This window comes from Petaurus breviceps, unplaced genomic scaffold, assembly GCF_028583685.1.
Source record: "Petaurus breviceps papuanus isolate PSGF00001 unplaced genomic scaffold, PetGlider_PUasm1.0 91133, whole genome shotgun sequence".
Classification (NCBI taxonomy): domain Eukaryota; kingdom Metazoa; phylum Chordata; class Mammalia; order Diprotodontia; family Petauridae; genus Petaurus; species Petaurus breviceps.
Genome location: NW_027187419.1, coordinates 14,970,590 through 15,106,231, shown reverse-complemented (window position 1 = coordinate 15,106,231; position 135,642 = coordinate 14,970,590). Strand labels below are relative to the sequence as shown.

The 135,642-nt window shown below is 37.4% G+C and overlaps 2 protein-coding genes and 1 long non-coding RNA gene across 4 annotated transcripts in view; 2 read left to right on the top strand and 1 right to left on the bottom strand.

The window, feature by feature from the left end:
* Positions 1 to 62,621, top strand: part of LOC138155311 (uncharacterized) — a 76,965-nt gene extending 14,344 nt beyond the window's left edge. The window contains exons 2-3 of the long non-coding RNA XR_011166798.1: positions 61,294 to 61,450; positions 62,298 to 62,621. This is a non-coding gene — a long non-coding RNA (uncharacterized lncRNA). The remainder of the gene's footprint in view (positions 1 to 61,293; positions 61,451 to 62,297) is intronic.
* A 10,253-nt stretch (positions 62,622 to 72,874) lies between these two features.
* KBTBD3 (kelch repeat and BTB domain containing 3) lies at positions 72,875 to 98,579 on the bottom strand. 2 transcript variants are annotated; one of them, XM_069080417.1, is made up of 4 exons: positions 98,397 to 98,579; positions 96,167 to 96,967; positions 79,724 to 79,968; positions 72,875 to 77,691 (listed from the first exon to the last, which is right to left on the bottom strand). In XM_069080417.1, the coding sequence occupies exons 3-4, from the start codon at positions 79,942 to 79,944 to the stop codon at positions 76,086 to 76,088; spliced, it is 1,827 nt and encodes a 608-aa protein (XP_068936518.1). In that variant the 5' UTR covers positions 79,945 to 79,968; positions 96,167 to 96,967; positions 98,397 to 98,579; the 3' UTR covers positions 72,875 to 76,085. The 2 variants fall into 2 exon arrangements, with proteins under 2 accessions (XP_068936518.1, XP_068936517.1); XM_069080416.1 differs by lacking the exon at positions 96,167 to 96,967.
* Positions 98,580 to 98,722: 143 nt separating this feature from the next.
* Positions 98,723 to 132,363, top strand: AASDHPPT (aminoadipate-semialdehyde dehydrogenase-phosphopantetheinyl transferase). Its single transcript, XM_069080418.1, has 6 exons — positions 98,723 to 99,000; positions 102,570 to 102,795; positions 121,631 to 121,752; positions 122,233 to 122,394; positions 129,042 to 129,119; positions 130,451 to 132,363. The coding sequence occupies exons 1-6, from the start codon at positions 98,818 to 98,820 to the stop codon at positions 130,613 to 130,615; spliced, it is 936 nt and encodes a 311-aa protein (XP_068936519.1). The 5' UTR covers positions 98,723 to 98,817; the 3' UTR covers positions 130,616 to 132,363.
* The last annotated feature ends 3,279 nt before the right edge of the window (positions 132,364 to 135,642 follow it).

Here is a 135,642-nt window from a genome sequence, read left to right as displayed (position 1 = left end):
ATCTTGACACGAGGCAAGTTCTCAGCAATCTTAGTTCCTGGGAGAGGGCTTTGCTAATGTGTTCAGGGGTTCTAGGACTGTTCTACAGACAGAGGATAAATTCATGAAGGGACTGGCAATGTATCTTATGGCCTTGCTAAGCCTTGTCTCCCCAGGAACTAAGATTGCTGAGAACTTGCCTCGTGTCAAGATGAAGAAAAGACCTCCATTTGGGTATTAAGTGCTGTGTTTAAACTTGATGTAACTCTGGGGTAGATTCAATTGTGATCAAGGGGTGGGGAACTTTTGACCTTTTTGTGTTCTATGGTTGAGCAAATGAATGTATTTTACTTATGTTTGGAAACTAGTCTCCATTTGAGAAGAGGGGCTTTGTGGTGGACTTAATTAAGGTATAGCCTAGGGGTGGAGAAGTATTTAGAACAGAGACTTTGTAATTGATTGAATGATTGGAAGGTCCTGGGGTAGGGTAGTACTTGGAGATTATTTAATCACACTTAGTAAATGCTGTATTTTGAATGATGTCATGTTTTAATCTTCTCTGTTCTTGGTTGGTCACTGAATAAAATAGAGAGCACCTATGCTGGTATTTTGAACCTGGGAAGTTGCCTTTCTTTTGGCATTACATTACATGGTCTAGGAGAGGAGTTTGGGGAGGGTCTTCAGGAGAAGTTAATGAGGTCAGATTCCAGTAATGAGTTTGGGTATAGATGTTTTGATGGGCTCAAGGGTGGGAATTAGATGGACAATGGAGGGCCAAGCAAGTATCAAAGGTTTGGATAGAGCCACAGTGAAAGGCTTATGGCCTCATGCAAATGCCTCATCAAATGGGACCATTCAATCAGAGTTCAAGGGGGTTCCCAGAGCCTGTACCTCAAAGATTCAAGGAGAGCTCAAGGGGGTTCCCAGAGCCTGCACCTCATCATCCCCCCCTCAAACAAATGGAACCCAAATTCCTTTGGGGGTAAAGGGCTAAGGTCTCAGCTTCTGAACATGCTTCCTGCTGGCAAGGGACATAGAGCTGTCCCTGCCTCTCTGGGTCCTGTTCAAGGGGGTGACTTCACATTCAAGGGGTTAGACTCCAGAACATGGATGATGCCAAATCCAGTGGGCTGGAGAACTTGGATTCAGTCGGAGATTTGCATAGCCTTAGTGGTCATCCAGAGGTTGATGGCTTGAACCCTGGGGAAGACAAACCTGGCAAGGAGATTAAGCAAACGAAGACCAAACAGGCACCAAAAAAATAGAGAGAGGACAGTTTCCCTGGTGGGAATGAAAGATGACTATGGTAAGGCCAAAATGCTGCAAGATATCCCTTTCCTTTTCAGATTGCTCCATTGACATTTAGCACATGGAAAGCAAAAGCAGCCACAGAATCTAATAGTTTTCAAACATAGACAATAACTCTCAAAGCCTGTTCTCTCTTTCCACCATCATAGAGAGTAAAAGGTTTTTCCTAGATTGGGTAAAGCTGGAGTGTTGGTCAATTTAGTCTTCAAAGTCTCAAAAGCTTTCACTTGTTCTGGGCCCCACTCTTGGACAGTGAAACAGGGCTTTGAGTAGCAATTAATGGTTGCAGTCCCTCCCAGGCCTTGGGTTTAATTGGATATAGACCACAATGGGGGGACACTTTAGGACCCAGGAGTCAAAAACAAATGCTTGGATGGCAGAAATAGCTCACCCAGGAATTTCCTGATCCCAAAAAATTGACTCAACTATCTCCCACACTCCCTAGGGAACATGGGGAGATCTGGGAATCTTAGCTAGAGAAAATTGGCTTCCCAATTTCACCAACAGGTCCCTTCCCAACAAGGGGACAGGATAAGAGGAGAGCATAAGGAAGGAGTGTTCAAACAACAGATCCTCAAATAGGTAAGGGAGGGGGTATGTCACGGACTATTCCTTAATTTTCCCTTCCATGCCCATGATCCGACAGGTTAAGTGCCACATAGGACCAGATTAACTAATTAAAATAGAAAATTTAGCTCCCATATTGATCAGAAATTGGGTAACCTTACCTTTGACCTTGATGCTTGCCCAGGGCTCAGTAAGGGAAATGGAGAAGGTGGGATCACTGCCAAGCCCCAGGAGTCCCCAACATTCAGAGTCTTGAGAAGGCTGGAGGACAGGGTACAGAGAGGTGGCTCTACTGAAGTGCCCATCAGAAATTATACACCAAAGCCCCCTAAACCTGCCAGAAGGGGCCCCTACCAGGTCCCTGGAAACCATCTAATAGACCGGAATAGTGAAGGAACTTTTCACATGAGTTGCTAGAAATATACCCCAGATGCAAGTTTGTTCTTGTTAGCCCAGATATGAGTCTGTTCTTGTTAGCCCAGATACGAGTCTGTTCTTGTTAGGTACCCAAGACTTTACTAGAATTGGCACCCCCGCCTTGGAACCATATTTTGTTGTTAGTAATACCTAGCTCTATATAAATGTATCTTACAGAAGACTCAGGGCTGTCTTCCCTACTGGGGAGGCAGTCACCGGCTGGTTAATAAACACTCCTATCAAATGATAATTGGCTTTGCTGTCATATCCATTTCATTTGTCCATTTCACTGGAGGTCCCACCAAGATTGCCTTTGGCACTGACTGACAGCTGGACCAGGCTCCCTGGAAGGCCAGGTAAGCAATTCACCCTAGTGGTGGGGCCACCAAGTCGGCTCCAGACTCGTTTTGCTTCCCTGAGTGAACCAAGAACCTGAGTCCTTCCCAAATTCTTTCAGTCCAAGAGTGTTCTTTTAGGTGAGTTCTCATGTAGTGTAAAAGTGCCTAGGGGATGGCCAATGAGTGATGTTCTTCTGCCCCAGGTAGAGTTGGAGGCTAAGCTGGACACGGCGTTAATGCCCCTACTGGGCTCCAAGGTCAGGATGCCGACAGAGTGCCCTTTCTTCATGTATTCAGTGTGTTTTCTGTAAATTTAACCCTTTTTTTATGTGTCCTGTGTGTTTGTCACTAGGTGTTGCTGTAACCTTAACTGTGCTGTTACTTTAACTTTTTGTCTCTGTTGCTAGCTGAGTCCAGAAGATAAATTGCTCGGCCCTGAGTCTGACCCCGGGGAACCATTGCCATATATCAAAAGCTTAAGTCTCCTGCCAGCTCCCCATCCCCTGGTTCAACCACCCCATTAGGGCTCTTCCCCATCCAACAGATTGTTCCACCCCTGGGATCTGAGCAGCCTACCTGGGACAACTGCCAAGAGTTGCTCCAGGTGCTTGGTTGCTCCACGTGGGATCCCCAAAGGGAGAGAGTGAACTTTTGAAATCCAAAAATCTCAGTGCAAGGGACCACTGGGGAGACAAAAACACTGCCAGAGTGTATTCTGTGTGTTGTGTTGTTTTGTGTACATTCTGTCTGTCTGTAACTTTCGTTTTTTCTCTGCCTGCATTTCTTACAGTCTCTGTAACTTTAATATCCTGTCTGTGGGATTGTGTAAAGACATTTCTAAATCGGCCACCCTGTAAGTTTACATCATTCATTTCCCCCAGATTTTAAGTTACAAATTTTCTCCCCATTTTGCCCCTACCCACCGCCCCAAAATAGCAGTCTGACAGGATATGCCCTCCTCCAATCTGCTCTCTCTCATATTTTTTCCCATACCCCTTTCAACTTTTCCAATAGGGCATGGTGGATCTCTATGCCCCAGTGCCCATATATCTTATTTCCCAATTACATGTAAAATAGTATTAATACATATATATTTAAACATTTGATTTTAAAACTTTGAATTCCAGATTCATTCACTCCCTTCCTTGTCACCCACCCTTACTGGCAAGATAAGCAGTTCAGTATAGGTTGTACATATGAAGCTAATGCAAAACATTAACATAGTAGATATATTGTGAAAGACTGACTATATTTCCCTCCCTCCTATCCCACCTCCCACTTGTTCTATTCTCTACTTTGATCCCGTCCCTTTTCAAAAGTGGGTGCTTCCAACTTCCCTCCCCGACCCATCCTGCCCTCCCTTCCATCATTCCCCCTCTCATCCCCTTCCACCCTACTCTCCTGTAGGGTGAGATACACTATTTAGTGTGTATTTCATTCCCTCCCCAAGCCAAATTCAATGAGAATAAGGCTGACCCATTCCCTTTTGCCTTCCTATTCTTCCTCTCCATTGTAACCATTTCCCCTTGCCTCTTCTATATGAGATAGTTTACCCCATTCTGTCTCTCCCCATCTCCTCTCATTATATTCCTCTCTCACCTCTTAATTTCACCTTTTAAATATCAGTCCTTCCTATTAAATTGGTCCTGTGCCCTCTGTCTATGTATACTTGTACACATATATACACAGATTCACATATATATTCATGTTCCTATATACACTCCTATATAGACATATAAATGTTTGTGTATACACACACACACACACACTTCTATTCCTTTCAACTATTCTCATACTGAGAGAATTTTTCTAAGTTATAATTATCATTTCTCCATGTAGGAATGTAAGTAGTTCAACTTTGATAAGTTCCTTATGATTTCTTTTTCCTGTTTACCTTCACATGCTTCTCTTTCTTCTTGTATTTGAATATCAAATTTTCTATTCAGCTCTGGTTTTTTCTTCAAGAATGCTTGAAAGTCCTTTATTCCACTGAATAACCATATTTTTCCCTGAAACATGATACTCAATTTTGCTGGCTAGGTGATTCTTGGTTTTAATCCCAGCTCCTTTGACATCTGGAATATCATATTTCAAGCCCTTCAATCCATCAGTGTGGAAGCTGCCAGATCCTGAGTTATCCTGATCGTATTTCAAATTGTTTCTTCTTGGATGCTTGTAATATTTTCTCCTTGATCTGGGAACTCTAGAACCTGGCTATAATATTTGCTCCAATATAATTCTGAAAGAATGATTCTCTTCAGCGAGCTTTTGAGATTCGTTTTCCATCTGGCAAATTTGGCTTTTTAAGGCATTCTTCTCTTCATTGCCTTTTTGAGCCTCTTTTGCCATCTGAGTTAGTCTATTTTTTAAGGTGTTATTTTCTTCAGTCAGGTTGTTGACTTTCATTTCATTATTTTCTTGCATCATTCTTATTTCTCTTCCCAATTTTTCCTCCACTTCTCTTATTTGGTTTTTAAAATCCTTCTTAAGGTCCTCTATGGCCTGTAACCAGCTCATATTTTCCTTGAAGCTTTTGGTGCAGGAGTTCTGACTTCACTGTCTTCCTCCTGTTCCATGCTTTGATCTTTTTTGTCTCAAAAATAGAAGTGTAAAGTTGGGTTTCTCCATTTATTTTGCTTCCTTTGCCTGCTCAGGTTGGCACTCAATCATTTGATCCCAGGGCATTTTGCCACCGTAGGACTCTGCTACCAGACAGGGGTGCTTAATCCCAAATACTGGGGTTTTCTCAGCTGCCAAAGGTATTAGTTGGGTGCCCTCTCTGAAGCCTCCACATGCTCTGGCAAGCTGGTCACACACCCCAGGACCTCCAAGCTAGACTGCAATCCAGATCCAAGCAGGTTAAAGCAAGAGCAATTAACCTTCAGACTCGTTGTTTAGTCCCCCTACAATCTGTAGACCAGGAGCTCTGAAGCAGCCAACAAAGCCAGCGGTTGCACAGCCGGGAGCTTCAGCTGCTTCCTGCCTCAGAGGCAAAGGCTGGACCGAACTCCTTAATTCCCAGGTACCAAATTCCACACTGCACTGACCTCTCACTTTCACTTTGGCATCAATGGGTTGATAATTCTGGAAATCGCCATAGCTGCTGGTGATCTGAAGTCCTTCCAGCCAGCTGTTCAGGCTTCCCTAAGGCTAAAACCTCCAGCTCAGGCAGAGCTGGGCTTGCCCCCCAGTGGGCTGTGCTGCGTTGGCTGCTTCCTGCCAGCTTGCTGGGCTGTCCTCAGCAGGAGGTTAGCTTCTCTCTGTCATTTTGTGGGTTCTGTAGCTCCAAAGTTTTTCTAGAGTCATTTTTTACATGAATTGAAGAAGGTGGGAGCAGGAGCCAAGAGGAAGTTCTCTTTCTACTCAGACATCTTGACTCCACTCCTCCGATAGTTATCTAAATTTAATTTAAAGATAATGCTGACTTGGGGGTCAAGGAGTCCAGGAACCCCAATAACCAGAGTCCCTGGAAAAGTCTGGAATGAATTCACAGACTCAAGCATTCTTTAAGTCAAGGTGGCAAAGATTTATTGTTAAGCTATATATACAGTGGGCAAGGGTTCTTAGGGAACCTGTAACCTTAGAGTGTTACAGTTAAAGTTTTCATAGGATATTCTACAGTAAAACCTGTGCCAAATATGCTAACTAGGTGAGTCAAGGTGGTATTAAGGAGTGGTTAAGGAGCTGTCAGTTCTTAAAGGAACATGCAGTTTAAATATCTACTATGCAGGAGTATTGCCCAGTATTCACTGGAAAATAGCCCAAGGAGGGACTGCATGTAGGTGTAGTATTAGGCTTGAAACATCACTAAGTCAGCTAGTGGTCAGGGCTGACTGAAAAGACCCAGGCTGTTCCCATCAATATCTTATTTGACAAGATAGCTATTGGGAGTAAACATATATTCAAAGCTAACCCGGAATTCGGGAATGTATATGAACTAGGGAGTATACATATGGATGAATCTAGGATACATACAATAGATATGACCCAGTACATAGCTGCTTCACCCAGTTCACAGCTGGGTCAAACTACAGAATTTTATAAGTGCAGCTGGTAGGCAGAGAGATATGTATTTTGCCAGGGCATGCTGCCTTTGACATAGAGATAAAGTGCCTGAGGCAGTGTTTTGAGGCTAGCAAGAAATGTGATTTTACAAACTGGGGTTCAAGCACAGGCACTCAAACACCCCATCAATCCAACTACCTTTTAAGTTACTCATCAATTAAACTCACTTGTGGGGCGGCCAAGTGGCTCAGCTAGTAAGAGCACCGGCTCCAGTGTTGGGATGACCTGGATCAAATCTGGGCTCAGATACTCAGCACCACACTCAGAAATAACTGGCCGTGTAACCTTGAGCAAGTTACTTAACCCCGATTGCTTTAAAAAAAAAAATTTAAACTCACTTGAGATGTTGAACTTGGTCCTAAGAATCCACCTCTGTAAGCTAGAGCCAAGCTATAGGCTGCTAGGTCTGAGATGTTATGAGCTTGAAAATGTGGTTAAAACCCCAGAGAAAAACTTGGAGTTTTCACTCAGAGAAATCCCTTCTGATTGCCCCTCCAAAAGGGTAAACTCCTGCTTTTTCAGTTTTCTCTACCTACCAAATATAGATCATCTCCTAAATGATGTGGGTACAAAGGTACCCTAAGGGTTAAAAATAACATTAAGGGTTGCTTTCTCAGTACCTTGGGAAGCCCTCCTGAGTCTAAGAGCATCCTAAAGTAAACTTTCCTCCTTATCTGGAACCATAAAACTTCCTGTCACCCCATCACCCCTCCTGGATAATAAAATTTCCCCTGTTTCCCTTATCTTGTTTCAATCCTTCTTTCTCATCCTGATGAGGTCAGGGAACCAAAAAATGTAGAGGTATAGGGTTAGAGGTGCTCAAGACGCCAAAATACCAACACGCCAGGTCCTGCACAATGAATTGGACTCAAGTCTTCTCTCAGCCAAAGAAAAGCAAAGTTTATTAAAAGTTCACCATAATGGGTAGAGTCTTAAGGAGCCTCAGTATCTGTGATGTTTGTATTGGACAAGTGGGCCAGAATCATCTGACACAGAGTGGGTCTGCACTAGATAATTCTCTGGTGCTCTCACACCTCATGGAGGCAAGATGGGGTCTTATATACAGAAAGGTTATGGGAGGAATCTAGGGGTGGTCTAGAGGAAGAGTTTGGGGGAGGGTCTTCAGGAGGAGTCAAATGAGGTCAAACTGCTGTGATGAGAGATTAAGGTGGGAAGTAGCTGGAGGCCACCTGGAGATGACAGACAATGGAGGGCTGGGCTAGTTTAAGGGTATAAAGATATTTTGTGAGGATCATGTGTGGGAAATTGTAATAGTAATGGAACTTAAAGATTCCCCCCTGCATTGGCTTGGTTTTCGAATTGATTGTCTTAAAACCCAGAGCTTGTGAATCCCACTTGTGGAATGGACTTGTTGACATGAAAAGAGAAGGCTGAACCAGGAGGAGCTGGTGACATGAATTTAGGCAGGCACAATCAGAGAGAGAGGCAGAAGAATTTTGGGGAAGCAGCATCATGGAGGCAGAGAGATGGAGAGAATTGCTGAGGGTCAGTTCAAACTGCCCAGGACTTTTGAGAGCTGCCACCCAGAGCTGCCAAGGACTGAGGAGACATGGCTGTTATGTTGGTACTTTGTCTGTTTTGATGTTGTTTTGCCAGATTCCTCCACCAGTGAAGGACAGTCCAGTTGTTGCAGAGGTCCTAGAACCTTGCTGCTGGTTCGAGTCCAGAGACTGTTCTGCAGACAGAGCATGAATTGCTGTTGTTGCAGAGGTTCTGGAACCTTGCTGTTGGTTCAGAAGCCCTGAAGAAAGGATTTTCTTGTATTTTTACAGAAATCCTGGAAGAGGGTTTTGCTAATGTTTTCAGGGGTCTTAGGACTGTTTTGCAGACAGAGAATGAATTAATGAGGACACTGGCAATGTATCTAGTGGCCTTCATAAGTTTTGTCTCCCCAGGAACAAATATTGCTGAGTACTTGCCTGGGGTCAAGATGAAGAAAAGACTTCTCTTTGGGTATTAAATGCTGTGCTTAAGCTTGTTGTAACTCTGGGGTAGATGGCCTATTCAGTTGTGATCCAAGGGTGGGAAACTTTTGAATTTTTTGTGCTCTGAGACTGACCAAATGAATGTACTTTGTTTATGATTGGAAACTAATTTCTATTTGAGAAGAGGGGCTTTGTGACTGACTAAATGAATGTACTGCCTAGGGGTGGAGTAGTACTTAGAAGAGGGACTTTGTGATTGACTAAATGAATGTAATGTCCAGGGTGTAGTAGTACTTGGAAATTATTGAATTACACTTGGTGAATGCTGTATTTTGAGTTATGCTATATTTTGATTTTCTCTGTTCTTAATTTGTCACTGAATAAAATGAAGAGCAGCTATGCTGGTATTTTGAACCTTGGGAAGTTGCCTTTGCTTGGCATTACAGAATTAGCTGGACAAAGGAAGGCTAGGATAGTAACAGAGATTTGGGCCAAGCCACAATGAAAGGCTTATGGCCTCAGGCAAATGCCTCATCAAATGGAAGATTTGATCAGAGTTCAAAGGGGTTCCCAGAGCCTGTATCTCATCAATCCTGTCCCTAAATCTCCAACCCCATTAGAGACCCTAAAATTACATCATCACAGCAAGATTGCACATACTTGCATTATGCCCAACTTTTTATTGATTACAGAAACCTGCCATAAAAATGAAAAGCAGGGACCTGACTGGATAAAGTATCCACACACAGTATCACATTCTCCTTATAGCCAGACTCAAGAATAGTCAGGTGAAAAACATTCTTTTTCAAAGGAACACAATGGGGACACTGAGCCAGAAGGATCCCATCCCAGGGTGAGGACAGAATTGTCCTTTTGGCTTTTTCTCCCTGAGGAACCTACACCTGTGACACTTACTTTCCCCCTGAGTAACTGATAGCATCTTCCCCCCCAGATGGTGGGCTATTGAACACAATTTGTTACACTCCCAGAAGCTTTTTACATCAGATGACAAGTTTCATTAGCCAAAAACTTTACCAGGGCTCATCTTAGATTTTATATTTGTATTAAAAACCAATCACTAGAAATCAATTTTGTTGCCTTTAAAAGCCAGGTTTGGAGGCTAGCCGATTTCTAACTCCACTGCCTCTCAGTAAGACTTCCAAAGTTTCCCAGCCTCAGACTCCTGTATTGTAACTGCTGCCCTTTCCTTTTCCTTCCCTTCTTCCAGGTGGGGAAAGGTAAACCCCTCTCTTCTTAATCTGATCTGTGATAAATAGACAAACCCTGGGACTGTTTGCAATCCACCTGAACTCCCAAAATATTGGGGTCTCACCTAAAAACCTCAGACAATTCACAGTGGGTTTGTATATAAATTTCAGTGCCAAGTTATTACAACAAAGTAAGCCTTTTGAAAATCATATTGTTTTTATAAGCCAAGAAGAACATACCAAATTCAATTAGCCTTATCACAATAATAAAGTTTACCAGGCCTTTAAGAATTTACTCAGTGTTTTTTCTTTTGTCTTTAAATATATCACTAGAAATTAATTACATTCTGGAATTTTATATACCTTCAAATTAACATACATAAATATATCCTTAGATTAAACAGGTTTGAAAAATCACACCCCTATCTTTTCTCAAGGATTCTTGTTTGCTCAATAGGAATCCTACACCACATCACCTTTTGTACAATGTTCTTAAGAACTTTAGGTTACTTAACAGCTTCTTAATAAAATGTAGATAAGATAAATTACTTTTTAAACAATCTATTATCTATTTAGGTGAATACATTTCCAAATCACCTTGCACAGAAAAAAAAAACCTATAACCCTAACCCATTATATACATTTTCATTATAGCCAAGATTTCCAAATGGAAAATCTGCCATTATAGCAAACATCAGTAGCATTATTACAATTATAACCAAATACAACAGTTTCAAATTATCATATTGTGTGCACCCCAAAACTGTGTGCAACAGAGATCCTAATAATACTCAGAGGCTTTTCAAGGCAGGGAGCAGAAAAGAATGGTTTATTACAATCTGGAGAAAGGGCCACCCTCCCTCTGACAAATAGTCAGGGAGGAGAAGCATTTTACAAAAGGAAATGGCGAATTCTCCTCCACTCCCTCCTTCTGACCCTTTTTAGAAGTCAGGTGCACAATCCAAGATAGGCAATCTACCTCTAGTACCAGAACAAGGACACAGTAGACTACCCAATGTACATTTGAGAAAGCACTTCTGTCCTTATTTGGCATATCTTATGCTGAGGTGTCACTGAGGAGAGGGGTGACTCCCTGCCGCTCTGAGTTTTGAGTCCTTATAAATCATGTGATTTCCAGTGAAGGGGAACTTGGGTCTGTTTCCCAAGAAAAGCCTAACTAGATTTTAGATTATAGTCTGAGAAGTTTTCAATCCTTTCACTCAATCTCTCTCTTATTTTCACTCCCTGAAAACTTCTCACACCATTGTTGATAAACCCCGTCTACAATCCCATCTTCCTCAGTTTCTAGACCCTTAGGGCTAGGCCTGTCCTTTTGGTCAATTGGGGTACACCTTTGTCCTTTTAACACCATCAATTAATTGTACAGTCCCCTCAGCTGTCCCTTCTATCCTTATCTTTTTGGACAAAGTGTTCTGGCCTCTTCCAATATCAATTATATCATGAAAGGGAGGCATATTGGAAGTAGAATGATGCTACTTATGGCTAAAACTAAAGGGCCCGTTTCCACCAGCTTCCCCCAAACCAAGACCACCACGAGGTGTCAAAGGGAGACTTCCTTTGGCACATGTACTGTAATGCCAAAAGAAAGGCAACTTCCCAAGGTTCAGAATACCAGGATAGGTGCTCTCCATTTTATTCAGTGACCAACCAAGAACAGAGAAGATCAAAATATGGCATCATTCAAAATACAGCATTTACTAAGTGTGATTAAATAATCTCCAAGTACTACCCCACCCCAGGACCTTCCAATCATTCAATCAATTACAAAGTTCCTGGTCTAAATACTTCTCCACCCCTAGGCTATACCTTCATTTAGTCCACCACAAAGCCCCTCTTCTCAAATGGAGATTAGTTTCCAAACATAAGTAAAGTGCCTTCATTTGTCAATCACAGAGCACAAAAAGGTCAAAGGTTCCCCACCCCTGGATCACAATTGAATCTAACCCAGAGTTACATCAAGTCCAAGCACAGCACTTAATACCCAAATGGAGGTCTTTTCTTCATCTTGACAAGAGGCAAGTTCTCAGCAATCTTAGTTCCTGGGGAGACAAGGCTTAGCAAGGCCACAAGATAAATTGCCAGTCCCTTCATTAATTCATCCTCTGTCTGTGGAACAGTCCTAGAACCCCTGAAAATGTTAGCAAAACCCTCTCCCAGGATTTCTGTAAACATACAACAAGAAAATCCTTCTTCAGGGCTTCTGAACCAACAGAAAGGTTCCCAGACCCCTGCAACAACAGCACTGTCCTTCACCAGTGGACAGTATTCATTGTCTGCAGGACAGTCTCCAGACTCCTGCAACAACAGCACTGTCCTTCACCAGTGGACAGTATTCACTCTGTCTGCAGGACAGTCTCAGGGCTTCTTAACCAAAAGCCAGGTTCCAGGAATTCTTCAACAACAGGACTGTCTTTCACCAGTGGACAAATCTGGCAAAACAACATCAAAACAGACAGACAAAGTACCAGCAAAACAGCCATGTCTCCTCAGTCCTTGGCAGCTCAGGGGGCAGGTCTCAAAAGTCCAAGGCAATTCAGAGTGGCACTCAGCAATCCTCTCAGTCTCTCTGCCTCCATGAGGTGCTGCTTCCAAAAAGTCCTTCTGCCTCTCTCTTGTCTCTCCAAATCTACGTCACCAGCTCTTCCCAGTTCAGGACTTTCTTTTCACATCAACAAGTCCATTCCACAGGTGGGATTAACAATCTCTGGGTTTTAACACAATCAATTTGAAAAACCAAGCCAATACAGGGGAATCTTTAAATGCCATTACTATCACAGCACATGAGCCAATTTTCGAATATTTTGGGTAATTCCTTTTACCAACTGTCTGTTTTCATCTATCTTCATACAGCAGTTAGACAGATTTAGCTTTCTACATACTCCCCCTTCTGCTGCTAACAGATAATCTAGAACTAACTTAAATTGGAGTACCATTTCTCAAGTTTGGGTGGCCTGACTGATGAGGGGGTGATAGGTGTTATAGGGGCTCCAAGCAATCCCCAGAGTCCCTACTGGGCAGTCTGGAAGGAATTCACAAGGCCCAAGTAATCTTTTAAGTCAGGATTGTAAAAGTTTATTGTTAAGCTTTGCAGTGGGCAGGGGTTCTTAGGGAACCTGCAAACCTTAAAGAAATCATAGGTATAGTTTATAAAGAGTTAACAATAGTAAATCAGAAGTCAGTTATGCTAAGTAGGTGAGTAAGGGTGGGATTAGGGAGGAGTTAAGGAGTGGTCAGTGCTTAAAAGAACACGAACTTTTAATATCTACTGTGCAGGTGTATTGCCCATAATTCACTGGGAAGTAGCCCAAGGGGGGCATGCACACATTTTGAGGTGTGGTTTTAAGCTTTAAATGCCACTAAGTCAGCTAGCCATCAGGATTGACTGAGAAGTGCCTAGGCTACCACCCATCAGTGTTATGTTTGACAAGATAGATGTTGAGAACCAAAGCTAACAGGGATTTAGGATGTGTATAATTGGCTGAGGAGTTAACTTAGAGATGGTGCATTGAAGGATTCATAGGTGCAGCTGGCTATTATACTAAGGGGAGATAAACAGTTCATGAATTGTTGCTAGGCAGAGTGCTGGCAGGGGGAAGGGGAAGAGTTAATGCTCTGGGGTTGGGGGGTGGGGAATGTGATTTTACAAACTGATGTTACAAACATAGATACCCCAAGTACCCCATCATGACCAGCCAGGAGGTCTATAACCCATGCTGTTTGATTGGTAATGATTTCAACTACTGCCTGTAACCTACTTAATCTGTTAAGTATATAGCTGGGTGTCCTATTTTCCCAGCTCCCAATCTTGTGCCCAAGTGGCTGGTCCATATGTCTGAATTCTTTTGGGGGCTAAGTGTTACCCCAGCCATTGGCAACACCTGTGTCAGTCAGAGTAGTATCAAGACTTGTACCTTTCTTTGTTTTCCTCAAATCATCATACAGACGTATACCCAACTGATCTCTATCCTGGTATGGTAGGAAGAAATCCTATATAAGCAAACGCCAGCCCAGTTGACAAGTAGGTGAGTGTAGTTAGTTAGCCCACAAATCCAATAATGACCCCTTAAAGTGGGCTGTTCCCCTGAATATATGAAGGGTCATTTCCTCTAAAAGGGAAATAGATGGGTGGTTCTTCATTTCCTAAAGGTCCACATAAATAACTAACACTACTATTTAGGTAGGAAAATTACCATAACCCTGACCCTTTTGTCACCTTCTCTTCTCAGGCTTGTAAACGGCATTCTGAACTACACGGTACAATTTACAGGTTTGTTCAGCCTTTCAGCCCCATATGTCCACTTACATTGACTAATTCCAACCTGGCTCCTCATTTCCTGATGCTTCAGGCAATATTCCCTTTTTTTTCCTCACTTACTAATTTCCACTGATGCCTCTCTGCTAATCTCCAGAAACCAATTTCATTGTGGATTAGAGAGGTTACTTAAAAGCCACTCAGGTCTCAAAGGTACCCTGTCCCAGGGCCATTGCTCAAGTTGTGGTCCCCCCAAAATCCAACAATTTGTCACATGAAAGATCTGGGCTACTGCACCTAGTAGCTGTTCAAAACTGTTTTTGGTATTCTCTTTGAGTACCCAGGGAACGGGGGCTAGCTGCACAAAGGGTATACTGACCAGGAGCAGAGTTAAGGTAAATCCCATGGTATTACACTCTTGTTATAAGTAAAGGAATTAAGCAAAAGGCGTAGAGACGAAAACAAGGATTCCAATCACTAGTATAGTTATAAGCAGAAAAGGAGTTACTATAGGTAAGGGTTCAGGGCTCATGACCTCAGCCTGTAGGCGGTGGCCTTTGATGAAGACTCCACTTCAGTTCCCCTGAAACTTCCGGATCAATAGTCCATGCAGCAGCAGGATTCACAAGTCCCTTTACCTGAGTATGGTGTGTCCACCCTCGTTCTTTAGTGCGACTGCCATATCGGAAGTCAACAGGATCTGGAAAGGACCTTCCCAAGATGGGGTAAGCTTTTCCTCTTTCCACACCTGGATCAATAACCAATCTCCAGGCTGGTATTGATGCACTGGGAACCCCAGTGGTGCTCTGTAAAGCATGGAGATGTTTTACCAAAGCATGTACATAATTTCTAAGAAATTTGTCTTTGCTTTCCAATATAGTGAAGGGGACGGGATCCCAATAGGTTCAGCAAGAATTATGATCTTATCTAAGACCAGAAAACCTGCAATATCGTCTGGAAAGAATTCAAGGTCTCAGGCTTAATTGGAGTGAGAGTTGTAGAAGTTTATTGTTACGCTTCCAAGAGAAGCGGGCAAGAGTCCTTTAGGGGACCTGCAAGTGAGAGGGGTACATGCTTTTACCTTTAAAGGGTAGGGCTGCCTTTGTCAGGGCTGACCAGAAGGGAGGGGCCTCAGTGCATAGACAAAGGTCAGAGCTGACCAAGAGGAGCATGTGAATAGATAGTTTAGATAAGATTTGGGCCAGGTCAAAGGAGACAAAAGGCAAGGACAAAGGAGGGTGTGGGCCAGGCCCAGAAGAAATGAAGAGATTAAGTAAGAACAAAAGGGGTTATAGGATGTTGCCTAGGTGGAGTGTGGGATAGGGAGAAGGGGCAGAGCTCAAGGGTGGGAAAGGACAAGTTGCAGTTGCAACTTCACAGACTGGTTTTACTAGTTGGTTTGACCTAGACCCCAGGTACTCCATCGATAGGATTGCAGTTTTTTTTTTTCGTTCCCCCCAGGATATGGATGTTCATACAGAAGTTCATAAGGAAATAGTCCTGTGTCTCTCCTAGGCTTAGTTCTAATCCTGATAAGGGCTAGCAGGAGGCACTTAGTCCATGGTAGTTGAGTTTCAATTGTCAATTTGGTGAGCTATCTCTTTATTTCCTGATTCATCCTTTCTACCTTGCCAGAAGGGGAAGGGTGCCAAGGAGTGTGGAGCTCCTAGGTAATTTCTAAGGTCTAGGCCAGAGATTAAGGACCCTAGCAGTGAAATGTGTCCCCTGGTCTGAATCTATCTTCTCCACCATCCCATATCTAGGAATGATTTGCTCAAGCAGGATTTGGCTAACTGTCTTCGAAGTTGCCTGATGAAGGGGAAATGCCTCCACCCAAGAGGTTAGGTGATCTACTATAAGTAGACCAGCAAGTATTTTAGGCAGCCCACTGGAGGTAGTTCTTTAAAATCTGTATGTATACTCTGGAATGGCCTAATTCCTGGGGAGCTTCCCCCAGTCAGTGCTTGGCCCTGGGTAGATTTATTTGTCCTTTGACAAACAAGACAGACATCTACCAATTGCTGTGCCTTTAAGGTATGTAGGCCTGGAGACACAAACTGGGTCAAAACTGTATCACACATGTTCTGGACATCCCAGTGACTACCCTGGTGTATGTGTTGCAGTACCTGCCTCATACTTGCTTTGGTCAAGACTTCTTAACCATAAGGGAGAAACCAGTGTCCGAATTTATCCTCTTGTGCCCCAAGAATTTGGGCCTTCTGTTTCTCTTCCTCAGAAAAGGAGGGGGAGGGGAGACTGGGAGGAAATGAAGGGATCAAGACCAACATAGGATCTTCCTGCCCAGATTCTTCCTCTCCATCCTTCTTAGCTTCCTCATCTACAAGGTGGTTTCCTCTGGCCTCAGGATTATCCCAACTGATGGCCATTAATATGTATAATAGCACTGGCTTCAGGCAATAACAGGTTTTCCAAAACTTTACTTATTAAGGTGGTATGGGTCAGTTCCTTTCCTCTGCTACTGATCATTACCTGTTCTTCCCTTATCTTCCCAAATACATGTTCTATTTCCCAAGCATATTTTGAATCTGCATAAATGTTCCCTTCTTTCTAGTAACTTTAGGACCTGATTTAGTGTGTGAAGTTCACATGTCTGGGCAGACCAGGGTTTGGGTAGTCCCCCTGCCTCAATTAGAAATCCTCTATCTCCATACCCATTTTTCCGTTTCCCTTCAACCACTCTAAAGGAACCATCTATGAACAGATTTACCCCTCCCAGGACAGAGGATTCTTAGAGATCTTCCCGTACCTTGGTTTGGAGATCAATTATGTCTAGGCAGTAATGTTCAGACCCTAACCCTTGAGCCATAGGCTGGGATTCATCCTAAGCCTGCATAGCAGCCCTCCTAATTTCTCCCCTCTCTTCCCCAGTAAATAACTTATCCAAGATTGATAATAATTCCCCCCAAGTATACAAATTGGGTCCTAAAAACTGATTAACCTGTTCAGCGACCCATGAGGGGTCCTCAATTAACTGCTTCATTTCTTTCTTAAAAGTTCTAATTTCAGTGCTGTTTAAGGAGGCATTCACATAACCTATCCCCTGGGCCAGTGAGACTTCCTGAAGAAGGAAAGCTTTAGCAGCTTCTTCAGTCCCAGAGAGAGGAAAACTTTCTTGATCTTTTATGAACTGTTTCAATTCCCTCTGGAGAGGGGCATGTATATATGTGCCTGACCCAGCCAAGTCAATTAAGTCCTCACCCCTTGAATCCCTTTCAGCAGGCTCAGAGGGCAGGGAAGGAGAAGTTGAGACTGGGCCAGGAAGTCCCAGTACCCGTGGTAGAGGAACTTGGGGGGAGGGGGTAGAGAAAAAAGGGGGTCCCAGGGATGGGGCCTCTGTTCTTGTTCTTCTGATTTCCCTTTGAGCTCGTGCCCCTTCGGTTTTAAAGCAAATTGTCCTACCACCAGTAGCCACAGGGAATATTCACTTTCATCAGGTTAAAAGGCTCCTTAGAATTTACATACAAATTTAGTTATTGGCACACTTAGTCTTCTGAGGAGTCGTATTTTAGGCAAGATAAGCCTCCTCCAACTGGGATGCTGGCCCAAATGAGGCAACAGTATTTTATCATCTTCCTTTGGTCTTTTCCCTTTTATTTTGGTAAATTATTCCAATTAGCTAGTGTATCTCCAAGAGGACTATCCTCTGGAATGTTAGGAAGGGTTTTTTTTTGGAATGTTAGGAAGGTATATTGGACAGAATATTAGGAAGGTATTTTGGATGGAATGTTAGGAAGGCATTTTGGACAGAATGTTAGGAAGGTATTGATGGGGTACCTGGGGTCTAGGTCAAACCAACTTGTAAAACCAGTCTGTGAAGTTGTAACTGCAACTTGTCCTTTCCCACCCTTGAGCTCTGCCCCTTCTCCCTATCCCACACTCCACCTAGGCAACACCCTGTAACCCCTTTTGTTCTTACTTAATCTCTTCATTTCTTCTGGGCCTGGCCCACACCCTCCTTTGTCCTTGCCTTTTGTCTCCTTTGACCTGGCCCAAATCTTATCTAAACTATCTATTCACATGCTCCTCTAGGTCAGCTCTGACCTTTTTCTATGCACTGAGGCCCCTACCATCTAGTCAGCCCTGACAAAGGCAGCCCTACCCTTTAAAGGTAAAAGCATGTACCCCTCTCACTTAACAGGTCCCCTAAAGGACTCTAGCCTGCTGTAATGGCGTAATAATAAACTTTCTCAACTCCAAGCAAGGCTGAGCTGAATTCTTTCCAGACGCCCTTGCAGGTTTCCTGGTCTTGGATGAGATCAGGGTTCCTGCTGAACCTATTGGGATCCTGTCCCCCATCAGTATTTTGGATGGAATGTTAGGAAGGTATTTTGGACGGGGCTGTCTTAGATTGCTCTTTACCCATAGTTTTAATTTTATCAGGATCTATTAGGCCTATCTAACTCTTTCCTAGGCAGGAGAAATCTTACAGACTCAAACTGCAAAGACTCTCTCCCACCCTAGGATTACCCGGGGACTTGCTTACCTGGGTTTGTGTACACAAACTTACGTGATGCCCTCCCCTGCCAATGGTGTTCACTAGCAAAATTGGAATTTCTGCTTTCTAAAGTTCCTCTCTTTGGGTTGTTACTGGATCAGTCAGATCTCACAGACCAGTTCCAAGAACCCCAGAGAAACCTTGGTTGGCCCCTGGTCCTTGTTAAGGTTCTGTGGGGCCCTCTCATGAAAGGATGAATCCCAGACAAGTCCCCAAAACTGTGTGAAACAGAGATCCTTACCCAAATAATACTCAAGAGGCTTCTCAAGGCAGGGAGCAGAAAAGAATGGTTTATTACAATCTCGAGAAAGGGCCACCCTCCATCTGACAAATAGTCAGGGAGGAGAAGCAATTTACAAAAGGAAATGGGGAAGTTATAGCCCTAATGTAGAATTTGACACCACCTCCCCTTCTGACCCTTTTCTTCCATTGGCTAGAAGTCAGGTGTACAATTTAAGCCCCAGGCAATCTACCTCAAGTACTAGAACAAGGAAACAGTAGACCACCCAATGTACATTTGAGTAAGCCCTTCTGTCCTTATTTGGCATATCTTATGCTGAGGTGTCACTGAGAGGTGACTTCCTACCACTCTGAGTTTTGAGTCCTTATAAATCATGTGATTTCCTGTGAAGGGGAACTTGGGCCTGTTTCCCAGGAAAACCCTTACTAGATTTTAGAGTATAGATGAAAAGTTTTCAATCCTTTCACTCAATATTTTTATCACATACCTTTTTTTAAACCCAATTCATATACAACAAAATTCAGTTTAAAAATTGCTTTAACAATGTATTTTTTACAGTGGTTTCTCAATTTTTACATCTAAGAGAGCTTTAGAAATGCAATACAATTTAGAAATACAGTAATAACACATATCAATTTCATTTCCAGAATTACTGTTCTTATTACTTTGGGCATTTAAAATCCATTTCAAAGTTATCAGGTATGGAACAATTACCTTAATTAGAATATTGTGTCTAACATATGCCAGTACTTGTTTTAAGCACTTTACAATCATAATGCAAAATAACAATATGTAAACATTTTAATTACATATTTATCTATATTTAGTTATTTAAAGTCCATTACTTCTGGCCTTTTTTTTTTCTTTTAAAGCAATCAGGGTTAAGTAAGTAACTTGTTCAAGGTTCCACGGCCAGGTGTTTCTGGGTGGGTGCTAAGTATCTGAGTCCGGGATTCGATCTCCAGGTCTTCTCAACACTGGAACCGTGCTCTTACTCGCTGTGCTACCTGGCTGCCCTTCTCCTGGCCTTTTAAAAGACATTTGGCTATATGTTCCCAGCTCTGTATAACCTCTTCCCTACTTCCTTAAAAAAAAAAAAAGAAGGCAAACTGGAAGTTCCCACTCCTTTCTAGACTTCAGAAGAAAAAGAAAAGTGCTTCAGGCATTTTAACTCCTTCCTATCACTGTTGCCTTTGGCCTAGGCAAAAAGACCTAGGTAATTCAAATCAAAGCAGGAGCTTAATAATTAATTGAATAGTTAAATAGATAAAAGAATCTTACTTACCAACTCAATTCTGTCCAGCTCTTCTTCACCTTAAAATGAGATCAAGTTAAATACCTAACAATTTATATCCTAAAGAGATGAATTTCTCTCCCCCACCCTCTGCAAAGAGCTTTTCATAATGCATTTTAAACAGAAGACCCCCTTGTTTTTGTAGTTTCAAACACTTTGTCTGATATCAGATACATGGATTTAATACCAACGTAAAATACAGATTTTTAACCTTTAGGATCTAATTAAACCTTAATTCAAAAACCCTCATTTCCTTGGGGCTGATTCTCTATTTGTTCTAAAAGGCTGACTATTTAATTTTAGTCTGGTATCTCAACATGGCCAGTGTTGGGACCCAAATGAAAAGAATCTTTTTTTTTTTTTTTACTTTTTGGAGGGCAGTTGGGGTTAAGCAACTGGCCCGAGGTGACATGGCTAGTGTTTCAAGCATCTGAGGCAGGATTTGAACTCAGGTCCTCCTGATTCCAGGGCTGGTGCTCTATTCACTGCACCACCTAGCCGCCCCAAAATGAAAAGAATTTTAATCTCCTATTTCTTCCCAGAAAACTTAAGGTTTTGGGAAATCTTTCCAAATGTTCTCTTTCTCTAATTATAGACCTTAGAAATTTCTCAACACAAAACATAAAACATTTTTTGAACATACAGACATTTGACAGACAAGAGAAGCACACATAAAAAATATTGGAATTCAAATTCAGTCTGGTCAAGAACTCAGTTATAATTTTACTCTGATTTTTATCCAATTTCGAAAGGATATCCTTCCCAGAGACCCCTTCCAGATCTCTGCTCCATCCCCCACCCCCACCCCCATCCTGAGCACCTGACATGCTCAGATATTTCTACATCCCCCTCCCTAGGTCCCACACCTTAATGTTTGCTTGAGGTTCCAAGTGGGACCTAATACAAGTCTCAGTATTCCTCAGGGAAATAATCCTTTCCTTTCCTCTTCAGCTCAGGATGTTCTCTTTTGAAATACCTCTGTTTTACACAAAATGTAAACATTTAACCTCCCTGATTCGGCAAAAAGCCCTTTCATTTTCCAAAACTTCTTTGTTTTTCAGCACCTTTATACTTTAATCCTCCCCATTCAGGCTTTTTCCTCATAAACTCATTCATAGTTTCCACCATAATCCTAACCTTCTGCCTTTGGCTTTCTTCCTCTGGATGTACTTATACAGGTGCCCTAAGGAATAATGTTAAAGGTTACTTTTTCAGTACTTTGTGAAGCCCCTAGTTTATTCTGTAACCTAAAGGAGCGCTAAAGTCTCTTCCCTTATCTTGAAATGCCATAAAACTTCCCCCTGGTCCTGGACCATGGAATTCCTTGTCTCCTCCCATCCTGGGTCATAAAATTTCCCCTTATCTTGTGTCATCCATCTTCCTCATCCAGTGCCTAAATCTCCAACCTCCATTAAAAATCCTAAAATTATGTCATCACCCTACAGGCTGTGTAGCTTTCTGTGTATATGTCTGATCCTTTTCTATGTCAATGCCTTTGTTTAGCTTTTAGCTAAGTCTCAGGCCTCTATGCTTTTGCATCAATAAAGCTCTTATTGGCTAAAGAGAAAGTCTGATTGAATTCTTTCAAAAACTGAACCAGCTCTCCCAACTCTGACCTCAGCACTCTCTATTCACATACACTCCCTGTGCTTTCCTCACCAGTTCTTCCAATGACTTATCACTCCAGTCTTCTATCTTTAGCGCTTTCTTTCTTATATCAGGCCATGCCTTAGTCACAAAGTACACTTTTAAGAGTTCTTCTGCCATTGGGGCCTCAGTGTCCATCCCTGATTATTTAGTCATTTGATCCCTCAGCCTCTGTAAAAAGACAAAGGCATTTCCTCCTCATTCTGTTCTGCCTCGAAGGCCTTAGAGCTAACTTTCTGTACCTTGGTCTCTGGTGTAGTTTTCCAGTATTTTAACATTTTTCCTAGTGCATTCTCTGGAGTTATGTTCACAAGAGAATCCCTTCCCTTTTCCTTAGAAAAATCTTCCCTTTTTTCCTTTCCAGGAAAATACACCCCTTCTGGTACCTTACTTCCTTTATTCCCCATTCTACCCTCCTCTAAGATTTCAGACAAACCACTGGACTGCCACTTCGTGCTTCTTTGTTTCCGTCTTGTGAGGACAGAACTGCAGATCCAGGCTCCATACTTGCTTCATATCAATCCAGGTATGTCTCAGTTGCACACACTCAGTCTCAGCCCTGTAGAATATTTAACCTAATTCCCTTAACTTGTTCTGTGCACAATTTTCCTGACTGGGCCAAGTACTTATTTCCTACTAATTTTTTTTCTTCTTTCCTATTCCAGGTACCCCTCTACCTTCCCTTACTTTTTTTTCTTTTCTTCACAGTGGCCTATTTAATTTTTGTGATCCTGAGATTCTGAACAGTTTAAAAGTGAGAATACAGAAGCATGAGAACCAGCATCTTTTCTCCTCCTCTCACACTTTTAGTTTCAGATGTTTTGAGATCCCGAAATGAGCCTTCAAATTGTTAGAAATAACCAAGAATTTTACCTGGTCATGAGTGAATTTAGAAGAAAGAAGATTTTTATTTCATGTCATTTCAGATGGGTAACTTGGCCTTTTACAAACGCTTGTGAAAGGTGAAAGTACAAAATTAAGCTAGTTACACAGTCTTTTTATAATTCATCCAGATTTGAATTTAGCACCTTCAATCCCATTGGTTAACATTTCAGGGTTCACTAAATCCCACCCCTTGGTTACATCTTTTCATTTCCACATTTCAATTCCCCTCTCCTCATCATCATATACTTATTCTTTTTTTTAATTAAAAAAATTATATTTATTTATTTTTGCTTTTTGGAGGGGGGAAGGTAGGGCAGTTGGGGTTAAGTGACTTGCCCAAGGTCACATGGCTAGTAAGTGTTAAGTGTCTGAGGTCAGATTTGAACTCAGGAGCTCCTGACTCCAGAGCTGGCACTCTATTCACTGCACCACCTAGCCACTCCCATATACTTATTCTTTATAAAAGGAAATGCCAAGTCAGAATATTTTTTGTTTCCTCCCCATCTGTCTTCATCAGATAGCATGAGAAAGGTTTCTCCTCAGTTGCTGATAGATTTAACAAAAGGTGAGTTTGAAGATTCTCACCCAGGATATCAATAATAAAAGTCTTATTATCTGAGGCAGGGTCTGGGTTTATGGCTCTCATCCCCATCCTTTATCAATGAGACTTGGCCTGGCAGTCCCTGAACAAAGAAAAGTAGTAGATATGCTGATTTTCAGGTGCCAGCTTTCCCCACTGCCCTCTACACGCAGTTTTTGTCTCTGCGTTAGCCATCAGTATGACTTCAAGTCATGTTTCATATAATTTCTGTTTTTATATAATTCCTTTTTTTGCTTTTTGGACGGGAGAAGGCAGGGCAATTGGGGTTAAGTGACTTGCCCAAGGTCACACAGCTAGTAAGTGTTAAGTGTCTAAGGTCGAATTTGAACTCAGGTCCTCCTGACTCCAGGGCCAGTGCTCTATTCACTGCACCACCTAGCCACCCCTTTTTATATCATTTCTGTGGAAAGAAAATTCAATCATATTTTACACCTGTGAGAGGGAAAGTTAGAAAGCTGCAACTCAAACACTAAAAAACAGAAATATAGATGCATATATGGTACCCCAAAATGATGAAGGTTAGAATCAGAAGTTTCAGATTGAGGAAAGAATCAGAATCTCAATTTATAATTTCTAAGGAAAGTCCTTTCTGAGTGAAGAAATCTCACCATGAATGCTCAAAGAAGAGAGCATTTAAGAGACCATCTAGCTCTTAAGCTAGATCTGTCTCTTTTCCTCAAATATCCCTTTGTGTTTCCCCATAACTGTGGCAATTAAAGACTCAAGAGACTAATTTCTTGGTAATTTAATCATTTTATTAATAAGGCCAGCATGTTTATTAATAAAAAGATGGTCACTTGTCTGTCTCTCTTAGACCAAAGACAGTCCTGGGAGGGTTCAGGGTTTATATATGGTTCTTTGGAAGAGGAGTGGCAATCAGCTCTGATAGATGAACAATTAATGGGAGAAAGATTTTTACAGTGAGAATGACATAATGTCACCCTTTGACTGAGAGACTATTTCTATACCCAGACCACTCCCAGCCTTTGGCAGTCTATTCAAAAAAATTATGCCCCACTCAAACCTGAGCAGAACACAATGGCTTCTCCACTTGTGTCAGGTCTTGAACAAGAAAGTTAGTCCAGTCTCATTATCATCAAAGTCCTCTAAGGGACTAAACTTCTTAAAATCAGAACTTTAGAAAAAGGGGGAATTCTGGATCTCCCCAAATCATTGATTATTAATAATCATTTCTCTGAGTATATTATGGAATGATTGGGGTGGAAAGCCCTAATATCTGTAAGCAAATGACATGAGTGGTCCACAATTAAGTATAATCTGTTAGAGAAAGGCATGACAATCAACCAACTGGTAATAAAAGTCATTAGAGAGATAGGTAGTAATAATGTGCCACAGTTTGACTGCAGGTATCATTCATTCAATCACTTAATATTTATTAAGTGCCTGCTATGACTCCTGCATCTATGTATATTTCCTTAATTTCCTTCCTGTTTTCCAGTCACACACCATCAATTACCTGATGTATATTTCCTTCTGGTTGTCTCATAGGCACCTAAACCCAAGCAACATAACTCATCTCCTCCAAAATGTGCTCCTTCTCCAAACTTCCTTATTTCTTTTGAGGGCATCATCATTTTCCTAGTCACAACCCTAGTTTGGGTCTTCGTCAGTACTTGTAATTGATCTCTGTAATTCTAGTCTCTCCTTCCTCCAATCTGTACACTATAAGTTTCAAACCCTGGGCAGGCAACACTCTTGAGTGAAGCCAGAACGGGATTAAAATATAACTGGAAAATATTTAACAAAACAAACAAACAAAAATAATAGAACATAATGTTAATATGTGGTTTTTTGAATTTATTTTTAATTTATGGAATAAAGCAAGCATTTTTATAACATAGCATAATAAAAAAGATGATTACACATAAAATTGCATATCAGTCATGTACAACTTGCTATTCCTTTTAAATATATAATAAATTTATCATGTAAATTTTTTTTTCTCTTTTTTCCCTTTTTGTAATGTGGTTTTCTAGGTCAATATGTGCTATAGGGATCCTTATGTATAGATCAGTGACCCTATTTCTATTTGATTTTGACAACACTACACAGTTGCCGAAATAATCTTCCTAAATCACAAGTCTGACTTTGGTACTCCCTTGCTCAAAAACTTTCTGTGGCTCCTTGTTGCCTCCAGGATAAAATACAAATTCCTTTACCTGACATTTCATACTGTCTACTCCAGTAGGTGAATAGGTAAGAGAGTAGGTTCCCATCTACCTTCCCTGCCTTATTTCATACAGATCTCCTATTCAAACTCAATTCTCTAGCCAAACTGAACTACCCCTTCTTCCTAGAATTTAAAGTTCCTCTTTCCACCTCCCTGTATTTCTGTAAGCCACCTTGAAGGTGTAGTTGTGGTCACCCCTCATTTCTATCTTTCAATTATCCTTGTCTTCCTTCAAGGTTCAGTCCAGGTGCAGTGAAGCCTTTTCTGTTCCCTTAGCTGTAAATTCTCTCTTGCTCTTCAATTTTCCTTTTGTCTATTTATGTAATACTATATGCCCCTCCTTCAGTATAATGTAAACTCCCAGAGAGTAAGGATTATTCCATTTTTGTCTTTTTGTTCCCATAAAATGAGGTATTTGTAAAGCACTTAGCACAATGACTGGCACACAGTAGGCACTTAATAAATGCTTATTCCTACTTCCCTTCCCCAGCACCTAGCTTAATGTCAGGCATACTTAATAAACATTGCAAAGTTAACATTTACTAAATGTAATTAAATTGAATATGTACAAGTTGGGTGGCAGATTTCATAATGTTATAGCAAGACAAACCTCAAATTCAAGATAAACTTGCTATGAGACTCACCTCTGACGTTGTCTGTATGTCATTTAGCCATTCAACAATTTAAGAACATCTCTAAAATTATAAAAAAAGCAGAGCAGGTAAAAATATGCATTACTAGAAGAGTTTCCTCACTGGGAAATTGCATATACTAATGAAATCACACATGTTTTTAAAAAAAGGGTGAAAGTGATATTAGAGCACACTCAGGGTTTGTAGATCTTGAGAAGACATTGCAACTCACTTTTAAGTGTGTACAACATTCTTTTTTTATTGTTTTAAGACTTGTTCCACATGTCAAATACTTTATTTTTTTAATAAAGGAAAATGAGAACTGGTCTCAGACTCAGAGGGAACTGATGGAAGAGCTCGAGGGGGAACTTGGAAATCATGTAAGAGAGGTGGAAGAAAAGGTGGTAGGGGGAATGGGAGTGATACAAAAGAGTTGTGGGAGAAGAGTCAACAGCTTAGAAAGTTGTTTAAAAGGTAGAGATGGCCAAATGGAAAAGGAGATGCAATAATCCCCTAAAGAAAACAAGTCCTCAGAGAGTACAATTGACTAAATGGGGAAAAAAAAGTACAAAAGCTAAATGAGGAAAACAACACCTTAAAAGTTGGACTTGGTGATAGAAGGGAGGGCAGATTGGGGGAGAGGGTAGTTAGGAGCAAACAGTTTTGAAAAGTGACAGGGTCAAAGTAGAGAATAGAATAAGTGGGGGGCAGGACAGGAGGGAGGGAAATATTGTTAGTCTTTTATAATATAACTACTATGGAAATGTTTTGCATAACTACACATGTACAACTTATGTTGAAATGCTTGCCTTTCCAGTGGGGGTGGGTTAGGAGGGGAGAAGAGAAAGACTCTAGAACTCAAATTTTCAAAAACTAAATGTTAATGCATGTTACATGCAACTGGGAAATAAGATATACAGGCACTAGGGTATCGAAATCCATCTTGCCCCACTAGAAAATTAGGAGGGGGATGGGGAAGGACATAAAAGGGAACAGATTGGGGGAAAGGGTATTGAGTAGGCTCAATATTTTGGGCTGCGCAGTAGGGGAGAGATGGGGAATAAAATTTGTAACTCAAAATCTTGTGGAAATGAATGTTGAAAACTAAAAATAAATAAATAAATTGGAGGAAAAAAGAAAAAAAAAGTTGGAGTAGGGCAAGTGGAATCTAGTGACTCTATGAGATATCAAAAATCAGTCAAATAAATTCAAAGGAATGAAAAAGGAGAAAAAAATATAAAGGACCTTATGGGAAAACCAGCTGACCTGGAGAATTGATCCAGGAGAGACAGTGGCAGAGTCATTAGACTACCAGGAGGCCATGGTCAGTAGAGGAGGACCTGGACAGAATCTTTCAAGAAATTATCAAGCTGGGCTGCCCTGATGTCCTGGAACCAGGGGACAGGATGAACATTGAGGAAATCCACTAATCACCTGTAGCACCAATGAAATATTCATAGCACCCACGATCACGATAAAGACTGTGACTATAAGTATTGCATGATGTTCCATCGCAAAATAATACCAGATTCTTCAGATAGAAGATAGAATTGAAGGATTTATTTAGACACCAGAAAACTAAATCCCCAAACCAGTAATCCAATTCCATCATAGTACCAAAGATATTCAGAAGCCATAATAACACTGAGAGCCATGCCATCCTTTTGCCTTCCCACAAACCAATACAAGATTAGTATTTATTCACAAAACTCTCTATCTCCTTGCTAGATCTCCTCTGTTCCCCACCATCTGGCTAGCTCTGAATCAGCTTCCTGTGGGCTCTGCTTCCCTTCAGCAAAACTCCTCCTACCACAGGCTCCATGTGACTACATTAAGCCTATCAGGGGGCAGAGTTTACTTTCAAAGCAGGGGAGGTCTTCAATCCTCCTAGGTCTATTAAGGGGTGGGGAAGGTCTTCAAATTCCCATTCCCATTACATCACCTCAGAAGGGAGATCCCAAGGTAAAACTCCAAGGAACATTGTAGCCAAGTTTTAGAACTATCTTGTCAAGAGAAGAAGACTGCAAGTGGCTGGAAAGAAACAGTTTAGGTAGTAGGGAGTCACAGTCAGGATTTTGCAGGACTTGGCAGCTATAACATTGAAGGATTGGAGGTCATAGAGAGTTATGTTCTGGGGGGCAAATGAGTGGGGACTACTGCCAAGAATCACTTACCTGGCAAAATTGGGCATAATACATCAAGGGAAAGGATGGTCATTCAACAAAATAGAGAGATTTAGGACTTTCATAAGGAGAACACCTGAACTAAACCAAAAATTTGAACTTCATTGTCAAGACCCAAGAGAAGCATAGACAGGTAGAGAGGGAAAAGAGAACATGGGGGATTAAATAGAGCTAAATTATTTATATCCCTACACAGGAAGATGATGCTTATAGTTGTTAGAAATCATATCACTAATAGTGCAGCAGAAGTGAATATGCATAAACAAGGTGTAGTTGTGGGGTGAATTTGAGGGAACAACATAAAAAAAACGGGATAAGAAAGAAAAGGACAATGGGTATAGAGGGAGGGGAGAGGTGGAATGGAATAAGTTCTTTCATATGAAGAGGCATGGAGGACCCAATGCAGTGGAGGGGAGGTTGGGAGGGTAGGTGATGAGCATTGCTTGAACTTTAGTTGAATATGGAAGTTTATCTTACCTGTTAGGGAAGTGGGAGGGGAGGAGACTGATGGAGGGGCAGATTGGGAATGGTGGTAGACAGGGGTAGCGCACTGGTGGGGAAGGAGAAGACAAACAGGAGGAGGGGGTGGGATGGGGGAAGGTGATCGCTATGGGTGTGAATGGGATGAACTCTCCCATATAACGAAAAGGGGTGGCAGGGTGTATTGGGAACCAGAGCCCTACAGGGGCACACTGTGGATAGAGAGATGCACAAGGAGTGGAGGTGAGAGGCTGGAGCAGAATCCATTGTACTTCAGCTAAGATGGAAAAGGCAGGGGTGGCAGTCCTGATCTCAGATGAGGTAGAAGCAAAGTTGGACCCGATTGGGGGAGATGGGGAGGGAAACTGTGTTTTACCAAAAGGCACCATAAACAATGAAGCAATATAAATACTAAGCATATATGCACCAAGTGGTATAGCATCTAAATTCTTTTTTTTAAAGCAATTGGCATTAAGTAACTTGCTCAAGGTTACACGGCCAGTTATTTCTGGGTGTGGTGCTAAGTATCTGAGCCTGGATTTGATCCCCAGGTCATCCCGACACTGGGGCCGGTGCTCTTACTCGCTGAGCCACCTGGCCGCCCCAGCATCTAAATTCTTAAAGCAGAAGTTAAGTAACAGTGGAAGAAATAGATTGTAAAACTATATTAGTGGGGGACCTCAACTGTCCTTTCTCAGAATTTGATAATGGGACATTGATGCATTAGTGGTGGAGTTGTGAACTGATTTAACCATTCTGGAGAGCAATTTGGAATTATGCCCAAAGGACAACCAAACTGTGCATACCCTTTGACCCAGAAATACCATGACTAGGTCTGTATCCCAAAAGATCATATAAAAGGCAAAAAGACCAACATGTACAAAAATATTTATGGCAGCTCTTTTCATGATGGGGAATGGCTCTGAATAGGCTGTGTTATATGGATGTGGTATAATGCTATGGTGCAATGGGAAATGATGAGCAGGCAGATTTCATAGAAACCTGAAAAGACTTGTATGAACTAGTGCAAAATGAAATGAGAGGAACTAGGAGAACATTGTATACAGTATCAGCAACACTGTGTGATGATCAACTATGAATGACTCAGTTCTTCTCAGCAATGTGACGATCCAAGACAAGTACAAAGGATTCACAAAGGAAAATGCTATCTATATCCAGATAAAGAACTGATGGGCTCTGAATACACTTTTTTTATTTTATTTTTTCTCCTGCGTTTTTCCCCTTTCTCTTTCTTCTTTCACAACTGTGACTAATATAGAAATATTTTTATATGATAGCACATCTATAAACAATATCAAACTGTCTACTATTTTCAGAAGAGGGGAGAGGAGGGGAGGAAGGGAAATAAATCTGGAACTCAAAATCTTGTCAAAATGATTGCTAAAAATTTTCTTGACATATACTGGGGAAGAATATTATTTAAAACCAAAAAAGATAAATTCATCATAAATAAAGAAAAAACTCATCATAAATATTTATAGTCTGGCAAAACCAAACTTCCACATCCACCATGACCAAAAATATATATTCTCTTAGCATTTCATATTCATTACCACTTAGACATGAGGCAATTGGCACATTTAATTTTCACTCTCCCAGTGTCATGAGTTATTATTGAATTACTCCAAGATGTATAGCCTTACAAAATTTTTTTTCTCTATAATGTGGTTGTGAATAGATGAGTTGTTCTAGTAGTTGGGCTCCCTTCTCTCTGTACCAATCCATAGAATTCTACCCTCTCAAACTGTCCATTTTGTTATTTCTTATAACACAATAATATTGTTACATTTGTACTATAATTTGTTTAGCCCCAAGAAAGACAGCCCCATATTTTATTTATTTATTTTTTTTAAGCAATTGGGGTTAAGTAACTTGCTCAAGGTTACACGGCCAGGTGTTTCTGGGTGGGTGCTAAGTGTCTGAGCCTGGGATTCGATCTCCAGGTCTTCTCAACACTGGAGCCGGTGCTCTTACTTGCTGTGCTACCTGGCCGCCCCCCATGTTTTATATTTTGGAGCTACTAGAAAAAGAATTACTATAAATCCCCTTATGAATAAAAGTCTTTGTCTGCTTTCTCTATTTTCTTTTAGGTATAAGCCTAGTAGAGGTAAATCTTGGTCGAAGAATAAACATGCTTTATTTTTTTGAGCTCTTCCATGGTGTGAGACCAATTCATATATATATATATATATATATATATATATACACACACACACACACATACACATATATATTATATATATGTATGTATGTATGTATAATCTATTTATTTATTTATTTAGAGGCTTTGGTTATAGCAGTTTTTACTTTGTTATCTTTTTCTGAGTTTGTGTTTAGATCTTTCCTGTCACCATAGTAACTTTCTATAGTTAGGCTCTTTTTCTGCTGTTTGCTAATTTTTCAAGCCTATTTCTTGACTTAACTCTATGCTGAAGTGAGGTTCTACTTAAAGAGTGGAGGGGGCACCTAAGCTTCAGGGTTTTTTACAACTGATAGACGTACTTTATTAATGGAGGGGTTGGGGTGGAGATAGTTCCATATTGCTTTCCAGAATGGCTGGCCCAATTCAACAGCTTTACCAACAATACACTAGTTCTTTTTCCTATTTCCCTTCTAGCATCTGTCATTTTCCTCTTTTGTCATCTTTGCCAGTCTGATGGGTGTGAGGTGGGACCTCAAAGTTACTTTAATTTTCATTTCTTTAATTCTTAGTGATTTGGAGCATTTTTTACTTATTTTTTCATATGGTGTTTGACAGCTTTAATTCCTTCCTTTGAAAATTGCCTGTATCTCTTTTATCCATTTATCTCTTTGGGAATGGCACTTAGTCTTATACATTTGAATCAGTTCCATATATATCTTGTATATTAGATCTTTATCAGAGAAACTTGCTGCAAAGATTTTGCCTGTTGACCTCTTTCCCTTCTAAGTTTAGCTATATTAGATTTGTGTGTGTTTTAGAATAGAATATCAGCTAAGGCCTTTCCAACATTGAGGACTTCTTTTGATACTTCTTAGGTGCATAACAAAGATTATTCCACAGCTAGAGATTTTTCTATATATGAGTCATTTAAGAGGCTTCTCTTTTGTAAAAGGTTTCTCTTGTGTGTAAGCTCATGCAACATTCAAAAATGTTTCAATTTTATATAATCAAACTGTCCATTTTATCTTCTGCAGATTTCGTTTATTGCTAGTTTGAATATGAACTAAATCCCATATTCATAAATCTGAAAGGTAATTTCCTTACTCCTCTGATTTGTTTATGATGCCATATGTCCATTTGGATCTTATCTTGGTGTATGTTTTGAGTATTTGGTTTAAACTTAGTTTCTACCATATTACTCCAGTGTTTTAAACAATTTTTTGTTAAATACTGAGTTCTCCAAGTAACTGGGGTCTTTGGGTATGTTGAACACTATGGTACTCTGCTTTTTGCTTCTGTATGGGGTATACCTAACAAAGTAGCTTCCACTATTGTCCTTTCTATTTTTTTGAACAGCATCAAATTATTTTAACCTTGCTTTGTCTTACATTTTGAAATCTGGTACTGACAAATAGATTTGCTTCCCATTTTTTTTCATGATCACTGTTGAGATTCTTGACTTTTTTTTCCTCCATATGAATTGATTTTTTTTTAGTTTTATGCAATATTCTTTCAGATGTTTTATTAGTATAGCACTGAATAAGCAAATTAATTTAGGCAGCATTGCCATTTTTATTATATTGACTTTACCTAACTATGAACAATTAAAATTTCTCTAATTATTTAGCTCTATCTTTATTTCTCTAAAGACTGTTTTTTATTTGGATACATATAAGTCCTGGTTGTATCTTGGTAGATATACTAAATATTTTAAAACTTCTTTTGTTATTTTGAATGGAATTTCACTTTCTAGCTCTTTCTGCTAAGTTTTGTTAGTAACACAATAATACTGGTGACTTCTGCAGCTTTATTTTATATCCTTCACATTTTCTAGATTTTGTTAATTTTGAAATTAATTTTGGTTGACTTTTAGTTAATTTTTTTCTCAGTAAATCATCGTATTATTTGCAAAAATTATTTTCTTCTTTACCTAGGCTTATTTCCTCATTTTATCTTTTCTGTCATCATTTTATTTTATTTTATTTTATTTTTTAAGCAATCAGGGTTAAGTAACTTGCTCAAGGTTACACAGCCAGGTGTTTCTGGGTGGGTACTAAGTGTCTGAGCCTGGATTCGATCCCCAGGTCATCCCAACACTGGAGCCGGTGCTCTTACTCACTGTGCTACCTGGCTGCCCCTCTGTCATCATTTTAGCTAGCATTTATAGTATTGTTATATAGTAGTAGTGATAATGGTCATCTTCACTTTAATCCTAATCTTATTGGAAAAGCTTCTAACTTTACTCCTTCATAACATCTAATATTTGTTCTTGGATTTAGATATTTACTATATTAAGGAAAGGTCAATTTATTCCTATACTTTCTAGAGTTTTTAATAGAAACAGGTGATGAATTTTGTAGAAAGACTTAAACATCTATCGATATAATCAATCATTAGCATTATTGATGTGTCTAATAATGTTTTATTAATGTGATTAATGCTTCCTTATAGTAAACTGACCTTCTATTCTTGGCATAAACACAACCTAGTCATAGAAGTTAATCTTTCTAATAATCCATTGTAGCCTTCCTGATATTTTATTTGAATTTTTGTGTCAATTTTTGTGTCGATGTTCATTGGGGTTGTTTTCTATCTCTGCTTTGTCTCTCACTGGTTTAGGTTTGAAGATCATATTTATGTCATATAAAGAGAATGAAAGGTTGCCTTCTTTGTTTGATATTGGAATTAATTGGTTTTTGAAAAAAATATTTGATAGTATTCCTTGAATAATTCATCTGTACTCTTTTGGAAATTCAAGCTAACTTTGGAAAATAGCTTATTTTATTTCTTTTTCTGATGTTGATTTATTTAAATAGTTTGTTTCTTTGATAATCTGAGTATTTTGTATTTTCACTTTCTCTAAGGTATCAGTTTTATTAGCATGTAAATAGACAAATTGTTTCCTTTGTTTCCTCTTTACTGTTAGGAGTTCTTTTTCATTTTTGACACATTTTGATTTTCCTCTTTTTGAAAAGAGCAGAATAGTAAATAGTTTAACCCTTTCATTCATTAAAAAAAACCTAGTTTTATTTATCAACTCAGTAGTCATTTTGCTTTCAAATGTGTTAATCTCCTATTTAGTTTTTGTTTTGTTTTGTTTTGTTTTTTTGTGTTTTTGGAGGGGGGAAGGCAGGGCAATTGGGGTTAAGTGGCTTGCCCAAGTTCACACAGCTAGTAAATGTTAAGTGTATGAGGCTGGATTTGAACTCAGGTCCTCCTGACTCCACAGAGGGTGCTCTATTCATTGTGCCACCTAGCTGCCCCATCTCCTATTTAGTTTAGTTTAGGTTTTTTTTTGCTTTTTGGAGGGCAATTGGGGTTAAGCGACTTGCCCAAGGTCACACAGCTAGTTTTTGTGTTAAGTGTCTGAGGCTGGATCCAAACTCAGGTCCTCCTGACTCCAGGGTCAGTGCTCTACTCACTGAGCCACCCAGCTGCCCCTCCCCCATTTAGTTTTAAGAATTTTTATTTTGATTCTTAGAGATTTTTGATTCATTGTTCAAAGAAAAGGGATTTATGTGATATTTTATGCTACATGCTCAGAATTCAAAGAAAAAAATGGAATGTACCTACTCTGAAGTAGCTTATATCCTTTCCCTATTAATAAAACTTCCTTTTCCTTACAGCTTATGACATCAATGCCAGTTTATTGACCTAGTCACTCTAAGAGATTTCCCCAAATTTCTGTATGGACACTTAAGCCAATGGAAGAAGTGTAGTACCTCTTTCCTCTCTGACCTGAAAGTTTATTCAGACCCTTTGTTCAGTGGGAAGTTTTCTTATACAATTTGTGAAAATTGGTTATCATCTTAATTAAAAATCAAAAGTTATCCATATTTTTCTTTTTAACAAAAACCGCTTATGATATAATTCAGATCATTGGTCATATTTTTCATTGAGCAGTCAATGATTTTCTTTTCTAGTTTTCCTCCCACCATGTATGTTTGATTCACAGGAATAATAACTTTTAAATATATCCACCAAAAAAATTTCAGACCCCAAACCATGTAGAGAATTATTGTCCTTACATGCTTTCAAGACCTCACGGCAGTTCCAGGAGATGGATTAGCAATGTTTCTATACATGACTAGCCCTATAAACGTTTTAGTGTGGGAAATGTTTCAACTAATGCTCATAGCTTGTGGTTCATCAGAGAGCTCACTATACAAGGAGCCTTTTAAATGAAAAGCATAGAAAAAGCTTCAGCCAGGGACCAGCCTTTGTCATGTGCGTAAGAAGTTTCTAGGAGACAGAGTCTATAGAAGTCCTGAATGTAGGGAAAGCTTTAGTTGGTATTCCATTCTAATCATACCTCAAAGAATATACCCAAGAGAAAGGTCCTACAAATGCCCTGAGTGTGAGAAAGGCTTCAGTAATAGTTCAAATTTTATTTCACATCAAAGGACTCATATGAAAGAGAAAATCTACTGATGTGATATACACTTCATCTTCAATAGGCTAGAGCAAGGAGATAAGTTGGGGGAGAATATGAAATGAATGAAAGTAGAGTCATGAAGGAATTGTGGGAATTGCATGATCTCCACTTACACTACCTTGTGACAATTCTGGAGCTAGCACAGTTCCCTTTCTATTCAATTAGTCTAGTCTGATTTCTGTCTTGTGAGAAAATTATATTCAATTAAGGGAATTGTGAGAAAACTTGATTTCATTGTTTGAACACAGCCATGCATGGCTAAGAAGTTGGACTATCTCTACCTGTTGCTTAGATACCCTTAACTAAGGATCTAGGTTATGCTGACCAGAAACCCAGTCAGTTCAAAGATCAGTGCAGGGAGTTTTCTCACAATTATACATCTATGTCCTATCTGAAAACTGGTCCTATATTAATTAGTCAGTTATTGTTTCCATGTTCCTTTAATTGAATGGAGACACTCGGGAAGAGTGGGACACCTCTTTTTCTGATTTCAAGGAATTGTACCTGATCACTCTCTTCCCTCTCAACTCTCAAAACTTTTTCATCTCCCTCCCAATCTGGAAATTCTTTAATCTTTCCTCTAATAAGAAGTCAGATTGCCTAGAGGATTCTGGGGAGATGGTGTAGTGTCAATGAGATATTCACAGCACCAACAGCAACTATGAATATGCTGGCATACTTCTGAATCACAAAATATAACAGACTCTCCATAAAGAAGACAGAAGCAAAATATTTATTTAGACACCAGAAAGCCAAATCCCAACACCAGAAAACCAAATCCATCACAGCAACAAAGAAGTTAATACACCTTATCACTGCAGGGAGCAGCACCTTCTAGGACAGTTAGAGAAGATGTGAAGAAAAATCACGGCATGATATTTGGCCCCTGTGAAGAATAACACCTCTAGGCTAGGGACAGCTTAAATAACAAGTGGAAAGCCCTGGGGTTACCTGGGTTGGGAGGCTGCCTTGGCCTCAGATACAGGAACTTTTACCCCTGGGACACTGAGGAGGTTGGGCATCTGAGCCCAGGAGGATCTAGAACCTCTAGTGATAAGGAATGCCAGATCCAGCTGTGCTTCAGAGACCTCTAGGACACAACTGAATGTGGGTACTCACAGGGGGCTGGAGGTCTTAGTTTGGGTTCAAAGTCAGAGAGGAGAACTGAAGGAAGATATGAGGCCAGAGGCACCATCCCCCATACCCCAGGACTAGAGGTGATTACAGAAATTAAGCTATTGGAAAAAAATGCACAGGCAAAGAAGAAAGAATCCAACCATAGAAAGTTACTGCTGCCTGTACTCACAGCACTAACTGAAATGTGGGAGCATAAATAAACGTGGGCCAGGCAGAAATTAGAAGCATTCATACATTTATTGCATGGACACCAATCAAATCTCAAATAAGCAGCTGAGGGTCCAAGTTTATATACTATAGCTAAGGCACTTACATCATACATTTCTAATGGGAAACTTCACATAGTTTATTACATGAGACACCTAGCTTTGGGCCCACAATGTAAGGCTTATCGCCTCATGCAAATGCCTCATCAAATGAGATGATTTAATCAGAGTTCAAGGGAGGTTCCCAGAGCCTGTACCTCAAGGACTCAAGGAGAGCTTGAGGGTGCTCCCAGAGCCCCCATACCTCATCATTGTGACACTAAAAGATTGCAGGTCTTGGAACATTATATATTGAAGAGCAAAAGAACTGGGGTTTTGGCTGAAAATATCATGCCCAGCAAAGCTAAGTATTATTCTGAATGAAAAAAAAAATGGACATTTAACAAATTGTTAGACTTTCAGGACTTTGTTAAAAAAAAAAAGCAACAACAACAACTTGACTTCAAAAAGTAAAATGATTCAGGGACAACAAAAAAGAGTAATTATCTTCTATAAGTGAGGTACAAGACTGATACAAAGGAATTAGATGGGGAAGGGGCACTGTTAGTTCTGGAAACCTACTTTCATTGGGTTTAAGAAGGGAACAATACATATACATCCAGAAGAGTATGAAAGTCTTGTAAAAATAGAAAGAAATAAAAGAACAAGAGGATAAGGAGGGGGGAGAGGATAAGGGAGGGATATTTAGAAGGAAGCATGAGGGAATAGCTTAAAGAGGGATATAGAAGGATGTTTAGAATAATGGGAATCAGAGGATAAGGAAGGGATCTTAAGAGGGGAGGGTAAAGGAATAGGTCAAAGAACCTTAAAAAAAGGTGTTTAGATTTATGGGAATGGGAGGATAAGGGAGGGATAGTTGGAGAGGGAGTAGGTTAAGTAGGGAGGGCTAGGTAGTGAGTAGAAGTAAAGTAGAGGAGTCAGGGATAGGAAATAAGAGAGAGGCACAAACATAAAAATAAAGATTAGAAGTAAAATCGGTTAGGGAAAGTATATGTTTAAATATGTATGTATGTGTGTGTGTGTGTATGTATATAACTACATATAAGTATAACCATGCTTAAGTTTAGCCTAAGGGGGGGGAGTGGGGGAAAAGGACAAAGTAAAAAGTGTACAGCAGAGAACAAAATAAAACCTAAAAGGAAGCAGATAAAAAATGGACAGCTCTCAAAGCAATGCATAGTGTTTAATATTTAGGCTTTCTTAAAATGGAAAGTGATTGCTATATATTTTGAATCCTCTCTTACTTTCTGCTATACTTGACATGTATTTTTTCTTATTTTATATTTGTTTTCATATATAAGTTTAAATGTTTCTTTTTCTTTTCTTATTATTTAAGGGTTTTTTTTTTTTTTTTTTTTTTTGCTTTTTGAAGGGGGAAGGCAGGACAATTGGGGTTAAGTGACTTGTCCAAGGTCACAGAGCTAATAAGTGTTAAATGTCTGAGGCCAGATTTGAACTCAGGTTCTCCTGACTCCAGGGCCAATACTCTATTCATTGTGCCACCTAGCTGCCTCTATCATTTAAGTTTAATAAGTATATAAGTTTAATAAGTTCTTAAGTATTTAAGTTTAATTTTAAAAAATGAAATCAGATTACCTTACTTTGTTTCCTGGTTTATATCCTGTTAATTGTTTGCTTTTAATGCATAGGAATTTGTCTTCTTCTGTATTTGGGGGTCCAATGTGAAAGCTAAGGAGTCCTGGTGCCGATATGCTCAGAAGCTTGAACCTTTGTATCCTCAGTGAAACCTTGACCCAGGGAAACAAAATTTGAAGTTATGGAATTTTGTAACTCATATTTTACTTTACTAATAGCTATAATAATTTCCTCTACTAAATACCAAAGGCTTTATTTACTTCAGGCAAGAATTTGGCTAAAGTATTGTGCTACAAGAAAGTAGTATAATAGTTATGTAATAATATAATAAGTAATGTCATGAGAAAAAGTGATATGAAAAAATCAGTAAAATATGTTAAGATTTATCTGAACTGAGGCAGAGTGAAGTAAGCAGAACCAGGAAAAGAAATATAAATCATTGGTGTCAAACTCATAGGCCACTAAACCTTAGAGAAGGATCCCTTGAGGCTGCATATTGACTTGGAGAACCGCACACATGCACACACACAAATCAGATTAGAATCAAATCAGAACTACATTTTAATATTGTTCCAGCTGCACTCTGGAGTGTTGTGGGCCAAATGCAGCCATATTTTTGACACCTCTTATATAAAGAATCATTATATCCTTGTATAATGGTTATGGAATTTAAAGATCCCCCTGTATTGGCTTGGTTTTCTGGTTGAGTGTTAAAACCCAGAGCTTGTGAATCCCACTCTTGCTATGCACTTGTTGACGTGAAGAGAGAGGGCTGAACTGGGAGGAACTGGTGTGGTGGATTTAGAGACAGGCCCAAGCAGAGGAGGCAAGAAGAACTTTTGGGATCAGCCTTGTGGAGGGAGGGAGAGAGAGAGAGAGAAAGAGGGGGAGAGAGAGACAGAGAGAGAGAGAGAGAGAGAGAGAGAGAGAGAGAGAGAGAGAGAGAGAGACAGAGAGAGACAGAGAGAGAGAGAGACAGAGAGAGAGAGAGACAGAGAGAGAGACAGAGAGAGAGACAGAGAGAGAGAGACAGAGAGAGAAAGAGAGAGAGAGAGAGAGACAGAGACAGAGAGAGAGAGAGAGACAGAGAGACAGAGACAGAGAGAGACAGAGAGACAGAGACAGAGAGAGACAGAGACAGAGACAGAGAGAGAGAGACAGAGACAGAGACAGAGAGAGACAGAGAGACAGAGACAGAGAGAGACAGAGACAGAGACAGAGAGAGACAGAGACAGAGACAGAGACAGAGAGAGAGAGAGACAGAGACAGAGAGAGACAGAGACAGAGAGAGATGGAGGGAGGGAGAGGATTGCTGAGGGCCAGTTGGAGCTTCCCAGGACTTTTGAGAGCTGCCACCCAGAGCTGCCAAGAACTGAGGAGGCATGGCTGTGATGCTGGTATTTTGTCTGTTTTGATGTTGTTTTGGCAGATTCGTCTGCTGGTGAAGGACAGTGCTGTAGTTGTAGAGATCCTGGAAACCTGCTGTTGGTTCTGAAGACCTGAAGAAGGATTTTTTTTTTTGCTTTTTGGAGGGCAATTAGGGTCAAGTGACTTGCCCAAGGTCACACAGCTAGTTTTTGTGTTAAGTGTATGAGGCCAGATTTGAACTCAGGTCCTCCTGACTTCAGGACCAGGGCTCTATTCACTGTGCCACCTAGCCGCCCCAAGAAGGATTTTCTTGTATGTTTACAGAAATCCTGGAAGAGGGTCTTGATGTTTTCAGGGGTCCTGAGACTGTTCTGCAGGCAGAGAGTGAATTGATGGGGACACTGGCAAAGTATCTTGTGACTTTGTTAAGCTTTGTCTCCCCAGGAACTGAGATTGCTGAGAACTTGCCTCAGGTCAAGATGAAGAAAAGACTGCCCCTTGGGTATTGAATGCTGTTCTGATGATAATTGTAATTCAGTTGTGATCCAGGGGTGGGAAACTTTTGACTTTTTGTGCTCTGTGACTGATCAAATGAATGTATTTTGTTTATGATTGGAAACTAATCTGCAGTTGAATGGAGAGAAGACTTTGTGATTGACTAAATGAATGTACTTCCCAGGGGTAGAGTAGTACATGGAAATTATTGAATTATGCTAGGTGAATGCTATATTTTGATTTTCTCTTTTCTGAGCATGTTTTGCCTTACTTTGTCACTGATTAAATGGAGTTTGCTATGCTAGTAATTTGAATGTGGAAATTGCTTGTGTTTGGAGATACACCTTGTCAGTGGGACTTATATAATAATAATAATAATAACTAATAAATATAATAATATATGACTAATAAGTATAATGATAATGACTAAGTTTGGTCCAAAAGAGGAGAGACTGAATGACTACTTTTTAGGATTATTAGGGAAAGAATTAGACTAGATGATCTTTGAGGTTCTTTCCAACTCTATGATTTTGAGACATCTGTGATTTCATAATATTCTCCCCTTTCATAATATTAACTTTCAACCTCTAAAACTGGAAATGTATTTTTTTATTCCAAAGAAAGGCATACTGTCTATGGAAGATGGTATAGTAGATTTCTTTCTCCCTAACAAAGGTCAAAGAATCTAAGCAATGAACTCAACTAATTGATTTTATAGGAGTATTTGATAGTTGCAAGATGGTAATGAACAATTTATCAATATTTATACTTTATTAATCAAAGTTCTAAAATAACATCACAAGAAGAAAAAATCATATTGTATATTGCAGAATTGGCATAGGTTAGGTCAGGCAGCCCTCAAGGAGAAGATTCTGGGACAGTCATGGAAGCACAGGTCTGAAGCAGTGTTTGAAGAAATAGTATATGCATTGCCTTCAGTGGAGTTGTCATGCAACCAAGCACCATTCTCACCCTTCTCTATAATCAACCTCATAAAGGCACTTGATCCATTGCTAATGCTCCCTTCTACTGCAAAGGGCATTCTATTCTCTTAGATGAATAGCATCATTTTAGTTGAATACACCTTGAATATCTACACTAAGAAATTTTGTCTGAGGTTGGATCCTTCTTATGAAATAAAGATGTAAAAGCTAGACATCTAAAATAAGAGGAAAAAAATGATTTAGCACTGAGTGCTAATGTATTTTATGAATACAAAGACAACAAATGATTATCCTTGGCAGTGGAAATGAAACCAAGGGCACATTTAATTAATTTACAATTTATTCATCCATGCCAAAGGCACTGATTGGAATACAATCTTTGATGATAATACTACTGAACATCACTTCTGGATGCTAGTTTGCGGCTAGGGCTATATATCAAAGCCAAGTGGAGTATTCAGCCATGTATCTAGATACTTTGGTCAAGATTGTAGAGGAAAGAGCATGAATTTTGAAATCAAAACACCTGGTTTATAATTTGACTTCTTCCATGAAGGGTCTGTATGACTTCAGAAAATTCACTTAACCATTCTTCTGGTTTCAATGTCAACATTTGTCCAATGACTTAGGGGACCTAGATCAGTGGTGTCAAACTCAAAACAGAAAAGGAGCCCACTAAATCCTGCAGCTGGCATATTGACTTAGTTTTAAAATATCATCTATGTTATTTTTGTATTATTTTATATTTTGTTGTATTTTTAGACAAATATTTCCCATATACATAATTTGATTGAGGATGGCCTTGGGACTATTGTGGGCTACTTTCTGACTACAGGTTGTGAATTTATCTCCTCTAGCCTACATGATTTCCAAGTTACAGTTTAGCTCTTAAGCCTATAATCTAAATATGTCTAGTAACTCTTATCCTACTCATTAGAGACAACATACACACACACGCATACACATACACAAGATGTGGAGTTATTTATGAGTTGAATAATACATAGTGCTTTTCCAGCAAGAACAAATACACTTTTCTTATGTAGACACATAAAATACGAGCTGGTTACAGGCCATAGAGGACATTAAGAAGGAGATAAGAGAAGTGGAGGAAAAATTGAGAAGAGAAATGAGAATGATGCAAGAAAATTACCAAATGAGAGTCAACAGCCTGACTGAGGAAAATAACACCTTAAAAAATAGATTAACTCAAATGGCAAAAGAGGCTCAAAAAGGCAATGAGGAGAAGAATGCCTTAAAAAGCCGAATTTGCCAGAAGAAAAAAGAATCTCAAAAGCTCACTGAGGAGAATCATTCCTTCAGAATTAGATGTGAGCAAATGGAAGCTAATGACTTTATGAGAAATCAAGATGCTGTTAAACAGATCTAAACAAATAAAAGAATAGAAGGCAATGTGAAATATCTCACAGGAAAAACCAGTGACCTGGAAAATAGATCCAGGAGAGATAATTAAAAATTATTGGACTACCCAAAAGCCATGATCAAAGAAAAAACCTAGAAATCATCCTCCAAGAAATCCTTAAAGAAAACTGCCCTGATATTTTAGAACCAGAGGGGAAAATAGAGGTCAAAAGAATCCACTGATCACCTCCTGAAAAAAATCCCAAAAAGAAAACTCCTAGGAATGTTAAAGCCAGGTTCTGAAATTACCAGATCAAGGAGAGAATATTACAAGCAGTCAGGAAGAAACAATTTGAATATTGTCGATACACAATCAGGACAACCCAGGATCTGGCAGCTTCTACACTGAGGGATTGAAGGGCTTGGAATGTGATATTCTGGAGATCAAAGGAGCTGGGATTAAAACCAAGAATCACCTACCCAGCAAAACTGAGTATCATGTTTCAGGAGGAAATATGGTCATTCAGTGGAATAGAGGACTTTCAAGCATTCTTGCTGAAAAAACCAGAGTTGAATAGAAAATTTGACATTCAGATACAAGAAGCAAGAGAAGCATGAGAAGGTAAACGGAAAAGAAATCATAAGGAACTTATCAAAGTTGAACTATTAACATTCCTACATGGAAAAACAATAATTGTAACTGATGAAACTTTTCTCAGTATGAAAACAGTTGAAGGGTATATATGTCTACATATGAGGGTATATGGGCATATGAATACATATATAAATGTGTGTATATATGTTTACAGATATACATAGGTAGAGGGCACAAGACCAATTTAATAGGAAAGGATGATACTTAAAAGGTGAAATTAAGAGGTGAAAGAGGAATATAATGCAAGGAGATGGGGAGAGATAGAATGGGGTAAACTATCTCATGTAGAAGAAGCAAGGGAAAATGATTACAATGGAGGGGGAGAATAGGAAGGCAAAAGGGAATGGTTCAACCTTATTCTCATTGAATTTGTCTTGGGGAGGGAATGAAATACACACTAAATAGGGCATCTCACCCTACAGGAAAGTAGGGGGGAAGGGGATGAGAGGGGGGTGATGGAAGGGAGTGAAGGCTGGGGAGGGGAGCGAAGTTGGAAGCACCCACTTTTGAAAAGGGACAGGATCAAAGTAGAGAATAGAACAAGTGGGAGGTTGGATAGGAGGGAGGGAAATATAGTCAGTCTTTCACAATATATCTACTATGTTAATGTTTTGCATTAGCTTCACATGTGCAACCTATACTGAACTTCTTATCTTCCCAGTAAGGGTGGGTGACAAGGGAAGAAGGGAATGAATCTGGGATTCAAAGTTTTCAAATCAAATGTTTAAATATATGTATATATACACTATTATTAATACTATTTTACATGTAATTGGGAAATAAGATATACAGGCACTGGGGCATAGAGATCCACCATGCCCTACTGGAAAAGTTGAAAGGGCTATGGGAGAAAATATGGGAGAGAGCAGATTTGAGGAAGGGATATCCTGTGGGACTGCTATTTTGGGGTGGTGGTAGGGGAAAAACAGGGAGAAAATTTGCAACTCATCTCTGGCAGAAATGAATGATGTAAATCAGAAGTTAATAAAGCATTTGAAAAATGAAAAACAAAGAATTAGAACAAGAAAAAAATCAACAGTTAAGAGTGAGCAGGACAAGAAAGCTCAGAATACATTTTTAGATTTCTTCTTTTAGTGTGTAGACATATACTGTGCCCTCCCACCCAGGGAGCAGAAGGCAACCAGGAAGATTCTTGACTTCTCTGAAAGGTGTTGCAAACACTTTGCTAAGTGCTTTTCTCTGAAACCAACCCTTTTTCTTTTGCAGATAACTATAAATTGAACCTTGTCTAGCTTGTTCATTCAGACAGGTAGGCATGCAAGCATGTTTTGATTCTCTAGTGCTTCACAAATGCATGTCACTTTGATTATCCTTTTTAGAACTTGAAGCAATGACAATGTGAATAGGGGTCTGGAGTCTAGGTAAGGCTGGAGAATAAAGTTTTTCATGGAAACTTCCTACAAAATGACATAGTAGAAAGAAACTAAGGGACCCAGTTTTGCCCAAATACCCTCAACAGAATAGAATTATTATTCATTCCAGTACTCTACCACTACACACACACCGCAAAAGAAAGAAAAAGGAAAGAAAAAAATAGAAAACATCCCTATTGTAGTTTTTGCCTTTGGAGCCAGGCTGCTCCAAAGTCCCAGAGGCTACACTAACCTTGCCATCTCTAGCCTTGATGCTAAAAGAAGGTACGCGGCTTGTCCAGGATCACAAATTGTTAGTACCTGAGGTGAGATTCAAACTCAGGTCATCCAAACATCCACCTCACTGCCTATATCTCCACCTTGCCAGTCCGGGTCTCAAGGAATCTCTGGCTCCAGTCCTACTACAGAGCCTGACCAAAATTCCTGGAAATTTCTTATCCATCCTTTTGTAGTTATTCCACTTACACTTAATCTTCCACTTTTACTTCTTCCACTACAAGTTGAAGCATTGGTAGTTAGGATAGTACTGTGGGAAGAGCTTTGGCTCTAGAATCAGATGGTCTAGATTCAAATCCTACATCTGACACTGCTTCTGTGGCCTTTGGCAAATTACTTAAATTTCCTTGGGCCTCACTTTTTTTAACAGTAAAATTGAGGGGGATGGGCTGTTAGTCTCTCAGGTCCTTTCCAGTCCTAATTCTGTAATATATTAAATTAGTTATTAAATATATTAAAGGAACAAATACAGCAAAGCATAAAAAGATTTATATCAACTGATGCAGAGGTAAACAGCCAAGAAAACAATATTCGAGCTACAATGTAAATGGAAAGAACAGCTATACCCCACCTCCCAAAAAAGTAAATGTAACAAAATTATAAAGGTCTAGCAGGATTCGAATAAAGAGATGTGAAAGGACACGCCTAGTTGAGAGGCCCACAGTTGTTATACATTGCATATGTTTTCAAATTTTTTTCACTGTATTGGTTAATTTGCTGATTTTTTTTCCTCTAAAAAATACTATTATATGGGATGGCTCTTGGGGAGGGGAAAGAATACTTGAAATAACTAAAATGACACACAAATCTTTATAGATAATTATTGATTATTAATATCAATAAAAAAAAGATGAGACAATCACAAGGCTCATTGATTCTAATACTTGGAAAGTATTCCAACAGGTCCCAAGAATGCCTGTATTATACCCAAAAAACCTGCACTTTTGGACCTGCTGTGGGAACTATTTACTCAAGAGCTAAGAATGACTGCATTGGGTCCTGCCTTTTTGTAGTTTTCATGCTTAAAAACCCTATCCTTACCTTAAGTGAGCAAGTCCTCCTTTTCTGGGGGATTTAGATTTGCAAACCTGTTTTCCTCATTTTGAAATTAAACTGCTATTTAATTACAGTCATCTGTCTTTGGCCTATTTTATTTGTCTCTGGCCATCCACAGGTTAGAAACTGGTACAGTTCAGACTACATTTAAAATTCTTTTGTCACTTATAACCACAAGAGATACTATTCCTCAGGGCCTCTGTTCCCTTGGGACTGCAAATAATCTCTTCAACCTGGAACTGTGCCTGGTAGTGAGTATAGGTAATGAAGTTACCAAATAGCACCTGGTCCTGGGCCCAGTACTAGTACAGGGGTCCCCTGCAATATTTTTCTGCCTAGTTTTCTGATCCCTTAGCATTTCTGGTTTGAGAGCTCCTGAAGCTGCTGCTTCACAATTGGTCCATAACTGGTAACGAGTAAACTCCCATTCCTGTATCACAGACCTCTCCTCTGAAGTTGTTCTGGACTGGAAAAAATATCTCAAAGTGCCCTTTTGTTGGCTCTGTCTCTCCAAAATTCAACTTGGGGCATTATTTTAAAGTTGTTTGGAGGGGAATGTAGGGAGAACTAGTCTATAGTGATTCCTCTACTCCATCATCTTGGCTCTGCCCCCCTCAACAATGGTTTCTAAATATACTATTTTGCCCAACTCCATTGCAGGGCTAGGCAGGGATCAAATCATGGCTGGGATTTTGGCTACGCAGATACCCTAAGCCTTTTCAAATTGAAAGAGATCAAGAGAATGGTTTTAACCATGATGTTGAGGCATTGACTGTGAGGTAGGTCTTAGAGACACAATATTCAATCAAATGAGCAAGCATTATTAGTTGGTGGCCAAGACGGAGTTTAGAATTGGGAGTATTGGGTATATAAAATTAAAAATTGATTTTAATTCTATTTTCTAAGACACAAGATAGATTTAATATTCCCTTTTGAGGTTTCTTCCCCGTGCAAATTTCACCTACCACCTGGAAGATGTTTTCCTGTACATTTTTTGCTGGCTGCCTGAAATCCTTTGGCCTGCCACAAGCAGCCTGTACAGGTCCACAGGTTGGGCAGGCCTGACCTAAAAGGTCAAATCTCATCAATTTAAACTATTGTAGCAACTCCCATCACTTGTAGACTAATCTCATTGCCTGGAAAACTTTGTTTTGTGACTTGAATCACATGTCTTAGCTGTGGTTAAGGGGGTTTCAGAAGGAGAGGTCCAGATGATGTAATCTCAATTTTGACTATATCATTGATAGCCAATCAGAAAAAAGAAACCTCATGTTGTTCAAGGTTTTGCACTGTCATCTTGCTAATTGTTATAAAAGACTCTGTCAGCCCTCACTCAAGGTCTTTGGTCATCAAGAGAGGTTATTGACCCCATTTATTGCTAATTGCTAGCCTAACTAACAAATAGATTATGCTTGGAACTTTGTCTCTTAGAATTTCTCTCATGACAGATAGTAGTGGCTTCTGAGGTAAAGAGCCAAGGTTGGTAGCTGGAATTTCAGACAAGGAATCTGAAAGCTTTTTCAAAAGCAAAAGTCAAGTGAACAGTCAGATTCGAAAATTCAAAAATCGAAAGTTCTGTGTGTCAGAAGTGTTACCAATTATTGCAAAACTAGGAAAAATCCCAGTTGTTTGCACTTGTTGATTTAAAAATGCACAAGAGTTGTAAAGTTGGATGAGTTCTCAAGATGGCCTGCTTTAACTTCCTCTGTAGATGAACAACTCATACTTCCTCTGCTTTCAGAGGCAAATAAATGGTATATTCCTTTAAAGGTGACTAAAATCTTAAGGCACAAAATGTTTTGTGACAAATGCAAAGGATAAGACAAAGGATTTCTTTTTTAAAATATAGATCAAGTGCTGGTCTTGGAGTCCGGAAGACCTGAGTTCAAGTTCAGACTCAGACACTTAGTAGCTATGTGATCTTAGGCAAGTGACTTAATCTCTCAGCCTTAGTTTCCTCATCTGCAAAATGGGCATAATGATAGCACCTACTTCCCAGGGTTGTTCTGAGGATCAAATAAGATAACTTTTCTAAAGTGCTTTTGAATCTTAAAGTGTTATATACATGCTAGCTATTATTAAGTTCCATGGGATGCAAGAAGAAATTCAAAGAAGCAAAATAATGATAAAAATTATTTCTTGCTTTTATAAGAGTTTACTCAGAGAAAAATCTAGCATTTTATTTTAGTTGAAAGATATCAAAATAATATCATTAAAAGGTGATATCAGAGATGCAAAGCCAATCAGACTTGTTATTTCTCCCTATTATCATCTCCTGTGATCTTTGGTTTCCTTAGTGAGCTGCTCTGGTATGAAAATGAGCAGATCTGTGACTAAAAATTCTCCCTTCTGCAGCAAATTCAGGTGGGTTGGGGGTGAAATTAGGTGTTTAGGTAGGAGATACCATTATGTCTGTGTATGATTGAAGTAGAATGGAAATAAAGGTCATAAGAGTTGAAGAGGTTGAGAAACTAGAAAGTTTATGAATTTCAAGAGGATAGGCATTAAGATGGTGAAGAAGACTGTGAGCCAATTATTAGATTTGTGTGGAAGGAGGGAAACTATTGAGAGGCCATAGACATGGATGAATAATACGAAATGAACTTTCAGAGAGGAGATGTGGCTGCTCAGTTATAGTAGCAGTTAATTGGTAAGAAGGGTTTGAAAGTAGCAGCTAGGAATAAGGAGTAGACTGACTCTTCCTCCTGATCCATATAGCCGAGGTTTGAAAGGAAAAGCAGCTGACGTTGGAGAGAGTATCAAGATCATCAGGAGAAAGTGTGGTTTCAGTGAGCACCTGAAAATGGAAAGATGATGTGAAGAGGAGATTTTGAATCATTCAGAGCTAGAAGAGACTTTGGTGGTTAGAGTCCAACACGCTCATTTTACAGATAAAGAAATAAAGACCTAACATTCAGAAAGATGAAATGATTTCAGGAAAACTAGAGTTCAAACTCAGACTTCTGACTAGAAATACTGAGCTCTTTTCTATAGCACCATAATAACAAAGAAAGGTCCCAGATGGTACTGTATAAAGGGAAGGCAGCAGAGGATATGACTGGGACAGAAGCCATTGGGGAACTATCTTCTAGGTCATCCTACATGGCAGGGGTCCTCAGGTGAAGAAAATCCAGCTATGAAGGGAATTTTGATTCAGGATATACAGGCATTATCCATTGTACTTATGAAATCAGTCACCAAATGAGATGGTTGTAAGAAGAACATGGCAAGGGAAAGATGCTAGGTGCACTGAGTCCAAGAAAAATCACTCCAAAATATCTCTAATTTCCCAGCCCCTTCTCTGATGTGGCCAAATGATCAGCCCACCTAGGTTCCCATCAACCATCTTGGTTATATCCATCCTTTATTTCTCTTGTTCCTCTAGGTTCCTTCCCCTGGGGGTTGGGTTTTGTTGCCGCTGTTGTTTGGGTTTTTCTTTATTTTAGACCCTGAAACTTCCTCTGTGTCAGTCAAAATGGTCTATCTGATTCTTTTGAGGAATTCCCTCTAATTTCCATAACTTCTGTTAATGACTGAGACAGAGAACACATATACTCTTAATATAACCAACTGATGATCATTGCTCCCATATAGTACATATGGTATTATATACTATATGGTTCTACCATATAGTACATATAGTAAGCTTGGATCAATATATACAAACTAATATTCTTGTTTATAAATGTAGCCTCAACTAAATGACTCCTGAGGTTCCTCCTTCCCATGCTGAGATCCTATGATCACCTAAAATTGTGCTTAAGCTGGGAAGACAAGAATTACAGGGGCTGACCCCTACTCAGTGAAAAGCTTGTAAGAGAACACCTAGAAGTCTGTCCTTGATGGGTTCAAATTACCATGCCTAGGCCCTATCTATACTTTGGGAGAGAAAGAACTCGAGGATGTGAATATTGAAGCCTTAACCTTTTATTTTTGAAAAATGATAGAAAACAAAAGTGTCATAGGACTAGACATACAAATGCCCCATGTTTCAAAAGAGAGAATAAGATGAATCCTACCAATTATAGCTGAATGGGTTTGATGCTGATATTTGGCAAAAATCTAGAATGTATTGATATAGAGATAGTTTGTGAGTTCTTAGAATGGGAAGAAATTATTGCTGAGAACCAGTATAGGTTCATTACAGATTATCCCTAGCAGACTTAATTTACTCCCTTTTAAAATAAGATTACTAATGTGAAAAGATAAAAAATTAATAGTACTTCTGATTTATATTGTATTGATTTTACAATATAATTGATTTTATGTTATACTGGTTTTTATAATTGTTAGTATCTGACTGAACTCACCTTGCTCAGAAACTGGTCTTTCTTAGTCTAAATTATTTTAAAGGTATGGTTGAAAGGGAATGGTGTTATCATTCATGCAGTTAGCCCCTGGGATATCTGCTCATTGTCAGTAAACCCCAATAGGCTTAACCTGGTGTCATTCCACAAAAGAATTGTCATTTGTCCTTGCCTGTCCTTGTGCAGTTAGGCGAGGTTTGATCTCCTCCAAGGGGACATTAAATCTGGTGGTTTTGGACCCCAAACAAAAATTACAAGAGACAGACAAGTCCCCTAAAACAATGAATGTTCCTTAATTGTCAAAGGGGTGTGATTAGCCACACCTGAATGCCAGCCCACCTTCCCCAGTGGTGGTGGTGTTGTTCAGTCATTTCAATTATATCTAACTCTTCATGGAAACCCATTTGTAGTTTTCTTGGCAAAGTTACTGGAGTAGTGTGCTATTTCCTTCTTCGGCTCATTTCACAGGTGTGGGAACTGAGGCAAACAGGTTCAGTGACTTGCCTAGGATCACACAGCTAGTAAGTGTCTGAAGCCATATTTGAACTCATTGAAGATGAGGCTTCCTGACTCCATGCCTGTACTCTTTTCACTAGCTGCCCTTCTCCAGTGTAGCTAATTGTAATGTTCTCCAACTACACAGACATCTTCCCCATTCCTAGGTGTCAGAAGAGGAGATCCTCCCCTCCTCATTGAGGTCACTGACTTTGCTAAGGTTTCCAGAGTGACCCATTTTGTTAACAGGTATACTTATCACTATTAATAAACTGATTTTGCTCAAAGTTAGTACCTTAGTCTACTTTTATTGCATTTACTCACCACATTACACTGATAGATTAGCAGAATAGCATAAATGTAATATATCTGGGTCTTAACAAAGTATATTGACAAGGCTCCCATGATAGCCTTGTGGGAAAAATGGAGAGATGGGAAGGGAACATAACCAAGTAGATTCAGATCTGGCTGTATTACTGGAACCAAAGAATATTTATTTATGAATTGATTTCAACTTGGTAATGTCTTAAAAGAGTGCCTCAGGCTTCTGTCCTTGGCAGATCTATTTTCTTTTTTTTTTAAACTTTTTTTTTGATTTATTTCTTTTTTTTAAATTTTTTTTTATTAAAGCAATTGGGGTTAAGTAACTTGCTCAAGGTTACACGGCCAGTTATTATTTCTGGGTGTGGTGCTGAGTATCTGAGCCCCGATTTGATCCAGGTCATCCCGACACTGGAGCCGGTGCTCTTACTTGCTGAGCCACCTGGCCGCCCCAGATCTATTTTCAAGAACACTTTAAACTAACTTTCTGTATATATGTGTGTGTGTATTATATATTAATATATAAAACCTATATAATCTAGGCATATACTACATACATATACATGGATAACTAGAAAATGATTTTTATATATCTATGTATATGTTTATTTATTTATATAAATACCACCATTGCAAGTTTCTGAAGAATTAAAAGTTGCCCCCCAAAGGGCAAAGGAGAGGCATCATGATAGGTATAAACAGGTTGCAACCTATTACCAACCAACAATAGGCAAGCATAAAGGATACCATCACAGAGACATATGGCAGGAAAAGATGGCATGGCCATATGGCTAGAACAAAGAGGAATGCTGCTATATGCAAAGTACTAAGAGAAGTAAAGGAAAGACACCATTATGTTAAATGGATCTGCTGTGGAAAATTTACAGAAGGTCCTAGATAACAGCTATTAAAAGTGGGCAGGCATAAATGGCTTGAAATCTATAACAAGTCAAGAAATATTTACTAAGCCCTTACTGTGAGCCAGGTACTGTAGTAATTACTAGGAATATAAATGTAAGAAGAAAGCCCCTACCTTCAAGGAGCTTACATTATAACGGGGGAAGACAATACATAAAATGGGGGAAGGGAAGCACCCAGTCAAGAGAAGGAAAGATTGCAAGATCAAAGGTTACTTTAAATGTGTGAAGCACAGAGGTGAAGTTCTGGGGTGGAATGAGCTTCTAGGCTGAAGAAGTTTATAGGACACTGTAAAGAAAGGGCAAGAATCAAGAGTGTGAACTGGAAGGCATAAAATGAAAATGAAATATAAATGAAAAATTAAAAATATATCTATGGAGTCATAGATTCATTGAAATATATACATACATAGAGAATACAAATATATGTACACAAAATAATTTTGCCTAAAAAGATAAATTTTTATCCATTCCGAAATTTATTTAATTTTTTTTCCTATTTTAAAAATCATCTTTTTAATTTAGTTAAAAAGATTAAAGGTTTGTCTCTTCTAGTGCCTGTCCCATTACTGGGGGAAAAAACCCAACTAACACTCTAATGTATTGGTTCATTAATATTCTCATTTTGGGGGGGTTAGGAAGGGGTGTTGTCTTAATAGACTTCTGAAATGGTGTCAGCATCCAAGGTTCCATTACTATAGCAACCAAGAATAATGAAAAGACTAAATGTCAAATACATTCTATGTTGCCATGGTAACAATCAGCTGCTTTACAAAATGTGTTTACTGTTCCACTATGGTCAGTCTTGAAGACACCCTCAGCTATAGAAACATTCTAACTGAGGAGAATAGAGTTCAAATTTGCTGACACCTCAAGTAAGACAGGAACCCTTTAAGAGATGAAAGCAATTTTTTTCACTGTCCATCATGTAAGAAACTCACAGATTGAGTCCATAATGTATTAAGGTTTTTTTCTTTAAAGGGATTCAAGGGAACAAAAATATTCACCACTGTTCAAATAAGTATTTACCCTGTTTGTAACTGAGGAAATTGAAACATGAAGTTTATAGTATATCTGCATTGTTATTTCATATAATTTCAAAGCCATTTCAGTAAGCTTTTTAAAATAGGAAATTTGCAATATCAAAAAATAGGACTTTTATTTTTTTGAAAAGCAGTAGCACAAGAGGCCATGTGCATACCATATAACAGGGCTGAACTTAGCAAAACTAAAAAATATAGAAAACTTATTTTCAGTCCTCCCTAAATTCACCTTGCAGGACCCTGATTTTCCAAGAGGCCTCCTGGCTGCAAAGAAAATGATGCCTCAGTAATGACCAGACATTCCCTCCTTTAGTGGAACCAAAAAGTATTTATTTATGAATTGATTTCAACCTGGTGAGGTCTTAAAAGGGTGCTTCAGGCCTCTGTCCTTGACAGATCTATTTTCAAATACACTTTAAATTAACTCTCTGTATATGTGTGTGTATATTATATATACATATATGATACAATTGTTCTGTGCAGGACCTAAATCAGACCACACCTCTGATAGTTTAGGTTTGATATTAGAATAAAACAAGCCATTTATTTATTTATTTACTTATTATTAAGCCTTTTTTTTTTTTTTGGTTTTATTTTGAAACAATCGGGGTTAAGTAACTTGTTCAAGGTTATGCGGCCAGTTATTTCTGTGTGTGGTGCTGAGTATCTGAGCCCGGATTTGATCCAGGTCATCCCAACACTGGAGGCAGTGCTCTTACTCGCTGAGCCAAATGGCCACCCCAAAACAAGGCATTTAAAGGAAGGTTGAATTCTAAAATCTTTTCCATCTTGAAGGGTCTATGATTTTACCGTACCCCACCTATCACCCCCAGAATTGGTTCTTCACCAATCCTTGGAGTGATACATACTATTTGAGCGTTCCTTTTTTTCTTTTTTTGCATATACATAGATTGGCATTGGACACATTCAGATATACACTCATTAATAGTTTTTGAGGATAATAATAATAGAAACTCTCTGGGTGTGATGACACTCACTTATAATCCCAGCTACTTGGGAGGCTGAGGCTGGAAGATCTCTTGAGAATTCTGAGTTACAGAGATGAGGAATGGGGGTGGGGGTGGAGTGTGGCAGGGGGGAGAAGGGAGGAGAGAGACAGAAACAAAGACTGGGGTAGATCAAGAAAGGGATGAGGAGAAGGACTATGAGAGAAGAGGGAGGGAGAACATAAGGGATGGAGAGATATCACTGGTGCCTTATCCCAGTTCTCAACTTGAGCAACAAGTGGCCAAGACATGTTGTGTAGTGTACAGACTCTGGCCAAAGAGCCCTTATCCTTAGGGCCATAAATGACTGAGGATCTACATACATGCTCAGGGATAATGGTGGTTGATTTTATGGTTTCTACTTGTTTTCCTCCTTTTAATAAAACTTTTCTCTGTAATATGAACTACAAGTTTGCAAGTGAAGAATCAATCTTAGGACACTGGGGAGAACAATGTAGACCATTTCCCAGGTTTCCTATGAGCCAAATAAATGAAAAAAATCCTCCAAAAAGTAGCATAAGAAAGTCTCTAAAATAAGTAGTTGCATTTTAAATTTGTCTTTTCTAAGCTGAACATCCCTAGTTCCTTCATTCAATTCTTGGATGATATAGTTTCAAGACATTTTCAAGTTTCAAGTCCTGGGTTTCAGGGAGGTGATACGTTTACTTTTCATATTTTACCATATTTTAAGTCTAGGTACCTTGATTAAGAATAGAAATAATATGAATCAAGTACTTTAGTAAATATACCTATGTATAGCTCATATTTTTCTTTAATTTGATTTTATATTACAATATAATATAATATAATAAATATAATATAATATAATAAATATAATATAATATAATATAATATAATATAATATAATATATAATTACAATAATATGCACAAAAAGATTTTCCAGATGATCAAAATTCATTTACCAACTGTTTGAACAAAGTACAAACCCTTAAAGGAATTCAGTACCTCACTATCTCTGACTGTAATTTGAAAGAGGAAATAAAAATCAATCGTGTTATCTATAAATAATCATGGAACAAAAGAGTAATCAGAGTAGCAGTGTAATTTTATTGGCCATTGGTATTACTGGAGGGCAAGAATCATGTAATTTAAACTCATCTGAGAGACTATTAATCTGTAATATTAGTCCATAACATAGTTCAATCAATCTTACAACTTTCAGACATTATAAGTAATGAAGGGCAAGCTCATTGTTCAATAATAATTCCCACAGATGTAATGCTGAACAAAAGAGTGAATGTGGATTGCTTCTTGTGATGAAAGAGAAAACATTGATGAAATGCTGCTTCTCAATGACTATGCTTATAGGATGAGTTATCAAAAAGTTTCCTACTTGTCCAGAAAGATTCAGCAATGGCATGTTCTGATTAATTTGATAGTCTCATTAATAATTACCATATTTGCCAAATATGGATCACCATTTGTGATAAAATCAATAGATGGGGGAAAACACAATACCAAAATTACACTTGTATAGAATCCTATAACTTTTTTTTTTAGTACATTCAGGGGAGCTGTGACTAGGAGCCAAGGGTTGCTGTGACCACTGTCTGCTCCTTTCTGTGGTAAGGTCTAGGATATGTGCTGTCACAAATCAAGTGTTCAGTGCTCCTGGCATGTATACTACCCAACAACAGGAAGTATTCAGGATTATCATCCTAGTTTCCTATGTCTCTCTCAGACTCTCAAAACACAGCTACTGCTTTCTCATTGGCTCCACCGTCTGGTAGGTTATGTCCCAAATTCTTACATTATTCTAGCATAGGTGTATGGATTTGTAATGGTAATGGGAATTTGAAGATCTTCCATGGCCCTTAATGAGCTTAAGGTAAGTTGAAGACTTTACATGATTTGAAGATTTTCCCTGTCCCCTTGTAGACTGAATGGAGCCTGTGGTGGGGGGAGTTTGATGAAGGGTGGAGCAGAGGCCACAGGAAGCTGGGAGTCAGAATGGCTAGGTGGAGAGAGGAGAGAGGATGGCAGGAAAGCAGACAGGCTAGTGAGTAAAAGTTTTGTTTGTGGGAAGGCTTGTTTGTGGCTTTCTGCTGTGTAGTGGTGTATTAATGTCTATGTTGCTATGATGGATTTGGTTTCCTGTTGTTGGGATTTGGTTTTATGGTGTCTGAATAAATGTTTTTCTTCCATATTATATATGGAGAGTCTGTTATATTTTGCATTTGACCACTATGCCAGCATATTCACAGTTGCTGTCGGCCCTGTGAATATTGTGTTGGCACTACAGGATTATTCAGTCAGAATCCCCTATCTTATTAGATTCCTCCTCCACTTCTGTCATAATTCCTTAATGTTTATACACAGGCACAGTGTAGATCTCCTTTGATCAGATTATTAATGTAGAGAGTATCCTCTAACTTGTAAGTCCATAAACAGGCTGTATATCTCCCTGACGATAATAAGGGTACTCCTGAGGGTTTGAGGCATCTCTTTTGAAATGCCATTGGCATTTGCAGTATGTTCTCTACCATGTTTATCACCAATAACTAGCACCCCAGTTCCATTTAACCAACTGATATCAATTAGTTTTTTCAAAGAGATATACAAGTTTTGTTTGTTTGCTTTTTTTTCCACATCAAAATTTATGGAATATCTACTGTGTATAGGGCCTTTTACCTGGCACAAGGGTGAAGATTATAGAATTTATATCTCAAAGGGACCTTAGAAATAATTTGCTCCAATTTTTTCCTTTTGTAGATTAGAAAACAAATTGAGAGGAATTTGAAATTAGAGTTGGGATTAGATTTGAACTTTGCACAATGATTGGTACATAGTAAGCACATAATGGGCAGCTAGGTGGCACAGTGTATAGAGTGCCAGGCCTGAAGTCAGGAAGACTCATCTTCCTGAGTTCAAATCCAACCTCAGATTCTTATTAGCTGTGTGACCCTGAGCAAGTCACTTAACCCTGTTTGCCTCAATTTCCTCATCTGTAAAATGAAATGGAGAAGAAAAGGGTAAAATATCCAGTATCTTTGCAAGAAAACCTCAAATGAGGTCATGAAAAGTCAAACACAACTGAACAACAACAAAGCACATAATAAATACTTTTTTCATTTCTTTATTCAAGTAACTTGCCTCAGGTCACATATATAATAAGGAGTATCATCAGAATTCAAACCTAGGTTCTCTGACTCCAAATATAATGATTTTTTAAATTTTTTTTCCACGAGATGTTCTATACTGCCTTTCATGTGTTTCCTTTCTCAAGCAACATAATATCTTAAACCTTAAAGGTCCCTTAAAGTCAAGAATGACATCCATTTCAATAATAAGGCCTTTTGGAACTTTTTCAGTCACATCACATACACTACTTTTTACTCTTGGATGTTAAAGCCTCTAAGAATTGTTCCCTTAATCTGACACTACCTGAATCCTGAGGAGTTGGTCTTTGTCACCTTTCCAACAATATCAGAAGATCATAACTATAGAATTGGAAGAACCTTAAAGGTTATCTAATACAAACCCTTCATTTCACAGAGAAAGAAACTGACCAGCCACGCACATACTGATTAAAAAATTATGTGGTCTTCTAATAATTGTTCAGCACAATTGATTAATGTCATTAAAAAGTTTGCCTACTTTTAAAATTTGGCCAAGGACAGCCCTGCCAGCCAGAATTAATTGGCTATTACTTCTTTACAACATGGTGAGGTTTAGAGAAAGGAAGTAATTATATTTCCCTAGAAGTCATAGCTAGTGATGGATCAAGGGGAAAGTCCTCAGATCTCCAGAATGCAGACTCCGATCTAGAGGGAATATGCATATCCAAATTTAGGCTGATGGTTGGAAAAGAGCCCAGTCATATACCCAGACCCAAAGGAATTGTTGGATCACAGCATACAACAGTGTGTAAATTACTCGAGGCAAACAAAAATAGGCTGAAGCACAGATATTCTTGCAAAAAGCCTAATTAATCCTCAGAATATAAGCAAAGCCCTAAGATGGAGGGCTCGATATATAGGAACTTTAATTGATTCCTCCACAGTTTGGAGTAGGCCTCTTGAAGTTAGAAAACCATCAAGAAGACCAATTAAGAAAATACTAACTGCATCCATGAGGAAAACAAAACAAAACATGACATCAGCAGAAAACCAAAGATTACAGTGCTGAAGATTGGGGAAACATTAATTTTTACTTATGAAATTGACTTTTTCACTTAAGACTATATCAAGACTATTATTAGAAGAAAGCAAAGTGTGTTCTGTAAGATTTGGGCATTTTCATTACTGTAAAACATCTATAGCAAAGTATATTTAAGGGATATTTTACTTCCAATGGACTGGGAAGACATGTTCCCATTGAGGAAAGGATAAACTCTATTTGATAGATTGATATACCAAGAAGCAGACTTATTCCATAATTATAGAAATTCCCAGATGGAGTTGTAATACTGCAGAACAACCTTTCACCATGCTATATATCAGAAAATGTTAAGAAATTTATCTAAGAAGTAGAGATAAATATATACCAATGACTTGGGAAATTTCCTGATTTAATCTCTATCAAAAACCTATGAGCTATAATCAAGGATAGAGTTAGAAAAATGGCCTTTTTCTCAAGGATATGCTTAATTCCAGTATGATAAGTATAGTTTAATGACGAAGAATTGAAGAATATGTGTCAAAATCTTGTGAATTTAATGCCATATCATGTAAAACAAGTGATTATAGCAGAAGGACACAGTCTATATTTAAAGGTTTTTTTTTTAGTTTGTAAAGTATATTGTACAAGCCAATAAATTTAATTATTTTACTTTGTCCCTATTAATTTATAAGAACACTGTAAAATAGATCTTAGTGTCAAGACTTCTGACCCTGATTTCAGGATCCCTTGACCACTGCCACTGATATGCCCTTAGAATGCAGAGAAAGTAATCTCTGAGGAGGTTAGGTGACATACTAGGTAGAGCACTGGGCTTTGTGTCAGAAAGGCCTGAGTTAAAATCCTTCTTCATATACCAGCTACCCGAGTGACACTAGCAAGTCAATTAACCTCTTTTAATCTCAGTTTCCTCATCTGCAAAAAGAAAATAACACTGATTTCACAGCATTATTGCAAAGGTCAAATGAAATATTAGATATAAAGTGCTTTGCAAACCATAAAGCACTGAAAAAATATATTATTCTTTTTCTCAGAGATAGTTTCCACTGCTTCTGACCATGTTTTGTCATTACTGCTCTTCTCCTGAGTGTACACATATAAGTCTCTAGTCAATGAGGTCAGAAATATCAAAAATAGCACTTTAGGTACAAAGGAAACATCTCTGTTAATATCCTGAAAGAAAAAGCAATCAGGACCACATATAAACACAAATTGCAACATATGCAGAGACTTGTGAAATTGCTGTACATCATTTGTTTAAAGTGTCTCCTACTTTAAGTACACTGGCTATAGCTATCCCTTCCCAAAATGAAGTGCTAAGAAAATAAAGAGGCCTATGGGCAGCTGACTTCAGGAGACATATCAGAATGGGAGTCAACCCCTGCCCCCAACCTATTCTGCCTTCCATTTCCACACCTTGTTGCCCACGGTGCTGGTGGCTTAGTTCAGGTGATTTAGTTCCACTCTTTTTTTTTGCAGATAAAGAAAATGAAGGGGACCTCCCCCCAAAATTGGCATGCATCAGGTCACATAGAAATTTACTGGCAGTGCAGTGATTAGAACTTGGTCTAGTACTAGCTCCTAGGCTAGTGCTTTTATCATTACACTGAAATAATTCTCTACCTAACTTTCCAATCAATCCCTCCACTTCTGTCTCTCCCATTTGTTCAAACTTTTGTAATCCCTTCCCCAAAGATAGTGAATCTAGTTAGAAGAGTGGCCAATAGGCCTCTAAGAAGTACTTTAAGGCTGAAACAATTATTGAATGGTAGACTCAGATTTAGGAATACCTAGATTTAAGTCCTAACTCTGACACATACTAGCTATGTGAACCTGGCCAAGTTGCTTAACCTCTCCATAATCCAGGCAATTCTTTAAGACTATAAATTGTAGAGAAGGTGTTGATCTGCATTGGTAGAGGGGGTTCCTTCACCTGAGAATTCCCTGTACTACTAAAATTATAAATCTAGTCCCTATCTTTATCCCTTTTACTAATCCAGTTAAACTCTTTAGCTATGAATTTAAGCCACAAGAGATTTATAAACATTCAGGATCTAAATGAAAAAAGGAGTTCTGTGGGATGGGTGGGAACACGTGAACTTGGGATGGAGAGAGGTTCTGTACCTCCATCTCACAATGAATTTGTGTGAGTCACCTAGTACATCTGGAAAAGGCTCCTTCTTGTGCTTCAAGTACTGATGATAGAAGAATACGTGCCATCAAGTGAGAGGTCATTTTATAGTGCTGAAAGGGAAAAGAGACAAGTAGCAGTAGCTGGTGAATCCTTGCTGAAGGGTATCAAGACAGTGATTTCTTGTCCTGAAACAATAGAGTTGTCTGCTATTTTCCTAGGATATGTATCTGGGATATAATGGAGGACCTTACTGAACATTTTCATATTAACAATCACAACCCATTTTTGATTTATGTGGGGACAAAGGATAACACTGGAAAAAAATTTAGAAACCATTACTACTAGGATTATGAAGTCTTGTGGAATGGGGTGGGAGTGTGGAGGGAAGGGGGAGAGAGAGAGAGACAGAGAGAGAGACAGAGAGAGAGAGAGACAGAGAGACAGAGACAGAGAGACAGAGAGAGAGAGGGGGAGAGAGACAGAGACAGATAGAGACAGAGAGACTGAGACACAGAGGGAGGGAGAGGGAGAGAGAATTGGGTGTATTGGTGGTGGTTTTATCAATACTGCTAACAAAATGAAAAATTCAGAAGAAAAAGAAAGATGTGGGAGTTGAAGACTGCTTCTGGGATTTGGATTTTGGGAGCATCACTTGAAATATAGGAAAGATAGTAGGTTATGATGAACAGTAAAACATTTTGCTTAAATCTAACAAAGAAGATTCTAAACAGGAAAAAAGCAAGAAGGAGAAAAATCTCACAAAGATTACAAGTCTAGTACTGTAGAAAACAACAGGTGTACATATTTAGCCAATATAAATACACTATAGTAAGAAAACTTAAACCACCTCAGTCCCAAAATGCTTGATTTCTGTGCTAAGGAAAGAGTTGTGACATCCAAGAACAATACTAATTTAGCATATAAATTGATTTTTATATTCTACTCTTTTATAAAATCTTACACAGATCTCTTCAAACTCTAAAATTCTATTTTGTGATTTTTTAAACAGATCTGAAGAAAATAAGAAGTTTGACAAGTAGCCCAGAGTTAATTTTATAACCTCTGACACCGTTGCCTCCAATCATCAGAAATATAAACAAAATTTCAACTTCATTCTGAAGCACAGAAGGATGTGGATCAACATACTCAAAGATAATTTTTTAAAAGTAGGTGTTAAATAATTACTTTTGAGTGGGTGAACATAGATTCCATACATTTATAATCCCATAATCCTTCAACATACACTTATTAAGTGTATACTATGTGCCATTAGTGGGTACAAATACAAAAGTGAGGCAGTATCTGGTCTCATGGAGCTTAATATAGAGGGAAGTGGTAGCCAAAGAATGGTATTTATGTTCTGGAAAGTAGTAGAGATTGAATGAAGTCATAAGGCAATTGATTGCCCATGTCCTTTTTAGTAGCAATGGTAGGTAGCATTCATTTGATTATTGTTTCTAGGACAAGAACATGTGGAAAGGGGAAAAAAGAGGGAGTACATGTCAAGGCAAATGGCTAGATGGTAGCAGTGTCCTAGTAGATGGCTGACTCGGAATATATAATTCTATAAACTGAAGAAAATGAGATACCATATTGGAGTAGTTGGTTTATACTGGATGCCATACATTTGTTTAATATAGTCATTGGCTTTGTGCAACTCATTAAGAATATTGTTGATACATGTCTAAAATGATGAATAATGTTAAAATTGTGTTATAAAGGAAGGAGAGTTTTCTAATTAAGGAGACAGTCTAATTAGTGACTAGTGCTAGGGACGTGGAGCCTGCAGAACTGGGCTTCAATCCTATCTCTTCACACTTATTAGCTATGTGACTCTAAGCAACTCACTTAACCTTAGCCTCAGTTTCCTTCTCTGTAAATGGAAGTAATAATAAAGATAGTACACTGTTGTTGTCAGGATCCAGTGAGAAAGTGTATATAAAGTGTTTTGCAAATCTTAAAATCACCGTATAAATGTTAGTTATTATCATGCTGATATTTTGCTTCGAACAGGTTAATTGGAAATAAGAATGCACATTAATTTGTGCATACAAAACAAATGGGAACATGTTCTGACGTGGAGGAAGATTGAAGTACTGATGTTCCATTTCTTCAATAGTGGATTAAATGTGAGCAGCTATTTGCAAAAGAATTAATCCATTCAGGACTTTTCAGTATGTGCCTGGTACATAGTAGGTATTGAGTAAATACAGAATTGAATCATAAAAAGAATAAAACATTTCCTGAATTGTTAAAAGATTGTTTTAGAAGCACTTTAGATAACTTGATTTCTATTTAACGTTTCATAAAATAAAAAGGTTTAGTTAATCTTTAAGAGGAAAACATTAAAGCTAATTGGATTTTTAAATTTGAAAAGTCCACAGGGAGAGGCTTCTCTTGATTAAAAAACTTCGGCCAGGTTTAAGAGCAGGGTAATTAACTGCCAGATCAAATTTGGGTTAAACAAGTCCTGAATTTAGAAGAAACGGAAAAAACAAAAACAAAATGAAATGCACAGAAAAAATGCACGGAAGCCTTCTAAGTACCAGATTGAGTTTTGTTTCATGTTTAGGTGTAAATTTTACTCCTAGATACTTATACATAATTCTCACAGAATACAATTGACATTTTTCATGAGCATTATTAAATTGGTTATCTTAGTTTTAGCCTGGTTAAGTATATTAAGGCATTTAAAATACCAAATTTAATTAGTGGAAAGTGACTATATTCATGAATTAGTAGGGTACACGAAGCAATTTATAACGCATTACAGACTTTAATTAATGTACATTGTATAGAATGGTTCAGCACTATGTAGTCTGCATACTTATTACTTCGTAGAGCACCTCTCTTACAAAAATGTCCAAGAGCTTTACAAATGCTATCTTGTCCCTACATGTACCAGGCATATTGGAGTTACTTCTCTATCTGGAAAACATATTCAAGTCAAATATCATAGTGAAAATGATGACAACGAAATCAGCTGTATAAGGCAAAGTCCTCTGACTAGACTCCAAAATTCCCTTTAATTATTTTAGGTTGTGAATAGATGACCATGTCAACATGAGCAGTGAGCTATGGAGATCAAGCTTACTGGAAGGGAGTGGGATGAGAGGAAAATTCAGTCAGTCAACAGTAAACAGGTATTGATTAAGTGCTAAGCCCTGGGAATACAAATAAATACAAGTAAAAAGAAGACAGTCCCTGCCCTCAAGGAGCTTATGTTCCATTATGTGTCAGAGACAGGACTTGAATCTACATATTCCTGATTCTGAGTCTGGCTGTCTACTGTACTTCCAGCTTCTTGTGACCTTAATAAAGGGATAATGTGAAGAATAAGGAAAGTAATCATTCTCTCACCTGGACAAACAATATTTTAAAATATTAGGATTTAGGGCTGAAAGGGCTCTTGGAATCAGCTAAACCAGTATCTCATTTTACAGAAGTGAAAAGTGGCACAGAAAGGTTTAGTGATGCCTAAGACTGCTTCTACTTTAAGTAGTAGATCTGGCATTCATACCCAGGTCCTTTAATCCTCCAAATCAGTGTTCTGTTTGCTTCACTATTGTTTTCTGCTCTGGCTGCTATGTTTTTGGGGGAATATTAATAAATTTCAGCATGATCAGAGAAGAGCAACCCAGTTATTGGGATGGCTCAAAACTATGTCATATGAGAATCACTTGAAAGAATTGGAGGTGTTTATCCTGGTAAGAGAAAATGTAGGGCTGGGGAGTACAGGGTTTGAGAATGAGACATCATTACTGCGACTCAGTTTTTTAGGGATGACATGTAGAAAAGAGATCATATTTGTTTTATGGAGATGCAATAACTGGAAACAGTAAGAAGTTAGAAGGGAACATCATTGACAAGCCATTGATTTTTTCCCAAAGACTGCTCTTCATTTAATTGATTAAAAAATTTCCTTCTCATCAAAGTTGAGATGAATACATTATTTCATTTTCTTCCATTTTTTTATACTTTAGAAAAAATAGATTGCTCATTCACTTAGAATTTATGTTGATCTGTAGATCACCCCCCCCTTTTTTTTGCCATATACAGTTAATATAACTTTACCAGAAGTATGTATTGAACAGCAATTTCATTTCTTAGAGTTAATCTGAAAAGAAAAAAAAAGTGATGTTGATCCCTTTTGCTTTTATTGCACATCATAGTCATTTCTGAATTTCTGAGCATTTATTCCACCCCTGGAATTGCAACAAAGAAAAAAAAAGCAAAATCAATTTATACAATGGCCATGTCTGAAAATGTATGCAGCCTCTCATGTCCCTCTGCCAAGAGGAGGGAGCCATGTATGGTTCACTATCTATTTTCTAGAACCAAGATTGGTTATTACAGTTACTCAGAGTTCATCTTCCTTTAGTGTTCTTTTCATTTGTGTGACCATGTGTATTGTTCTATTGTTCTTCATTCTGCACCAGTTTATACAAATCTTCCCATATTTCTTTGAATTTCTTATATTCATCATTTCTTCCTGCACAGTAAGATATCAGTACATTCCTATACCACAGTTTATCCTGTTTATGGCTTATCCAATTTATAGGTACCCACTTTGTTTCTGATTCTTTGTTATCACAAAAAGTGCTGCTATGAATATTTTCATATATCTTGGACTTCTATTTCTGTCTTTGGCCTCCACATGATATGTGCCCACCATGGGATTGCTGAGTGAAAGAATATAAATAATTTAGTCATATTTCTTAAATTATTCCTTATTATTTTCCAGAATGGTTGGATTAATTCACATCTCTACTAACAGTTTATCAATATTCCTGTCTTCCCATAACCTCTCTAATACTGTTTCCATTTTTTGGTCATCTTTACCAATTTGCTGAAAATGAGGTAAAACTTCAGAGTTATTTTAATTTGTATTTAGTTTGTGATCTTGAGAGTGTTTTCTTATGGTGTCATTGATGGTTTGTAGTTCTTTTTCTTTTTGCTTTTTGGAGTGGGGGAAGGAAGGGCAATCGGGGTTGACTTGCCCAAGGTCACATGGCTAGTAAGTGTTAAGTGTCTGAGGCCGGATTTGAACTCAGGTCATCCTGACTCCAGGGCAGGTGCTCAATTCACTATGCCACCTAGCTGCCCCTAGTTTGTAGTTCTTTTAAAACAAAAGTGTTTTTTTCATACCTCTCAGCCACTTTGGGGGAATAATTTATGGTCATCTATTTGTATCAATTATTTTTATATGTTGGATATCTGAATTTTATAAGTGATTATACAATGTAAATAGTTTTCCCCACTGGTTGATTTTCTTATTCAATGAGTCTCTTCTCCTCCTCCCCTCCCCCCACAGTCACCTTGTATTTATTTGTCAAACATTTGTATTTATATGTCAAATATTGGGGAACCTCTGCTGGACCTAAAGTAATCCATTCCCTTCTAATCTGAGAGGTAACTCTCAGCTCCAGACCCATCCATGTAGTGTTGAGTTCAGTCCTGGAGGGAACCTGGCCTCTAATAGTCAGTCAACCAGCATTTATTAAGTGCTGACTGTGTGGCAGATACTGTACTAAGTCCCTCTATTGAGAGAGGTGTAGGTTACTTTTCTCATACTTTTGGCTTGCTAAATGGCCACTCTGGTGATAATTTACTAATAGCTTTGATTGTGCTTCATGTCTAGGGATTCCCAACATGGCAAATTAAAAAAAAATAAAGGTACTCCATTGTAAGGAGATAGGCTTTTTTAAACCTACATATAAAAGAAGTGCTAAAGACCACAAACAACTCAAAATATGAATTAAGAGAACAAATTAGACAAGAATTGGGTAACTTTAACTTTAACTATTTAACCTCTCTTAGGTTATTTATATATACATATATATATAAATTATATTATATATATTATATACTTATAAATATAAGTACTTATATATATATATATATAAATATAAATACTTATATATTTAACCTCTCTTAGGAGGCTGACACTTAAATTTCTTGTTTTTGTTTTTGTTTTGTTTTGTTTGCTTTTTGGAGGGCAATTGGGGTTAAGCAACTTGCCCAAACTCACACAGCTAGTTTTGTGTGTGCGTCTGAGGCCGCATTTGAACTCAGGTCCTCCTGACTCAAGGGCCGGTGCTCCATTCACTTCTCCACCTAGCTGCCCCTGACACTTAAATTTCATCAAAAAATAAAAGTAGTTTACAGAATACTGTTTAGGTTTTTATGCTTTATCTCAGTTCTGTGCTGTCCAAATAATTCCTAGAGTCCATGTTTTCTTTTTAAATGGTCTAGGTTTGGGACAATCTTCTTGTGAATGATTGTCTTATCTAAGAATAGTGGAATAGGGGACTGTTGCTAGGGACTCCTCTATTTGCTAGTCAGCTCTGATCTGATTGGACCTGTGACCTCTGGACCTCTGGAACTCACAAGGTCACCTCCAAGCTGTGATAGTAATGGCAATTAAAGATTCCCCTGTATTGGCTTGGTTTTCAAATTGATTGTATTAAAACCCAGAGTTTGTTAATCCCACCTGTGGGATGGGCTTGTTGATGTGAAAAGAAAGTCCTGAACTGGGAGGAGCTGGTGATGTAGATTTGGAGAGACAGGAGAGAGGCGAAAGATTTTTTTGGAAGCAGCACCTCGTGGGGAGAGAGAGAGACTAAGAGGATTGCTGGTGGCCGCTTTGAATTGCCCTGGACTTTTGAGACCTGCCCCCTGAGCTGCGAAGGACTGAGGAGACATGGCTGTTTTGCTGGTACTTTGTCTGTCTGTTTTGATGTTATTTTGCCAGATTTGTCCACTGGTGAAAGACTGTCCTGTTGAAGAAGTCCTGGAACCTGGCATTTGGTTAAGAAGGCCTGAGACTGTCCTGCAGACAGAGAGTGAATACTGTCCACTGGTGAGGGACAGTACTGTTGTTGCAGGGGTCTGGAGACTGTCCGGCAGACAGAATGAATACTGTCCACTGGTGAAGGACAGTGCTGTTGTTGCAGGGGTCTGGGAGCCTTTCTGTTGGTTCAGAAGCCCTGAAGAAGGATTTTCTTGTTGTATGTTTACAGAAATCCTGGAAGAGGGCTTTGCTAATGTGTTCAGGGGTTCTAGGACTGTTCTACAGACAGAGGATAAATTCATGAAGGGACTGGCAATGTATCTTATGGCCTTGCTAAGCCTTGTCTCCCCAGGAACTAAGATTGCTGAGAACTTGCCTCGTGTCAAGATGAAGAAAAGACCTCCATTTGGGTATTAAGTGCTGTGTTTAAACTTGATGTAACTCTGGGGTAGATTCAATTGTGATCCAGGGGTGGGGAACTTTTGACCTTTTTGTGTTCTATGGTTGAGCAAATGAATGTATTTTACTTATGTTTGGAAACTAATCTCCATTTGAGAAGAGGGGCTTTGTGGTGGACTTAATTAAGGTATAGCCTAGGGGTGGAGAAGTATTTAGAACAGAGACTTTGTAATTGATTGAATGATTGGAAGGTCCTGGGGTGGGGTAGTACTTGGAGATTATTTAATCATACTTAGTAAATACTGTATTCTGAATGATGTCATGTTTTGATCTTCTCTGTTCTGGGTTTGTTACTGAATAAAATAGAGAGCACCTAGCTGGTATTTTGAACCTGGGAAGTTGCCTTCTTTTGGCATTACATTACACAAGCCTGGATGGGTCCATCCTGGGTTAGAGCCTAATTTGCTCAAGATAAGGAAAAAACAAACACAAAAGAAATAGCCCAAAACCAAGCTTAGACTTGTCTTTGAATGACATATACTTTAGATGCCATGTTCTCACAGCTGCTTTGGCTGGAATGATGAGAGGAAAACCCATCCACCCTAATCCTGCCATATCATGGGAAGTGACTTGAAACAATCCTAACATGATTTACAACAAGGAGGAAAGAAATGGGCATTTATTAAACACCTATTATGTGTTGTCTTGTCATTGTTGTTATTGTCTAGGGATTTCAGTTGTGTCTAACTCTTTAAGACCCTATTTGTGTTTTTTTTTTTGGCAAAGACCCTGGAGTGGTTTGCCATTTCCTTTTCCAGATAATTTTACCAATAAGAAAATTGAGACAAACATGATTAAATGACTTGTCCAGGGTCACACAGCTACTGTGTCTGAGGCCAGATTTGAACTCATGAAGATGAGTCTTCCTGAGTGTAGAGATCCACATTTTAGATATCAGGCAGATCTTTTACAGATAACTGTTGACTTAATCATATAAACTAGTGGCCTAGTGGTCCAAACTTTTTTATCTTGTGCCCCCTTATTGCTAAAATATTTATGATATTTAGTGCATGTAGGTTTATGTATTTGTAAATTATACAATGCACTAGTATACTTATATATGTATATATTATATATATATCAAATAAAAGTGGAATTTAAAATGGATGATCTAAAGATGAAATATTTAAAAAATATTTTATTAATAGTACATTTTTTTGCTCTCAATAATAATAAAAGAAATACCTAGCATTGATGTAGTGGTTTACATATGTCATTTGATCTTCAAAACAGTCATGTGAAGTAGGCACTGTTATTATCCTGATTTTTACAGTTGAGGAAACTGAAGCTGAGAACAGTGGAGTGACTTGCCCAGGGTCACATAGCTAGTAGGTATCTGAGGCAAGATTTGAACTTAGCTCTTTCTGACTTCAAGTCCATTGTTCTATATACTACTCCACCAATTACATTACAATCAATAAACTTGATCAAATGTTTTACTGTTTTTAAAAATCTTGATTTTACATCTTGTGATATCTTGATATGATTTGAAGGTTTGGTTCTAAATTTATTTCATTTTGATATGTAGTTTTAATGGTTGTCACACCTAAAGAAAATACCTCACAAACCTGAGTACATTCAAATGGAAGGAATGCATCTTTGTCTATATTTATTAAACATATGGTGAAGGAGAGTTTGGAGGAAGACCAGCAGTATTACACAGGGTTAGCAGTTAACTAATCTTTATTACTACTTACAAGAGGAGGAGAAGAGATGCTAATAAGAAACAATTTGTGCGTTTGTGTGTGTGTGTGTGTGTGTGTGTGTGTATGTGTGTAAGATTATTTTTCCAAGGGCACCTGTACAGCTGCTCTGGGTGTACAGGTTGTAAGGCAAGTACAATGGGAGAGGTTTGTAGCTAGCAGAATCACCCCCAAGGGTGGCCACCTGCTAGAAGGAGCAAAGTTAGGAAGTATTATAATAGGTAAAGGGGATGGTATAATTGTGTTGGAAACAAGCTCAACAACTGGCTATTTTAAGAAGATAGGATGTGACACATCTTCCCATTATTTGAGGGTTTATCCTTTGGGGTCATGACATGGTACAACAGGGATGAGGCCCCTACTTTGGAGGTCAATGACATAAACAATAATTAAATCCATTTCAAATAACTTAGGTAATTAAGAAGTCTCTCAGGGGCAGCTAGGTGGCACAGTGAATAGAGCACTGGCTCTGGAGTCAGGAGGACCTGAGTTAAAATGAGGCTTCAGACACTTGACACTTAACTAGCTGTGTGACCTTGGGCAAGTCACTTAACCCCAATTGCTTTGCCTTCCCCCCTCAAAAAAAAGAAGCCTCTCAAGTTGATTTTATTTATGTGTAAGATTGTACATACATTATATCCTCCATAAACTTTGTTTGAGCTTAAATTTAAAATTGTACAGAAAAATTGGACACATGCTTCTATACATATAAATTATATCATGGTAGCAATCTAAAATGTAAAATCCTGCCATGTATCAAAATAGTTTCCTTCTTATATAGAAAGAAGTTGCATTATATACATGAAAGTCTATGTAATATATAACATACAAAAGCCTGCATTCAGTTACAATTGACATGCAGAATGTGAGTGTGCATTATGCTCTTAGAGAAGCAGCATGGTATAGTCATGGACCAGTCAGGAAGACCTGGATTCAAACTGACCTCAAACATTTACTAGCTGTGTGGTCCTAGGCAAGTCATTTAACTTTTTCATGCCTTACGAAATCTATGATTCTGAGATCTATGATCCCTCATATAAACATAAAAAAGATGGTGTTTATGGTCAATAGGACTTGTACTTTGAGTTATTTTTCTCATTTGAGTGGAAGTCAGCAGTTTACACATCCTAGCCTGGTCCCTCTAGCAATCAATGACATGCAGACAATAGGCCCCCAGGGTTAGAGGTTCTGTCTGTATCTGTGAAACAGAACAAAGTTAAGTGACCCATAAACTGAGACTGGATTGCAATCATGCTCAATTCATAGCCTCATGCTTCAATGAACTTATATGGTCTATGTATACAAACAAGTCTCTCAGTAATAATTTGTAAAAAAATATTGACACACATTTGAAAAATGGAAACACAAAAGTATTATCTTTCTGATTCGACCTGATAATCTAACATTTGAAATAAGATTTGTTATAAGAATGTCACAGTCTTTGGTGTTGAATTTTGTAGGACATTAGTTCATGCTTAATCTGAATTTAAAATAAGCGATTTCCTTTCTATAAGAATTTATAATTGATTGGAAGTTGAGGGCTCAGGTGCAGGATCTTGACTCTACTATTTCCATCTCCTATTTCCCACAGATAAATTTTTCAGAATGCAGAGTCCTAGGCTCTTTGTTTCTCTTCCTTCTACTTAGTCTTGCCTATCTTTTCTCCATTTTATTATTCATTAACATCTTTACATAGGGGAAGAGAAAGAAGGTGAAACTCAATTCATTCAGTTCCTCAACTTCGTGGAGCAAGGGCTAAAATGAGATGTAAAAATTGTCTGTGCATCTAACTATCTATACTATTCTACTTCCTTAAAAGAAATTCAGCATCAGCTATCTGCATTTTCAGTAGAACTATAATAGTCATTTGGTCAATCATGTAAGCTCTGATTGCTTATAATGCATACAGCCATTTATGTATTCTTCTAAACTTTGGATGAGGTCAGAAAACGAAGTACATCATCTAATACTTGATGACATAAGGTAATGTTTTGCCACCTATACTAGATGCAGCTGCAACAAAGCATCAGTAATTATGTCCATAGGAAAGATGTACAATATATATCCCATATATTTGATGTTGACTAAGTATTTAGTTTCTTATGAAGAAGCAAAGAAAGTTGCAAATACTGAAGATATATTTTTTTAAAATGCATATTCTTCCAAAGGAAGAGTACGGGTGTTACCTCAGATCACAGTCAAATTAGAATTTATATAACTATATGATTAAAACAGAGAGAATCATGGAAGCACAGGCTGTGTTTAAACAGACAGCAAAACCAAAAGTTTCAATAACTATTCTTTGTAAAACAGATTATATGAAAAAATTGGTATTATTTAATTGTGGGTGCTGCATTTTAAGAAAATAATAGACTTCATAGACATGAAGTAGAGGACAACTATGGATTGCAATGGCATGATGGGGAATAGCAGAAGGAACCTGCAGGTTTAGCCTAGAAAGAAAAGGCTTAGTGGGGATATGATTTTTGTTGTTTATGGACCTGATTTTACTGATAGAGAGAATTCCCAGTATGGAAACCTATACCAATGTAGATCACTGATTCCTCTGTACATGAGTTAAGAGAGGTGCCTAGAACACTGAGAGGTTAAATGATGACACAGCTAGAAAATATCAAAAGAATGACTTGAAGAAAGGATGTGTCAAGAGATTCCAGGGCCAGTCCTCTATCTGATTTGGCTGTTTTGAAATGAAGGGCTGTGATGTAAAAGGATTAGACTTAACTTTGTAGATAAAGAATGAAGATCTGGGATCAATGAATAAGAGTTACACTGAATTCAACTCCATATGAGGAAAAACTTCAGGTAGAAGCTAGATGTCAGAGATGTTGTATATTCTTATATTGAGAGAGGTTGTACTAGATGACCTCAATGAGCCATTGACCTCCCAGATTCTATTGTTTTATCACTGAGTAGGGTTACTGGGGAATAAGTATTCAAGATGTGTATCAGATGTTATCATGTGATTAAAATTAAGTTTTAGACTGTAAAATAACCTGTATTTGATTTGTAGTAGTTCAATTGGGATTAATTTTGCTTGAAGAAATTTATTTAATTAAATTAACTTAATCACTCCAGAGTACTTAAATATGATATTGCTGCTGACTTTACAAATAACCTCAAAGGGAAGCTGGGGGAAAGAAATGTATATTCAAATTCTACAGTTTCTGACTTTTCAAAAAAAATGTAAATAGATTACCATCAATAGTAGTAAAAAGTGTGATCCCATCCAATTTCTTAGCCATTATTATCTGGAGGAAGAAAATGGCTTGGTTCCACCTAGATTTTTCTCACCTTCAGGGGTAAAAATTTCTAGGCAACCTTCCTCCAAGCTGTTTTTGCCTCAGGTGAAAAATTTCTAGTTATAGCTCTGGACATTATGCCATAATCTTTTCTTATGGCAGTTCATTTAACTAGGGTTGGAAGGCATCTGCCAGAGGAATATGCCATCAGCTAAGGAATCCAATATAAGTATTACATCTGATTTACTTTTAACTGACATAAAAAGGTGCATACAATAAATCCTATATTATAACTCAGAAAACTCCAAATATCAGATTTTTCTTTGCTAAGAGTTTTGTTCAGATTTGGCACATATAAAAAAAGAACACATCACATAGCAGTTAAATGCTTTGCATAAGTTTATATGGTATAGTAAAAATACCAGTTTTAATAATTTCATTATGAGACACACTTCTAAAGCATGTATATATGTACCATAAATACTAAAACATTGAGTTCTTTTCCTAATTCAGAAAACAGTATTATATAGTTTTATCTATTGTCAAATTAACATGCTGTGTATTTAGTATAATTACATTCACAAGATCATAAGGAGCATAGTTATACTTCAAGACATGAAACTTCTTACTAAAGTTCAAATTTGGGTATTTATAATTTTAAGAAATGCAAATTCATTAAAGTCTTATCCAGAAAGTAGATCTCATTCATGTAGGGCATAGCTGGGGAAATTACCTTAAAGGAAAATAACTGTTATAAAGCCATGCACTTTTCTCCACAGGAGAGGTATAGAACCATCCTTAGGTCAGAGGTAGCAGCTTAGAATTATATACAAAATTAAATCAATCTTTGATAAGCCATGCGCAGCAGGCTAGAAACTGCAAGGGCATGGTACGACTGGAACCTGAAGCACTGAAAAAAAGCTGAGCTAATATCAAGGAGAGACAGCACCACTGCATACATCACTAACCCATTCAGGTATACTTGTTTACAGCACAATTTAGAATGATGACACCGAGTCAACAACTAAAAAAAAAAAATGGACCTATAATTTCCTTGCATAGGAAATTTCTCAGGAAGGAAACTTCCTCTGTCCATGCAGATCAACTGTTCTACAACTTTTAGTCTATCTTAATTGAGTTGTCTAGGGTACTCAGATGTTAAGTGATCTGCCCAGTGTCATATAAACTAGCATGTCAGAAGACTGAACCCCGGTCATCCTGACTCCAAAGCAGGGCCTCTATGCCCTAGGTTGTGCCATCCCTTGGTGCATCAATAAAAGATTAAATTACATTCAGTATATTCAGAGAATAAAACAACATATATGAAGGCAGGGAAATATGAAATATACTTTAGGAAAATTTATATTAAGAAGGTAAACATAAAAATAATCGGGTGCTTAAAGGAATAAACTTTATTTGTCCAGAAAACTTACTTATGAGAAATGCCTCAAATGTTATCAGATAACTGAAGTATGTAGTACTGTACTTCCTTTTAAAAGATATCTCCCCTTAATAAAGGTGGGGGGAGTGAGAGATTTTAGTTACTTTCTAGGTTACATTTGATATTTACTTTTCAACCAATGTTAAACATAGGTTTTTCAGTTTACCTCAACTGAGTGATAATTAAAATAAGATCATCTAAGCTTTTGAGAGAAATTGGGTGAACTAAATATCAAGGGGCAATGTGCTTTAGTAAGTAAAGTACTAGATCTAGAAAAGGATTGAATCTTAATTCAAGAAGATCTGAGTTTGAAGCCTGTTTCTTACATTAGTAGTTATGTGATGATGGACAAGTCATTTAATCTTTCTGAGCCTGTGTCCAACTCTGTCAAAAAAAATCTCTGCTACCTACCTTACACGGTTTCTGTGAAGCTCAGATCAGATAAAACATGTAAAGTCACTGCAAACTTTAAAGCACTATGTAAAATAAATTATTATTATTAAACTAGAGCAAAAAACTACCATATTCTTGTTATTTTGTTTTGCTCTGGTTCCTATATGGAAAGTAAAGAGGTTTAAAGTTTGGGGGAAGGAGCCATATGCATTCTAGTTGGACAAATTTTAACAACCCACTACAAAATCATGCATTGTCAAATGCTGAGTGCACAAATAGCCCTAGCCCTTGAGGCTTTAGCTAATTATGATTAGGAAAGGAGATTACTACAAAAATAGATGCAACCTCAAAATAGCTCAGGGTTCTACAAGGTAATGAAATAGTTTTATCAAAGTACTTTACAAAGTAATTTTTTTAACTAAAAAAATATGATGAGTTTTCAAACAGGGTTATATAATGTTAGTCTTGTATTGCAGAATGAACTCTCGAACAAAAAGCTAATGGAAGTTCATAGTTTCATATATGATCTGCTTTTTTGTTTTTCTTTGTATATTGAAATGCTTGTGTTCATCCATGTTTAAGTTCACAGTAAAAAAAAAAAAAGATAAGGTTTCACAAGTCAATGGCAAATAAATAAATTTCAATTAACCACATATATGTGACCTTATGCAAGTAACTTCAATTTTCTGGGCCTCATCTATAAGATTTATTAGATGATTTCTAAGATTCCTGCCAGCTCTAGATTTGCGATTCTATGTACAAATCAAATAAATATGTAACAACCACAGAATCATGTGGATGTTAAAAGAAATCTTGCTTCCAACCTGATATTGGTTAAATACGTGTGTGTGTATATAAAATCATACTCTCTGCAAATTAAAATGCTTACATAATAAACATTCTGTTACCTGGCATTCTCACTCACTAGCCAGATTTCTTTCTTAACTAGCTCTGTTTAAGTGGGGAAAAAGCATGATAATTCAAATAGTCTCCCATGGCAATAGCATCAGAGTCAAAAGAAAGAATATGGAATTTTTCCTTATAAACATTCAAAATAACTGTTCTTCATTCTCTCCACCTCCCTAGGGCTTTCTTGCTTTTTCCTAAGGAAAAGACAGGAATTTAAGAAATCCCAACCATTTCTGATTTTTTTCTACACTTCACTTAACAGATTATGATAAATTTTGCCTATTAAAAAATACCTAGATAGTCTATTTTGTTCTAATAGACAAGGTCAATAAAGCTTTGGTTGTATTATACTTTGAACAAAGTTCTGTGGATTTGGTACTTAAAATCATTAAATCATCTAAACCAAAGACTTTGGTATACTTGTGAATCCTCAGAAAAAGATTAAGTTGTCCTCAGCATTGTTTTAGTGTTATTTCAATGCCTCAAGGATTTTTGATTTCCCTGAGTTGATCCTTCTTCTATCAATACAGTTTGCAATACCTTTATAACAAAGTAGATTTTCTGTAGCCAAATCTGATGCTTTGCTATTAAATGATTTTTCCCGGTTTCCATATTCTTATATGACTGGAAATGACATGTGCATATGTATGTATGAATTACATATTTACACACATGTATTTATGCATTTACATATAAATAATACATCTTTATGAATTTATGTGGTAGTTCTCAGTTAACCATAGTTTTTGATTAGCAAGTACAAATCTTTTCCCAGTCATGCCAGATAGCATAGTTAATGTCTTTTGGAACTGAAATAGTTCTAGAGATTCTATCACATGCTTGTTAATATAAATAGGTAGAAAACCAGGGGTCCCTGTATTTATTGAATTGAATCACTTGACAGTAAAATTCAGTTAATGCCTTTGGCATTGGTGACACTTCTTCCCACTCAGATCTGTTGCTGTGGTAGACCTGCACTTCATCTGTAATTTCATCTGGGGCATAATCACCACCTAATATGTAAATTTTATCTTCGATTCCAACTGCACCTGCATTAAATCCTGCACATTCAAAAGATCCTTCTCCCTTCCAAACACAAGTGTCTGGACAAAAACTATAAACCTTGTAGGTAGAAAGGTCACATATATACAGCGTGGAATTTACTGGTACTGCCTTGATTAATGTTGCATGAAAAAACTGACCAAATTCTGCTACTAGTTCAGACCACTGATCAATTGTGGCATTATATTTAAAAAAACAATCAAGAGACGGATTAAAGGCATCAGTAATCTCTACTTCAGATCCAAGAACATAAATCACATTTTGGCATGCACTTGCTTCTGGATAGTATATGCCTCTAGGTAACTGGCTTACAGATAACCACTCTTTGGAAAGAGGATTATATGAGTCAACATCCAATAGACTTTTAATGTCCCGAGCTCCTCTAGTCTTTCCACCTATAACAAACAATTTATTGAGAGCCACAACTGATGTGTGCATGGTTCTTGGTTTTTTCATTGATGATACTAAGAAGAAGTCATTCTTGACTGGGCAGTAGCACCAAGTCTGGTCAGTTGCATCATGATATGACTCAGCAATATGGAGTCGAACAGTTCTGCAACATTTCCCTTTGCAACCACCTGTCATGAATATTTTCTCTCCATAACTAGATAGACTAGACCCCGGCAAATCAATCATGTGAGTCTGTGGCAGCACTTTCCATTTATCTGTTTTAATATTATAGCAAAAAGTGTGCTGGTTCTCTCCTGCTTCTTCAGTTTTGTGAACAAATATATATTTTTCAGTTGTGGATGGACGTGCATCTGGAAAGAGTCCACTGGAACGTTGCACACATTTAATTGCATCCCTGATTGTGTCAAAGCACTTGGTGCTTTTGAGTAAATGATCTTCAGAAAGCAGGCAGTCCTGAAGAGTCTCCTCAGACAATTGATGTAAGCGTACCTTCTTCATCAAATGAGGCAGATGCTTTTGCCTTGATTCCAGGTTATGTTTGGTCCAATTAAGAACTGCTTTCAACACAGATTCTTCTTCAGGAACATTTAATTCATCTGCTTCCAAACATTTTTGCAATACTCCAAAATTAATTTCTAAAAAGTCAGTGGATTTAAGTAGCAGAGAAAAGTGATGCTGTACAAATTTGAGTGCATGGTCAAACAAATGGGAAGCACCATAGCTATCTGATATTGATAACAACTGTAAACAATTGACAAGATCAATACTTTTTATTAAAAAATCGCTGCAAGCTTTGGAAAGGAGTGAAACTTGAAGAAATGATGACAACTGGAAGAACATTTCCACATTGTCATCTGTTATTTCTGTTTTTCCAGTATAGGCATAATCAAGAAAAGCTTTTACTGCTTTGGGGGACAAATTATTAATGGTAACACTCCCATCATCTCGCTCTTTCATGTTTACTTCAAACATAGCCCTGCAAAAACAAAAGTAAATAATATATGAATGGCAATATTTTCCTCCTCTTTGCCGTTATATTTATTTAAAATTAAAGAGTTTTAAGATCATAAGGAATCTATTTTTAAACACACTGCTTACATATTACACATACACACAGATATGTAATTTGAATGTACACAGTGCCTAGCACATAGTAGGTGTTTAATACACGTTTACTAGCTGATTAAATTATTTATCCAAACATATATATGTATGTATATGTGTGTAGGTATGTATGTATGCCCATAGTGTGTGTGTGTGTGTGTGTGTGTGTGTGTGTAAATCTGGTCATCTGTTGATGAATTTTTTCAACTACATCAACTCAGGACTATTTAGTAGGATGGTATGTTGAAGAGGCAGTGTTGTATAGGGGGGAAAACTAGAATTAGGAAATCTGAAATTGACTTTTTGCTCTAATATTTACTAATCTCCTCAGGTTTTCCCCAAGGAAAACACAATGAAAAATGGGAGTAGGATTTGTCCATATTACTTGAATATATGTCCTAAAGGATTGATGGCGTTTATATTTTAGATTTTTTGCCATTCTTTATCCAGACCATGTGAATCTCTTCCTGAAATGAGGTTATTAGGGAGAAATCTTGCTGTATGAGTTTCATGTGCATGTTCTATAACTATTGCTCCCAAATCCTTCTAATCTACCTTTACCAACTTCCTTTCTCATTTTTATAATCCTTTCAACACTGTTATAGTATAATCTAGTATTCTGCTTCCTTAATAAAATAAAGGTCATACAATTCAAGATCTCTCAGGTCTCCTCTTCCATTACTCATCTAACTTTTCGGCCTTTTGTAGTTAATACCTTTGTACTTGGAAGTGGGGAATGGGAGAGGTGTCTTTTCCCAAGGCTGGAAATGATCAAGGTTTTCAATATGTAAAATGGTCAAACAGTATACAGATAAAAACTTTTGTAAACTAATGAAATACTAAGAAATTAGATGTTTGTTTTCAATCTAATGTGAGAGCATCTGTTGGTTCTTTGATTTTCTTTAAAAAAACATACTTGCACATTATCTGAGAGAATGAGAAGGCAAAGATAACATCAGTACACTAAAGAATTTGAAAAGTAATAGCTATAGCAGGAAAAAAATCAGAAAGATAGTAGGTGGAGTATGTGAATTACTATTTCAGGGGGAAATTTTATTTATCATCGGGGGAAGATTTATTAATAAATCCCTATTATTACTGATGGGAAAATACAGAAGAACTACTCTCCAGTGGGTAGAGAGAAGTGTATGTATGTGTGTACACATATGCGTGTACAATGATAGGTCAGGCCAGGGGTGGGGAACCTATGGTCTTAAGGCTACATGTGGCCCTCTAGGTCCTTGGGTGCAGCCTTTTGACTGAGTCCAAGTTTTACAGAACAAAACCTTTTGTTAAGAGGATTTGTTCTGTGAAGTTTAGATTCAAAGGGCTACACTTGAGGGCCTGGACTAGGTTCACACGTGGCTTTGAGGCCAGAGGTTCCCCACCCCTGGGGCCTTGAGGGGAAAGGTGAATGAGAAGCAGATTAAATAAATGAGAATTCAGGGTGACTTCCATATTCTGAGATATATAAATGATACAATGTAATTTCAGTAGAATTCTATTTTGATAGAAAAAGGATAAGCAACTAGATTGTGTTTTAAGTTTTATTTCATTCATTTACCAATGCTCAAGGAGAGTGTATTTGTTAGATTTACATGCCCTCTACTAGCCTCTGTTAGCAGCTGACAGAATTTCAGATTTAGGAATTAGGAAGACATAATAACCTTTAATAAAGATGGTCCTACATTTACAACCTATTAAAGAAGGCAAATGTCACAATATTTAACCTTGATTCCACCTATGGATGTCTTTTCTTTTTCAAGGAACACAAATTATCAAGGAACACATCATCCTATGATGAATAGAGGATATATTTAAAACATTATGAAATGTCGACTTCATAATATGAATTATCTACATTATCCAGAATTTGAAATTTGAATCACAAAGAAACTGTTTACCTGAAAAAGTCACTGCATGCTGCTAATACACAACGATGGCATGGGATTATTTCATCTTTTACAATTATATTAAAATCATAAAAGACATTCTTCTCTCTAAAATTCTGTAATACATTTAAAATTTGTTGCCCATGTTCTTCAGCCACAAGAGAGCTGCTTTTCTTATCAGGTGGAATTCCATTACATATGGCCCATCTAAGAGAATCCTGTGAGCAGTCCATGGCTAATGTAAGCTATCCTTAGAACTAAAAGGAAAAAAAAAGCTGATTAATTTTCATGACAAAATACCTCAGTTTTAAAAGTTGTTACTTATATTTAATTGTATGAAAAGTGCTCCTGACTACAACTGAAAGCTAATGGGTATATTACTAGTTAAAACGTTTAATTGTAAAACTCTAGGATTTTTACTTTTTTTTCTAAAATATTACCATATCAATAAAAAATTAATGTTCACATTCAATGTTATGTCAGAGCACTAGTTTGTACACATGTACCATCTTGAACGTGTAGAGATGGCAGAGCTTCCTCTTCTGGAAGGTTAGGGATATATGTATATTCATCTTAAAGAAGAAGTTTCAATATATATACAATGCACACAGAAAATAGGTGGTACAGTGGATAGTTCTATCCCTGGAGTCAGAAAGACTATCTGAATCCAAATCTGGTCTGTGATACTTTCTAGCTGTATAATTATTAAGGTTAAGTCACTTAACCTCTGTGTCGGCTCCTTTATCCGTAAACTGGAAATAATAATAGCACCTGCCTTTCAGGATTATTGTAAAGGTAAAGTGAGATGTTTGGAAATCACTTTTATATATAAAAGCACTAAAAACATGGTAACTGTTGTTATTCTAGATTTCTTCTTCCTCCTTAAAACATGCCTTGGTATCACCCTCCACTCTCTACTCTCGTCTCCAATTGAAAGGTGACCCTTTATCCCATTCTTTCTTTCGGATGGCCCCAATAATCGCCTTTGCTCTCTCTAATCTTCAATCTCTTTCTGTTGTCTCAATTCACCACAGACTACACTCTTAGGTCTTTCCATCCTTAAAAACCTTCACTTTATGTTACCATTTCCAGTCTATCATCTTACATCTCTCCTCTCTTTCACGGCCAGACTCCTAGGAACAGTTTGGATTTGTCCCCATTTTCTCTTCTCCCCTTTGCAACTGGCTCCTGATTTCATCATTCAATTGAAACATCTCTCTCCAGATTCATCAAAGATAACTTAATTGCCAAATCTGATTACTTTTTATCCTTTTTTCTTTTAATCTCTGCATTTGACACTGTTGATTATCCTCTCTTCCTGGATGTTCTCTTTTTTCTGAGATTTAGTGACCCTGCACTCTCTTGGTTAGCCACTTACCTGTCTGACTGCTTCTTTTATTTTTTTTTTGGAGGGGGGAGGGCAAGGCAATTGGGGTTAAGTGACTTGCCCAAGATCACACAGCTAGTAAGTGTTAAGTGTCTGAGGCCAGATTTAAACTCAGGTCCTCCTGGCTCTAGGGACGGTGCTCTATTTCTGTGCCACCTCGCTACCCCTGACTACTTCTTAGTCATCATTCTATTATTCATTTCAAACTGAATCTCTTGTAACCACCATAAGGTGTCTAAAACAGAACTTATGATAATTCCCTGATAACTCTACATTCCTTATAAATTTGTTTCTAGTGAGGACACTAGCATTCTTTGAGTAACCTAGGGGTCATTTTTGACTCCTTATTTTCACTCAATATATACAATAAGTTGTCAAGAACTGTCAATTCTCCCTTTATTATATTTGTTCCCTTCTCTCTACTCAGCCATACACTGCCCTAGTTCAGGTCCTCAGCACCCCTTGACTGGACAATTGCAATAAATATATCTCTAAATAATCTCCCTGCCTCATCTTTATCCACTGCAACTGGTCTCATAGGCCTCAAAATAATTTTCCAAAGAGATAGGTTTGACTATGTCATTGTCTTGCTCAAAAAAGTTATAGTGGTTCTTAATTATCTTTATGCTCAAATACAGACTATTCTGTTTGGCATTTAAAGCTCTTCACAAACTGGCTCCAACCAAACTTTCCAGGATTATTAGACATTATGTCCCTTCACACACTCTATGGTCCAGCCAAACCAGTCATCTGGTTGTTCCTTATACATTATATTTTATCTGTCATATTCATATATTTATACAGATTGTACCTAACTGCAAAGATACACTTTCTTATTTCCAATCCTTAGAATCTTGAGATTCCTTCAAATCTCAGCTCAAATGGCATTTCTTTTCTGAAAGTTAGGATCCCCACACTACCCCCAATCACTGTCCCCAAAAGAAAAAAGACTTACATTAAAGTAAAAATAGAAAGAATCTATTGATCATCTCCTGAAAGAAACCCACTGAGATCAGGTTATCTCAAGAGGCAAGGTAAGATTTTGTGAGCAGTCACATAAGCTCTGCCTTGTTTGACTCTATATTGTTTTTTTTGTAGGCATTATTTGGAAATAAACTGTCCATCTGCCATTTCATTTCATTCCTTCCACGTAGTGGAGAATTGAGAAGCTAGAACCTCTAATTCAGAAGCCCATGCCATCATGTCATTCATTTTATTGGGTTGGGGATAGAAGGGCTTCTGAGAGACTTGGGAGCTGGCAGCTAGGCAGAGAACTCCACAATTATGACTCTGTCAGTGCTGCCACTGTAGCCTAAAGTAGGCACAGCAAAAGAGGAGCTCGGACACACCCTGGAGGGCTGGTCAGTGGACCTGGACCAGTGCAGGACCAGCAAGAGGAGACAAGGCAGTATGGTGGAGACAAGCTGAAGGAAAGAATATGTGAAACTGGTTGATGCATAGTTATATAACATGTGAGTTGGGGTAAGATCAATGGGTTCAGAATCCCAGTGATGAGGTATAGGCTCTGGGAACCCCCTTGAACTCTGCCTGAATCTTTCCATTTGATGAGGCATTTTCCTGAGGCCATTGTGGCTCAGCCCAAACCTCTGTTACTAGCCTAGCCCTCCTTTGTCCAGCTAGCTTCCACCCTTGATCCTCCCAAACCCTCCACTGTCTCATTTCCAGGTATCCTCCAGCTTCTTCCCACCCTTAATCTCTCATAACTGGAATTTGACTCATTTGACTCTTCCTGAAGACCTTTCCCAAACTCCTCCCCTAAACCACCCCTAGATTCCTCCCACAACCTCTCTGTATATAAGACCCTATCTTGCCTCTATGAAAGGAGGAAGGCGGGAGAATGATCTAGCACAGACTCAGTCCATGTCAGATGATTCTGGCCTGCTTGTCCAGTACAAGCGTTACAGATACCGAAGCTCCTTAAGAATCTACCCAATATGGTGAACTTTTAATAAACTTTGCTTTTCTTTGGCTGAGAGAAGAATTGAGTCAAATTCATTTGGCAGGACCCAGTGTGTTGGTATTTGGGGGTCTTGACCACCCCTAATAACCCTAGACCTCAACATTTTAGGTTTCCCCTAACCTCATCAACAGGGCTTCCCTCTTTTTCCTCTGAGTGATTACTGAGACAATCTTGGTGAGTTTTGAACCCAAGATCCTTTCCTTTCTCTTCTTCATTCTTCATACCTACCATCATTGCGGTGGTGTGTGTGGGGGGGGGGAAGGAGTCAATGAGACAAAGCAGGCTTCACCCCGCTCCCTGATTTTGCTATTAAACTTTTTTCCTTATAATTCCCACTATGATCCCTGTTATGACCTGTTATCTTATTTCACATCCATAACACATCTGAACACAAAAAAGAAAATCATCTAAGTCTTATGAATGAGGTGGGGTTGGTCATACAGGAATAGGAAATTTCTCAAATACAGGATAAGAACTCAAAGCAGAAATAAAAAATTTTCTTCCTTTTACAAATTGTAGAATATATTCCTGGTCAAATACTTAGATTAATATGATTACAAGATCACCAACACTAACTCAGGAATCCTGGAGAGCTCATGCCTTCTGGTAAGCAGTTGGGATACAGTAGTATGGAAAAGCAGATAAATGTAGACTCTATAATCTCTGTCAAAGACTATGTGGCTGGTTGCCTGATGATAGTGCCACTTCATGGCAAAAGTATATACTGCACTTCCTAGCTAGATAGTTAATAAATTAATTGGTAGCCTGCTTCCCTGTAAATGGCAGAGAGCAGGGGAATAAATCTCATGTGGAAGGATATAGCTTCTGCAATATCATCAAATGTATACCTAGCCCATCTCATCCATCATGGCAAATTAGATTAAATGATATTTATTTTTCTTGAAGAGTCAACTAGATAGTGAAGTAATTTGTATATGTTATATATCTATGCATATATGTATGTATGTTTGTATAATCTATATATTTTTGGGTTTTTAGTTTCATTCTCTCTGCCTCCAAACTCCAAAGGATAGCACATTTAAATTGGAAATAAGTTTGTTCCATAGAGTACTCTTTTGGGATCAATTTCTTTTAATGCCTTAAATTTTGAAGACCCAGAAATACAATTTAAATGAAGTCTAAATTATTTTGAAATTTAAAAGTACTTTACACTTTGCTGCCTTAAGTTTGAACACTGGATTCATGGGCACTGAAAAATCCAGCCTTATTTTCAGATTGACTTCATTCAATGACAGAAATAGAAATGTGAGCAGAGTAAAATAAGCAGCAGTCTAGGGAAAATAAGATGTATAAAGGTAGTTCATAATGGCAAGCATTCCAGGTAGCTGGCAACAGAAAGACAAATTAGATGAACAGGGTATCTTATAGGCATGTCATAAAAACAGAGGGAAAGTACCTCAAATGCTTACTTAAAGTAGTATGTAATACAATAAAAAGCATGTTTTAGGGTGAGAAAAGACCTCAGTTTAAGACAACGATAGAAATATCAAGTTTAGTACAACAGATATACCGCAAAGGTACTTAACTTGGGGTTTATGATTTTGTAAAAAATATTTTGACTGCTGTATTTCAATATAATTTGATAATAACACTCCAAATAATGAATCTGGCAAGAAATTATAAATCATCTTTAAAATACTATATTATTACTTTAACATGGTTATCACTACTGTGAGTGATTTTCTCTAGTGACAGGTAAGCCAGGGGATACTGTGAGTAGGAAAGTGAGAAGCACTGTTTCCTATAAACTATCAGTCATCTAGGGTCATTTGTGTTTTAAATATCTCAAACAGTTTTTATTTTTCTATACATAATTCAAAGAAAACTAGGCAGGGACCAGGCATAATTAGGAAGTAAGCAAATAAAGCTTTCAGTACTTTCTTTCTCCTCTGCCCTTTTCAAGGGGGCGTTGTGAGGCTCAAATAAGACAATGGATATAAAGCATTTTGCAAACCATAAAACACTCTGTAAATTCCAGTTATTATGGTTATGATTAGCCTTTAGTCACAAGACTTGCATCTGGTGATGACTTCATTCCATGAGTTTTCTATTGCACTCCCACTGAACTTAAGCAGTGTTTAAGATACAAGATATAAGCACACCATATAGAAGAGTGCTGTTAAATTTTTACCGACTGGGCTCCAAGAAAAAAAAATGAATGCACAGATACTTTTAAATTTAATCTGCATTAACACTTTCTCATTAAGTCTAGACAATAAAACAAAAACAAAGCCCTCCTTTGTAGTGATTACTAATTTCTGAACTATAAATACTCATACTGATGTGAGAACTAGCTTTTGGGGATCATAGGACTTCCCAGGCAGGGTCAGGGAGTTAGCCCAGACTGGCAGACAAACTTCTGCTGTCCACTGCTTTCCTGGGGGCCCTTAGGAAGATCCACGTGTTATGGCCCTTAAAATGGCAAACCCCTTCTCACTGAAAGAACTCAGGAGCAGAGTGGGCAGAGGAAGGCAGATGTGGTGTTCACTTAGAAACACCCACCTTGATACAGAAGTAGCAGTGAGGTTATACAGTTCTGTCCTTCCAGTTAGAGGTAGTTTAAATTCCTCACTTTATTTCCCTACATTCTCTCTTTATGCAGATTTTGTACATGTGGTAGTAAGGATACTTGTGACTTGGACATGACCTCTAGGGTCGGAGATGTTTATCACGCCCCTACCTTTCTAGTCCCACCCCGCCTCCGCCCAGTATGATCACTGTCTTAGTAAAATAAGATAAGCGAGCTTCCTCACAGCTATTGATTATCTCCCAATAACTTTTGTGGGAGCAAAACAAGATACCATAATATCCCCTCTCACACTGAAAAATCAACAATGGGCTCTCTCAAGTCTGTTAGAGCTGGCTCCAGCCCAGTCTTGCCTATTCCCCACTGGGGACATGGCCTTCCTAACAGAAATAAAAGGAAGACAAAAAGTAATAAGACTTCACTGAATAAAAGAACCTCCACATTAGGTAGTGGTTGTGGTGGTGATGGTGGTGGGGAGATAAATGTAGGAAGATGAGAGAATTTCAGAGAATGTAAAGAGGCTAGAAAAGCAGGAAAAATAATAATAGTTATGATGGTAATAATAGCAATGATTATTATTATAGAACATCTACTATGTACTAGGAACTGTGCTAAGTGATCTACAAATATCTTTTGAGTCTCACAATAAGGGAGGGAAGTGCTCTTGTTATCCTCATTTTACAGTTGAGGAAATTGAATCAAATAAAATTTAAGTCTTTAATGTCTTGCTAAAGGTCACACAGCTAGTAAGTGTCTGAGGTTGATTTTGAACTCAGATCTTCCTGAGTCCAGGCACACTATCCACTCTGCCACCTAGCTGCCACAGGAAGTCTTACAGTAGAAGCAACCAAGGCAGGAGACAACAGTGTATGTAGTTATTTGTATAAGCTGAGACAGAAGACCAAGAAACAGGAGAACAATGTCTTAATAGAAAGAATGATGGGCTGTTAGTGAGGAAATCTGGGTTCTAGTCGTGGTTCTGTCACTAACTAGTTTAGTGACTGAATAAGAATCTTAACTTCTTGATGGCACATCAATCTCTTTGCCTATGGTTCCACTTACTATCTAAACCAAATTTTTCAAATGAAAATACTGCCCTCTGGATACATTTCTCCTATGTATTGTCTGCTACTAGAATCTAAGATCCCTTCATGGGAAGTAAAATGAATAATTTTGATTCCATAAAATTAAAAAGTTTTTGCACAAATAAAACCAATGTAGCCAAAATTAGAAGGAAATCAGGAGACTGAGGAAAAACTTTTTTTACAATAGCTTTTTCTGATGAAGGCCTTATTATGCAAATATATAGAGAAGTGAATCAAATTTATAAAAATAAGAGCCATTCTCCAATTAATAAATGGTCAAAGGATATGTATGAACAAGCAGTTTTCAAGATGTCAATAATCACATGAAAAATGATCTAAATCACTATTGACTAGAGAAATGCAAATTAAAACAACTCTGAGGTCTAATACCTATTGGATTAGCTAACATGACAGAAATGGAAAACAACAAGTGCTAGAGAGAATGTGGAAAAGTAGATAAATTAATGTATTGCTGGTGAAGTCATGATTGGAGTCATGGAGTCACAGTTGGAGTCCAAGTATTCTGGAGAACAATCTGGAACTATGCCCCAAACGTTATAAAACTATGCATACCCTTTGACTCAACAATACCAATACTAGGTTTGTATCCCAAAGAGATTTAAAAAAAAAAAGGAAAAGGAGTTATATGTACAAAAATATTTATAATAGATCTTTCCCTGGTGGTAAAGAATTGGAAATCAAGGGGATGACCATCAATTAGGAAATGGCTGAACATGCCATATGATAGAATACTATTATGCTATAAGAAATGATGAATAGGGGGTGGCTAGGTGGTACAATGAATAGAGCACCGGCCCTGGAGTCAGGAGGATCTGAGTTCAAATCTGGCCTCAGACACTTAACACAAAAACTAGCTGTGTGACCTTGGGCAAGTCACTTAACCCCAATTGTCCTACCCTCCCCCCTCCAAAAAGCAAAACAAAAAAAAAAAACCTAACTAAATAAAAGAAATGATGAACAGGATGGCTTCAGAAAAAACTGAGATAACTTATATGAACTGATACATAATGAAGTGAACAGAAGCAGGAAAACATTGTATTACAGTATAGGCAATATTGTAACAATGTTTGACCATGAAAGACTTACCATGTTTCCTGATAATAAGACACTTATTATTTTTTTTGGAAAGAAAAACAGCAGAGGGCTTATTTTCAGGGGAGGGCTTATGTTGTCCTGCCTCAGCTCTCCTCTGGGCACTGCTCTCAATGGCGCCAGCAAGCAAATCACTGGGGAAGAACAGGATGACTCGCTCACTGCTGCAGCTCTGATTGGATGCAGCTCGGAGCGCGGCATGCGTTTCACGAGGTGGGGGGACGGTGCATAAGAGGGTACCATAATGTAGCGTGTAGCGCAGGGGATCACCTTCACTACAGTAGCAATCTCAATAGAGCTTATTTTCGGGGGAGGGCTTATTTTGGAGGAATCTTACACAGTAAGGGGAGGGCTTATTTTCAGGATAGGTCTTATTATCGGGGAAACACAGTAGCTTCTCTGATCATTATCCAAGACAATTCTAAAGAACTCATAATAAGAGATGCTGTCCACCTCCAGAGAAAGAAATGATGACCTCTGAATGTGGACTGAAACATACTTTTTTCACTTTATTTTTCTTGATTTTTTTTTGGGGGGGGGAGGGCAGAGAGTGTGGCAGGTATGGGAATATGTTTTGCATGACTTCATATGAGTAATCAATATCATATTTCTTGCCTTCTCAATGGGTGGGGGAGGAGTGAAAATGGAGAGAATTTGTAACTTAAAATTAAAAAAAGAAAATTAATTGGGGGAAAAAAGAATGTAAGATCCTTGAGGACAGGAAGAAAAAATTTCCTTTTTTATATTTGCATTCCAAGTGATTATCACAAAGCCTGAAACATAGTAAGCACTTAATAATGTGTTTTTATTCATCCTTATTCTTTTTTGTTTTTGTTTGAATCTCTGTGTTCATCAGTATTTGGAAATTCTCTAACTACTCCTCTGTTAAGTTATAATCTTAGAGAGAGGTAAGTTAGTGCCACTATGGCTTCCCACAGCCCAGTGAAATATTCCAGTGCTCTTGTGCCCTTTTGCTTTACAATCTGATCAAAGATCCATATGATATTAATTATTCACATTTTGTTATAAATAAACTTTGGAGGTGAGAATGGCTAAACAAACTTCTGAAAGCCTCTAGTACTAAAAGCTACAGGGACTGGAAGAATATGCATAATTAAAATAATATACTGTACAACTCTAATAGAATGATTTTCCTCTAATTTTAGTAAATGCATATTTAAAGTACAAAGGAGTTAAATTAGATTTTGTAATGCTGGTCTGTGAACCTAGTTTCCATTTATAATTTTGTTTTGAGAATATATTGTGCTCATAATTAGGGACTCTGTGTGTGCTACTTAATTAAATTTAACTTCGTTAATGAATCCCAGAGTTGAAGACATTCCAGAGACTTTTTTTTTGAGGGGGGAAGGCAAGGCAATTTGGGTTAAGTGACTTGCCCAAGATCACACAGCTAGTAAGTATGTTAAATGTCTGAGGTCAGATTTGAACTCAGGTCCTCCTGACTCCAGGGCTGGTGCTCTATTCATCGCACCACCTAGCTGTCCCATTCCAGATATTTTTTTTAGGCTTATGCTCATTTGTAAAAATCATATAATATTAGTGGACACTAAAAGAAAAAAAAAATAGAAGAGCCATTTCATTTTCTGAACAAAGGAGCAGAGAGGGTAGGATGATATTAAAGTGATGGAGTGGAATTAGAGAGTGGAATTGTAGAAAAGAGGGAGTTCACAAAGTAAGGTCTTAATTTATTCAGTAAGGCATAAAGCAAGGTCTTCTACTGAAAGGGAAGGGCAAAGTAGTAAGGGGGTAGAGATCTAAGGAAAGAAAAGAAGGTATGGAATAGCAGTTGTGAAGAAAATGATAGAGGTGAATATAGAGAAAAGTCTAAGAATTGGTATACAGTGGTGAGGGCCCAATTGAGATTACATAATATAAATGTGTAGTGGGCCTAGTCAGTAGGGTTATATGGCTTTCTCTAATGTTGTTCATTAGCATATGAATGGTGGGGGTGTTGGGGAGGGGAACATGGCAGATGGTGAAAATAATCCAGGATTGGGATCTGGAAAGGAATGAATGGTGACAGGACAAGGGGAAAGAAACTAAATGGTGAAGAATAGTATAAAGCTGAATTGCTTAACTAAAGGATTGAAAGTTTGAAGGGTAGAAAATAGGCAGAGGTGGAGCATCTGGAAGTAAATGAGGTAGGCAGGCATACAGAGAGATGACGGATAGTAAGTTATGGTCAGATGGAGAATTTTGTGTTTGGGAGACAGAACACTTCTAAATGAGGAGAAATCAAGGGTATGACAATTCTTGTATGTTGTGGAGGTACAAAGAAGATGCAAATCACAAGAACTAGGGAGGGTGATAAACAGTGGGTATTTGGTGGCACATCAACCTATAAACTGAAGTACCCAACCATAAGGGTGGGATTGAGGTGAAAAAGAAAAGAGACACAGAAACTAAATTCTTTGAGAAAGGAATGAGAATGATTGCCTACCAGCAGAAATTAGCCACCAGGATCTAGATAGAGTGATATACCTGGAGATTGATGGCAATAAGGGAAAATTCTTGTCTTTGGGTGATATTTCTGTGATAATTAATATGGGCCAGACAATTTCAATCCTTGGATGGGTTGCTCTGTATATCCACTAATGAAGTCTCTAATACTAGCTGACATTCATATAGTGTTTTAAGAATTACAAAGTACTTTATATACATTATCTGATTTTGTCCTCACAGTTATATTGTGTGGTAGATACTACTGTTCTTATCCAACTTCCCAGAGCCTGGCACATAGTAGAGGCTTAATAAGTATCTACTGAATTGAATTTTGAATTAACAGAAGATGCTCAGGAAAATTAAGTGACTAGGCCATGATCTCATAGCTGGTAAATGTCAGAAGCAGGATTTGAACCTAAGTTTCTGTAATTCATACAGTATTATTCACAACATCACGCTGCTGCTGCCTTTTCCTCTAAAGCTTAAACCAAGAACATAGTCAGTCAACCAATTAAGCATTCATAGAAATTGCTGGAATGAAAGGGACCACAGTTCATATAGTCCAACATGACCAGGGTTACTCGGCCAGTTAGAAGACACAGAGAACAAGAGGAGAAAGACATGGAGTGAGAACACACTGGCTCTGTCCAGCTAACAGAGTGGTTCTATTTGATAAGAGTACAGAGCAGAAGTCCTTAAACTTTTTTGGCTCAGATACCCCATTAACAGTCTGGTAAAGCTTACAGACCCCTTCTCAGAATGTTTTAAATTCATAAAACACAAAAGTTTAAAAAGTACATCAATTATATTGAAATGTACATGTCAGAAAGTTTATGGATCCCAAGGTTAAGAACCCATGCTACAGAGCATATCTGGACTCACACATTTACTAGTCCTGTGTCCTTTAGCCCACAGCTAAGCTCTGAGTCACAGCTTCCTCATCAGTAATAAGGGATACAACCATTTGTACTACCTACCACACAAGGTCATTATGAGGATCAATGGGATAATGTATAGGGTTGTGGAACAAGATCAAATACTTTTAAAAGGATAAACTGTTGCTACTGAATCTCTCCTATTTTCTATCTTGTCTCTACTCCATTTTTCCTCACTTTTCTCCTTTACCTTCTACACTCTCATTTTTCTCCCCCCACCTCAATTAACTATAACGTATAACTAATGTTTAACGTGCTCTCTTTCCTGAATAAAGTGTTGAGGCAAATTAATTATATTTCTTCAACTAACAAAATTGAATAGCTTTTTAAACAAGGCCCTAGATTGATGCTTTCTCTGCCTTTGTAGGCTTAGATAGAAAAATGGTTCCTGACTTCTTGATCTAAGCAATGAGATCTCAACAGTTTTCAGTTTTAAAAGTGTGCCTGCTGTGTTCAAAGCAGTAAGGGGACTAGAAGAAAAGTCTAAGGTATAATTCTTGATTTCATGGAACTTATAAGAATTATATTGCTTGAAGTCTGTTTACCCATGGTAATGTTTTAATTGAACTATTGCCGCCCAGACAGAACTGGCAGACTTCTTTTTCTCTATTGCTCCCTCTATTCTTTTGGAGTATCAAAGACTGAGATTTAAAGGATTATCTCTATCTAGAAGGAAGAAGAACAATCCTAAAGACAACAAATATGGGAATATAAGAAAATATTAATTTCTACTTTTTTAAAATATTTGAATTATGCCATGTGATTATTTTTAAATTAACTTAGGTTGTCAGAGAATTCTAACTTCTGAGTCATGGGAATTAAAGGTAAAATTATTTTTGCTAAGTTTGTGCTTAGTTGAAGAGAGAAAGGGACATTTACTATGCCATGCATAGGGGAGATATGAGTAACCTCCAACAGACATACAGAAAACATGTTACTAGGGTCCACATTTTTTCCTAAGAAAGCCAACATTTTTTAGGAACATAATTCAATACAGTAATAATCAATGATTTTATTTGCATGGGCACCCCCCCCCCCCACACACACCCATCTCAACCCCTCTATACCTTAGTAGGTGGCTTCATTGGTTGCTACTGCTTTAAAATTTTCATTACCTTGTGGTGTACCTTCTGGTGATAAGATTCTCTGAACTTCATCAGGATAGTCCTTGAATGGCAAACATTGAGTTCTTTGATAGAACTGTACTTCAAGCCTTGACAGCTTGCTAGAAGCTGCCAGTTTTTGCTTCCTTACTATAATTTTTGAAAATTCAGTGTCACATATTTACATGACAAAAGAAACATAAGATCTGCATAAGCCAATTAGGGGTCTCCTGCTTGAATAATCACAATTGTCAATAACCATCATTTTTCTTTTCTTCCCTTTAGCTTTGGAACATGTGAGTAAAATTTCTGCTTCTATAAAGGAGTAATTATTCTTACCTGAAGGACTTTCATTCTAGATAGATCAGGTTTCTTTAATAGTTAAGAGATTCACATTAAGTCATCTATAAAATGACAGAATTGGACTACCAAATCTTTATGTCTCTTCTAGCTCTAATATTTTATATTTCTGTAGTATCCGAATTAAATAAAAAATTTTATTTACTGACTACTTAGTATGTGAACAATCCTTTGGGAAATATAATAATAGGGAAATAAAAGAAATACAATTGGAAAGATCATTTTCCTCCTCCCAACAGGCTTATGCCATGGTTGGAGCCCCCATTAAAGAAATGATCAACTTCTCAGGAGATTCAAATAAAAATTATTCCTTATAAAATTCAACATACTATTTTAGTAAAGAAACTGGAAGGAAATGGAAGAAGGAAGAGTAATAAATTTCTATATTAAAACTCGAATAAGATAGTAGGAACAATCCTGTTATAAAACCAGAACATCAATCAGCAAATATTTATTGATCTCCTCCTAAGGAGGATGCAAAGTAATATAAGATGTGGTCCTTGTACTTAAGGAGCTTACAGTTTAGATGGAGAAACAATTCATCATTTAACTGATCAACAAATATTCTTTAAGCACCTACTATATGCCAGGTACTGGGAATACAATTACAAAGAAGAAAATTATCTTTATTTGCCAGGAACTTACATTCTAGTACAGATGAAAAGTTAAGCAATATAAAATTCAAATGATAGTTCAAGACTATAATAGAAATGATAGGACAATGAGTAACTGCCAAATGACTGGTAAAGAAAATATGTTAGAAAAAGATCACTTTAGGCAAGGGTGGTTATGTATGAAGACTTTAGGGAAGAGGCAGGACAGAGAAGAGATGGCAGGACAGTTTCAGTCTTATCTTGTACAATTTAAATTTTACTTTTACTTTAAGGTCTAAATGAAAATTTTCTGTTACCATGAAGAGTTTCCACTTGAACTGTCTTACAGTGAGCTTTTTCTCTGAATTTTTTAATAGGTTAGATATACAATATTATATAATGGAAAGAGGACTGGATTTGGAGTCAGAGAGCTGGGGTTTGAATCTCAGTTTTGGTCATTACTACTTATGTGACTTTAGATAAAATCCAACTTCCCAGGGCTTCAATTTCCTCATTTGTAAAATAAAGGGTTTGGACTAAATTATCTTTTAGGTCAATTACTGATCTAAATCCTATGATTCCACAATTATCAGAGTTGGGCTTTAATTTGGGTCTGAACTTTTAATCAAGGACTCTTTCCACTATATACCAGTGTCTTTCATTAATAAGGTTACGATCTGGGGCAAGTAATAACCTTTTGGGGTCTTAATTTCATTTGTAAAATGAGAAGGTTGAATTAGATGATCACTATGGTGCCTTTTAACTACCAATCACTAATGGACTGTTTGTTAAGTTCTGGAGATACAAATATAAAAGTGGATCCTTCCCTGCCATCCAAGGGACAAGGAGTGTTCTTAGCCTTAGTTTCTTTATCTGTAAAATCAGGGGGTTGGACTTAAAGGCTTTTGGATATTCTTCCAGCTCCAAATGTATGACTTATATTAGAGAAGAGGATGCAATATTTTCATAGATAGTTAAATACAGGCTATCTACAAAATAAATATACAGAATTAGTAAATATTCTAAAAACTAAGGGAATCAGGAAGGATCTCTTAAAGAAGGTGGTATGTGAGTTAAGCCTTCAAAAGAGCCAGGAATTACAAACAGATGTGAGGAGGGAGAACATTTCCTCTATGGAGGTTAGAGATGGAATAACAAGTAGATCAGCTTTTCCAGAGCCTAGAGTTTATGAACTGAAATAATGTAAAATCAGCCAAAACAGACAGTCTGAGGACATTTAGAGAAGGATTTTTAAAATGCCAAATAAAGGAGTTTTTACTTTATCCTAAAGGCAATGGAGAGCCACTGAAGCTTCCTAAGCAGGGAAATGATGTGATTAGACCTGTACTATAGGAATATCACTTCGGCAGTTGTGTGGAGGATAAGTTAGAGGGGAGGATATATCCGAGGTAGGGAGAGGAAGAATTTAGGGGAAAGTGTTGGAGGTCTGGCCTGGAGTGATTTAGTACAGATATACACAAGGACATGGATGTGAAAGGTGCTAAGGAGGTAGAATGTATAAAATTTGGCCACTGATAGGATAAGAATGGGAAGAGAGAGTAAATAGTTAAAGGTGACTTCCAGTCAAACTGACTCAAACTTGAGTGACTGAAAGAATGATGGTGCCATTAACAGAAATAGAGAAGAGTGGGGGAGGATAGGTTTTGGGGAAAGATAAGCTCTCTTGGAAATCATTAGTGCAGGCAGTGGGAGATGTGTGATTTGAGCTCAGACAAAAAATGGGGGCTCAATATGCGAGAGATGATAATAGAGATGATAGAAAACTGTAGAGATGATAATAGATAAATAATGGAAGCTGATGAGATTCCTGAGAGAACATATAGAAAGAGAAGACAAGAAGGCCCAGGACAAATCCCTGGGGTTTGCTGTAGTACAATATGGATAATGTATCTGAAAAGAAGACAAAAAAGAAAAATTGTCTGACAGGTAAGAAGAGAACTATGATAGAGAAGGGTCATGAAAACTCAGGGAGGAAGGTGTCTAGGGAGAAGTGTTCAGTGTTGAACTCTGGAGAGGTCTAGAAGGCTAATTTTTAAAAAGAAAAGGACTGATAAAAAGCAATTGATTTTAGCAATAAGGAGAACACTGGTGACCTTTAAGAAAGCAATTTTAGTCTGGGAGTGGGGAAATAAGCAAGCCAGATTGTAAAAGGTTGATAAGTGAGTGGGAGGTGAGAAAGTGTAGGCAAACAGTTTTCTCCCAACTCTAGGAATTTATTTGTAAAAGGAAAGAGATAGGACAATAGCTTGAGGGGAAAGCAGAATAAAGTGAAGATTTCTTAAGGATGTGGGAAATTGTATGTTTGTAAGTAAGAGAGAAAGAGCCAGTAGGTAAGGCGAAGTTGAGAATCAGGGAGAAAGAGATAATGAAAGAGGCAAGTCTTTGGAGGAGATGGGAACAAGGACCCCAGGAGAGGGTTTTGCACTGTCAAAGAAAAGAGTCAATTCATTTTCTCAGACTGCAGCAAAGAAGAGAATGGGGATGCTGCTGACGTGATTCAAAGTATAAAATTGGGAAGGAAAGCCTCCCCAGAGGATGACCTGATTTTTTCAGTGAAGTATAAGACAAGGCCCTCTGCTGAAAAGAAGGGCAGAACTGGTATTGTGGGCGGCTTGAAGGTGGAAAAAAAAAAAGGTTTGCAACAGCTGTTGTGAAAAAACAGGTATGTGGTTGTGAGGTCCAATTGAGATTACATAACATAAATATATGACTTTCTCCAGTGGTGTTCATCAGCATATGAACAGGAAGAGAGAAGCTGATCTTAGGAGTAAATCTGAGTTAGGATGTAGAAAGGGCTAAGTATAAAGGTACAAGGGACTCAAGTATACCAGTGGTGAGGCACACATATGATTAAGGAAAATAATACCTTTGGCATTGTAGGGTCCTGGTGTCCTTTTCTTTTCAAGGTGCTCTCATGATTCTCCTTCAAAGTGACTTTGTGGGTCAGTGACTCGGCTGGGTCAGTCACCTAGTTGGGCTCCCTGGACCTATACTTCTTAGAAGCTCAATTATTAAATGCCAGCACTAACTGTATTCTTGAATCCTTGATTGGCTCACTTCTTTGCTGGCCCAGGGATATTCATCCACTTGACTTTATCTACTTGGTTGTGATGTCTTCCACTTGAGGGGTGATTTCTCTGCTGGAATATGGCACGGAGGGCTTAGGTAGGGGAAAGGAATGAAAATTCCCTCCTCAACCTATACCTTTGGGTAGAGGCACAGGGGGCCATAATCCACAAGGAAATTCTCTGACTAAAATGCTTCTTCATAGTTTGACTTCACTTTCAGGTTTGCTTAGCCCAGGGATGGGGAACCTGCTGGCCTCACAGTTCCTTGGATGTGGCCTTTTGACTGAGTTCAATTTTTACAGAACAAATCCTTCTCTTAAGGGGATCTGTTCGGTGAAGCTTGGATTATATCACATGTCAGAACTTTAGGACCTAGCAGGTGACATATGGCCTCCTAACTGCAGGCTCCCCACCCCAGGCTTAGGTAGCGCTAAGCTCCTCTTCTCATTTAAAAAACCATTTCGTCTTTCTTTTTTGGGGGTGTGTGTGGGAAGGGTGTTGTTAAATGACTTGTCCAGGGTCACACAGCTGGTAAGTGTTTGAGGCTGGATATGAACTCAGGTCTTCTTGTCTTCAAGGCTGGCTGCCCCTTCACATTTCTTAAGGGAAAAACAGGATATGAACTGTCTTTGCACATTAACATATTATCAAGTTAGCTTAATATTAAGTTGATATTTAACACATTAAGTGTGTTAACATTCTTAGCTCTGTTACTGGCCTTACTCTGATTACAGGGTTATATCATATATCTCTATAGCCCTCTTTGTGCCTATAAAAGTACTTTTTACATAACAAAGGTTTTATCTGACATATGTGCATATGTATATACGTGTGTATATACATATATGTAAGGAAGCAGTGTGATATAATGAGGTTACAGAGGAAAGAGGAAAGGAATCAGTAGACCTGAGTTTTAGTTCTAATCCACCATTCATTAACTACCTGTGTGACTGAATGAAAGAGGTGGGGGTAGTATAAGACAAGCTTCAGAGTTCTTTACCTTAATAAAATCTACATCATTCGAGTAATCCATTTCACAGAGCCCTTTAATTAAAAAAAAATTCTGCTTTCAAAAGAATTTTAGGAGGTTTACACCAATTATAGAAATGGGACGATTAAGTAGTAAAACAAAAATTAAGCAGAAAAACAAAAATTAAGCAGAAAACAAAATAAAGAACACTTAGGAGGAAATGAACTTGAGACCTACGCTTAACTACTACAGAGGCAAAAAGAAAAAAAAAAGGAAAATGACACATAGAAATCACTGCCTTGACAAAAGAAATTACACACAATTCCTAGAAGAGAGTTTTTCCTGGAAGTTTATGAACTCAAGTAGTAATTTATCTCACACAAAAAGGAACTCTATAAAGAATACTGGAAAAGGACTGTAATGCTGGAAGACACTGCTATAATGTTCAAAGGGATGATTCTTGCATGGCCTTTCATAAAAAGATCGCTAGCGTAATTTAATTCGAAACTGATGCGTCGGTCGCAAGCAAGAGCCCCTCATGTTCCCTTTGACAGTTCCTAGGTCAGGGTGGAAACCTCGGTGAAATTCACGTTGCCCCTAGTGACAGATTTGCCAAACCAGGCAGGGAATGCTCAGGGGTAAAGATTTCCCTCTCTCGAGGAAAAGGGAGTCTAGGAGCAGAATATCAGCCGCCCACAGGGAGGGGCCAAGGCCACCCCTATCCCAGCATCTTTCCAGAGGTCTCTGTTACCCCAGGGTGGCCGCCTCCGCCGAAGGGGAAGGAGCACTTTCACGGCCCAGGGCGGCGCCTCCACAGGACCAGGACTTTCAGGGGAGCCTAAGGGGCCCCGGGTGGGTGGAGGCATCCACAGCCCCCGCAGAATGGAGGCGTAGCCCCAGGCAGTGGCCAGGCCCTTCCGAAGAGGCAGAAAACCTCCACTTCCCTAGGAGGCCTCGGGCCAAAGACCGCTTCAACCTCATCTGAGGGCACAGGGGACCATAGGGGGGTCCCTCCAGCCCGCTCTTCCCCCTCTTAGGCACCACAGATCATCACCCACCTGCATCTGCAGTCTCCGGTCTCCAACTCGGCCCGCCCCAACTCCCAGCGGCTCCACTGCTATTGGCATAGCCTGCTGTCAAGCTTGCTTGTCCTAGCTCAGGAGTGGTGCAATTTCCCCGTGACTTGGCTTCGTCCCACCTCCATAACTTAATAGCGGTCCCTGAAGTACCGCCCTTCTCCGGACCCTGGGAAGTTACTGCAGAGCAGCAACTGTTTCCTCTTGGCTCCACCCCCTGCTTCCAGCTGTTTTCCTTTGGAGGAGGGCAAGGTTAGGAGTACGAGTTGACGTCACGCCCCCGCAGGACACGCTGCTCCGGGGAGGGGCTGAGGCTGAGCATAATAAAAGTCTTTACGCTGACGTTCGGAGAGGAGGCTGTGGGGCCGTGCGTGCGTGAGCGTGCGTGCGTGCCCCGCAACGAATGGTTCCCTGCGCTCGGGCTTCGTGCTCGCTTCTCCCCATGGAAGGCGTGCGTTGGGCTTTTCCGTGCGCCTCCTGGCGCCCCAGCCGGTCAGAGTGGCTCCTGGCGGCGCGGGCCGTGCAGCCAGAGGAGAAGGATCGCATTGGCCAGTTCGTCTTTGCTCGGGACGCCAAGGCAGCCATGGTACCGACGAATCTTTGCTCTTTAGACACTGAGTCGGTGTGGGGTGCGATGGGCCCCCAAATTAGAGCCCCCTCCCACCCCCCAACCCAGCTCTCCCCACCGTCCGAAGCCCAGGGACCAGCTGGAGGACGCCAAAATGTTGGCTGACCTTCCAGTTCCTGGAGCAGCTAGATCAAGAGGCCGCCTGTCGTTATCACCCAAAAGTCATTGATTAAGCACCTGCAGCCCTCGGATTCAGTGCTGAAAAAGACTGTAAAAATCACCTAGTGCAACCCTATTTAACAGATGAGGAAACTGAGGCCAGGGGCTTGCCTAGGGGAGTATTAAATCCAGAGCTTTCCGTTATACTCACTGCTTTTCCTGACGTCCTTTTTCCTTTTGCCTCTTACTTGATTCCCAGAAGCTCCAGGTTGTTTCAGAGCCCGTTGACTTGGACAGTTCCTCCTCCCTGCTCCCGGAAGGGTAGCATACCTCCTGTTACCTCTGCCTCAGAGTTCTCAGGCTTTTATTTCTCATTGGCTCATGCTGTTACACAAAGGGGGGAAAAACAACTCGTCACCTGGTGGCCAGGTCTCTAGGCATAAGCATCTGAAACTTAGTTAGGCGGGTCCTTGGAGAACTGTTGAGGGCTGTGATTGAAGCCTTCCCAGCTTGGTAGAATTGGCGGAGCTTCAATTAGACAAATGTTTATTAAGCATTGCTGCTATGTACTGAGGATACGTGGACAGAAAGGAAATGATCTCTGACCTCATGGAGCTTACATTGCGGGTTAGGGGGAAGGAGGAACATATAAGGCAGAAAAGTAAATACAAGATAGTTTCGGTTCCCGAGGAAGGTTACCTCTCTGCCTTGCATGGCAACTAGTCATACTAAGTCTAGAATTCTAGAGACATTCCCTACAGGTTTCGGAGCTTAGTAATAACCTCTAGCATTAATTCTCACTTGGTTGTGTCTTTTTGTACTTCGGGCAGCAAGGATGCCAAACACCCCCTAGTGCCCTTAAAAGACCTGCCCAGCACATGCTGCTAGAGCTATTTGTAGGGTCCAAAGAGGGGCCTCTGAGGAGGAAGGAATGATTTAGAAACCTAGGGGTAAAGGCTGAGGTTATCTTGCTTTTAGTTTTTCAAATTAAAATACAGACCTAGCCAAAAAGTCTGGATTAGTATTAGTATCGGTGAAACCATTTCTTTGCTCTATGGAATGTCCTGTACAAAGAACAGCAGAAAGGCCATTTTGATTGGGCCTTACAGTGTGGGAGTTGTGGAGGGAAGGAATGTATATTAAGGCTGGAAAAGTTAGGATGGGACCAGGTTATAAAGAGCATTAAATGCCAAACAGGAGTTTATATTTGATCCTGGAGGAAATAGGGAGCTATTGGGGTTTACTGAGGTAGAAGGAATGTGGTCACACCTGCATTTCAGGAATTTAGTTTGGTAGCTTTGTGGAAGGTTGCATGGAATCAATCAATAAACATTTATTAAGTGCCTGTTGTGCTGCTGGCACTGAGTTAAGCACTGGGCATATAGTAAGAGGCAAAAGACAGCCCCTCTACTCCAGGAGTTTACTATAAAATGGGGGAGATTCCAAGGACGGAGACCGATTTGGAGGCTATCGAAATAGTCCCAGCAAGAGGTGATGGGGTCTTGGACTAGGATGGTGACTGAGGGAAAAGAAGAGGGGAAGAGATGTAGAAATTTTTTTTTTTTTGGCTTTTTGGAGGGGGAAGGCAGGGCAATTGAGGTTAAGTGACTTGGCCAAGGTCACACGGCTAGTAAGTGTTAAGTGTCTGAGGCCAGATTTTAACTCAGGTTCTCCTGACTCCAGGGCCAGTGCTCTATTCACTTCGAGACCTAGCTGCCCCCCAATTTTTTTTTTAAAGATAAAATTTGTCAAGTGATTGGATGTGTGAGAATGAGGGATTGTGGATGATACCTTTTAGTTAATAATGAACTTTGAAAGATAGTACTTTTCAAACTGTATATGGTGCTGTCCTAAGTGGACATTTGGAGTCAAAGGACTTTGGTTTGAATCTTGGCTATTTCACCTAATACTCGTGTGACCTTGGGAAAATCCCTTAAACTCTCTGAGCCTCAATTCTCTATCTGAACATATTGAACCAAATAACCTCTAAATTTTCTAAATCCCTAATCCTATATAAAGTGTGTAATATTGGATATGTCTTTTATCCTATCCTGTTACTATGTCTGTTAGTTTTCATAAGCTTGGCAGTCATATTGTATTAAATCATTATGATTAACATTTATTGCTAGTCAAATGTTTCAGAACTTTTTTTCTTCATTGTATAGCTAACCCTTGAAGTATTAGCCCTAGGTGGATGATGGAAACCCTTTGATTTAAAATCTGTAAAATTTATTTTGTCATATATTTGTGTATCATTTTTAAAATGTTCATTACATAAAAAAATTCTAATTGGTTTTATGGCAGCTATAATATGGTTACCACATTCTGTTTTCATAGATGAATAATTTTCCATTGTTTAATGACTTTTTTGTCCTACTTCTTGGCAGGAAGTATCTTGTAATAAAATTAATGTGTAAAAGCCGAAGAAGTTTTTCAATTTAGAAAGAGATCTCTCCAGAAAACTTGGTTTAGTATTGAGAATGATCAATGAAAATTATTATCGAGCAGTGCAGTGCTTCTTTTCATAAAGAAAAAAATCAGCCTGTTCGGTCAGTGCAGTATAACTGAGTTAATATGGATATAGTAATTGATATATTTTTCTGACAGGCACATTTCAGTTCTTTAATGTTTTTTTCTCTCTTTAGGTTTGACAATCTAAAGTATAATTATAATTATCTTATTTTGCCTAACCATGTTGAAGGGAAATCACATTTCTAGTGGCATCACATTTTTAAATTGAATATTTTAAAATAATAAATAGAAAATTTTAATACAAAGTAAAAAATAAGGTATTTTGATACAATAATGTATCTTCAAAATAATTCTCCTTTGTTACTTTTAATTACCTGGTTATTTACTTATATTTCTGATACATGAATAAATATTTTTTGGTTGTTTAAAAACAAATGACTAAAATGAAAGCAAAGAATACCAGAATCATCTTACTTATTACAAACAATTCAGTGATAGAAAATAGAATGTTATGGAAGTTATCTCATAAAATTCATGATTATACTTAGTGTTTTCTACCTTTACGTCTTTAGCTTTGTTAGTAATGTGAAATGTTTATTAATGATAATAATAGCATTTATTTAGAGTGTTAAAGTTAGCAAAGTGCTATGCAAATATCTCATTTGATACAACAAACTTGTGAAATAGGTGCTATTATTAACCTTATTTTACAGATAAGTAAACTGAGGCAGGCAGAGGTTAAATGATTTGCCCAGGATCACATAGCTATTAAGTGTTTGAAGATGAATTTGAACTCAGGTCTTCCTGATTCCACTCCCAATGCTGTGTCCACTGTGCCACCTATCCTAGCAGATAGCATTTTAATAACAAAATACCAATATTTGGGCGGGGGCATTTGATATAATTGTTCATTAGACATTATCATATACTTTTTTACAATATCATTAAATTTGCAGGTAGGTCGACTGATGATGAGGAAATTAATTGCAGAAAAATTGAACATTCCTTGGAATAACATACTCTTGCAAAGAACTTCAAAAGGGAAACCAGTCCTTGTAAATGACTCATTCAATACTCATCCAGATTTTAACTTTAATATCTCACATCAAGGAGACTATGCAGTTCTTGCTGCTGAGCCTAAGCTACAGGTTGGAATTGATATCATGAAGACAACTTTACCAGGTAATATTCCATTTTTGTAGTACAATTTACTTATTCAATGCTTTCAGTTGAGTGATCTTGGAGAAAAAAGTTCAGCATAGTTATTTTAAATCTATAAAACTGTGCTTTTGCTTCCTAGCCTGTGCAAAAATTTTGATAGAGCAGAAAATAAATTCCAGCAGAACAGTTTCTCAAAAAGTGATTATTGTACCTCTGAGGAGGAAAAAAAAAAAGTCCATTTGTATTTATATACATTTCCTCTTAGCTGATCAAATATTAGATGACGATTGATTGCAGTCTTAGCAGCATTTATTTTCTTTCCCCATACTAAGTTTAAACAAGAAGTTATTTCAGTTCTTTGTACTGCGATCTCATTACTGTCGGTATGTACCAGCACCATCTGTGCCTGCCTTATCTGGTGCCTCTTTCGTACATATCCTTCTGTACATCTCCACAGCAGAGGTGTCCACTCTCTCTCTCTTTTTTTTTTTTTTGCTTTTTGGAGGGCAGTTGGGGTTAAGTGACTTGCCCAAAGTCACATGGCTAGTAAGTGTGTCAAGTATCCGAGGCCATATTTGAACTCAGGTCCTCCTGACTCCAGGGCCAGTGCTCTATTCACTGCGCCACCTAGTTGCCTGGTCCATTCTCTTTTAATGTTTTGTGAGTACCAGTGGAGCACATGGCTGAGCAGCTTTAACCTTCAACCAGCTCACCTTTTCCATTCATGCCTATGTTTGATAATGTTTCTTATGTTGCTTCTGACTGCAGTTCTTTGTGTGGGTATGGATTGTTTCTTTTCTTGAATTTGTATCCCCACCACTTATCACAATGTCTGGCACATAGGTGCTTAAAAATACTTGCTGTTTCATTGATTTGTAATATGCCCATCATACCTTTTGGTATTGCCCTTTGGGAGACTTGTAGTCTTAATTCTTTGAAAAGATAATATTCCATTATTTGCAGCCATGTAGCTGGAAGAATATTAATGTTGAAAAAAGGACATATGTTTCAGGGAGAAATTTAAGAGTCACTGAAAGCACTGTACAATTTTCCTAATCAATGCTTGTTGACTTGATTTGACTAATCCTATCTAACCTACTCTCTTCTTCCATTAAATTCAGGGCCAATTCCAGAATTAAATTTTGTTGTTCATCTTACTGTGTATATCTGAGAAATAGTTACTGATTCCTGGCTCTTAACTTTCCCAGCTTGCATAACTTCATCTAGAGGTGTATTTTTTGTAAGGCCCTACAGTATCATCTAGATATCATAAGAACATCCTAGCTTTAACACTGATATTTCTGGAAAATCATTTAGTGTTTCTTTGTTAAAAAATGACTGATTATTGATTTTAGAATGATACAGTTTATTATATTCAGGATAATATCTTTTTGTTCCCATTCTTTTTAATATTTTAACATATTTAGGTATCTTGTTGAAGTCTTTTCCTATGTCTGTTGATATAATCATGGAAGACTCATAAATATTTATTAATATTATATATTACCTTTATAGTTTCTCAATTTAAAAACTATTTGCATATTTTTAATGTATTTCCAATCTGAATAATTTTGAACACTGTAGCATCTTTGGTAGTATTTGTTGAATATTCTCACGTTAATATTCTTTAGTAATTTTGACCTATAGTTCATTTTTCTTGGCTTCCTCTCTTTCTTTGGGGATAAAAATAATATTTGCCCCATAGAAAGAAAACTCAGCTTCCAGAAAGAAATTTCGAGGAAAGGATTAAATACATTTTAAACTTGAGAAAAAAATGGTGCTGAGCCACAGGGTAAAATGATGAATTCAGGCAACAGTAGGCAGGCCAGTGTGGTTGGAAGAAAATTGCATGAGAGAAGTCTTTTGTAAAATGTCTGGAAAGGTAGGCTGGACCTAAACTGAGACGGGTTTTAAATGCTAGAGGTGTTATTCTAGAGGCAGTAGGAAGCCACTAGTGCTTTCTGAGAAGGGTCATGGTATGGTCAGACTCATACCTTAGGAAGATTATTTTGGTAACTGTGTGCAGGTTGGATTGGAAAGAGTAGAGAATGGAAGCAGTTAGCCTGTTTCCTGTTGCCGGCTACTAATAATCATGGAAAGAGTCAACAGCAGCAAGCATTTTTAAAGTGCCTACTGTGTCTCAAAGTACTCTTATGATATAAAGACACAAGTGCAACAGTTCCTTGCTCACAAAAAGTTTTAATGCATTTTTAAACTCTAATAGAGTAAAACAAACCCAAGATCATTGGAACATCATGTATACGGTAAGTGCGTACAAAGAGAGAAGGGGAGTGATATTTAGTGAACCATTTTGGAAGTCTTAAAAACCTAAGTTCAAATCCTGTTTCTTATGCACACTGTGTAACATTGGGCAAGTCCTGTAATCTCTGAGTCATGCAGTCTCTTAAGACAAGTTGTTGAGAAGGTGCTGTCTTACATTAATAAAAATAATTTCCTTTCTCAGGAAGTCCCTGTCCTAATGAAATCACAAGTTCAGTTCTTATTCCAGTCCCCTGTTCAGAGGGAAGTGATGAGGGCTTCAACTATGATTGTGAATTTTCTAACTAGGTTAAAGTGTCCTTTATGCAATTGGTGATGTAGGCCTGGAGCTCAAGAGAGAAATTAGGGGACTGATGAGATCACTAAGAGAAGAGAAGTGCTAAAAGATTATAAAATAGAAATTTCATTTCTGTAAATAGGTATGAGTTTTTTTGTTTGCCTGAATTCTAGGATGATCATTAAGATAGTAGTGAATGGTACAATATTTAGGGAACAAATTGAAAAAGGCAATAAATATAAATCTGGAGATACAGGATCTCTGTATTTAGTGATTTTTTTTTTTTACAAAGGAAAAAAGCAGTGGAATCAAGTAGGAGGAAAGTTGTGTTTACTATTCCTCCTGATATCGTAGTTCCATGTTACAGTGTTGTGTACCATTGCTATTGCTTATATAATATTTTTTTTTTTTTACCAGTGCAATAAGGAGTTTGTTCACTGAATCTTCCACAGTGTGGTGCTGTTGCTCTTTGAGTTCACAATGCAAAGCTAGCCCTTTTTAGAAAAACAAAACAAACAAACAAAAAACTCCTCTGTTGGTTTTACTTTTATTTTATTTTTGCATGTGGGTTGCCTAATCTTATATATTTTTGAGTAAATAAGAAACCCTCTATGTAAGTGAGGATGCTGTAATAATTTAAGCTGTGTATAATTATTTGATTGCTTTCTGATGTGATGATTGTGCTAAATTGTTGTCAGTTTTTATTAGTAGTGTGTTTATATTTTGAAAAATTTTCCTTGATTTCCCCAATTGGTTTTAGAACAAATCAAATGGTTTCTTTAAAGTTATGAAATAATAACTTGAAGATTCTAAAAAATAAGAATGGTACTATAGTTAAAAGCATTCTTGACTTTTGTTTGAGACTCTTTATGCCTTTTGTGCAAATCCCACAGCTTTTTATTTCTAGCACATGAAGACAGCGTGTCTTAAACTGAGTTTGTCATTGCCAGCTACCAAAATCAGAAGCAAGGTTCTCTTGTCTTTCCATTTATGCTGATATCACTAATTCTTTCAGACATTTCAAACTAAAAACTTTAATGTTATAGGATTTAGAATTGGAATGGACTTTAAAAGGCTAACTAGTCCAATGCACTCACTTTATAGATGAGACCTAGAGAAGCTAAGTCCTAGGTCACTCAGGTAATGAATGGCAGACCCAGTTTCTCTAAATCATCTAGTTAGTGTCAATGTAATTTTTTTCTTTTCCCTTTTTTAAAATTTTCATTTCAATTTGTTTAATTAATTGAGGATTAAATTGCTTTAATAACACAATTTATTTTTTTTCTGATTTTTATTTGTTTTTTGCTAACACTGATATTGGTTAGGTTAGATGATCAGCTGATCGTCTGACTATATATAGACAACTTAGGTGTAACTTGCACATTAATAACAAATCTCTTCTGACTATATGTAGACAACTTAGGTGTAACTTGCACATTAATAACAAATCTCTTTCTGTCTGTTGAGACTGAATTTATTTCATTCTGTATATTGCTACTTGCTTCTCTCCAGGTCCAGAATGTATCGAGTTTTTTTTTTTTTTTTCAAAGAAAATATTGATAATATATAGGTATGAAGTTCCACTGTAATCTACAAATCTTTAGCCTCTCATTTTATCCCTTCCTCACTCTCTTTCCCTTCTTTCCTACTATTCTTATTCTTATTCTCTACTTTCCCTTCCCCCTCTCTCCATTGCCTCTCTTTCCTTCCTTCCTTCCTTCCAAAAGAAATGACATGGTATGTGTTCCCAGAGTTTGCAAGGTCGAATCATTTTTTTAGAAAGCAAGTCTTTTTTGATTTCTTTTTAAAAAAATCAGCTTAGTTTCCTCCAGTACCCCCTGCTTCACATTCCCAGACATCCATCCCATAACACACTTTTTAAGAAGACAAAAGAAAAAAAAGAGGAAAAATCAATATTAATTGATCACGTCAAAAAAAATCTGAAAAATTAATGTGAGGGGCATCACTTGTAGACTTCTCAATTTTGCAAGAGAGTGGGATGGGAATGTGTAATATAATGCCAAGGAAAGGCAACTTCCCAAGGTTCAGAATACCAGCATAGGTGCTCTCCATTTTATTCAGTGACAAACCAAGAACAGAGAAGATCAAAACATGACATCATTCCAAATACAGCATTTACTAAGTGTGATTAAATAATCTCAAAGTACTACCCCACCCCAGGACTTTCCAGTCATTCGATCAATTACAAAGTCTCTGTTCTAAATACTTCTCCACCCCTAGGCTATACCTTAATTTAGTCCACCACAAAGTCCCTCTTCTCAAATGGAGATTAGTTTCCAAACATAAGGTCAAAAGTTCCCCACCCCTGGATCACAATTGAATCTACCCCAGAGTTACATCAAGTTTAAACACAGCACTTAATACCCAAATGGAGGTCTTTTCTTCATCTTGACAGGAGGCAAGTTCTCAGCAATCTTAGTTCCTGGGGAGACAAGGCTTAGCAAGGCCATAAGATACATTGCCAGTCCCTTCATAAATTCATCCTCTGTCTGTAGAACAGTCCTAGAACCCCTGAACACATTAGCAAAGCCCTCTCCCAGGATTTCTGTAAACATACAACAAGAAAATCCTTCTTCAGGGCTTCTGAACCAACAGAAAGGTTCCCAGACCCCTGCAACAACAGCACTGTCCTTCACCAGTGGACAGTATTCACTCTGTCTGCAGGACAGTCTCCAGACCCCTGCAACAACAGCACTGTCCTTCACCAGTGGACAGTATTCATTCTGTCTGCAGGACAGTCTCCAGACCCCTGCAACAACAGCACTGTCCTTCACCAGTGGACAGTATTCACTCTCTGTCTGCAGGACAGTCTCAGGGCTTCTTAACCAAAAGCCAGGTTCCAGGACTTCTTCAACAGGACTGTCTTTCACCAGTGGACAAATCTGGCAAAACAACATCAAAACAGACAGACAAAGTACCAGCAAAACAGCCATGTCTCCTCAGTCCTTCGCAGCTCCGGGGGCAGGTCTCAAAAGTCCAGGGCAATTCAAAGTAGCCCTCAGCAATCCTTCTCAGTCTCTCTCTCTGCCTCCACGTGGGTGCTGCTTCCAAAAAGGTCTTCCGCCTCTCGCTTGTCTCTCCAAATCTATGTCACCAGCTCCTCCCAGTTCAGGACTTTCTTTTCACATCAACAAGTCCATCCCACAGGTGGGATTAACAAGCTCTGGGTTTTAACACAATCAATTTGAAAACCAAGCCAATACAGGGGAATCTTTAATTGCCATTACTATCACAGAGTGTATTCTCATATCTCTTCTTTTGAACCATGCTTGTTCTATATAGTTTTGCTATATTGATTTTTGATTGTGTGTGTGTAATTCTTTATATTTACATTGTTTTGTTCATTGTGTATATTATTTTCTTGACTGTTTTTACTTCACTCTACATCAGCTCATGTAGTGTCTTTTCTATGCTTCTTTTTATTCATCCCATTCATGATTTCTTATGGCACAATGAAGTTCCATTATATTCCTGTACCACAGTTTGTTTAGCTATTTCTCAATCATTGAGCATCTACTTTGTTTCAAGTTATTTTCTGGGTTTTTTTTTTTGCTTTGTTTTTTCGGAGGGCGGAGGGTAGGGCAGTTGGGGGTAAGTGACTTGCCCAAGGTCACACAGCTAGTTTTTGTGTTAAGTGTCTGAGGCCGGATTTGAACTCAGATCCTCCTGACTCCAGGGCCGATGCTCTATTCACTGCGCCACCTAGCTGCCCCCCAAGTTATTTTCTATGACAAAAAGCGCTGCTGTAAATATTTTGGTGTGTAAGGATACTTTCTAATTGTCACATTGGTGTTTCTAGGGTATAGGCCTAGTAATGGAGTCTCTGGATTAAAGAATATGAACATTTTAGTGAATTTATTTGCATGATTCTAAATTCCTTTTTCAAATGATTGTTCTGCTTTATCAGATAGGAAATTCTTTCCTAAGTGATTTTTATTTTCTACTTTATTGAACATTCTCTTATTGAGTTCCATTGCTTCTGATTCTCCTTTGTCTAACCTAGTCCATTGATCTACCTTTCTTGCTCTCTCTTTAACTAGTAATAGATAGTTGTGATGACTGATGCTTTATAATATAATTTGAGGTTTGGAAGCACTATCTTCCCATCGTTCCTATGTCTTTCCATCATTGATATTCTAGATATTTTATTATTCTAAATGAATTTTGTTATTATTTTATCATAGTTTCCCTTGTATAATTTGATTGATAGAGCATTAAAGTATGAATTAACTTTGTTAGCATTATCATTTTTATTATGTTGGTGTGGCCCAGCAATGAATACTAAATATATCTCCAGCTATTTAAATTGCTCCATATTTCTTAAAGGAGCACTTTACAATTGAATGTATGCAAGTCTTTTTGTGTGCTTTACTAGATTGATCCCGGATAGTTTATGCATTATGGAATTATTTGGAATGGAATTTCCCTTTCTGCTCTTGGCTCTTGGATTTTGTTATTTTTATAATATGGAAATTCAGTTGATTTTTGAAGGTTTATTTTTTAGCCTGAAACTTTGCTAAAGCTATTAATTAGCTCAATTAGTATCTTTGTCGAATCCCTAAGATTTTCTCAGTACACAATTATATCATCAGCAGATAGTGATACTTTTATCATTTCTGCATCTGTCTTTATACCTTTATTGTTAAAAACTTTTGTTAAAAACATTACCAGTATTAGATCAACTAATATTTGGGAAATCAGACATTCTTGCTTTATTCCCATGGTTTTTTTGAAAGTATGTGCTCTTGGCATATGATGTTTGTTTTTGGTTTTAGAAATATACTATTATATGCATTTATGTTGTAGGGGTTTTTTTTTTAGCTGAAATGAATTCTGTACTGTCAGCTTTAAAAAATTATTGATGAAAAATGGTTTTATATTTTTTAAAAATATGATTAATTATATGATTTCCCCCTAATATTGATCCTTTTTTGCATATCTACTATAAATCCAATTTAATCTTATATGGTTTTCTGTGCATGTGCACATAAGTGTTTAGATATATATGTGCTTATGTGCTTATATGGTGTGCATGTGCAATGGTATATTTACATTATTCATGTATGGATGTGCTGCAGATATACATGTATATAAAGGCATATATCTTTTTATATGAATGTATATATATGCATATGCATGTGTACACATACATACAAGCCTGAATAGATATATATGTTTATGTGTGCAGATAGCTAAATATACGTATGTATACATATAAATATTTTATGAGCTAAATAGCTAAATTTCTTTTTTTTTAATTTTTCTTTTTTTTTTATTAAACTTTAATTTATTAATTTGTTTGTTTCCTTTTAGTTTACAGGATTCAATTCCACAATTCCTTGAATTTCACATTTTGTCCCCCTCCCTCCTCTCCTCCCCCCCATGGCGGCTTATTATCAAGTATAGGATCTGTAAATACTTTCACATTATACAATGGTCAGGTTATAAGGATGGAATGTACCAGCTGGAATGAAAAACGGTAAAGAGGACATAAAATCAAATAAGAGAACGAAAAAGATCAGGTATTTTGCTTCCACCTGGATATAAATTTAGTTCTTTCTCTGGATGCACGTTTTTCTCTCCATCATGTGTCTTTTGGGATTGACTTATATCCCTGCATTGTTGAGAAGAGTCCAGTCTATCAAAGTTGTTCATCACACATACGTTGTGTCTGTAATTGCATACAAATTCCTCCTGGTTCTACTCTTCTCACTCAGCATCAGTTCTTTTAAGCCTCTCAAGGTAAATATGAAGACCGCCTGCTCCCCATTTGTTATAGCGCAATAGTATTCCATAGCATGCATATACCACAACTTGTTCAGCCATTCCCCAATTGATGGGCACCCCCTTAATTTCCAATTCTTTGCCACAACAAAAAGAGCTGCTATAAACATTTTAGTACATATGGGTCTTTCTCCCATTTCTATGATCTCTTTGGGATATAACCCTAGGAATGGTATTGCTGGATCAAAGGGTATGAAAGTATTTTTTTTTAAATTTTTTTGGTCTTTATTAATTTGTTTACTTTTAGTTTATAAGATTCAGTTCCACAATTCCTCAAGTTTCAAATTTTCTCCCCCTTCCTCCCCCCCACCCCCATGGTGGCATACAATCAAGTATAGGATCTGCAAATACTTTCACATTAGACATTAGTCAGGTTATAAAAAAGGATTGTATGAACAATGGGAAAGAGGAAACAAGACCAAACAAGAAAAAGAAAGAGAGCAGGTAGTTTGTTCAATCTCCATTCAAACTCTGTTCTTTCTAGTTCTTTCTCTGAATATAGACATCTCTCTCCATCATGAGTCTTTTGGAGTTGACTTATAGCTAAATTTCTTAAGAAATTCAAAGTTATAAGAACCTAATAGCTTCACAGTATCAATATTTTACGTTAAACACAATATAGATACTGATGAAATAATTTGATCATAGTATTCTCTTATATTCTTTCTTCTTTCCATTCTTCTGGTGTTTTTATGTTACTATAATCAGTGGATATGTGGCATTCCTTTACATAAGAATTTCCATATTTATTTATATTTCTTATTTTTAATAATGCAATATAATTTCATTACATTGATATACCAAGTGATGCAGGGGAAGAAATCCTGTCTCTGGAAACAGAGTGCTAATGATGCATACTACCTGCGTGACTTTGAACAAGTCATCTAATGATTTGGACCTTAGATTCCTCACGTGTAATATGATGGGATTGGACTACATGGCTTTTAGGTCCCTTCCAGCTTTAGAGATCTGATTATTTAATAGGGCCATAATTTAACATAAGGGTATTTTTTTCCACTTTGATTATAATATAGCTATCGATTTTTATATTTATTGGTTATATGATCATCAAATAACAGAACTTGAAAGGAATTTGTCATGGAAAGAGCATTGACTTTGGAGTTAGAGGACTTGGGTTGAGTAATCATTTAACCTCTCTGGGCCTCAGTAAAATTAGGTCATTTGATTAGATCTCTGAGGTCTTCTTGAAAGAGCTAGATCTATGATGTTATGATCTAGTTTAATGCCTTCATTTTATAAATTAGGAAGCAAATGTTTGGCCTCCTTTCCTTTTTTGTTTCATTTCATTTGTGATTGTATTTTCAGGTTTTTTTCAATTTTTTAGAATTTCCTAAGGACTCCAGAGCCACAGTCATAGTATGAGATCAATAAGAGACCTGAGATGATAATCTTATTCCAACTCTTTAATTTTAGAAATTGGTAAAATATGACCTAGCGAAGTTTATGACTTAACCAGGATTGCATAGATAGTTAATAACTAAGCTAGACCTAGAATCTAGTTTTCTTAACTTCCAACCCAGGCTTTTTTCTCCTTTTACATTTTACCATTATGGAACTCCAGGGGGTAGTTTTATTGTAGGATTCATGCCCATGAAATATATTCTTTTGAACCAAGTAGGACTCGCATGTGTTCCATTGTATTCTTCCTATCTTCGGTTATAGTCAGTAAAGCTGTGAACACCTTCTTCTATATTCTTTATCATCCTATCACTCACATGCTTTCTGTCTCTATCTCCTCCACTCCTGTTTCACAGGATGGAATGGCTTTATTCCTTACCAAAGCTAAGCCTTCTATGTGTTCAAGTGATGCCATTCCATCCCATCTCTTAACAGATCACCTCCTTTGTTATCCACATTCTTTCACTTACCTTTAATCTCTCCATATTGACTCATTCTCTGCTGCTTACAAACCCGATCATATTTAACCCATTCTGGGGAAGAAAAAAAAAGCCTCACTTGATCTTCCTTCCCTTCTAACTATTGTCCTTTATCTCTTCAGCTCTTTGTAGCTAAACTCCTCGAAGAGGCTGTTTATAATAGGTGTTTCCTCTTTCTCTCCTCTCATCCTCTTTTTTACCCTTAAAATCTGTTTTTTACTTTTATCATTCCACCAAAACTGCTTTCTCCATTGTTACTAATGCCAGATCTAATGATCTTTTCTCAATCCTCATTCTTTTTTACCTCTCTGTAGCTTTTTACACTGTTGATCGATATCTGTCTCTGCCTCTCTGTCTCTTTCTCTCTCCGTCTCTGTCTCTGTCTCTTTCTCCTCCTTGACAATCTCTTCTCTCTTGTATTTTGGGATGCTACTCACTCCTTATTCTCTTCCTGCCTGTCTGACTATTCCTTCTCTGTTTCCGTTGTTTGGTCTTCCTCCAGAGGTGTCCCTCAGGGTTCTGTACTGAGCCCTCTTCTCTTTTCCCTCTGTATTACTTCACTTGGTGATCTCATCAATTGTCATGGATTTAATTGTAGTCTGTATACTGATGATTCTCAAGTGTTCTTCCCTGCTCAAGATTCTCTACTGACCTCTAAACTCACATTTCTAATGACTTTTCAGATATCTTGAATTTCCAGTAGACATTTTAAACTCAGTGTATTCAAATTGGCACACTTTATCTTTACCCTTAAACTCCCTCCTCCACTATTCCCACTCCCCAATTTTCTCTATTATTGTAGAAGGAAACACCATCCTCCCAGTCCCTGAGACTTATGAACTAAGAGTCATCCTGGATTCCTCACTATCTCTCATTCCATCATATCCACTCTTTTGTCAAGGTCTGTTGATTTCACTTTTGTGACACCTTTTTTTTAAGTATTTTATTTTTTTCCAATTACATGTAAAATTTTTAAATATTTTTTAAAAAAAAATTTGATTTCTAAATTCTCTCCCTCTTTCCTCTACCCTTCCCCTATTGAAAAGGCAAGCAATTTTATATAAATTATATATGTGTAGTCATGCAAAATATATTTCCATATTAGTCATGTTGTGAAAGAAAATACAGACCAAAATAACAACAAGAAAAATAAAGTTAAAAAAGATATGCTTTGATCTTCATTCTGACTCTATCAGTTCTTTCTCTGGAGGTAGATAGCTTTTATCATCATGAGTTCTTCAGAATCATCTTAGATTATTGTATTGTTAAGAATAGCTAAGCCATTCATAGTTGATAACTCGTTACACAATATTGCTGTTACTATGTACAATGTTCTCCTGGTTCTGCTCACTTCACTTTGCATCAGTTCATGTAAGTCTTTCTAAGTTTTTCTGAAAGCATCCTACTCATCATTTTTATAGTATAATAATATTCAGTCACAATCTATACCACAACTCATTTAGCCATTCTCCAGTTGATGGGTACCCCGTTTTCTTCACCTTCTTCTTGCCTTTCCCCTTTCCTTTTCCCTTCCTTTTCCTCTTCTCTTTTCCATTTCACTTCCCCTTCCCCTTTCCTTTCCCTTATGTAACAAACAATGAATTGATATACTACTGAAGGAACTGAATGAAACACATCCATATTGACTTTCCATCTATAAGTGAAACCAGAGTATATCATCTGAACGATAAGCACTTAAATGCTTACCATATGGTAGTCATTGTCCTGTGTTGCTGGGACTCAAGAACAAAAATAAAAGTGTTTGCCCTTGCAGTGATGAAAATTGAAGTGTGACATGTAAGTTCTTCTTGTAAAGGCAAATAAAAGTATGTGGAGTTGGCTTCATTGGGCTTCCAAAAACAAACTATGGGACTCTTGAACCTTAGCACTCCCATTTTGCAGTTTATAGCACTCTCCTCTAATGTGGACAGTAGGTCTAGCAAACAACAAACATTTAGAGACTTACCTTAGTTATCTAATTCAAACATTTGGAGAATCTCATAATACTACAACAGCTTAGAGCAATTTATGCTTTAAGCTTTTTGGGAAGGAAATATAATATAGTGGCAATGTTTGCAAATTATTTGGGGATGGCTTAGTGTATTTGTGATTTAACTAATGCATTTTTTATTGCTTTAGCAAAGAATCTGCATAAAGAAATGTATTTAGAACGATAAAATCACTTTGAAAAGTCCAAAGTCTCTTTTTTTTTTGCCTGGGAAACTCTTAATCTCAACTATAGCAAAGACAAAGTTTTCTTTTTTAACAGTTCACTGTCATAATTTTTTTCTTGAATTGTATAGTAAAAATAAAAGCACAGAAATTCCTGTACCTTATACTTAATCCTTACAAATCATGTTTTATTAGAATCTGTTTTATTAAGCAGTATAATTACAGTACAGTACTGAAAAGGAAGCATGTGGGCTGTGATGTACCACTAAGGATGCTACTGAAATCTGAAAAAAAAAATACCTTGTATTAAAAAATATAATTGATAACTCCAGATAGTTGACTTTTTTTCTTCCACAGAAGACATTTATTGCCAAAGCCTACCAAAAATATGTATACCTTCACTGACTACCTTGAAGATACATTCGTGTATATGTTATAGAGAGAGAGAAGGAGAGAGAAACACATAAACATAGACACACACACACACACACACACACACACACACACCAGGAAATATTCTGCAGTAGTCAAAATCTGTTCTAAGAATGATTTTAAACTCTTTCCCTGGTTGTTTGGCAGGGTGACTAATCTCTCCCTCCCCCCTTCCCCCCATCCCCCCTTTGCAGTTATGGGTGATTTAAAAGCCCTCTGGACAAATTTGGAAGAGCTCTTTTTCTGGGTCCCTCTATTCCCCTGTGTTAAAAAAATTACCAGAAAAAAAATAGACTTTGGTTTCAAGGTCCCCAGAACCTCAACTCTGCCATTTTTTTCTTGATGCTTTCCATTTTCCCCAGAGTTTTTGAATTTGAAAGTCCTCAGAGGTTTTCTAATCTGAATGACCTGAAAAGAATTCCCCAAACCATGACTGACATGTACCTATCCAGCTTTGCTTGACAACTTTGACTGGTAGTGAGGCAATGAGGGAGGCCACCCACTCTACTTTGCTACCACTCTAATAGGTAGGATATTTCCTTATATCAACTTCTATGTGTTATTTCAGATTCTACTTTCTGGCAAACAAAAAAAAAGTATAATATCTTTTCCACATGGCAGTCTACCAAAAACTTGAAGATATCTCATATTTCCCCACTAAGTCTTATTTTCTCAAAGCTAAACAGCCAATGTTCATATGGTATGACCTATTTTCTTGGTTTCCCTTTGATGAGCATGCTTCAGTTTATATGTAGTACACATGTTCAGTATGCAGAACATATATATTAAGTATGTGGTGTGGCATGGATTATCACCACCTTAATTTTGGAAGCAATATCTCAATGCAACCTAAAATCACAATGACTCTTTTGGCTGTCATGGTACATTGTTGATTTATTGTGGGTTTTGAAGGCCATTAAAACCTCCCGATTTTTAAGAATTGAATTATTAACTTGAATTTTTTCAACCTGAATTCATCTAATCATGCTTTTTCCTATACTGTTTTTTAAGAATCCTTTTACTTAAATTTATATCTGTTAAATTTCATTAGTTAGATTCCACTGGCTAGCCTATGGAGATTAAAAAAAAAGAATAGGATCATTGATTTATAGTTAGAACAGATATTAAAGGTGACCTAGTCAAACCCCTACATTTTATAATTGAGGAAACCAATTCTCATAAAGATTAAAGTTCAATGTTATAAAGGCATAAAGTGATAGATCCAGAATATAAGACCAGGCTCTCTGATTCTAAATCTTTCATTCAGTGTTTAGTTACCTCTCTGAGCTTTGTGTCATCTTCAGGTTTGATAAACATGCCATTCATTCCTTCATCCATGTAAAGGATAAAGCTGAGTAGGACCAAAGAGAGATCTTTATGTTACTCTGCTTTAAACTTCTCACTGTCATAGATACTTTAGTCATTCTTAGAGCTCTTGTCATTAAATTGGTTTTAAATATATATACCGTACACTAAAAATTTCTTTCCATTTTGATCATAAGGACAGCATGACACTTTGCCACATTCCTTGCTAATATCTAAATGTATTATATCTGCAGCACTGTTCTGGTCTACCTATCTAGTAATGGCATCATAAAAGAACATGAAGTTCTCCTCATAATCTAATGTTGATTCTTAAGTGATCCCCATTTCTCATTCTAAATTCTATCAAAATATCTCTTTAACAGGAATTTTTAACCTTTTTTTTTTGGATCATGGACCCCATTGATAGTCTCTTGAAGTCTATGACTCCTCAGAATAATATTTTAAATGCATAAAATAAAATACATAGCATTCCAAAGGAAAGCAATTATATTGATATAAAGTTATCAAAATATATGTAAAAAAAAAAACAGGTTCATTAACCCCAGCTTAAGAACACCCATTTTAATGGTATGTTCTAGAATTTTCACAAAACTTAAATTCAAAATCAGTTATTTTGCTCTTGGCAATATTGTAGTCCCTCTCACATTTTTCATTTCATTTCATTCATTCACATTTCACCAGTAACTCAACTATTACGCCCAGAAAGTATATCCATACCCTGGGATTGTAGTTCATCCCACTGGCTTATGAAAGTCAGAGATGTTCACTTCCCCATTGAACAACTTATTAACTTTTTTTCTCTTCAGTTTTATATCTAAAATTAATTCTTGTTAAAGAATACAGAAATAAAATAAGTATTGGATAGGTCAGCCATCTCTTAGTAATCATTTATTCTTATTTCCTTGCCTATAACCAATGGCCCCTCTAATTTTTCTTTGACCATTTTGCTTCCCCCTCATAGCTATAGAAACCCTTTTTGTTGTCTTTAGCAGTTATTAAATCAGTAAACATGTCTTAATTGCCTGTTACATGACAGACATCTTGCTAAGCACTGGAGTAAAAAGAAAGGTAAAACAAACAAAAAAACCTACTCCTTACCTGTGAGAAACCCCAAACCAATGAGGGAACATAACATATTAAACAATTATGTACAAAGCGACAAGACAGGAGAAATTGGATATGATCTAGGAGAGGCACTAAAATTAAGGGGGATTGTGAAAAGCTTTTTGTATAAGGTAGGAGTTTAGTTAGGTATCGAAGGAATCCATGAAGGCCAGGAGGAAAGAATGAGGAAAGAAAGAATTCCAAGCATGGGATAGAAAATTCCTGGAGTCCGGAAATGAAGTTTCTTGTTCTAGGAATAGTAAGGAGACCAGTATCACTGTATCAAAGGGGAGGGGTGTAAGGTATAAGAAAACTATAAAGGTGTGTGGGAGAGGAGACAGGTTATGAATGATTTTGAACACCAAACAAATAATTTTATATTTGATTGAGAGGGTGATAGGGAACCACTGAAGTTGACTGATGAAGGACGTGATGTGGTTAAGCCTATGTTTTAGGAAGATCACTTTGGCAGTTGAGTAGAGGTTGGACTGGAGGAGGGAGAGATTTGTGGCTGGCAGATCAACCAGAAAGCCATTAAATATGCTAGATGTGAGGTGATAAGTGTTTGTACATGGGTGGTGGCAGTGTCAGAGGAAAGAAGGGAACATATACAAGAGATGTTACAAAAATAAAATGGACCAACCTTAGCAACAGACAGGATGTGAGGTGGGTGAAAGTGAGGAATCAAGCATGATAGGTTGTAAGTCCAGATGACTTGGGGGATAGTACCATGGACAGTAATAGGGAAGTCTAGAAGATTAGAAGGTTTGGGGAAAAAATAATCAATTTAGTTTTGAACATGAGTTTAAGATGTATGTAGAACATTTAGTTTGAAATGTCTAATAGAGGGTTGGTGATATGAGACTGGAGGTCAGCAGACATGTTAGGACTGGATAAGTAAATTTGAGAATGCTGATGAGCATAGAAATGAAAATTGAATAAGCTGGTAATATCACCGTGTGACATAGTATAGAGGGGAGAAAAGAACAAGGACTAGGACAGAGTCCTGTGGGATACCTACTGCTATGAAGCATGAACTGGATGAAGATCCAGCAAAAGAGACTGAGTAGTGGTCTCATAGGCAGGAGGAAAGCCAGCAGAAAGTTGTGTCCTCTAATGATAGTGATTTCCAGTGTCAGAGCCTGCAGAGAGGTCAAGAAAGATGAGCATTGAAAAACCCCTATCAGATTGATCTACTAAGAGATGGTTAGTAACCTTGGAAAAAGCAGTTTTGATTAAATGATGAGGTTGGAAGCCAGACTATAGAGAGTTAACAAAAGAATAAGAAGAAAGGAAGTGAGCCTTTCACTCTTCTCAAGGAGTTTAGCCACAAAAGGCAGGAGAGTTATGGGAAGGTAGTGGGGATAGATGGATGAAGGGAGTATTTTTTTGAGGATAGGGGAGAAATGGGAATGTTTATAGTCAAAAAGAATGTAACTAGTAAACAGAGAGAACTTGAAGATAAGTGAGAATGTTGATGATAAAGGATTAAATCTGCTGAAGAAGACAGAATGGAATGGGATCATTTGGGAATGTAGAGGGGTTAGATTTGACAAAGAGAAGGACCACCTTTTCATGAGATAGGGGTAAAGGAGGAGATAGTAGCAGGAGGCATTTGTGCAGTGTAAGATGAGCAGGAAGAGTTTCTGGCAAATTACTTCAATTTTTGCAGTAAAGTATGAAGCAAATTTCTCAACTGAGTAGGTTGGGAAGGACGAGCCATGGGAGATTTATAGAAGGATAAAAAGGTTTGGATGAACCACTATGATGAGTGAAATAATGACTTAATTAAGGAGGTGTAGAAGGATTTCCTTGTAGCACATTCTCAATGTGGCAGTTGCATAATTTTTTCCTCTATTTTTCAGCAGCACATGTGTAGGAGCAAAGACATTATATGGTTTGAGTGATCCAAGGCTGAGGCTTAACCAGGCAAGACGGGCAATATGATAAGGGGGTAAGGAACTCAACAGGAGAGGGCAGTATAGAGTCAAACTGGTTTCCTAAGGGGTCAAGATGATGAAGGGAGGAGAGTGTAACTACCTGGGGCAGTAATCTGGGAGAGAATCGGGGATTGGAGATCTTGATAGGAAGAAAGAATTGAATTTGTCTTATCATCACATCCATACAGTTAGTTACCAGAGAGAGAAGCACCAGCATCTGGGTTTTTAAAGCCGGGGGGGGGCTCAAGGGCTGCCCAGAGTCTCATCTGGCCAGATCACACAACTCTTCCCATGAGTGAGCCCCAAAGCAAAACCTTTCCTCAGGTTATATATAGCCTTCTCCAGGGTCAGAGACTGTCACAACCCTGCTGACCCACTGCAAAGTAACAAGGTATGGGTGTTCCTGAAAAACAGGTCTCCCCTAAGCAAGCTTCTCCTGTGGGCTCTGCTCTACCCTTCAGCAGACTCCTCCCACTACAGGTGCCATGTGACCACATTCAGCCTATTAGGGAGCAGAGTATATTTTCAAATCAGGGAAGGTCTTTAAATTTCCTTAGGCTTATTAAGGTGCAGGGAAGATTTTTAAATTCCTGTTACCATTACACCACTCTTCTTAAATGTCTTTTGAATAATATATACCCCTGTGTTACCATGTTTTAGTTCTAAATTGTATCATGCCAAATCTGAGGCCATTTAATTCCTTGAATTAAACTTTTTGATCAGAAAGCTTAGTTCAAAGAATTAGATGACCTCTGATTTGGCATGACATAGTTTAATACTTATACTTTGTGCATTTATATCTAGACATAGGGTGAAGCTGTTTTAATACAATCCTTTCTACATCTTGTCTCTTGTGAACTACTGGGCTTATCCACTAATACTCTTTTTCTTGTGTCTTGTTTGCTGCTCTGTATTTTCCACTATCAGATGTTTACTTCTCAAATCTTTTATTTTCTGAGCCCTCTTCCTTCAGTTGTTAACAGTGCTTGAAATGTCACCTGTTCCCTGTAAGGACTTAAGTTTCTTGCCCAGGAGTTTGGAATATTTGTAATAAGAGTCACTGGAAGTGGATAGTTGTATTGATATTTGACAAACCTTTGTTGACTCTCCATTATGTCCAGAAATAGGCCATGGGAAGATAGCATTATTCCTCATGTTCATACTCTTATAGCATATGGCCACCCTGCTGCTCTCCATTCACCAAAGCTCTTCTCTTCTTCCTTTGAGTAATATTGCAGACACTTTAGCTGCTGTCATTTGTCTCATCATTTTCTCTTCTGGCACCTCTTAGTGGGGTGTCATTCTAGCAGAGTCATAAATTCACAGTAATTACCTTTGTGATGGAAATGGTTTCTTAGTTTTTGTTATATTTTATTGTTTTAAAATGTTTTATTTATATATTAATTTCCCTTTTGCAGTCTTCTTCCATTATTTCATTTGAGTATTTGAGTAATGAAAGAAAAAGCCAAAAAGGAACCTATTTCAAATAAAACTTTTAGGATATTACATGACAAAATTATAGGGAACATCAGTGAAGTAGACAATTTCTATACGTCATCTTGGAAAATGTTTCCCAAATGTTAAAATAGCTAATTGTAGTACCGTATTTTCTCAATTGGCAGGCCGAAGCTCAATTCCAGAATTCTTTTGCATTATGAATAGACAGTTTACAGAGAGAGAATGGAAGACAATCAAAGCCTTTGAAGATGAGTGGACCCAGCTGGATGCATTTTATAGGCATTGGGTATGCTTTTATTCTGATTTTAATAATTAAAATTTATGTAATAGAGACCTAATTATTCCAGATAAAAATTGGAAACAAAAGTATTTCAGATCATCAGAAGTTCAACTATTACATGATTTAAATGGGTTATCAGTTGTGGTTTTGAAATTACTATTTTATGGCAATGGAATTTGATGCCACAACATTTGACCTGCATTTTTTGAAGAATAGAGATTTTGCATTATTAATGATATAAGACATGGTGTACTATATTTCACCATTTCTAAATTACTTTTTTTTTCATGAATCATATGAATGAAATCCAGCTCTGCACTGTTTCTATGGGAGCAGGAAAACACTTTGTAGCAATAGTGTGTTTGGGGGAAAGTAAAGTAGAGTCATAGAACCAAACATGTAGAGTCTACAGATTTTATATTGTTTGAAACAACATTTTATCTGCCAAATGCTTTAACTGTAACGTGAAATCTTTTGATATTTTAGGCACTAAAAGAAAGCTTCTTAAAAGCCATTGGGGTTGGAATAGGATTTAAACTACAGCGAATCGAGTTTAATATATCCCCACTGCATCTGGAAGTAGGCAAAGTATATAGAGAAACAAATATGCTACTTGATGGAGAAGAGGAAGAAGAATGGGCATTTGAGGTAAAGAAATCAGGTTTTTTTTCCTCAAGAATTTTCACATTCCTAGTGTGTTTTAACTAACTTTAATTGCCATATGTATACTGACTATTATATTTCACTTTCTAAAAATAAGTACATTGAACTTCTGGTAGTTTGAACTAAGTATTTCTACTGCTCTACCTATCACTCTGTTCTTAACCTCTGTCAGTCTGGCTTTTCCCTGCTTCCTTATTCTACTTAAATTGGTCACCAACAGCTTCCTATTCATACTCCTTTAACCCCAAACTTCCAGTGACTTCCAAGACAAATTGTACTATTTTATTTTCTCTAAACACATGTTTCAGTTGTCTCTGGGACATGGAAGGTACTTAATAAATGCTTTTTGATTGACTGGCTGACTGTTATGCCCGAGATAGTTAATAGTTTTTCCATGTGCCTAGAATACAACCCCCAACATCTCTGTTATCAGAATCCTAACCATCCTTCAAGATCCAGATCACATGCCACCTTTTTTATGAAGGTTGTCCTTATGACCACAGTGCTTTGTTATTTCTCTTCCCCTTGACCATGGTAGCATTTTTGAACATTTTATATGACAGATGATTATCTTATAAGACAGTTTTCATTCTCTGTACTGGTTTTATCTTTCCCCTTACTAAAATGTAATTATCAGTGAGTGTAGAAACCAGAACTTTGTCATCTTTGTATATTTGTCCTTCAAAGTGTGGTTCTTTTCATTTATGAGGTATTAATGAAATGCTGTGTTATTGAATAATTGTTCCTGTAGGAATGCTATGATCAGAATCAAAGTAAATTGAGACCCAAAGTTCTAAGCACAATCAATTTATTGACAAAACACAAATTTACTAATAAACAGGGTCTTAGACCCCTCTGAAAAGCTAAGACCCCAACTGTCTTTTATGGACAAAAGGAGGAACATCTAGAATAAAGGGCAGCATCATAGATAGGGGCAACAATATAATTGGTTACAAAGTCTGTAGCATCAGAGGCATGAGGAATAATATGATTGACTAGAAATTAGGAATGAGGTGCTAGCAACAACCCCTCTTTCCATCCTGTTGTCAGAAGTGTTCATTGTTTAAGTCCACCTGTAAGGACAGTTTAGTGTAAGTGGACCAGACTACCTTGGAAAACAGATCAGACTCTCTTGCATACTCCTGCATTCTTCAAGGACAACAGATTTCCTTGAGGCAAGAATAGAGCAGAATTTAACTCAGAGAAAGTGAGTGATTTACAGGAAAAATGACTTTTCAAGCTTAACTCTGAGACAAATGAAACATGACTTACGCAGTTACAAAAATGTGGACAGTGATACCGAATGAAATCAGTAACAAAACAGAATCGATCTGATTTTCCTAATTTTCAGGAACAAAAGTCTATTGTTTTTGGTTTCCTTTTTTTTGGAGGGGGAAAGGCAAGATAATTGGGGTTAAGTGACTTGCCTAAAGTCACACAGCTAGTAATTGTGTTGAGTATTTGAGGCTGGATTTGAACTCAGGTCCTCATGATATCAGGGCTGGTGCTCTATTCACTGTGCTACCTAGCTGCCCCACAAAAGACTGTTGTTGAAGATGCGTGTTAAGAATGGGGAATATCATCTAAAAAATGGCATAGTAAAGGCTTTTTATAATAAACAATTTGATGTCAAACCATAATCATTTTTAGCCAATTTAAATAAAAATATCAGGAGAAAATATGTTCATTTGTGGTTTACTTATTTTTCAGAGAAATGTATTTTCAGGTTCTGATTATTAGCAATTCCATTTAGAACATTTTTAATTTGTCTCATATCATAGAAGATTTAGAATTTCATTTTCAGAAAAGACCTAATAAAGTAGTTTTGCATATATTCACACATGCATTAAAATCTCATCTCTGGAGTCTAAAAACATAGTAAAACTTGATGAAATGAGACATATATTTACAGTGACACTAATTTTCAAATGTTTTCATGCCACAATCTCATGAGGGGGAATGTTTGTTTTCCATGGTCCATCTTAAAACGTTTTCCATGGTCCAAGGTTAAGGAAGTCATTTGAAGGAAGAATCTTTTTAAAGTTTACATCTGTCCTCTTATGATTCTCCATGTATTTATTTTGATATTTTTATGAACCTGGGATCGCTTTAATATGATCTCTTCCTCTACTGTTACGGATTGTGATATATAAGAAGTTCTCATCTGATGTGATTCTTCTCCATGTCCTTTTATAAATCCTCTAGAGAATGCATATGTACTATATTGGAGAATTCACTCTAAGTGTATATGTATATATAAAACTCAAATATTACCTCTTTCTTTCATTATATGTCCTTTACTTCTTGATAGCCATTCACTTTGATAATTGTATATCACTTTTTGTGTGCAAGTAATCCATAGAGATTTATATTATAATTGTACTCTGTGTATTTTAATTCTTTGTGGATAATTTATAATTTTCATTCCTCTTAATATCCTGAAGTTTCATAATTCACAACCATATTGCATTATTGGGAGAATATTAATGATAAAATATGAGTTTGGGTGTCTATAACTTTTCTATAATATGATTTACACTGCTCATTTCTTCCTATTAAATTCTCAGTGCAGGACAGTGTTTATCTGCAGAACCTGTTGAAGATGAGTGGACTAAATCAATTGCCCTTTTCTGTACAATTTAAATTTTTCAACTGCTTGCTTTTTCCTATATGGATTGCTAGGCTGATCTCTTTTGAGTATCTGTTCTGATACAGAAAAATGCGATATAGCTTTCCAGAGGCCAGTCAGTACAGTTAACACAGCATCTTCTGTAAACAAGAGTGTGTGTCACCATCTTTAGGCCTGACTTCCATTGGACATTGCATAGGATATCATCCAAAACAGTATTGAGCACCTTTCGGAAATATACATATACATATATATATATATATATTTTTTTTTTTGTTTGTTTGTTTGTTTTGTTTTACGGCGTGATAATTAGAGAATCATTCAACAAGATTTTCTCTCTCTCTTAGGATCTCAGTATATGCATTTAAGACTCATTGTTAGAAGAGAGTGAGTCAGGCTTTGTTTTACCTAGTCAATAAAATAGAATTCAAGATATTTATTAATCACCTATTATGCATAAAGCATTATGTCATGATCTGGATATAGTGAAGAAGAAATACATTTGACAATGTCTGAAATATGATTAGCAGTAAGAAGAAAGAAAAGAAAGGAAGAGGTTAAAATAGATTTAAAAGGGTTTCTATTCAAGACAATAGCTAAATTCAGTTACAGTTTTTATTAAGCTGTTTGTAGAAATCTGCTAATTGAAGGCCAAATCCACTTGAAAAAGCAATTCTAAATATTTAGAGAAAAGAAAGGAAGCCTACTGTGTTAAAGAAATTTTCTTAGATGTTCCCTGTGACAGAGTCCCACGTATAGTGAAAAGACTTAGTATATTGCCGACTATGGTAAGTTATCCATGAGAATTAACAGTAAGAGTTACAGAATTGACAGTCTGTTTGAGCCAAGAGGTCAAGATGAATAATCCAGTGTCTTGTAGAAATTTTGCTTTCTTTGTGTTTTTTGCCAATGGCAAGATACAGCTACTACACCCACAAAATACGTATTGGTCTCCATATTGTGAGATGATATTTGTAAAGTATATTGCAAACCTGAAAGTGCTATGTTGATGCAATATGTTATAACTATTGATAGTATTATGTTAAATGAGATAATAGAAAGGCTGGGGAAGCATCTTTATCCTGTAGATTAGGAAAAATTGAATGTTCTTGAAATAATGGAAGAAATACTTAGAAAACAAAGGAAAAATAACCTAGAGAGGTATAAGAGACTTGAAATTTGTGTTGTCATGTTAGATTGTAAGAATTCAAACCTGTGAAGATGCCCAGTTTTTCCAGGGATAACTGATACAAAAGGAACAGAGTTGGGAAAGAGATATAAGAGATTAGGGTAGGTGTAGAACTGTATGTGCTTGGTAGTGGTTGATGGTCATTATTTTATATAATGAATTAACAATCAGTAAACATTAAGTACCTATAGTGTGCCAGACTCTATTCTTGGCACTAGGGATTAAAATAGAAAAAATAAAATAATCATTATTTAAAAGGAGTTTACATTGAGTTTGGTGGTTAAAGTGGGTATGAAACTCTGTCAGTGTACTATTGACTGAATGTTAAATTACTTTGTATCAGATGATTGTGTAATAAAGAGGCCAAGTTTCTTTATGTCTAGAGTTACAGATGGAGGGAAAAAGGGCAGGTGGGGGATGATGGGATGATGAGAGTTTATAGTAGAAATTTATATATATATATATATATATATATATGTGTGTGTGTGTGTGTGTATGTGCACACACACAATTTTTGTATTTAATGCTTTAAACAGAAAAATGTTTTAGGATTGGAATGTTCTCACAAGACATTTTTATAAGTCTACATCATGTGGAACACTGTTCCAGGCCACTGCTAGGATATGAAATAGCTTTATTTGCAAAAACATTAATTCTTAGTCTTCCATCCCCTGCATATCTTAAATATGCATCTTGTATTTCTTGATTTTCCAGAATTTTTCCATAACTTGCCTGAATATTGAAATCCCTTGTATAGAAACATTACTCTATAAGGAAAATACCATGTAAATCTTAAAGCACAGTATAAATATGAGTTATAAAAAGATGAATATTTTACCTTAAGGACCTTTCTATTTTTTTCATAGGCTGTTGCTTGCAATTTCATTTATACTAAAAACACCTTAAGATTTACCTTTGGATGGGAAGGGAGATCATAAAAAAGATGCTTAAAATGAATGGCAGCTACATCATCCCTGGGGGGCGGGGAAATAGAATGTTTGCTCTCCTGAAGTTGTTTTTAAACTTATATCCCCATATATACTGCAGTTTGTTTTGTTAAAGATTCTTTGTCCTAACAACTTGTCACCATTTCATCTTTTTATTAATAGTGAATAATATTGGATAATAGCTATATTATTCTAACTGAAATACATTTTAAAACATTGTTTGGATTTAAATCTCAGTCATTATCTGTCTTCAAAAAGTAAAATAATCTTGTTGCATGCAAAAGTAGTTAAGGTGTTTGGATAAAATTAATGAGCTCAAACCTACAAAGTAAAAGGGATTATTTTAGGGCCATTTCAACTTCAGTTTTAGTATCCAGTACTTTTTATGGGCATCAAATCACATGGTTGGGAGAAGAGACCTTTGAAAATAAAGGCCTTAATGTTTTTCAGATGGCTTTATGCTAACCTTTTGTACAATAACAGTGGGAGTCTACATTAGCAGTTAACATTGGAAAATCGCAATTTCTAACAATGCAGTAAATGACCTCCTTAGGTTAATAACAGTCATTGAGTAATATCCTCTCTGCTTTTATTCTTTAAAATTTCATCCATGCCTCTGACAAGGGCTGAGTAGACAAGATGAAATTGACTTTGGACATCAGAATTAATTGTATCTTAACCCTCATTTAAGTTAAGAAAAATAAATAAATTGAGCAAAGCATTTTCAGTTATACATATAGTGAAGAGAAACTGGAACATTATTTTAAACAATTGCCTTGTACAAAATAAGTAATAGACATACACAAATTACTGGTTTGAGTAATTCTATGCATGCATTTCTAGGCAAAACACATCTCTCTGTCATTATAGTTTTTTTTTTTAAACAGTGTTTTAAAGATTAAAAAAAAAAATGCTTGCCTTGCTCCAAGTTTTCTAAAATCAGAAACTTTTTTCAGAAATATCTCATGCTCATTCTTAATTCAAAAGATACTTTATCAGCTAATTGACAATTATTATATATTTGCTCAAAAATTCTTTTGATCTTAAAAACTCTTAGATAATTTCCTTAATATTTAATAATCATATGACCACATTTTAAAGCATTTGCCTTTTTTTTGTTTGTTTAGGCCTACTAAAATATTCTTTGTATGTACCAGGTATATGAAAAAGAGGTAACTCAACTTTGTGCATATCTCTCAATTTGAACAATTATTTGTTTCCATTTATATGGTTTATTTTTGTTTCTAGTATATTCTAGAATCATCCTGACCTTTTAAACAGTAAAACTAAACAGCTAAATTTTGTGGTCTTTTATGACTTTTTACATTTTTTGTGATACTTATATAATAATTTTCTATTTTGTTTTAAAAAATACTGCCATGTAATTTTCCTTATTAAACCTCTTTCTCTTTGTTTCTCACTTCATATTACTAGATAGTAAAAGAGAAGGAAATGTTAAATAAAAAGGAAGATGAAGTATAGAAAGTCTTTGCTCTTTTTTAAACAATATTTTCACATTTAAAATGAAAGTCTTATAGAAGAATGCATTAGCAAAAGGTTTTCTAAATTGAAAGTTTCTGTTTCATTTTTAACAGCCTTCTTTAGTTATTCATAGTCTTTTCCCCTCATAGTCTCAACATCTGCTGCTTTTAATTTAAGCCACTTGTTTTTCAGTATGATGTGTAGGAATTAAAAAAAAATATGAGCTTGTCATGATTTTAAATTTCCATTATGTCTTCTTGTTGTAGTATGCTTTACCAAACATAGTCAAATGAATTACTGCGATTAATAATAATAATATTTACTATTAAAACAAGCATAGACAACTTTAAACCTGCATTAAGATGTGTTTATTTGTCTTTTCTAGGAAAGCAGATTGGATGAATACCATCATATTGCAGTTGCTCTTAAGAAACCAGATGGATTAAGGCCACAGAATACTCAAGTAAAATATTAAATCTTTTTATACAACCTTAAACAGCCTCAATTAGTATTGATCTTTGTTCTCTTACAATCGGAACAAATAATTGGTTTATGTTAAGTTGGGTGTAACTCTTTTACAAGTAAAGAATTATTTTTTTCATTAAGTTTCATTTTTAATGTTTCTGACCAGCTTTGATCAAGGATTTTAAATAGAATATTTACCAAGTAATTCATGATTGAATACATGTAGTTTATTGCTTCAAAAAATTGCTAATTAACCTATTAGAGTATCATATCCTGTGACTACCATTTCAGTACCTATAGCACTAAATTCTTATATGGTGAATTGGCTGTTTTGATTATAATAGTTATTTAACTGAAACTGGGTGGATAGTAGGCAATCTAATATTCAGCAGAAATAATTAAATATTCATTGGGAGGATGGAAAGGTAAGTTCTGAAATCATTACAAATACTACTGTATTAAATGCAATGGACACTTAGTTCTATAATTGCATTATGTGACTAGTCCTAAATTTCCCAGTTACTCTGCTCCCTTCCCTTAGTTTTTTCAATACTCTTTAGTCCAGCTTTGTTAAACAAACATATCTTTAGCACTTTTGGCACTTAGGTGCTACATGTGCAGTGATGAAAAATTATACAGTCTATACCTTCAGGCAGCTTATAATCTTATTAACAAGGGGAGGGGGACAGGGAGCAGGATAAGTTGAAGTCCATTAATAAATTAGCATCATTGTCCTGTGTACAGATTATCAGATGAAAAATTTTCTATCAGAGATACCCTAATCTGAGCATCTTACTTCTACCAGTTTTTAAACTTTGGCACTATATTCACTGCACAATAAAACAGGGCTATCTGGATTCCTATTTGTTAGGTCTGTGTCTCAGAAATTTCTAAAATACATGTTCTGATTTCAGGGAATTGTATAAATAACTTTCTAAATAAGTACTTCCTCTATGTAATTATTTTGTTGCCTTATTTTCATGTTCTGTATTTGTTATTCTTTTTTTTTTTTTTTTTTCTTTTTTGGAGTGGGGAAGGCAGGGCAATTGGGGTTAAGTGACTTGCCCAAGGTTACCTGGCTAGTAAGTGTTAAGTATCCGAGGCCACATTTGAGCTCAGGTTCTCCTGACTCCAGGGCCAGTGCTCTATTCACTATGCCACCTAGCTGCCCCTATTATTCTTGATATGCGATATTTCTTGAAGTTCTACTACATTCTCAATAGATGAAGTTGAATTTATTATTTCTAGCCTCTGATTTTCTTATTCCTTCTTAATTATAAAATAGCATGGATTTAAATAGTGTTACATAAAAGATCTTCATATTTTTAGGTTCTTTCTCAAGACCATCCTGAGCTAACTATGTCACAGTTCACTTTTTTGACGTTTGAAGATTTGGTATCATCTGCTATTCCTTTGACCCCAGAAGATCCTTCTTACTGGGACAACTTTTGCTCCAGACAAGAGGAGCCACTTCGAAATAGTACAAGTTTGTGATGATGCTCAAGAAATGAAAGAGAAAAATGCAGACTTTAAAAAATCCCAGGGTTACCAGAAAATAGGTAAGGACTCAAATAGTATTTCACCAAATTGGACCAAATTCTAGAATGAAAAAAGGAGCCCTGAATGTAATATGTGACATAGAAACAGACTTCTGGTATTTCTAATACCAAGATGGGACAGTAACATAAGTTCACTGTATTGCTGCAACCGAATGACTTTGTGTAAATTGTTTAAAATAAGGTACGTGGGTCAATAAGCAAGCAAGTATTCATTAAACACCTACTATGTGCCAGCAGAGGGCTATCTGCTAAGGATTCAAAGAAGACAATGCAACAGTTCTGTTTTCTACTGCAACAAGTAAAAAATTTTTACTGTTTTTTTAAATAATGTCATTATTTTCTACTAAGCACCCTCTTATGAGTTACCATACAAAGCATATAGAATAGTAAAAACAATTTTCATATTACAACAGGTGTTGACAGTATTTACATATAATAGAGAAATTAAGAATCAAACTATCTTGGCACATCTGCACCTTTGGTCATGGTATTTTCCTACCTGTAATATGTACGTTACAAGATTGATATGGGATTTAAATGAAATAATGTATGAAATGGGTTTTGAAAACTTCAAATTTTCATGCCGGCAATTATTAATTTGTGTTAGTCACTTACTTTTTTCAGGTTTTTATTACTTTAATTTGTATTTTTATGATGCTTAGTGATTTTGAAATTTTTTTTTTCAGATGACTTGATAGTTTGATTTTTCTGTTTTGTAAGCTGTTCATATCCTTTACTTACCTAATAGGGTGTCGCAGTTGAAATTTAATTAAAGGTTAAACTGAGGTAAATCTCTGAGCAAGATAACATATATTACAGGGCATGCTATCTGTCAATAAATGGGGCCATGGCTTGCCTCTATTTATGCCACAGACCCCAGGGGAAAAAAAACCAGTTCTCCTTTTATAGGATTTTGGGGAGTACAGAACAAAGAACAGAGCAGGGTAGATGACATCATGGGATTAAAGGGAACATGACTGGTTACAGAGCTAAGGTGCAGGGAACAACATGATTAGTTGGAAGTTTGGCAGTTGGGGGCCAGCAATGATTCTGCTTCTTCTCCCCTGAAACTAAGAAGTGTTCATTATTTGAGTCCAGGCACAAGATGGAAGCCCAGACTTTTGGACAGCAAACCAGACACCTTTGAAGGATAACTTAGTGAAGTAAAGGTATCAGGCCTGGTCCCCTTTCTTTCACACACATTCCCCAAGATTAGCAAAATTTCTTGAGGCAAGAAGAGTTGGATTTTAAAGCTTAACCCATTATAGGCCAACTGAACTCTGAACTAAGTTGAGAGACAAAGAACCATGGCTTTACAGTTACAGGATAAAATCAACTACTTATAAATATGATCAATAAGAAAATTATACAGGATCAATCTTAATTTTCTCAAGAGAATGACTCAATTTAAAAAATTACCTTTTGTTCTTTGATATCACACTTTTTATCAGAAGTCTTTAGTGCAAACTATTTTTCCGCCCAAGCCGTTTCTTTTTTTTATGCCCACTTTGATTCTGTTTGTGTAAAGTTTCACATTTTGTATGATATAACATGTTTGTATAATCTTCATCACCTATCTGTGTGAATTCTTTCTCATAATTGCAAGAGATAACTTAATCTCTAGCTTTTTATGTATGATTTTTATGATTTTATGGTATTATTGTTATATAAATATCTTTTATCGATTTGGCATTTATTATGGTATTATTATGCTGGTTCAAATCTTGCCAACTTTCCGAACAGTTTTTGTTGAATAGGACTTCTTTTTTATTGGGGTGTGAGGAGAAATGGGCAGTTCATTAAGTGTGAGACTACTACATGCATTTGCTTCTAGATTTGCGTATACTGTATAATCAGTTCTGCTAATCTACACTCTTTATTTTTCAATCTAGCACTACATGGTTTTGATTATTTCGGTGGATTGTTGAGGATCTGTAATTCCATAATGACCAAACTTGACCCAAAAAAGAAAGATGAGAAAGTACCCACCCTCATTTTTTGTGTAGAGGTGGGGGACAGTGGGTATGGAACACTGCATGTAATATCAGATTTTAAAAATATATATCATTTACTTTTTTCTGAACTGTCGTTTTTACCTCTTCTTTATCCTGTTTTTTAGGGGATGGCTCTCTAGGACCAGGAAGGGAGAGAGATGTATCAGGAAGTAGGTGAAGCAAAGGCAAAAGATTTACCTAAAAAGTAAATGTAAAAATGGTATTGAGTAGGTCAATTAATCATATCACCACACTGCTACTTACAGTAATTGATTAGATGTTTGTCAGGTGAAAGCTTATATCAACTGAATCAGTTTCATAGGTGTGAGCTAGGTGGGAATAGTGCTTGGACATCTGTTCAATTAAGGCTTTTCGCCTAGGTCTGACAAGAAGTCTGTTCAAATTGGTTTAATGACTTGCTGATAATGCCCATTTGGGGCTTGCCCCCTCTTGCCCCCTCTCCCTCCCTTTCACCTTGGGGCAACTTATGAACTTCTCAGGACCAGAGAACTTGGATTTGTACATTGCTTTCTATTAGTGGTTTGTATTGGAGACAAACTAGATGTGATGAGGAAAGATGAATTCAAGGCTGTAGAAGGAGTCCAGCAGAGATGCTATATCATACCTAAGGGAACACTTTTGAGGAGTTACATTACTCTTTAGACTTTTGTAGAAGGTGTCAGAGACTCTGGGGAGGGGCAGGGTAATATTTTTACTAGCTATTCTTTTGTCATTTTAGTAAATATCCCTTTCTAAAAGCTAGTTATCTATCTGGCTAATTGATATCAATTGATAATCAGGGAAATAATTACATTTTTAGGAGCTTATGAGCCATAGCTATGGTACCCTCTCCCAGTCCCCATTATCTCCTCACAGTTAAACCTGAAACCCTGAAGGCAGATACAGTATTGCCCTGGAAACCTGATGCATCAGTTCCAGCGGGGATTGGAAGGGTAGCTCCAGAGCATGAGCTACATAAATATTATTAGATCTTGGTTTTCTGTACATGGCTTTGAAAATTTAGAGGGAAGATCCTTCAGTCATTTTGCTTTTTAATGTTAACGTGAGTACTTAATTTTGTTGAAAACTTTTCTACCTCTCTTGATAAAATAATGTTTTTATTTACATAACTAATAATGTTTGTTGTTTTCCTAACCATCCTGTATTCTCAGTAGAAATCCAAGTCGATATCTGTCCCCTCCCCCCCCTCATTTCTATCATTTCTTTGCTGACATTCTGTTAATAACTTTAGTATCAGTATGCATTAGTGGTATTGATGTGTTTTCCTTTCTCTGCTTTTTATTCCTTCTTGGTTTCAATATCAGGAGCATATTTGCCTCAGGAATTAGGTAGAGTGCCATCTTGTTGCATATTCTGAGAGCAGTTTATTTATCAAAGAATCATTTGTTCTTTAAGTGTTTACTAGAGTTCGCTTGAAATTTTTCTGGACCAGAAAGTGTTTTCCCTTTTCCCTTTGGAAGTTCATTTATAGCTTGTTCAATTTATGTTTCTGAAATTGAGTTTTCTAGATTGTGGGTTTTCTGCTTTGTTAATTTTTGTAATACATTTTACAGAAATTAGCAAAAAAATTTAAATAGAATGTTAAATGATAAGATTAGCAAAGAAACATACATATATTGTATGTGTGTACTCTAGATCCAAGACTTTATCAGTAGATAGCTGAAAATTCTTTTCACTTATAAAAATCCATCCCCCCCACTGAAAAATTAAAGAAAAACAAAAACGGGTTATAAATATAAACAGTAAAGGAAAAACTAACACACTGGCCATGTTCAAAAAAATTCTTTTTTTCAGTCTGCACCCTGATTCCTTTATTTGTCTGTCAGGAGATGAGTAACATGTTTCATCATGGCTCCTCTGAAATCATGGTTGGTTATTGCCTTGATCACAGTTCTTTTTTTTTATTTTGTTATTTTTTTTCAAATGCTTTATTAACTTCTGATATACATCATTCATTTCTGCCAGATTTTGAGTTACAAATTTTCTCCCTGTTTGTCCCCTACCCACCGCCCCAAAATAGCAGTCCCACAGGATATCCCCTCCTCCAATCTGCTCTCTCCCATATTTTCTCCTGTACCCCTTTTGACTTTTCCAGTGGATCTCTATGCCCTAGTGCCTGTATATCTTATTTCCCAATTACATGTAAAATAGTATAAATAATAGTATATATATATATATATGTATATGTATTTGATTTTAAAACTTTGAATTCCAGATTCATTCCCTTCCTCCCTTGTCACCCAACCTTACTGGGAGGATAAGCAGTTCAGTATAGGTTATACATGTTTGGCTAATACAAGACAATAACATAGTAGATATATTGTAAAAGACTGACTATATTTCCCTCCCTCCTATCCCATCTCCCACTTCTTCTATTCTCTACTTTGATCCCGTCCCTTTTCAAAAGTGGGTGCTTCCAACTTCCTCCCCCCCAGCCTGCCCTCCCTTCCATCATCCCCCTTCTCATCCTCTTGCCCCACTATTCTCCTGGAGGGTGAGATACCCTATTTAGTGTGTATTTCATTCCCTCCTCAAGCCAAATTCAATGGGAATAAGCTTGACCCATTCCCTTTTGCCTTCCTATTCTTCCCCTCCATTTCCCTTGCCTCTTCTATATGAGATAGTTTACCCCATTCTGTCTCTTCCCATCTCCTCTCATTATATTCCTCTCTCACCTCTTAATTTCACCTTTTAAGTATCATCCCTTCCTGTTAAATTGGTCCTGTGCACTCTATCTATGTATACCTGTAAACATATGTACACATATTTATATATATATTCATATGCTCATATACCCTCATATATAGACATATATGTATATGTACATATATTTCTATTCCCTTCAACTACTGAGAAAAGTTTCATCATTTACAATTATTGTTTTTCCGTGTAGGAATGTTAATAGTTCAACTTTGATAAGTTCCTTATGATTTCTTTTCCCTGTTTA

What these genes read in the sequence shown, in the direction of transcription:
- AASDHPPT (XM_069080418.1), top strand. Translation starts at nt 98,818, where the DNA reads ATGGTTCCCTGCGCTCGGGCTTCGTGCTCGCTTCTCCCCATGGAAGGC. An exon ending in CATGAAGACAACTTTACCAG is followed by an intron (nt 102,796 to 121,630) that starts GTAATATTCCAT and finishes CTCAATTGGCAG; the next exon opens with GCCGAAGCTCAATTCCAGAA. An exon ending in TAAGGCCACAGAATACTCAA is followed by an intron (nt 129,120 to 130,450) that starts GTAAAATATTAA and finishes TCATATTTTTAG; the next exon opens with GTTCTTTCTCAAGACCATCC.
- KBTBD3 (XM_069080417.1), bottom strand. Translation starts at nt 79,944, where the DNA reads ATGGACTGCTCACAGGATTCTCTTAGATGGGCCATATGTAATGGAATT. An exon ending in GCATGCAGTGACTTTTTCAG is followed by an intron (nt 77,692 to 79,723) that starts GTAAACAGTTTC and finishes TTGTTTTTGCAG; the next exon opens with GGCTATGTTTGAAGTAAACA.